Source organism: Balaenoptera ricei, chromosome 4 (assembly GCF_028023285.1).
Source record: "Balaenoptera ricei isolate mBalRic1 chromosome 4, mBalRic1.hap2, whole genome shotgun sequence".
Lineage (NCBI taxonomy): Eukaryota > Metazoa > Chordata > Mammalia > Artiodactyla > Balaenopteridae > Balaenoptera > Balaenoptera ricei.
Window position 1 is genome coordinate 28,061,323 of NC_082642.1, and position 121,896 is coordinate 28,183,218.

General features: G+C 38.6%; 1 protein-coding gene across 6 annotated transcripts; it reads left to right on the plus strand.

The window, feature by feature from the left end:
* The first annotated feature begins 47,984 nt into the window (after positions 1 to 47,984).
* PIK3R4 (phosphoinositide-3-kinase regulatory subunit 4) lies at positions 47,985 to 121,471 on the plus strand. Of its 6 annotated transcripts, XM_059920357.1 has the most exons (21): positions 47,985 to 48,088; positions 48,350 to 48,476; positions 49,204 to 49,974; positions 57,255 to 57,388; positions 58,539 to 59,121; positions 63,057 to 63,191; positions 64,800 to 65,021; positions 69,783 to 69,956; positions 77,834 to 77,979; positions 79,921 to 80,124; positions 86,822 to 87,023; positions 88,784 to 88,971; positions 89,749 to 89,959; positions 92,272 to 92,437; positions 110,122 to 110,286; positions 113,996 to 114,207; positions 115,843 to 115,974; positions 118,837 to 118,937; positions 119,561 to 119,649; positions 119,955 to 120,063; positions 120,922 to 121,471. In XM_059920357.1, the coding sequence occupies exons 3-21, from the start codon at positions 49,242 to 49,244 to the stop codon at positions 121,090 to 121,092; spliced, it is 4,077 nt and encodes a 1,358-aa protein (XP_059776340.1). In that variant the 5' UTR covers positions 47,985 to 48,088; positions 48,350 to 48,476; positions 49,204 to 49,241; the 3' UTR covers positions 121,093 to 121,471. The 6 variants fall into 6 exon arrangements, with proteins under 6 accessions (XP_059776340.1, XP_059776339.1, XP_059776341.1 ...); XM_059920356.1 differs by having other exon boundaries at positions 47,985 to 48,476; XM_059920358.1 differs by lacking the exon at positions 48,350 to 48,476.
* The last annotated feature ends 425 nt before the right edge of the window (positions 121,472 to 121,896 follow it).

A 121,896-nucleotide genomic window follows, 5' to 3' on the forward strand; every position in this document is an offset into this window, starting at 1 on the left:
TCCAAGAGTGGGGTCTCTGTTTCCCCCAGTCCTGTTGAAGTCCTGCAATCAATTCCCACTGGGCTTCAAAGTCTGATTCTCTAGGAATTCCTCCTCCCGTTGCCGGACCCCCAGGTTGGGAAGCCTGACGTGGGGCTCAGAACCTTCACTCCAGTGGGTGGACTTCTGTGGTATAAGAGTTCGCCAGTCTGTGAGTCACCCACCCAGCAGTTATGGAATTTGATTTTACTCTGATTGCGCCCCTCCTACCGTCTCACTGTGGCTTCTCCTCTGTCCTTGGACATGGGGTATCCTCCTTGGTGAAGTCCAGTGTCTTCCTGTCGATGATTGTCCAGCAGCCAGTTGCTATTCTGGTGCTCTCGCAACAGGGAGTGAGAGCACGTCCTTCTACTCCGCCATCTTGGTTAATCCTCTCACTGTTGTCTATTAAGTGTGAAATAGCGTTATGTCTTAAAAAATGTACACACCTTAATTTAAAATACTTTATTGCTAAAAGGTGCCAACCATTTTCCGAGCCTTCAGCTAGTCATAGTAGTAACACCAAAGATCACAGATCACCATAACAAATATAATAATAATGAAAAAGTTTGAAATATTGTGAGAATTACCAAAATGTAAAACGGAGACTTGAAGTGAGTAAATGCTGTTGGAAAATGGCAGCAACAGACTTGCTCGATGCAAGGTTGCCATAGACCTCCAATTTGTGAAAAGCATAATATCTGCAAAATGCAATAAAATGAGGTCTGCCTGTACTTTCCTTACTCCCTTACAGGTGTAGCTCCTGAGAACACCTGTCATATGTCTTTTACACACAACTCTCCATCTCACAATCTATTTCCTGGGAATGAATCCAAGACATGTTTGAAATAACATATGCACAAAGATTTATAATAGCAGAAGATCAGAAACAACTCAAATGCCCACAGTAGAGGACTGGTGAAATAAACCATGCAGCCTCTGAAGAGAATTACAGCTGACATGGAAAGAGCACTGGAACTAATAATAATAGTGATAAAAGGTAATAAGTATATAGCACTTACTATGTATTAGGCACTGTTCTAAGGTCTTTATGTGTAGGTGCTCTTCCTGTACCCAGGTGAAGAGTAGAGAACAGATCAAGGAAGAATCTTCCAGGTAAAGGAAATTGCATATTTGAAGGTCCAGGGGCAAGACAGGACTTGGAATATTTTTAAAATTCATAGTACACACACACACACACATACACAATATACAGTACAATGGAAGTATATAGAGTGACTGGAAGAAAGACCAGAGATGAGGCTAGAGACTTAAGATGGAACCGGTAGGAGGATGTAGCATCATTGGGACCCTGGGACCAGTTAGGAGGTTGTTATTCTGGTCCCAGCAAGAGTGCCTTGGGTAGGATAGTGTTAATAGACTTAGGGAACAGATTCTTGAGATCAAGTTAACCCAATCTGGTAACTTGAACCTGATGTGGGAGGAGAGGCAGATTCGGGTTTGTTTGTATGTAAGTAGTGAGCGTGCTTTCAGGAATTGGGTTTGAATATATTAGGTTAGGGAAATCCCTAGTAGACATCCAAGTGAAGCTGTCAAGTAAGCAGTTGGATATGTAAATTTTGGATTCAGTCTGAACTAGGGATTGAGTTGGCATTGTGTCCGTGTTATTTACAGGCGGAGATTAGCTGAGTTTAGGAAATTAGTGTTGATGGAGAAGGCTCCTTTCTGATTACCCTGAGGACTGACAGAACAGTCATTTTATATATATGTATGTGTGTGTGTGTATATATATATATATATATATATATATATATATATATATATATATATATAAAAATCTATACCTATATATATACATACATCAATATCTATGAATAAGTGAAACTGCGAAACACTTACCTTTAAGGGGGAGATGGAAGAGAAGGAGCACAACAAAGGTGATTGTATAGCAGTGTGGAGATAATGAGGAGAAAAGAGTGCTCCAGAAATTCAGACCAATTCAGAGAATTGGAAGCTGGGCCCTGGGGCTTGGCACTTGAGGTTATTAATGATCTCAACAAGAGCAGTGCAGGGTAGTAGAGACCAGACTGTGATGGACTGAAAAATGAAGGTGGAGAGCAAAGGCAACAAGGGAGGAAGGGAAGGAGAGAGGAAAGGAGAGAGGAAGGAAGAAGGAAGAAGGAAGGGAAGGAGGAAGGGAGGAAGGGAAGGAGGGAGGGAGGGATGATGGAAGGGAGGGAGGGAAAGAGGGCGGGATGATGGAAGGGAGGGAGGGAGGAAGGGAAGATGAGTATGGTGTGTTTGGAACAGGTCATTTAGAAAGAAATATATAATAGTCAATGACAAATTTCCCATCTAAAATGTCTATTAAGAACATAGCTGTATGACTTTAAACAAGACACTTAACCTCTACTTCATCTAGTAGTTGAGTATGAAGTACTTTAATACACTATTAAATGCTTATAATAGTATCTAGTGCATACTAAGCACTTAAAAATGAAAATTCTTGAAATGAAATAGAAGCTATCATTATTATTCTTAGCATTATGTAACTAACACAAACACCACACTCTCATAAGACAGGAAGTGAACCTATACTTGAAATAGATTTTTTAAAAATCCCATTGGTACCAAAAAAACATAGACAAATAATGATTAGAGAAGAGCCACAGGGGTGAGAATTTATGTCCTTATTACTTGTTATTTGTCATCCTAATTACCATCAATATTGTCTAACAGGTAGCCTGATCTCTTAGGGAATCGGGGTGACTGAGTTTCTGACTGGAAGTGAAATAAATGTTCACTCCTGGGAGGTGTTATTTCTTTCCACTCCAAAGAACCAGCTGGTGCTATGAAAACAGTTAATTGGATTTAAGCTTCTAAAAGAGCTCATTTTCTTTTCATATGGGAACATTTTATTCACAAAAATCTTATTTTAGCTACTATTCATCTAGTCAATTCTTTAAGAAGAGTTTGGTACTCCACTTATTGAAGCCATTTTCTCCAGAATGAATGCAAATGATTGAATGATTTTCCTTGTTGGGAGAGAGGGGAAATGCTTTCAAGAAAGTCAGTACAGATTTTTTTTTTCTGAGCAGAAATAAATGTTACTGGTTCTGTGTACTATAGACCTTACACAGAAAAACCATAGTTATAACCTCTATCTACATTTGCTGTCCAGTACAATAGTCACAGTGGAATATGGCTAGTGCAACAAAGAAACTGAATTTTAAATTTTATTTAATAATTATTCATTTAAATTTAAAAACTAATACTCAGTTACGTTATTGGAAAACTCTTAAGTAAGTTTTGAACAACTGGAATATCTAAATTTAATTTTTTTAACTGTGAATTTTATGTAATATAAATACAGATCAAGAATTTCTTTTTAACTAATTAATTAATTAATTTATTTATTTATGGCTGTGTTGGGTCTTCGTCTCTGTGCGAGGGCTTTCTCCAGTTGCGGCAAGTGGGGGCCACTCTTCATCGCAGTGAACGGGCCTCTCACTATCGCGGCCTCTCTTGTTGCGGAGCACAGGCTCCAGACGCTCAGGCTCAGCAATTGTGGCTCACGGGCCCAGTCGCTCCGCGACACGCGGGATCCTCCCAGACCAGGGCTCGAACCCGTGTACCCTGCATTGGTAGGCAGACTCTCAACCACTGCGCCACCACGGAAGTCCAAGAATTTTTAATGAAATTAGCATCTGAATTAAGATGCACTGTGAGTGTAAGATACACAATGGAGTTTGAAGACTTGCTATGAAGAAAATAATGTATGATACCTCATTAATAATATTTCATATTCATTACATGTTGAAATGATAATCGTTTGAATATATGGGGTTAAATAAAATATATTATTAAAATTAATTTCACCTATCTGTTTTTGGCTTTTTTAAGATGGCTATTGGTAATATTTTAATTATAATTGTGGCTTGCATTATGTTTTTATATATACATTCCAAGCTTCATTGAAATCTATCAAAACTATTAGATAAAAAGATAAAAAATCAGGATGGCTATCATTTTATTTCATGATAGTGAACTTTAAATTTAAGCTATTGTGCTAATTTTGAAGACATTTTTGGTAGTGACTACCTGAATCAGGCACATTTAAAATAAATTATAGTGGAATATTTGGGAATTAGTCCTAAGAAAATATCAAAATACAGAGAAAGTTTTATGTTAGATGAAATTCATGGTCCAGAAAAATATGTTAGAGTGAGTGGAAACATTTAAAAATTTCTTTTAGTGAATGAAAATGTTCCCAGTAAATCACAATATTTGAATTGAATTAACTGGGTATCTCCATGTAATACAGGGTAAAGCTTCTTTTTCTTCTAAAACTGTACCATGGCCAAATGTTTTTCTCAGGGTCACATATCCTACTGACTCTGTATTCTGTTGGTGGTTTTAGAAAAAAAGAGATCAGAAAGGCATTTGGAAATGTAATGAGTGCTTTGATTGTTAGAAGAAAGACCAGGTTAAGACTGTCAGAAACATTTGCAAATGTGTGAATGCATTCCACCCAAAGAGAGAAGAAAAAAAGTGTCACCAAGAGGATAATTTTGTGCTAATGTCGGGTGACAGCACCATGGAGTTTCCCTCTCTTTTCGTGACCAGATTTTTCATTTTTCTTGTTCCAGTTCATTCTGACAATGATGTGCAGCCTAATTACTTTTTTGGGCATGGCTTTAATTGAGGTCCTTTGTCTCTTAAACTCAACCTTACATAATTGTTTGCATTTTTTTTCCCTTTTAACCCCTTCTAATACTGCTTTATTTAGTGAATCTCTACTGACTTTGAAAGCAAAAGGTATTCATTTTCCTGTATTTTGAAATCTAAGTAACCTTGTCTAAAATCAGTTAATCAGCAAGACTTGAGGTGGGATTATAAAACTTTTATTAGCATATGCAAATCATTAATCATTTCTATATTGTAATGCATTTGACCCATATCACTTCATAAACTTGGCTATAGAGCAGAATTAAGTGATCTGGGGGACACAGTCTGAATACTGAAGAAGGATAGTTTGTCTTAATATGTCAACCTTGGAATAATTTTCAAGTGACAGGCTTACAAGTGCTGGTGCTGACATTTATACTTACTTTATATTTAAATAATGTACAGAATAATTTTTATTCACCAATTATACTCAGTATTGCTCAAGCTTAGACCATCAGTGTTTTAGAGGCTGTTTGGCTTAATGGAAAGAAAGTAGGCCTTGGAATCACAGAATACTGCGTTCTAATCCAGTCCCTGCTATGCCATGCTTTAGGACAAGTTACTTAACCTTTTTGAACTTCAGTTTCCTAAACTTTAAAATATAAGTAATATCACATATCTCATTGCATTGTTGTGAGTATTAAATTAGCTAAAGAATGAAAAACACATATACCCTACTGGCACATAATAGGTTCTCAATTAATGGTAGCGATAGCAAGCATTGGGTTACACTAGCCCAATGAGCTTGTTCCTCTACTTTAACAAGACATTCTGAAACACTTAAGAACATCCAGAGAAGAGAAATAAAAGTCCTGAAGTAGATAAGTAGGTAATTCTCAAGCAGGTTTAAGAAATGAGAGGAACTCAAATTATTTGAAATGAATGTGTGACAATTGCATGTGTTATTTCATAGCCCTCTTCAGATACATGAGGGGTGTTAGGAGGGGAAAAAAGGAGTTCACGTCTTTCCAGATACATTTTCCAGAACAATAAATTAGCTTAAAAAGCAACAAGTGATTTAGGGTCAACAAAATGACTACCATTTTAACTGTGAAATGTTAACTGTGAAATGTTTTTAACTGTGAAATGTTAGAACCAATTCTTTTTTTTTTTCTTTTTAATTGAAGTATAGTTGATTTACAACACTGTGTTAGTTTCAGGTGTACAGCAAAGTGATTCAGTTATATATATATATAATATATATGTTCTTTTTCAGATTCTTTTCCATTATAGTTTATCACAACATATTGAATATAGTTCCCTGTGCTATACAGTAGATCCTTGTGTTAGAACCAATTCTAAGAGAGATTTCAGAATTTCCTGGGTGGATATGAGAAGTTGCCTACGCAATGTCCATTTCCCTTCCCCCCTTCTTAACAGTGCCCAGATTCTCTTTTGCTTATCTAACCCTCATTCATGCAGCCTGAAAATTCTGCGGAGGGAAGCTCCTTCTTTCCCTAGTTCTAGGAGTGGATTTGCAATTGCTTTATGATAATGGACATATCCATCACCCAAGCAGTTGTGGGAGTTAACATGTCTAATCAGAGTGAAGTTTAGGACTCTTGCTTGAATTGCTGGGAAATAACCTCTTTCTTCAAGAATGGTCATTGTATACACTACAATATATAAAATATATATAATATATTTTTAAAATATCTGTGTGTGTATATATATATATATAACTGAATCACTGTACTGTACATCTGAAACTAACATGACATTGTAAATCAACTACACTTCAATTAAAAAAAATTTTTTTTTAAAAGTTCTTTGTGACGTTCATATGGGAAGCCTGGAACTGTGGCAACCATCTCAGTATTATGAGAGAAGCCAGCCTAAGAGACTAAGAGTGGAGAGAGGCCAGAAGAAACTGGGACCCTGATGACATTGCAGCGCTGACCAGTCAAACCAACAGTAGCCCCCCTGACCTTTGGACTTTGCAGGTACACAAGCCCAAATACCCTCTATTGTTCAAGGGGTTTTCTCTTACTGCAACAAGAGGATGCCCTAAAAGTTACACGGTGGCCATCCATTCTGAAGGTTTATCTCATTTTCAAGTGTTTTTCTTCACCTCCAAATGGGCTATAAGTATCCTCAGGAGTAGCAGTTATGAGTTATTTTGGATTTCCTATCACATCTAATATCCTGCCCTTTGTGCAGTAGATCCTCTGGAAATGTTTACTGAGGATCGTGGCTGACTGGCTTATCTTCAAATCATATTGTATCCTACAAATCTCAGCAGGAGCACAGATTGGTTTTTAGCTTATCTTCAAACCCTCTTCCCACGTTGGACTCTCATGTCATTATCTTTCAGATGGAAAACGTTTCAGCAAATGAGTTTGCTACCTCTCATTTAGCTCTCTGCCCTTCCAGTGTTAGCCAGAACCTGGACTGTCTGGAAAAAAAATAAAAGGTTTTCGGGGAATTCTACTAAGACTATCACTGCAGTCACAGCTCATTTTAAGAACGTGCTAAATATCTATAGAATTAAAACTTGCAACTCCCAGAACGCTCAGAAAATTAATATTTTAATTCAACTTTATACATGGCTGGCTATTGCCATATTATGTCAGTAATAGAAAAACTGAACCATTAACTAATTCTCCTTCAAATAGCTTGTGATGTGAGCATTTGAAATATGTCTATGGTAGGAAAAATTATGTGTGGCGTATATGTGATTAGCATAGTTTATCATATGCCATGGGCTTCAAAAATCAGCGCTGGGTGAATGTAAGATCCTAATCCTGTGTGGTTCCTAATGTCCTGCTATTGCTGGATGTTTCAGTGTCCCTGTCACTACTATGTCTTCTTACCAGTCTTCTCTTAAAGCTAAAGCATGGGAAGGTTTTCTTTTTCTCCTTCCATGAAAGTTCATGACCAAAAGCTTTTGTAATTAACTTATGCACATATGTAATGATAATTTAGCTAACTCTTTTCCTTTCTCTGAAGCTACTTTGGCATAACAAAAGCTGTCTCCATTGTTTCCCAGTGAAAACAACAAACACCACTGAAATCACATTTCCATCCTTTCCCAAATGGGAGGCTCCTTTAGTTCCAGGTGGGAGTTTGTAGGACTCAGGACAGGTTACAGAAAATGTCCTGGTTTTTGAGACTCATGGTATGAATAGAATTGAAGTTCTTTGTGTTTGCATGGAATAAATAAAGAGCCAGGGCTGACAAAGTGCAGACTCATGGCCACGTTTCTGACCTTTTTAAGACTTGCAAAGATGAGAATGTTTTCTCAAATAGTGAGGATTCAAGGCCACAGAGAAAAATGAAACTATCAAATCTGACTGATTTTTTATCACAATGTCCGCAGTCCTTTTCTGAAGACACCCAACAGCCTTTGGTAAGATACTATATTAGTTCTGCTCTTAAGCGTTTTTCCTAGCTCCCCATTTGAAATAACTTGCCTGATTTTCTGGTCATGTAGCCCCTCTCCCCATACTACTTGCAGCCTCCACCCTAAATAACACTTACATAACCTTTACCATATATGAACCACTCCAGCCACTTCGCAGGTATTAACTCAATCCTCCTAATAACACTATGAAGTAGATACTATTATTAGCCCCAATTCACAGATGCGGAAACTGATGGGTTTGTCCAAGAGCATACAGCTAGCAAGTGGCAGAACCAGGATTTGAGCCCAGGAAGACTAGCTCTGGGAGTTTATACTTTAAACCACCGTGTTCCATGGTCTCACAGCTGACCTCAGCAATGAGAATCAAACTGATCGGCAAATAGGAACAATTCTAAGGCCAGATCAGCAACGTGTCAAAGCTGCAGTTTTGCCTTGGACCTCAGTTTCCATGATCAGGTCAGTATCTTGATCAGGTCAGTATCTCAATGCCACCGCTTACTTTCCCAAGCTATGGTCTTTGTCGAATATAGCTAATCCTTTGGAACTGATGTCCGGGATAAAATGCCCAGGGCCTGATGTGGGAGCTGCCTGATCCTAGCTTGCTGAGCCCTCTTTACCTCCTTACCACCTTGCAGACTCTGCCGCTTACTTCTGCCTGTGTCCCATCACCAGGCCTCTCTGTACCTGACTTGGCCCAGTCTTTGCCCAGTTTGTTAGCATCTATCTTTCCCAGAGATGGAGGACAGCTCTCCAGGATTCTTTCATGCTTATGCTGGGAAATTCTTGATGTCTTTGTCTGCCTAGTTGTAAGCAGATAGGGTAGAGGGTCCCCAGAGAAAGAGAACCAGGCACAGCTTTCTCACCATAGGAAAAGCCAGTTTTGGCCTAAGCTATTTTGGGTCCTAAGCTATTTTGGGTCCTAAGCCTGGCCGCGGTGCTTACCCTTGCACAGGTCTCAGTAATTAATGATCTTAAGGGAACAAAAGAACAAACAAACAACTGTTACCAGGCAAGAGAAGTAACAGTAGCAAAGATAACAAATCAGGTATAAAGGCTCCCAGTTCTATTTCAATGGTAAAACTTTGTCTGAAGCTTAACCACCAGATCAACTGGAACCTAAGGGATGATGATGTTGACATTTTCTGAGCCTCGTGACTTCAATCCACTAAAGCTTGGACTCTGTCGACCTTTGCCCCAATTCTGTGCTGAATTCTCCTCTGCTCAAGCCCCTTCATGGATATGCATGCACCCTTAGCTTAAAACTTCCCCAATTTTGCTGTTTGGGGAGGCACTGCTTTGGGAAGATCCCTGGTGTTCTCTTCACTTGCTGCAAGTAATAAATCCTTCTTTCTCCTGCTCTTTGGCTTGGTTGTGTCTTTTGGCTCAATACCCACCAAGAGGCAAACGCAGTTTTCAGGTAACATAATGAGTCTGTATTGATTATGGCCCTTTGTTATCCTCAAAACTGACCCACCAGCCTCAGTTCTGACCTTTTTTCTTGCTGAGTCTTTACCTCCTCCACCAAACTTTCCTCTCTCCACCTTTCGACCTTTCTTTGGAACCGCATCATTTTCTGTCTTCTCTCCATTTTGCTTATTTTCCCAACTCTTCATAATATCAACTAGTTTGATTTCTCCTACAAACATCCTATTTTCTCGTTGCATATTCTCTTCTAATTTTCTCTGTTTATCTCAATTTTCACATGCTCTTCTCCTATTAATAACTACCTGGTTTGGAATCACCAATTTTCTAAGATAATAGATCGTTCACCAACTTTCTGTATGCTAGAAAAACACCCATATTTTAGAGTCATATTTGTCTGATTTGCAACTTTCAGAACTTCAGTTTCCTCATCTGTGAAATAGGATAATAATACGGAGATATAGTAGGAATCACATAAGATCATGCACTGGAAAGCACTTTGAAGACTGTATGACCCTAAACAAATGTTAGGCATTATTAGTACAAAGAACACTAGAGAGTCTTTAAAATATGGAAAGAGTAAGTGATTTCCACTCTGTATCATAAACCAGCCCAAGAATTAGCCACTCTCTTCCTGTTCTCTAATCTTTATAGCCAGTGTTGATATATAGAGCAGAAAGAAGCAAGTGCATTAGGAAAACTCAGAGCTTATAACAGCTGAGAGGATTCTACACACAGGTCTCTGGAGTCTCTCAGCATCTTTGTCAAATTCCTCAGCACCCTTTCCAAGTCTCTGCTTTCTTCACTAGACTGGGAGTAAAACTTAGATTAAGCCAGAGATTGCAGACTGGTGATTTACTGGCTAACTCTGGTTTTCTGTTAGACTTTGTCTGACAGAGAACTAACCTTTTAAAAAAGCTATATGTGAATGCATTTAGATAATATCGTAGGGTGGGTTTTCCCAGAAGCAGCGTATTAGCCAAGGATTTGGGTACATGAGTGCTTCCAACAGAAACTGATGAAGGGGTCAGGAAGCAGAATAAGGCAGTAGAAGAAGCCAAGTCAGGGTGTGATTTCAGGTGACACCCCAGACTCAGCCTGATCCTACAGGGAACACTAGAGCATAACTGATGTTTTCTCCACCTAGAGGTACAGGATGTGGGCTTTTCTACAACCCACCCCATTGGCTATGGATGACCAGGAAGAGGGGAGGCCATCATCTCTAGGCACTTCTCCTGTCCTTATCAGGGATTAACCCTAAGGCCCAAGAACAAACCTCTGAAGGTCACAGAGGTGAAACACTAGTAGCAAAGCATGTAGGACTTGGGAGATGGGCACACAGAGCTGGTAAAAGTGATCTGAGTGTTCCTGTTAGGGTGCCAGCAAGGGTCCATTGCAGATGGGCTACATGCTCTCCAGTTTGCCAAAGCCCAATACTTGTCCTTGGTAGCTGCAGCTCCAAGGTTTCTATAATGGAGGGTCTTGGGCACGGCACTGTGGTTGGAAGTGGGGTGCTGGGGTCAGGGACCCTGACTTGAGGTTATGTTTACTTAGCACTTTATACAAGATGAAAAAACATCAGTTGTTCATGTCTAAGGATGGAAAATGTAATGGAGATCATGGGAGTTGGTATTAACATCTTCTTTTCCCAATACCCACCCTTGTCTTCACCACCATATTTGGCACTTCATTTATTTGGCCTGGCCCCGTTAGGCATTTCAGTTTGGCGACTATATAACTTGTGTGATGGAAGATTAATGGCATCATGGAAAATCAGATCTAAAAAGACTTAGAGTTTTGGGTCCCTCCCTTAACTTTACAGATTTTTAAAAGATGTTCCAAGCAGTTGTGACTTTCATAAGGTCTCAGAGTTAGTCATAGGAGAGACCATGGTAGCACCCAAGTCTCCTCTCTCCATGGGGTTGCTTAGTCTGGAAGGTGGCTTCATCCAGCGCTTCTACACATGGGTTAGTATGCTGACTCCACAGGGAGACTGAGGGGGATGAACTTATTACATTGCAGAACGCAGTGTAAACGTTTGTGTGGTTACGACCTTGAGAATTATCTTGTCCTGCTGAAACGGATGAGTTTTGAGGGGCTGCAGCTACAGGTTATTACACAGAAAATGGAGGGCATTAAACCTAACTCTCTCTATGATGCCTTTCTAATATCTCCTAAATGTGTTTTATATCCTTAACTTTTCCCACAAACTCATCTGTGAAGACCTTGCTTGATTTTAGTCCACTGCAGCTGATGACTGAGGTAGCTTAGGAAATTGGCTTATACTTCATATTTTAAAAATGTAAGTGATTCCATCATTGTAACCTTCTGAACTATTCCAAGCATTAGTTTGTTGAGGATACATCCCTAGAAACATGGAAATGCCAATTCAATGAGATAATGCCCAAACCAACATTTAGCACTTTGCTTGGCATAAAACAAAGCAGCCAATAAAGTTTTTAAGCAACAGCAAAAATATATAAAGGACCATGGACTTCTGATTTAGGTTGGAGGGCTATCTTGAGATGCTGTTCATTTAAAAATTTTCTAAGATCTCCATGGGAAGTAGGAAGCTTGACTTGGCTGCTGACTGAGACAATTCTCAAGAGGAGATCCAGGGAGGTCTGGCTGACTGGTAGACATTCTTAGAACCTGAATCCAGGACAAAGCAGATGATGATGATCTAGAAGACAAGTCTGTGAGCTGAAATATGAGGGTCCAGTTTGACTGATGGGCTGAAGCTGGAGATTGGATGGGCACAGCAGGAACCTGGGAAGGCATAGCAGGGGAGTAGAAAAAGAGAGGCAGAGAGGACTTCGATTCCAGTACTTTTGTAGCATGGTCCTGTTCTGGGGAGAGGGCTAAAAGCAGCAGGCTCTGGCCGGAAGAACTGAGGATCACACACTTTGAAAGCTTGCAAGTGAAGTGCTACCTGCAAATCCCCAGGTTATTTTAGGCAGCTAACAATTAGCTTGGCACCAAAAGCTCTCTCATTTATCTATCTTCACCGTTGACATCTTATGGACATTTGATTCACATCAAACTCTTTGACAAATGATGCTGGGTATGATTTACTTGGCTCTTAAACAATACAAGTGCAACAAAACCAGATGCATGGTCTCCCTCCCTTCCCCTTTCAGAAGGCACTATCATTTCAGCTACAGGGACAAGCAGAAGATTCCACACTATGAGAGCTGCCGCCAGCATCCCAGGTCTTTCCTTCTGTTCTGTTAGCCACCCTCCTCCTTCTGTGTGTGGTGCAGGTGTTTCTGAGTTTCAGGCACATGATGGGCTGAACTGGCATGAGGATTGGGTGGTTTAAGCCTTCCTTTTTTTAAATCTCCTACTGTCCTCAAGTCCATTCTCTATGTCTGCGTCTTTATTCCTGTCCTGCCCCTAGGTTCATCAGAACCTTTTTTTTTTTTTTAGATTCCATATATAAGTGTTAACATACGGTATTTGTTTTTCTCTTTTTTATAACATCTTTATTGGAGTATAATTGCTTTACAATGGTGTGTTAGTTTCTGCTTTATAACAAAGTGAATCAGCTATACAAATACATATATCCCCATATCTCATCCCTCTTGCATCTCCCTCCCTATCCCACGGCCACCCCTCTAGGTTGTCACAAAGCACGGAGCTTATCTCCCTGTGCTATGTGACTGCTTCCTACTAGCTATTGATTTTACATTTGGTAGTGTATATATGTACATGCCATTCTCTCACTCTGTCCCAGCTTACCTTTCCCCCTCCCTGTGTCCTCACATCCATTCTCTAGTAGGTCTGCGTATTTATTACTGTCCTGCCCCTAGGTTCTTCATGACCATTCTTTTTTTTTTTTTAGAATCCATATATATGTGTTAGCATACGGTATTTGTTTTTCTCTTTCTGACTTACTTCACTCTGCATGACAGACTCTAGGTCCATCCACCTCACTACAAATAACTCAATTTTGTTTCTTTTTATGGCTGAGTAATATTCCATTGTATATATATGCCACATCTTTATCCATTCATCTGTTGATGGACACTTAGGTTGCTTCTATGTCTTGGCTATTGTAAACAGAGCTGCAATGAACATTGTGGTATGTGACTCTTTTTGAATTATGGCTTCTCAGGGTATATGCCCAGTAGTGGGATTGCTGGGTCATATGGTAGTTCTATTTTTGGATTTTAAGGAACCTCCATACTGTTCTCCATAGTGGCTGTATCAATTTACGTTCCCACCAACAGTGCAAGAGGGTTCCCTTTTGTCCACACCCTCTCCAGCATTTATTGTTTGTAGATTTTTTGATGATGGCTAATATCCTACTTTAAAAAAAATTTATTTTATTGAAGTATAGTTGATTTACAATGTTGTGTTAATTTCTGCTGTACAGCAAAGTGATTCAGTTATGCATACACACACACACACACACACATCCTTTTTCATATTCTTTTCCATTATGGTTTATCACAGGATATTGAACATAGCTCCCTGTGCTATACAGTAAGACCTTGTTGTTTATCCATTCTCTATGTAATAGTTTGCATCTGCTAATCCCAAACTCCCAATCTATCCCTCCCCTACCCCTCTTCCCCCTTGGCAACCACAAGTCTGTTCTCTATGTCTCTGAGTCTGTTTCTGTTTCATAGATAAGTTCATTTGTGTCATATTTTAAATTCCACATATAAGTCATATCATATGATATTTGTCTTTCTCTGTCTGACTTACTTCACTTAGTATGATCATCTATCTCTAGGTCCATCCATGTTGCCACAAATGCAAGCCTTCTTTTTTTGCCTGATAGATCATTCAATTGTCCTAAGACCATCAGACCAGGCCAAGCAGGTAGAGGCAAATTTCATCTATGAGAGGCACAACTTTATAGGGAAAGAAGGTGAAGAGTCAATTTCTTCCTCCCCTGGATGAAGGGGTGATGGGAAGGAATGCTTCCTTTTGGCAGCTCCCTGTGTGAGGTACAGACAGACCACTTTCTTTTTGTTAACAGGCCTGTTATACCAAGTACAGATAGATATCCCAAACACAGACATTCTCTTGGAAGACTGGGAAAACAGCCCATTCTGGGGAAGGAAAGGTTTTTTCAATTAGCAAAAAATATTGTCCAGCCCTTGGAGTCAGTGGGCCCCACTAACTGTGTATGGAAGTGCATTTGATTTCTGTTCTGCTCTGTTCCTATACCCACCAAAATAATAGAGGAGCTGTATTATTAGTCTTTAATGACTAATTTCCTTTTATGACATAGAACTCTGGATTAAATTCATTTGGTTCAGCAGTGGGGAGCTATTTTAATTCTTCTTTGCATCTGCAACACCTTAAATGCAAAAAAAATGTTCCATAAATGCTACTTATGATGTTAATTAGTAAGGGAGACTGACTTGGGTCTTCTTCAGTAATCATGCCTCTTATTTTACCAGTGCATCTCTTTCTGGAGAGCATTGGCTCTAGATTGAATTGCAAAATAGATTGAGATGTCCCAAGCCGTCTTGGCTCTCTGTCCTTGCTGTCTCCCAGCATCACTGGCAGAGGGGCCTTTTCCCTCAGACACTGGTGGTCTATTCCTCTCCAGTAAAACCTGCTCTTGGTTATGTGTAGCAGAATTCATAAGAGCTTAAAGAGGTACCCTTCCCAAGCCTGTGGTTAGCACAGAGGATCCCAACTAAGATTCCCATGGAGCAGACAGATGACTTAAATGAGGAGATGGGGTGGATAGCTCCTCCTCAGCTCCAGTCAAATGTGACAGGAAGGGGATGCTGACCCAGTATTGCCAGGTCTTTCTGTTTTTCAAGAGAGGCTGAAAAGCTCAATTTTATGTGAAATCTCCAAATTTTAAAAGTGATATATATATATATATATATATATATATATATATATATATATATAAATAAATTAAAAAATTTTAAATTTAGGTCAATTAGACTATACACACACAAACCCACTCCTAGCTATCAACCTAAGAGAAATGAGTGGACATATCCATTAAAAATCCTATACAAGAATGTTCAAAGCATCTTTATTTGTAAAAGCCAAACAGGAGAAACAAGCCAAATGCCCCTTGTTGAATGCTGGCTCCTAAATTAGCACCAAAATCACCCACTGATGAGACAAAACTGAGTCAAGAGCTACCTTGATAACATCTTTATACTGCCTCAGAGTGGGAAGGGTGAAGTCTAGATATTTATTGAAATTTTGAAGTCTGCTTTAAGGTGAGTCTTTAAATGTAAGGGAGTGGGTCGTGGTTAGGACCTGGGAAGGGTAATGATAATAGTTTAGGATTGATGGACACAGCCAGGCAAGACAAGGGTTTAAAGGGACTAGGAGTGTAAATTATTGTTTGATGAGTTTCTTTCAGGAAGTTCCCAGAATGAGTAAAAAAGTGGTTTGCAACCTTTATCTTCCTGGACAAGAGTTTCCTAAAATAGTAAAATTATACGGATGAAGTTAGTGGAATAGTTAAGTCGTGTTAATGTAGACGGTGATGTAGCTGAATGTAGATGGTTTGGGTTCTCACCTTCAACAAGAGAATGGATAAATTGTGGTATATTTATAAAATGAATACTACTCAGCAATAAAAAGTGAATAAATGATTACATACAATAATATGCATGAACTTTACAGGCAAAATGATGAGTGAAAGAAGGCAGATGAAGAAGAGAATATACTGTGTGGTATGTTCAAGAGCATACTAAAAGTTCAAGAACAGGCTAAGCTATAGAGATAGGTACCAGAAACCTGGCCCCTGTGAGGGGAGGAGCAGGTGATAGTCACGGTATTGCCACGAAATGTTTCTTATGGGGCGTTGGAAATATTCTATGTCTGGGTGGTGATAACATGGAGATTCATTGAGCTCTATACCTAAGATTAGTATACTTTTTCATTTAATATATATATATCTCTTAACCTCAATTTAAAAACATATGAACACATTCAAAGAAAAAGATATGTAGTATATACATTAAAATAGTTGTCCATGGAGGGGGGTAGGAAAGGAATGGGAGTGAAGTATGGGGATAAAAGGAAATTATGGAAACAAAAAAGGGACCTTGCAAGAATCAAAGATGACAATGCATCATGAACTACAACAGTGTAATGATTCACTCAACTGTCTCCTCTTGAGATCCAAAATTATGTACATTTAAAAGATACTTTTTAAGAAAAAGTAAGATCAACTCTGTACATGTGTTAAATACTTTGTCCATTTGTCCTCGTTAATGAGGTACCCAGTAAGACATTACAAGCAGTTCAAGGGACAATTTAAACTGCAGAGGTTAAAGGGAATAAAGAACTCTGCAATGAATTTCCAAGTAGATGCAAAACAGATCTATCCACAAAATGGATCTATCTATTCATCTAGGTATAATTAATACATTTCACTGGATACAATTATTTTGTGTTTCTCTGGGCAAGAATCATTTATATTATCAGTTTTCTACTAACAGAATTATTTAAAAAAAGAAACAAAGATAGTGAAAGGAAGAGTTAACCTGGATGGGTGAGCTACAGAGGATACTACCATTTAGTATTTTAAACTTTTTCTGAGTATATATACATATATATCCATAAAAAAATACACACACACACATAAATTTAACACTAGAAAGTCTGAATAAAACATATATACAGGTCTGTTTTAGCTCATGAACCTTGAGTTTTCAAGTGCTGATTTAGAATGTTAAAGGAACCTTAAAGATCATCTATTTAAAAAATGCCTCAAGCTACAGGAATGGCACTTTCTTGTAGATTCTTGGCCACCAGTCAGCAGGATGGATACATTTTAAGAGACAGCCTGTTCTTCCAAATGTCTAGAAATCACCCCATCTCAGCCACCTCTCTTCCTGCTGGTGTGGTTGGCCCTGATTCTGGAATCTGGTTTCATCGCGTAGTTAAAAAAAAAAAAAAATCTCATATGAGAGGTGCTTGTGCAGATTTCTGATAGCATATCAAGATGCTGTTTTCATGGTTGTTTGTCTTGCTAGGTTTCTGTCTCAGGCGGCGGGAGAAGGTGCAGCCCAATTCTTGATCACGAGCCAGAAGGAAAGGCAGAGTGCACTCAATTTCACGAAAGGAACAAAGCTCATTTATAGCACAGCACTGCGCACGATAGAATTTCATGAGTCAGTCGAAAAGGATAATTAAACAGTGTAGGTCAAGGACTAGACACAACCATTCAACCTCCTGCAAATTCATTAGGCAAAATATTGGGCTTAAAAGCTGCGATATTTAATCGTTGGTGCTTTTTTTAAAAAAAATTATTGATTTATTTATTTTTGCTCTGTTGGGTCTTCGTTTCTGTGCGAGGGCTTTCTCTGGTTGCGGCGAGCGGAGGCCACCCTTCATCGCCGTGCGCGGGCCTCTCACTATCACGGCCTCTCTTGTTGCGGAGAGCAGGCTCCAGGCGCGCAGGCTCAGTAGTTGTGGCTCACGGGCCCAGTTGCTCCGCGGCATGCGGGATCTTTCCAGACCAGGGCTCGAACCCGTGTCCCCTGCGTTGGCAGGCAGATTCTCAACCACTGCGCCACCCGGGAAGCCCCATTGGTGCCTTTTTAAACTTGCTTTATTGCTGCTAAACAATGTTGAGAAAATAATAAAAGCTAAATCCTCAGCAACATTACTTTGTCAAAAAATTACCTTCAAAACATAGTAATGATGTTTCTTTTCTCTCACTGCGTGAATTCCCTAATCTTCTGCTTTGTTCCTGTGGTTTCTTCTCTCTGGGTTGCCTTCTCTCTTCTCAAAATCCTTCTTCCAGGAAGCCCTCTCTGGGGATTGCAGCATGCTAATTTTTCCCCATCCCAAATCCTGAATCCTTTTAGCATTTTTAATACATAATTTCTTCTGGCACTTTTAAAAAATATTGACTTTACTGAACTGTGATTCATGTATCATAAAATGCACCCATACTGAATGTAAGTTTGATGGGTTTTGACAAATGTATACAACGCTATAACCACCACAACAATTGAGATAGAGAATATTTCCATCACGTCAAAAAGTTCCCTCATAATCTGTTTTCTGTCACTATAGATTAGTTTTTCCTGTTTCCGAGTTTCACATAAATGGAATCATGCAGTATATGCTTCTGGTGTCCAGTTTATTTGGCTCAGCATAATGTTCTTGAGATTAATCTATGTTGTTGTGTGTGTCAGTATTTTCTTCCTTTTGATGGCTGAGTCGTATTCCATTGTACAAATATACCGCAATTAGTTGGTCCATTCACCTGTTGTTGGAGATTTGAGCTGTTACCATTTTTTTGCTACTATAAATAAAGCTAATACGAACATTTTTGTGGACATATATTTTCATTTCTCTTTGGTATATACACACGTACACAGATACATACATATGATTGTATGGTAAATGTATGTTTAATTTTATAAGAAAACTGCTGAAAAAAAGTGGTCGTGCCATTTTCAGTCCCACCAGCTTCGTACTAGATATTCTGTTCTTCCACATCCTCAACCACACTTGGTATTGTCAGATTTTTAATTTTTTGTTACTCTAGTGGCCAAGTAGTGATATCTTATTGTGGTCTTAATTTGCATTTGCCTGAATGCTGATGACGGTGGGTGTGTTTTCAAATGCATATACCTTCCTTTGTGAAGCTCTAGCACTGTTATGCTTTGCAGCTCAAGGCCTTATGTTTTATTTCTTAAACACTTCCAGCTGGTTCCTCCTCACTCTCATTACCTTGCAGTGCATTTGCTTTGAAGTTCTTTCCCCAGATTGTCACGCACTGGCTCCTTCTCATCAGTGAGATCATGAATATCACCTCCTCAGAGAAGCTTTCAGTTACTCTTCAGCACCTTACCCTGTCTGGTTGCCTTCATAACACTTTTATAACTGTCTGAAATTATCTTATTTATGTATTGATATTTGCTTATCTTCTTATCATCTATCTCCACTGGAATACAGACTCCACAAGAGTGGGTCTTTTGTTTGTTTGGTTCATGGTTAATAAGGACAATTAAACAGTACAGATCAAGGGCTAGACACAACCATTCGACCTCCTGAAAACCACTAGTCAAAAGCCTAGGAAATATTATTTAAAAGCTGCATATTAAATTGTTGGTACATATTTAAAAGAGCTTTATTGCTGCTACTAGTAAAGTGCATGGAACACTGTAGCTTCTCAGTGGGTATTTGCTGAACAAACAGCGGTGTAGATTTCACAAAGCGTTCTCGAGGAGTCTCACTTCCATCATTCATTTATTCAATGCACATTTACTGAAAACTGTGGAAATATGCCAGGCATTGTGAGGATATAAGAAGAATAGGGATTTCCCTGGTGGCTCAGTGGTTAAGAATCTACCTACCAGTGGTTGAGAATCTGCCTGCTAATGCAGGGGACACGAGTTCGAGCCCTGGTCTGGGAAGATCCCACATGCCGTGGAGCAACTAGGCCCGTGAGCCACAACTACTGAGCTCGCGCGTCTGGAGCCTGTGCTCCGCAACAAGAGAGGCCGCGATAGTGAGAGGCCCGCGCACCGCGATGAAGAGCGGGCCCCGCTTGCTGCAACTGGAGAAAGCCCTCGCACAGAAATGAAGACCCAACACAGCCAAAAATAAATTAATTAAAAAAAAAAAAAAAAAAAGAATCTACCTGCCAATGCAGGGGACGCGTGTTTGAGCCCTGGTCTGGAAGACCCCATATGCCGCGGAGCAACTAAGCCCATGCGTCACAACTACTGAGCCTGCGCTCTAGAGCCCAAGAGCCACAACTACTGAGCCCTCGCACTGCAACTACTGAAGCCCACATGCCTAGAGCCCATGCTCTGCAACAAGAGAAGCCACCACAGTGAGAAGCCTGCACACTGCAACGAAGAGTAGCCCTCACTTGCTGCAACTAGAGAAAGCCCGCTTGCAGCAACGAAGACCCGCTGCAGCCAAAAATAAATAAATAAATAAATAAATAAATATTTTAAAAAAAGAATAATTATTCCTACTCATAAGTTGCTTATGATCTTTTTTTAATGCACTTTTATTGCAAAATTAATACACGTTAATGATAGAAAGTTAAACAGTACGGAAGAGAAAGTCATGGCTTCTCCAAGACCTAAATTTCTCAGTGATAACTATTATTAGTAGTTTCTTTTGTATCCTTCCAGAATTTAGACAATCATACACACACACAAAAATGGCATCATAGAAAACATACACTTTTAAGTTGCTTATGGTCTTATGTAGAGACTAGGATTGCCAGATTTAGTAAATAAAAATACAGGGAGCCCAGTTAAATTTGAATTTCAGATAAACAACAAATAAACATTTTTAGTGTGAGTGTGTCCCAACTATTGCATGGATATATTTCTACTAAACATTTATTTGCTTATCTAAAAGTCACATTTAATTGGGCACCCTGTGTCTTATTTGTTACAACATGGTGCTGTATCTGCAGTCACGGAAGCCAAGGCACAGGTTGAGGGACCACAGAGGAGAGACTGACTAAGTCTATCAGGCAGGAATCAGGAAAAGCTTACAAAACAGACATTTGCACTGGGACCCAATGTATGCATAGGAGTTTGACAGTTGGAATTGGAGAAAAATGGCAGGAAAGGAGATATACAAAGGACAGAGTTGTGGAAAGATTTGGGTGGGTTTGGAAAATCGGATGACCTTTAGTGTCATGGAGGCTTTAGTGCCCAAGAAGTCTGTGGGTATAAAATAGCTGGAGCAGGAAGAAGCAAGACCACAGGCAGGGTCAGACAATGAAGGATCCTGCACACAAGCTACCAAGAGGAGTTTTTACTCTCTAGACCAACATTTGCCAGCCTTTTCCTACTTCTACCCTTAAAAAAGGAACTCTGGAACCCCTTTCACAGAAATGTATAATATTGCAGATCCTTTTTGGATTTATTTTTAAAATCATGTTTATGGTATATTATAAGTGAGTGAATGAAAGCAAAAATATATAACTATTGTGTTATAAAGTTTATTTTAAATACACTCCTTAATATCAGTAATATACAAAGATAAATGTTGACTATCTCCCAATTAAAAATAAATGCATGCTGTTTAGTTTACTTTTAACTCTGTAATAAGTGTAATTTATCAACTAATAAATTAGGATATTGAGACAGGCTGGGACTTAGGACACTTTACTGCAGTGCTGCAATGTTGCACCTGGACAAACATCTCCCTGAGAAGCAAGATACAAAGAAACTATAAGGGACTAAAAATAACTGCATGCATGCCCAGTTGGGGCAAATTCTGGACAAAAGATACAAAAGACTAAAAAAGCCCAACTGCTACTTCTGAAAAGCTGGGAGCAAAAACAGGGTGTTGGGAGCAAAAGCAGTGTACTGCACATGCCCCCTGCACTCAACACTGCCAAAGGGGTGGGCAAACCACCTAAGCCACACCTCCTGCCCAGTCCCTGGACACACCCCTACCCTCACCCCATATAAGGAACCAGCTCGCCCTGCTCCCCCCTGCTGCAGCAGGGGCCCCAGTAAAGCCTTGCCTGAATTTCTTGTCTGGCCTCTGATCGATTCCTATTGTTTGGGGAAGGTCAAGAACCCTGGTTGGTATCAATATGACTTATTATACTGTGTTTGTCTTTGATGCCAAGTATACACTAAAATGTTGAAGTGGAATTTAATTTTGTTCTATGGCATCAAAACGATTTGAAATTCTTTTCATGACCTGATGCTTGGAATTCTTGCATTTTTGCAGTTTAAAATATCAACAGGTTTGTATTTATCTTTTTATGTTTGACTTTTTAAATGACATGATAAAAGGACTTCCCTGGTGGCGCAGTGGTGAAGAATCCACCTGCCAATGCAGGGGACACGGGTTCGAGCCCTGGTCGGGAAGATCCCACATGCCGTGGAGCAACTAAGCCCATGTGCCACAACTACTAAGCCTGAGCTCTAGAGCCCACGAGCCACAACTACTGAGCCCGCGTGCCACAACTACTGAGCCTGCGTGCCTAGAGCCTGTGCTCCGCAACAAGAGAAGCCACTGCAATGAGAAGCCCGCGCACCACAACGAAGATTAGCCCCTGCTCGCCACAGCTAGAGAAAGCCCGTGCGCAGCAACTAAGACCCAACACAGTCAAAAGTAAGTAAATAAAATAAATAAATGACAAAATAAGTAAATGACATGATAAGAGACAAGGTTTCAGACTTCTCTTGGTAAATAACACACATAAATGCTGTTTATATCTAGCAAATTAAAAGCCAAACGAATATAATTGCCACTATATTCCCTCTTTTTAATACTGTTTTTGTAATTCCTTGATGTGATGTCAAAGCTTTTGGTAAGAATTATACAATTTACAGATCTACTGAAGTTCCACTTGAGGCAAATTTGTAGCAGTATTATTTTTTCTCCCTCATCTTGTTATATTTCGATACTTATGTTCTATAGGCTTTCTGTCTTTAAGCAATGGTCCTTACAGCTTGATGAATTATTATAGGGCAAACATCCTTGAAACCACCATTCATGGCAGAAGACAGAATTTCTAACATATGTCCTGTTCAATTTCAGCTCATCCTTACCCCGAGAGTAAGCACTACCTTGACTTTATGATATTTACTTCTTCATTTTTGTAGATGGTTTCATAGCCCAAGGGTGCTGAACTAAACTCTTTAATTTAGTTTTGCCTGCTTTTTTTTTAAAGTTTGTCTTTGAGACTCCTAACTTACAGGTTTCCTCTTCACCTTTTATTTTCCCTTTGTAATTATTTGTTATAGAAACATGCTGATTTCTCCTGTAGTTTCCCACAGCCTGAATTTTCTGGTTATATTCGCCTTCTAACATGTTCCTCTGCCCTCTGTGTCCCTGTACATTGGTGTTGGATCTTGAGGCTTAGATTCTGATTTGATTGTTTTGGCAAGACTGTTTCACAGGTAGTATGATTTCATCAGGAAACACATATGTCTGATTGTCCCTTTTTTGTGCCCAGAGCAGCTACGGATGTCTAATGCCCAGATAATTTAACTCTTTAGGGCTTGCAAAATAACAATATTCCCATTCTCACTTTCCTTCCTCATTTATTTGTTGCAAATCATTTGTAAAAAGAAACTTTGCCATATCTATTATTTATGTGGCAACATAGTTCACACAGGAAAGGCAGGATAAATAATTCTTTCCTTTTAATTACCAATTTTCAAATGAATAGCACTTCCACGGTGACCAACTACCTGTGTGTGTGTGTGTGTGTGTGTGTGTGTGTGCATGTGCAGTAATGAACTTATGGATTTAAATATATTTGATGTGTTTAGACCTCTGCCAACTAAAGAATGTCCCTCACCATGTGGTTCTACAAGGATTAAGTCATTAGTCACTGCAGTCACTGACCTTTAACACACCCTGAAAGGAGTTCAGGGTGGAGATCAGGAAGGAGACACTCTGTGCTCTGGGAAAACTGGCAGAACAGGCCTTCAGATAGTGACATATTTTCAGGAGAAAATGTTATGAACCCAATTTCTTTCATCTTCCCATATTTAGAAAAGTACTAAAACCATTCACTAAGATATCTGCTCCTCGTGACTAGCAGAAACTTTCTACTGAGATGTGTGCTTGGCTGCATGTACCCACTTAGTCTAAATCAAAAATATGCTGACCTCCTTCCTTACCTCTTCTGAGTGGTCCTTCAGAGCTCTCTGAGAGGCTGTCTCCCAGGCAATAGTCCTCAGTATGTCCCCACATAAAACTGAAACTCACAGCTCTCATGTTGTGAGTTTTTATTTTAGTTGACACACCTCTTACAGATACTACCTTTATACACACGAAAATTGTCCCATCTTTGGGACAACTCTTCAAGTTGGCTCCCAAGTCCTCAAAAGATATATTTTAAAAATCTTTAAACAACAAGAATCTGGATGTAAGAAAAGACCACAAAGGAAATAAGAATTTTGCACCAGGGACTTCCCTGGTGGCACAGTGGTTAAGAATCCATCTGCCAAAGCAGGGGACACAGGTTTGAGCCCTGGTCCGGGAGGATCCCACATGCTGCGGAGCAACTAAGCCCATGCGCCACAACTACTGAGCCTGCGCTCTAGAGCCTGTGAGCCACAACTATTGAGGCCCACGTGCCACAACTACTGAAGCCTGAGCGCCTAGAGACCATGCTCCACAACAGGGGAAGCCACCGCAATGAGAAGCCCGCACACTACAACGAAGAGTATCCCCCGCTCTCCGCAACTAGAGAAAGCCCGCGTGCAGCAACGAAGACCCAACACAGCCAAAAATAAATAAATAAATATATAATTAAAAAAAAAAAAAAAAGAATTTTGCACCGAAAAGATTTGGTTTGGCTCAATTAAGGAATTTTGTTTTATAATCTATGCCTCCATATTTTTATTGGTAACTGAATATTATTTAGTATTGTCAGTTTCTTGCCGGTGTGGGTGGCAACATTTATCAAAGACAAGTGACATTAGAATGTGAGTCACAGAAATTCTACCTGACTTTAAGAGAAATTAGAAGGCTGTTTGACAGATCCAAACTATCTTTCTTGCTGGGAAATGACCATGACTGGTCTTGAGGAGGAACTGCCCTCTGCCTTAGGGGATGCATAGCCAGGCTTTGACAGTAATTCACAGTCTCTGGAGCACTGGAGCTGTCTGGATCCATTTATGTCAAGACTCTGTCCTTAATTGCAGCTTCTCTTACTAGACCCTGGGTTGAACTGCTTTGAAAGTGCTTGGTATAGGGAAATGGTTTTTTACTGAAATATTTTAAACACACAGAGGAACAGAAAGTCTAACGTTACAAACAACTGAACATGGCTATCTAGACTTCACAAACGTTGTCATTTTGTTATATTTGCTTCAGACCATTTTTAAAAATTTATTTTATTGTAGTATAGTTGATTTATAATGTTGTGTTAATTTCTGCTGTACAGCAAAGTGATTCACTTATACATATATGTACATTATTTTTCATATTCTTTTCCATTATGGTTTATCACAAGATATTGAATATAGTTCCCTGTGCTATACAGTAGGACCTTGTTGTTTATCCATTCTCTATATAAAAGTTTGCCTGTACTAACCCCAAACTCCCAATTCATCCCTCCCCCAACCCCTCTCCCTCTTGGCAACCACAAGTCTCTTCTCTATATCTGTGAATCTGTTTCTGCTTTGTAAACAAGTTCATCTCGTCATATATTAGATTCCACATATAAGTGATATCATATGATATTTGTCTTTCTCTGTCTGACTTACTTCACTTCATTTGATAATCTCTAGGTCCATCCATGTTGTTGCAAAAATGGCATTATTTCTTTCTTTTTCATGGCTGACTAGTATTCCATTGTATATATGTACCACATCTTTATCCATTTATCTGTGCATGGACATTTAGGTTCTTTCCATGGCTTCAGACAGTTTTTTAAAAGAAAGGAAATATTAAACATATGGTCACCTTTGTTCTCTTCACTAATCCTAGTTCCCTCCCTCATTGTAGAGGCAGCTGCTATTCCAGTGTTGATGGACATCCTTCCTGTGCTTGTTGTTATGCTAATGTTTACAGGTACATATCTGTGGAAAATACTTAGAACTGTGTGTGTTTCAAAGTTTATATAAAAGTTATCATATTGTATGCCATCTTGTCCACTAACATGCTTTCCTCACTGAACATTTTGTTTTTGGAATCTATCTATGTTGACATATCAAGTTTATTGATTTCACTGCTACATAGTATTCCATCATTTGAATATACATGAATTTATTTATTCATTCTGTTATTAGTGTACACTTATTTTTTTTCTATTACAACACAACACAATGCTTCAAATAACATCCTCGAGTATGCATGTTGTGGAGTTTCTCTAGGGATATATGTAGAAGCAGAATTTCTGGGTGACAGAGTATCATAAATCTTTAACTTCAATAAGTATTGCCAAATTACTCTCTGATATCGTTATATTAATTTACATGCCCACAAGCAGGAGTTGAAAGTTCCTATTTCCCCATGTTTGGTGTTATCAGACTTGAAAAATTTTGCCAATCTGGTGGATATGAAATGATACCTCATTGATGTTTTAATTTTTATTTGCCTGATTACTAATGAAGTTGAATATTTTTTCATTTATTGGCCATTTCTTCTTCTGTGGGTTGTAGGGCAGGGCTCTTCAAATTGTTGGGGTGTGATGGCTGTAATGGGGATGTACTTACACACTGACAGTCCTCGTATCTTCTTCCCTGTTTTACATATTTACCTTACCTTGAATCTATGTGTCTCCCAATTCTTCTGTACATTTCTTGTATCAGGTATCTGAGAAGATAATATAAGGCAAATGAACTGGAATAAAGAGGAAAAATAATAAGCTCGAGGTTAACAATAAAAAGAAAGATAATAGAGACAGTGAAATCTACTTGGACATAAGAATTGTAAGGTTCTCTCACTCTCTATTTTGTCCATTGGCTTGAGTAGCCCACTAGTACAATATTTCACTAAAGAACTGGCAAGGGAATCACAGAATTTAGATTTTAGGCCATACTCCATAACTTTGCTTTTTGAGGTCTCCACTTCCTTCTTTATAGTCTTTGAAGGTGTATCTTCTTTGTCTGCTGTTTTGGGTAGACGAACAGGTTACTGTCTGTGAGCTGTGCAGCGGGTAAGATTGGGACTCTGGAATCTGGGACTAGGTTCATTGCTGGTTCTCTCACTTACTAGCTTTGTCAGTTTTGAAAAGTTTCTTAACCATCCTAGATTTAGTTTCTTCAAGGTAACAATAGTACCTACTTCATAGGGTTGTAGTAATGATTTATGGAGATAATATATGTAAATATTAAGAACAGTGCCTAGGACACAGTAAGTCCTTAATGTCAGTTATGATTAATCATCTAAAGAAATAACACATAAATGAAAATATACTATATAAATTCAACATTCTTATCTTTTTCTTTTTTAAATTTATTTATTTATTTATTTTTATGGCTGTGTTGGGTCTTTGTTTCTGTGCAAGGGCTTTCTCTAGTTGCGGCGAGCGGAGGCCACTCTTCACCGCGGTGCGCAGGCCTCTCAACTATCGCAGCCTCTCCTGTTGCGGAGCACAGGCTCCAGACGTGCAGGCTCAGCAATTGTGGCTCACGGGCCCAGTTGCCCCGCGGCATGTGGGATCTTCCCAGACCAGGGCCCGAACCCGTGTCCCCTGCATTGGCAAGCAGACTCTCAACCACTGCGCCACCAGGGAAGCCTCAACATTCTTATCTTGAGTGAAGAATTCTGAAAGTTTATATGACTTTCCTAGAAGTATATGTATTATTTTCTGTGATTGACAGACATACCAGTAACTTCAGGGTGATTTAAGTGGAAATGATTCGGCTGATAATAGAATTTCAGCCTGGTGTTGGGGAAAAGATGACGGTATTATGAAAGCAGTCATTCATTTATTTATTCATCAAGCATTTATGAAGACTTAATGATGTGCCATGAATGCCCTGTATAAGACAATGGGGAAATTAAAAAGTTAAATGATACTTAGTATCTGCAATTAAGAAGTTGAGGAGGGGAAATAGCCACATAAGTAAATTCATTAATTCAATAAATTTTGCAACAAGGGTACAGTGGGAGCACAAAGAGGAGATTGCCAATTCTACATGAATGCATTAGGAAAGCTTCCATAGAGAAGCAAGAAATGAGGAAGGAGACCTCCTCAGCGCCTTTCAAATTGCAAGAGGTAGTTGCTGTTGCATGGAGCCAGGGGAGAGCACCATGGTGAAGGGTGGTATTGGGAGGAGAGTCAAGCTAGGAGGGTGCTTGAACCACGTAATCTATGGACTCATTACCAGGCCAGAGGTGCAAGGTAGTCATTGGGAGGAACCAAAGTCATGGCCAGGAATGTGGAAGCATGGTCAAGTTCAAGACAGGGCCACACCCTCTCTGGAAAGGATCAGTGAAGTTGGAGGTCCAGCCCAGAGAAACAAGAGGTTTGTGGTCCAGAGCTAGCTGCAGATTCAGGCTTGTTCAATCAATAAGCCTCTTTAGCTTTGCGAAGCACCAGCCTTGGGATGGTGTGAAGTTATTTCAAGAAGCTATGCCAAGTTGAACAGATGCCGCCTAATTTGCCATCTCATAAGTTTGGTTTTCTGGCTATTTTTCCTCTTTATTCTAGTTCATGTGGGTACTATCATCCTTAGCACAATTTTTGCTAACATGTCCTAAAACGTTAAAATCCTGCTTTAAAAATGTCTCTTTTCCGTTGAGCCATGTTCAGGTAGTAAAACACATGACTTATCTGTATTCTGTGACATGTGTCCTATGGAATTGTGTCTAGTGTGTTAGATAAAAAATTACATCATCCTAGTTAAGGCTAAATGAGGGAGTCCAAGAGAAGGGGAGCAAAATGTGATGATTCAATGTGGAGAGTGGCCCAAAAGAGAGAGTTGCTTGATGTCCCAGCTACTGAATTCATGGGCCAGATTTAAATGCTGCAAGCATGTCCAGCACTGACATCTATCACCAAGCGCATGCCAGAACTGCAGCCCACTTGGCAAATAGCCCACATAGTGTGACTTACCTTCCTACTTGTGCTATTAATTTGCTTTCCATGGATCAATTACGGTAAAGCGTGATAAGAATTCTAGCCAGATCAAGAATGACTTATCAGTCTCTACAGGAATGGTCAGCTTGCTGGCAGGGCAGTAGAAGTTCTGTAACTTTGCCAAAGTTCACAACTGGGGAGAGATAATTAAACCCAGGCATGAAGCTCAGAAGTCTTTGAAAGCCTACTGTAAGGTTATTTTCTGCTTCAGGATTTGAGGCTGAATTCAAAGGTCATCCTCTGAAAAGCCAGAAACCACCCAAATCAGCACATTTAAAATAATTCAACTAATAAAACCCCCAGATAGCTTTCTTATCATTAATTCAAAGAAGACCTGTCTCTCTTACATCTTCGTAATAAATTACTTTTGCCCCTGGACAAACATATCCTCTGTCACTCTGCCAAGTCCCTACCTACATGCTGGATCCACATTAACAGAAGAACATAGATGGTGTCAATTGCTGCCATAAGAGAGCTCAGCTTTCCTGGATATGAGGAAATTAGCTTCTTTGTGGTTTGGACTTTTCGTGGAATCCAAAGTCAGACATAGTACAAAGCTATACTGAATCTAAGGTATTAAACTGAACAGAAAGAACATTGCTCACATACTAAGCAGAGTCTTAAAATTCTATATTCTCAACTTCCTACCCATAGTGGAAAAGCTTAGGAGAGTGAGCCCCTTCCAACTTGTTTAAATCTCTCTGACCTGACAGATGAAGGCCAGTGTGTTGTGCATGGGGACAATGGAAGGACACGGTATGGTACTCAATGTAATCGAATGAGAATCCAAAACCAAAGATGAGGATCTAAGGAAATATGAGCAGGTATGTGAGGGACATTATGGGCAAATCTTGGGATAGGCTGTGGGCACTCGTGTGCATTCCTTTGCTCTCTGTAGGGCAATATGTAGGTAAGTCAGATCCACTTAAAGGACTGGCATGGGATGTGTTTTCTTATGTGTGTTTCTGTTTTGTTTTGTTTTTGTTTTTGGCCACACTGCGTGGCTTACAGGATCTTATTTCCCTGACCAGGGACTGAACCTGGGCCCTCTACAGTGAAAGCGCAGAGTCCTAACCACTGGACCACCAGGGAATTCCCGGATGTGTTTCCTTTGATTCCTTCCGTTCATTTGGCTTTACACGGTCTGCTATATTCCATTTCAAAGGTGAAACGCAGAATTCCATGATTTTTCTGGCAACCCCTCCCTTCCTAGCGAACCAAGCACTGGTTCAAGCTTTGATATTCTCGGGAGCCCACTGCATCTTTTCAGTCTTGGTTCAGTGAGTCTTGACTCTGGGGTATGAAGTGAGATAAGGTTTTTGTGGCCAGCAGAGAAGAGTGGAATTGCAGTGGAGGCATGTGGAAGGGGGATTCTGAAATACACACAATGGGCAGACTATTTCTGTTATCCAGGAGTGTTCCCAGCAGAGGTCCTCTGGTCTTCGGCAGAGGTGGGGGATTAGCAGTGGGAGGAGAGTCAGATGGAAGCTACCACTTTGAGTTTCTCTATGCCTCTCTGTCATGCAGGCCTTCGTGAACTGTAGGTATGGCGTCTTGGCACAGACTGGCTCCTAATTATTGTGGAAGGCCACATTCTGGGTGGAGAATTGTATCCAAATGTCATGGTAACTCGATCAGCCTTTAACTCCAGGAGTTCTGTCTCAGCAGCTGTAGAAATGGAAGAACTCTGAACCCAAATGTTGTGCTCTATTAGGTAAATGGTTTATAGAGGGTGGGAAGTGGGAAGACGGATGAATTTTTTGATATCTTTGAGTGGTATCCTACAGAATAAAAATATAATGAGGATGCTAGAGTCAGAGATTGTGCGGTTGGCTCTTCCATGGAGAGGGGTGATTTCCTTGCTGATCAAAGAGGCAGTAGCTGGAATATATGATGGAGGAAGACAATGGTGAGGAGGGGACATAGCCATTCTTTTTGAGGATACAAGTAGGAATGTTTTTATGGGGGTGGGGGCAGTCTTAAGTGAAGTTTGTTGCCGAAGTGTCCCCATTTAGATTTAGAACTGGGAAAGGATATATTCGATTCTTACATCACCTTGGCCTTTTCCTTTTATGATTTTTTTAAAATTGAAGTATAGTTGATTTACAATGTTGTGTTAGTTTCTGGTGTACAACAAAATGATTCAGATATATATATGTATGTGTGTATATATATATATATATGTATGTGTGTATACATATATATATATATATATATATATGTATATACATATATATATATTCTTTTCCATTGTTACAGGATACTGAATGTAGTTCCCTGTGCTATGACCTTGTTTATCCATTCCCTATATAATAGTTTGCATCTGCTAATCCCAAACTCCGAATCCATCCCTTGCCTCCCCGCCCCTCTTGGCAACCACCTGTCTGTTCTCTATGTCTGTGAGTCTGTTTCTGTTTCATAGATAAGTTCATTTGTGTCCTATTTTAGATTCCACATGTAAGTGACATAGTATGATATTTGTCTTTCTCTTTCTGACTTACTTCACTCAGTATGATAATCGCTAGGTCCATCCATGTTGCTCCAAATGGCATTATTCCATTCTTTTTTTGATGGCTGAGTAATATTCCATTGTATATATATAACACATCTTTATCCATTCATCTGTCGATGGACATTTAGGTTGCTTCCATGTCTTGGCTATTATGAATAGTGCTGCTATGAACATAGGGGTGCATGTATCTTTTTGAATTATAATTTTGTTTGGATATATGACCTTGGCCTATTCCTAACTCCCAAAGTCTTTGTGATTATATTAAGGTTTTAAATGGAGTCACCCAGGGTAGTTTCTGGGTGAGAGTCTTTCAGGCTGTGAAACAGAGCAGATCATCCTACTAGATCAGAGACCTTTGAAGCCCTTGACCCCTGGGCCTCATTTGCATAACTCTGGAGCTCCAATAAAAGCTACCATATCTTCTTGGTCAGCTGAAAACTGGGGCTGGATGATCAAAGATTTCTTGCCCCAACACTTTCCTAAGGCCTGCAGGCATCCCGTTATCATCTATTGTAGATTGAGTTCTCTGCCTGGTGGGGCCAGAGCTGGGCGAGGAGAAGCCAGGGGTTCCATCTCAGGCTCTCGGGCACTTATTTCCTGGTGTGGTCCCACAGCTGTTCTATTGTCATCAGCCAAAGAATACTCAGATCAGGGAGTTTTGTGATGTCAGGACTGATGAAGAGCTGGAACTGCCATCTGTACCCTGTGGTGCTCAGGCATAGAGAATCATCAGAATCACCTGGAGGAGTCTTTGAATGATAGAATCCCAAGCTTCTAGAACTTGTTTTATAGAAGCAAAAAATTAGCCTTCATCAAGTGGTTCTCAGTATCAGCCAGGTTTAGGAACCACTGTATACAATATCTTTTAGATCCAGAATATTGAGCCAAATCCTATAATTCAGCAAATTATTGTTCTTACTAAACTGATCAAGCTCGTTGATACCCTGGAAGCCCGGCTCTGTGTAGGTCAGGGCGACCAAAAGGGCAAGGATCAGAGACTAAGTAAGTTGAAGCAGCTGTCATGTTTTATTTACACTGTTTATTTTTCTCCTTGATACTTATGGAGGCCCTTGTTTTCTGGAATATACCCTGGTGCTGAGAACTTTCCCTGGGATCCATCACAGTACATTTGTGATGGGCAAGTATGTTGGAGGACAGTACCTCAGCTTTCTGGTCTAATGGTGTTTCTTAGTGGTCATCAGGAGCCTGATGTTCTAAGACTCCATCCTGGTTTGGATATGGAGGTCATCCTTGGTTTCAGAAGAATATATTGTAATTTAAACCTGAAGTTAGAATACAACTATGTAAAGGAAATCCCTAGTCAATTTCCTTCCTCTCTATTAACTAAACATGTGGGATCAAGTAAGTAGGGAGATTTAAAAAAAGTGTACAATGAGTTAGTCAAGGCAGAGGAAGTAATGGTGATGGTGAAGATGTTCGTGATGATGTTGATGTTTGTGATGGTGGAGATGGTGGTCATCTTGGTGACACTGGTGATGGACATGATGTAGGAACGGTGGTTACAATCAAGGCAACTCTAGGTGTCTGAGATGGCAGCTATTGCCTGGGGCTAGCCTGGGGTTAGCCTTTATTTGATCTTTTTCACATGATGACTGGTGGTGAGTCAGCTACTTTTAAAAGGCTAGGAACAGTGAACAATATATAAATCAAAGCTTTATAAATTAAATATTTTAACTATGACTCACCATAATTTCTGAGGCATTAAATCTTTATTTCTGAATGACCATTCACCGTCAGTGATGGAATATTTTAGCCTTAAGTTACCCTGCCCTATTTGCCTCTGTAACATATAGTTACTTTGTAAAGAAACTCCTAAATGATTATTGGAACTCATATTTGAAGAATCATTTTGTGATGAGTAATTGGCATAGGTACAAACTATTAAATATTTCTATTTTCCATCAGATAAAAATTTTTTATACTGAGAATTCTAAGAGAAATATACTGTACCATCCCTGAGGCTACAGAGCTCATGAGGAATAATATTTAAAAGGCTTAGAAGACAAATGATTTATATATTACATTTTTTTCCCTTGGGATGTTGACAGATGATTCAGTTAGGACATTTTTAAAAGTAGCAAAAATGTGGGACTTCCCTGGTGGTGCAGTGGTTAAGAATCCGCCTGCCAATGCAGGGGACACAGTTCAAGCCCTGGTCCGGGAAGATCCCACATGCCGCGGAGCAACTAAGCCTGCGCACCATAACTACTGAGCCTGTGCTCTAGAGCCTACGAGCCACAACTACTGAGCCTGTGTGTCACAACTACTGAAGCCCGCAAGCCTAGAGCCTGTGCTCCACAACAAGAGAAGCCACTGCAATGAGAAGCCCACGCACCACAACAAAGAGCAGCCCCTGCTTGCCGCAACTAGAGAAAGTCCACGCACAACAACAAAGACCCAACGCAGCCAAAAATAAAATAAATTAAAAATTAAAAAAAAAATTAGTATAAAAGAATAGCAAAAATGTGATAATGATATTCCAGACATTAAAATGACTAAAATAACACTTTGTAGCGACATGAAAAGTTTTTACTCTGAAGTTTAAAAGTGCTGAAGATAGGATATTAGAAAAAACAGAATATTTATCTAAGAGAATAATTTCACTTAAAGTAAAAATATATTCCACCACAAACTCTCTAATATAAATTTCAATAAGATAAAGCAATTCAATAAACCTATAAAGAACTTAGTCCAATAACTAAAATTATTTTAATTTTCTTATGCTCCTTTTTAGTATTTTTTGTCATTATTGTCATCAACCTGCATTTTTTGTTGAGCAATATTGTATGCTTGGCACCATGCTGGATATTTTGCATATAGGATCCCTTTGAATGCTCATAGCAGCCCTAGGTGGTATCTGTAATTGTCTCCATTTAACAGATGAGGAAACCGAGGCTCAAGGGTTTTTAAGCAACTCACCCAAAGACACATGGCTTGTAAGTGAAGACAGGGATGATTCCGAATAAGATCAAGATTAAGCTCTTAACTACTATGCGATGCTTGTCCACAAAAGCATACATAATTCTTAGAGTATCTGAATTCTATTTTTTTTTTTTTTTCCACTTAACATTATATCGCAAACATTTGCCGTGTTTGCTACATTCTTAATCCAACCCCCCGGCCACATTAGCTGTGATCCTCCCCAGGGCGCACTGCCCTCTAGTGGAATTCTGTTCACAAAACACTGTGGCCCACTCCCCAGCCCCTGGGATGAAGAGGGGTTTTCTGTTGCATTACTGTCTATCGTTACTGTATTATCTTAGATATGGTGAAATGTTAAAAGGTATTTTTCCTAGCTCCTTTAATGTAGAGAGATGATTATGTCCAATTTTCTGCGTTGAGGAGTTGGAAAATAAAGTGAACCCTAGAGAAGTCCTGAAATGCCCTCCAGGGAATGAGGTAAGAATTAGTTGTTATTGGTGTTGAAATCTCCATGACTGCTCTGTTCCCTGAAGTAACAGGATATTTCAAACATCTCCCTTCAGATTGCATGGAAAGGCTCGAGGATGTGTCAAACTGTTAACACCAGCACTGGAAGACGAAGTAAGACTTTACTGGGATCCATAAAAAAAACTTGGAAATATATTCAAAACACAGGAAATTCAAACAGATCAGGATTTGTTTTCCTCTGAGCTCACATTAATTCTTCAGTTTTCATATTTTTGTAAAGAATCTCTTTCACTTTGATATAGCTAAAAATCTTCATTGGATTAAAATGCATAATTGCATGGACTTGGTTTAATTAGGAAGGACTTGGGTTAATATTGCATTGTTTTGCAGACTCACAGACATAGAAAACAGACTTGTGGTTGCCAAGGGGGAAGGTGGGTGGGGGAGGGAAGGACTGGGAGTCTGGGATTAACAGATGCAAAGTATTACATATAGAATGGATAAACAACAAGGTTGTACTGTATAGCACAGGGAACTATATTCAATATCCTGGGATAAACCATAATAGAAAAGAATATGAAAAAGGATTTATATATATATAAATGAATCACTTTGCTGTACAGCAGAAATTAACACAACATTGTAAATCAACTATAATTTTAAAAATTGCATTGCTTTGGAGAAAGTGACAGGGATGAGTTTTTGTTTTTGTTTTCAGTGAATTAGGCCATTATTTCTGCCGTTGTTCATCAAAAAAAGAAGCCCTGAGCAAAATTGCTGATGCTATCACACAGGAAAGGGCTAACTGGTGAGTTGCAATTGCTTTGTGTGCCGCTGGTGGGACACACTGTGGAGAGGAGGAGGGGGGAAACCAGCCAGTTTTATCTTTATTAGCAAGCTGGATCTTAAATATTAGATGTCTTTTTATGCTTAGCGAATAACCAATATGAAAAAGGAGAAGCAGCAAAGACAGGCTTACATGGCATGTATAGTGTTTAATAAAAGACAAGAGTTATCCAAGTGTTCTTAAGGAAATTGTATCTCTTCATGCCCGCCCTTTAAAATTGCTGATTTCTTCTGAGCTTAGATTTCAGGATAGGGAAGGGGATGATCAAAAACCTAACAAAAAAGAAGCAAACAATTTTTAAGACAAATACTCCCTCAAGTAATACACAAATAAATTTCTCACACAAAGGGTAAAAAAGTCCATGACAAAAATGCTCAATGTAGAAATATATGTGAAAGTCATGGAATATACATATATAGTAAACTCATTTTGTTCACTGAGCGTTTTTCTTTTCCAGCTTTATTGAGATATATTTGACATGTAACATTGTGTAAGTTTAAGTTATACATGTGTTATACCTGACATATAACATTGGGTAAGTTTAAGGTGTACAGCATGTTGATTTGCTATACCTATATTGCAAAATGGCTACCTGCATAGTGCTAGCTAATTCCTCCATCACCTCACATAATTACCATTTCTTTATTTGTGGTGGGAACATTTAAGATCTATTTTCTTAGAAATTTTCAAGTATATAATACAGTATTATTAACTATTATCACCATGTTATACATTAGATCCCCCAAACTTACTCAAAACCAAAATTTTGTACCTTTGACTAACATTTCCCCATTTTCCCCACCTCCCAGCCCCTGGTAGCTACCACTCTACTCTCTTTTTTAATGAGTTTGGCTTTTTCTGATTCCACATATAAATGATATCATACAGTATTTGTCTTTCTCTGTCTGACTTATTTCCCACAGCTCACTGTTCTCAAGGCCCATCCATGTTGTCACAAATGGCAGGATTTCCTTCTTCTCATGGCTGAACAATATTCCATTGTATATCCATACCACATCATCTTTATCCCTTGACGGAAACTTGGGTTGTTTTTATATCTTGGCTACTGTGAATAATGTTGCAAAGAATTTGGGAGTGCAGCTATCTCTTCAAGATCCTGATTTCATTTCCTTTGGATACATACATATAAATGGGATTGCTGGATCATATGGTAGTTCTATGTTTTTTTTTTGAGGAACCTCCATACTGTTATCCATAAAGAACATATATATATATATTATACATATTTCATCCCACTTGCTCTTCTTATAATGTGACCTTGACATGCCTCCACTGAGAGGTGTATAGGCAAGGGAAGGGGTTTATGTCCCTTTCCCTTGAATCTGAGTGGATCTTTGTAATTGCCTCACCCAATGTAAGGTGGCAGATGTGACACTGTGTCACACTGAGGCTAGATTATAAAAGGCAACACAGCTTCCCCTTGGCTCTCTCTCTGGATACCCACCCTGGGAACCTATCCACCATGTTGTGAGGAAGCCCCGGTCACACGGGGAGGTTCTGTGTGGGGTTGCAGCTGACAAACGCAGCCAGGCCTCCACCACAGCCAGCACCAACCTCCAGACTTGTGAGTAAAAGAGCCTTAGGTGATTTCAACTCCCAGACTTTAAGTCTCCAGTTGAGGCCCCAGACAAGTAGAGCCGAGACAAGCTGTCCTCATCTGAATTCCAGATCCACAGAAACCATGAGAGATAGTCAGTTCTTTTTATTTTAAACTACTATGTTTTGAGGTAATTTCTTATATAACAATAGATAACTAAAATGTGTAAGTCCATATATATATGAGGGTCTCAATCAGGAGAAGGGAGTCTCAATCTTCCTGAATTTCATTAAATACAAAACAAAACAATCAAAACAACCATACCTATCCTATAACTACCAGATTCTTCCCTATAACACCATCTTTATCAGTAGTTCACAAAAACATCATGGTATTGATTTATTATGTGGCAAGCACTGTCAAACTGAATCAATTAACATTTCTGGGGAATTTTCATTCCTACAGGCAAACCACATTCAGCTGCTAGAAACACATGAACTAAAGGCCATGGGTTTAGTTTTATTTTTCAAGCCACATGGGCATCCCTACCTGCTATAAACAAGAGACCTGTAAAGGTCAGACTATAACATAAAAGCCAGCTCCAGTATAATGGCAAACTCTGAACAGTGATGTCCCCTGGAATTAAGTGACTTTAAAAATTCTAGAGTAAGATAAATTTGTTAACTTTTTACAGTAATTTATCAGTTAAGGGAGCTATTTGGCTAAAAGTAGCAGAAAATCCAACCAACAGTGGCTTAAACAGATGCTTATTTTGCTCCTGTAATGAGAAATTTGGAGATTGGGGCTGTTGACATTGGTTCAGAGGCTTGACCATTATCAGGGTCAGAATTTCTGTGATTCTCTTTTCTTTTTTCTCATGGTCTTAGGCTGTGGTCACATTATGACTATTGCAGCTCTGGATAATCTGTGATCAGGGCTGGAAGAAGGTCAAAGGGAAAAAGGTAGTGCCAACAGATTTCTCCTTACATCTCAATGGGCAAAACACACCAAGGCCACTCCTAGTGTAAAGGAGACTGGAAAAAACCAGTATTCAGCTTTCACAGCCTCTATAGTAGAGGCAGCAAGGGAGAAGTTGGTTGGGACTAGATGTTGGATGAACCTACAGCGTCTGAAATTAATACAAAAATGACACTTTACCTTGGTCAAATATTCCTGAAAACATTGACCAATAGAATGTATAGATATATCGGGCCTTCTTTTCACTCATAAACTCATCCATCTGATTATAACCTATGTACATATACATTGTAGCTTCCAAAACTGCATGGATTTTTCATCGATCAATTAGTATACACCGTATAATCCTATTTTTGTGAAAAACAAACATGAACGAATAAGCGTTCAAAATAATGTGGAAGAATAGACACACACTGAAATATTGACAGAATTATGCATCTTCTCCCTTTTATATTGTCTCACTTTTTTAATAATAAAACATATTAACTATGAATAAGAAAAATGAGTAATACATGTAGAAAATTAGCATTTAAAATGTTGACTTTTATGAAAAAGAATATATATATGTGTAACTGAATCACTCCTTCTAGAACATCTGAAACTAACACAACTTTGTAAATCAAATATATTTTCATTAAAAAAATAAAATAAAATGTTAATTTTTAAAAATATAAATCAATGAGAGATAATCTCTATTAACATTGGTATATATCCTTTCAAATAGATAACACACACACACTCACGCTTTTGAACATTTAAGATATGTCAAAATCCTAATATATATTAGTGTTATCTCATTTAATCCAAAATATTATGTGATAAAGTTACTGCAGAAAATCTTCATTTCTCATGTATTTATTATCTAATACCCAAAGTTACAAAGCTGAACATGAAAACAATAGTCAGAAAAAATAATCACTCATGAACAGACCCTCGATAAACCTACTGCCTAGCCAGATATTGTCCTCACTCAAAAAAACTAGCACATATTTTTGTCTAGCACATCAATATCTTTGTGTTTCTCATTTACTACTTTTGACTTACTAAGAATTTGATCTTAGGTAAGATATTAATCTCTCTGTGCCTCCATTTTATCATCTGAAAAATGGGGATGTGGCGTTAATCTACTTCATGGAATGTATGCGCAGTTGAAACGGATTAATATCTGGCACATTTTAAGCCCTCTACAAGGGGTAGCTTTTAAGATTATTATTACATGCTTAAGTATAAAGGTCAAATAGATATTGGATACATGAGCTCGGGGGCTGGGTAAGGGTTTGAGAGAAAAAGAAATTATTGTCAGCATACTGATGATGTTTGAAGCCAAAGAACTTGAGAGAAGTCTTTTTTTTTTTTTAAACATCTTCATAGGAGTATAATTGCTTTACAATGGTGTGTTATCTTCTGATTTATAACAAAGTGAATCAGCTATACATATACATATATCCCCATATCCCCTTCCTCTTGCATCTCCCTCCCACCCTCCCTATCCCACCCCTCCAGGTGGTCACAAAGCACAGAGCTGATCTCCCTGAGCTATGCGGCTGCTTCCCACTAGCTATCTATTTTACATTTGGTAGTGTATATATGTCCATGCCACTCTCTCACTTTGTCCCAGCTTAACCTTCCCCTCCCTGTGTCCTCAAGTCCATTCTCTACATCTGCGCCTTTATTCCTGTCCTGCCCCTAGGTTCTTCAGAACTATTTTTTTTTTTTTTTTAGATTCCATGTATATGTGTTAGCATACGGTATTTGTTTTTCTCTTTCTGAGTTACTTCACTCTGTATGACAGACTCTAGGTCCATCCACCTCACTACAAATAACCCAATTTCATTTCTTTTTATGGTTGAGTAATATTCCATTGTATATATGTGCCATGTCTTCTTTATCCATTCATCTGTCGATAGACACTTAGGTTGCTTCCATGTCCTGGCTATTGTAAATAGAGCTGCAATGAACATTGTGGTACATGATGAAGTCTATTTTTTATTTTTTTATTTTCCATTATGGTTTATTACAGAATACTGAGTACAGTTCCCTATGCTATACAGTAGGACCTTGTTGTTTACCCATTCTGTATATAGTAGTTTGCGTCTGCTAATCCCAAACTCCCACTCCATTCCTCATCCACCTACCCCTGCCCTTGGCACCCTTATTCTCTATATCTGTGAGTCTGCTTCTGTTTCATAGAGAAGTTCGTTTGTGTCTTATTTTAGATTCCACACGTGATATCGTATGGTATTTGTCTTTCTCTTTCTGACTTACTTCACTTAGTATGATAATCTCTAGGTCCATCCACGTTGTTGCAAATGGCAAGATTTCATTTTTTTTTTTATGGCTGGGTAGTATTCCATTGTATATATGTACCACATCTTTATCCATTCATCTGTCGATGGACATTTAGGTTGCTTGCATGTCTTGGCTATTGTAAATCGTGCTACTATGAACATAGGGGTGCATGTATCTTCTCGAATTATAGTTTTGTCTGGATATATGCCTAGGAGTGGGGTTGCTGGATCATATGGCAACTCTATTTTTAGTTTTTTGAGAAGCCTCCATACTGTTCTCTATAGTGGCTGCACCAATTTACATTCCCACCAACAGTGCAAGAGGGTTCCCTTTTCTCCACACCCTCACCAGCATTTGTTATTTGTAGACTTTTTAATGATGGCCATTCTGACTGGTGTGAGGTGGTACCTCATTGTAGTTTTGATTTGCACTTCAGGAGATGGAGTTTAGGTGGAGATCAAGTACCTAGAAAAACAGAAGATGCTTTAAGCATATTATTGAATAGGTCCCAAGTGGTAGGCACCATATTTACTGAATCATTTACCTAACTCTGTAGGAAATCTTTGCTTCTGATGCTTACTTAATGTGTTAACCAATGTCTTTTCTATAAAGATTCAAAGGAAAAACCCCATCTTGAAGCTGGTCTAGGGAAAAGTTTTCTTTCCCTGTTAATTAGTTTATTTCCCTTTCCTGGACAATATGAGATGTGTAAACCACAAATTTAACTCTAGGGATTAGTTTCAAAGCTCAGTTGAAAATTCATCTGCAGTTCAATTCACTGATTCTAAGTACTAGTTCTTTGTTCTTTTATTTATTTATTTATTTTTGGCTGTGTTGGGTCTTCGTTGCTGCATGTGGGCTTTCTCTAGCTGCGGCGAGCGGGGGCCACACTTTGTTGCGGTGTGCAGGCTTCTCATTGCGGTGGCTTCTCTTGTTGTGGAGCATGGGCTCTAGGCGTGCGGGCTTCAGTAGTTGCAGCATGCAGGCTCAGTAGTTGTGGCTCGCGGGCTCTAGAGCACAGGCTCAGCAGCTGTGGCGCACGAGCTTAGTTGCTCCATGGCATGTGGGATCTTCCCGGACCAGGGCTCGAACCCGTGTCCCCTGCATTGGCAGGTGGATTCCTAACCACTACACCACCGGAGAAGCCCTTCTTTGTTCTTTTAAATGAATATTTATTGTTTCTGTTTTCATTGTCTGATTTAATTTTGTAGAGTCACTCCAGATCCTTTGTGGAAGAGAGTTGGTGGAGGAGCAGAAGTGGAAGAACAGTGCTGGAGTAGAGGGACGGCTCTGATGAGTGGATTCTGTGTGCCCGCCTCACACTGTAGCTGGGTCCACTCACTGTCCCTCCCCACCCCCTACACCAGACTTCTCTTGGTTCCTTGGTTCAAAATTCTCCCATCACCAGGCTTCACTTTTACTCTTTCCTCTGCTTACACCACTTTCCCCTACTCTTTACGTAGCCAACTGCTCATCTGCCAACCCTTCAGGAATGCCTTCCCTGAATGCCACCCTCCCCCTGCTATATATCCTCAACAGACCCTTGTACATTTTCTTCATAGCACTTATTATCATTAAAATCATTTTATTTTTTTGACAACTCTCATCTTCTTTTAAAAACTTTCTTTCGCTCTTGCATTCCCATCTATTCAAGAACAAAGTTTCACCCAATTCCATATTCAAAGGAGGCCAGCTTTCTGGACTCTGTCTGCCAGTCCCTTAGTGCATGAAGGGACGCAGCTCTAGGTCAGACAGCTTAGGAGTTTTTAAATAAGACTCAGATAGTGATAGCAAAATGAAATAATTAGCGGTTTGAGAAACATTTTGGTCATTTCTTTCTATCTGAAATATTCAGTCCATATTCAGATTTCCCCAACTTTGCACAAAATGCCTTTTATGGCTGTTTCTAATCCTGAATCAGGTTGAGGTTCACACATTGCATTTGAATTTTATGTATATTTAGAGTCTTTTAGTCTAGAAAAGTTTCTCCACTTTTTTTTTTGAAGAATCCAGGCTAACGTTCAATTTTCTAGGTTCATAAGATTGTTTCCTGATGGTATGGCTTAAATTATTCCTCTATTTTATTTTTTTGTAGTCTGGAAGTTAGGTCTAGAGCAGGGCTTTCTAGTGAAAATATAGCCTGAGCCACATATGTAACTTAAAATTATCTGGTAGACACATTTAAAAAAGTAAAACAAAAAATAAATTAATTTTAATAAGATATACAAGATATTTATTTAACCTATTATTTCTAAAACATGATTTCAACATATAATAAATATTGAAAAGGTATCAATGAGACTTAAAAAATTTTTTTGGTATTAAGTTCTTTAAATGCTGTGTATTTTTCACACTTAGAGCACATCTCAATTTGGAGTAGTCACATTTCAAATGTGTCAGATGTGGCTAGTGTCTACCATATTGGACAGTGAGGTCTAGGGGCTTGATTAGATTCAGGTTAAAGATTCTTGGTAAGAATGCTTTATTGGGTGATACTGTGTACTATTAGTCATGTTACGTTTGAACATGTGGATAAAGAGTTTACTGCCAGAGTTTTCCACTATAAAAGATTTATTTCTCCCCCTTTCTAATGTAAAAAGTAACCTGTAGGTATTCTTTGGGCACCATGAGTCTATCTTGTTGCCCCACAGCCTTTCACCCAATGATTTTAGAATCCATTGATGATCCTTGTGGGAACCAGTTATTATACTGCAGGTTACAAATTGGTAATTTCCAATTCCTTTTACATCTATCATCTTGCAATCATCTACAAAAAAAAGAAAAGATGTACTATTAACTGCAGGGTGTTGTTTGCATTAGGAATTCTCTTTACCCCTTTTCCTTAGGATGCAAGGCTTGCAGAGAGTCCATGTGGACACGTCCCGGGATTGGAAGTGAGGCAAAAGCAGCCTGGGGGAGGGAGGAATGAGGAGAGGTCAGGACGATGATGAAGTGTGTGTTAAGGTAAGGCTAATGTCCGTAGCAAATAAACATCAGCATTTCACTGGCTTACCTCATGGATGTTTGCTTTTGCTTATGTAAAGGTCCTATATGGGTGCTGGTGTTTAACAGGGGGTCTTTCTTCAGACAGTTATTCAGGGACACAGGCTTCTACCATTTTGTGGCTGTGGCATTACCTATGGCCTCTAGGCATCTAGGCTGAAGGGAAGGAGAGAGTGAAGGTCATTCCCCTCTTAACTTCCTTGACCTAGAAGTGAAACACATAATTTCCACTTGTACGTCACAGTGAGAGCTAGTCAAATGGCCCCACTTATATTCAAGGGGTGGAATTGGGTGGAAAGTATAGTTTCTATGGTACAGCTCCTTTCCAGAAACATTTATTTTTTCTGCCACTGCCACAATGCAGCTGAGAGGCTGTTGGCCAGAGAATAGAGGAGTGTTTGCTGGCTGTTTCTTCTTTTTACTCCGCCAGTGGCAAGGAAATTTCATTTTTTAATTTAGTCTGAAAAACACTAGGTGAGATTCTTTTTAAAAAATCTCCACAGGTAGACATGATTGCTATTTAAAAGCAGAAGAAAAGAAAGTAAAGGAAAGAAAACCAAGAGGCGAGTACAGAAAGCATTAAAAAATATTTCATGAGTTATTTCACAAAATGTAGTGGTGGGGAAAAAATAGATGTGGAGAAAATGCAGTAGTAATCTAAACTGAGACAGATTTATCACATTTTTACACCATGACTTCTCTATTGGAGAAATGTTTAAAGCACTTACATACATAGTAATCAGAGTCTGAAATGTAAACATAATCTTATACTAACTGCTAAATAACTGTATGTGTGTGCTAATTCTTTTATTTATTTGTTTTTTTATTGAAGTATAGTTGATTTACAATGTTAGTTTCAGGGGGTACAGCAAAGTGATTCAGACATATATACGTGTATATGTATACATATATATTATTTTCCATTATAGGTTATTACAAGATATTAAGTATAGTTCCCTATGCTATACAGTAGGTCCTTGTTGTTTATCTATTTTATATATACTAGTGTGTATCTGTTAATCCCAAACTCTTAATTTATCACTCCCCCCCTTTGGTAACCATAAGTTTGTTTTCTATGACTTTGAGCCTGTTTCTGTTTTGTAAATAAGCTCATTTGTATCATTTTTTTAGATTCCACATATAAGTGATATCATATGATATTTGTCTTTCTCTGTCTGGCTTACTTCACTTAGTATAATATTCTCTAGGTCCATCCATCTTGCTGCAAATGGCATTATTTCATTTTTTTTTTTAATGGCTGAGTAATATTTGTACTAATTCTCATATGTATTTTAGACATTCCTCATCCTGGGACTCATGATCTTGTCGTTAATGGTAACATATCTGACAAGGCCACATCTATTTATTCAACAAGTATCTACTGAATGCCTACCATGTGTCAGATACTGTCCTAGGTGTTGAAAATATCCTGGTGAATAAGAATTACAAAATCACTGTCCTCATGGAGTTTATGGTCTGGTAGGAAAACAGACATTAAGCACATAGTTACCCTCTAAAATGAAATGATTTCAATGATAAGTGCTATGAAGAAAAAGTTTAGGGTCCATGAGATTATTATATAACGGGCAGGGGGTGGTTTTAGGGAAGGCCTTCCTGAAGCGCTGGCACTTAATCTGGAACTTGAAAGATGAGCAGATTTTGGCAGGGTGGGCAGGGGTCAGATCATGCAGGGTCTTGTAGGCCAAACTAAAGATTTCTAACTTCAGTCTAAAAACAAGGGGGGAGAATCTGGAAGGATGTAAGCATGGATGTCTTATAACTGTAGCTGTATTCTAAAAAAGATTACTGGAATAGTAGCCATGTTAGATGTTGAAACAATTTTGTAGTGATTAAAACAGTACTGCCAGATGAATTAAATGGCAACTCAATGGACAGAAGAGAAAGTTCATCAGAAGACTCACTATATATAGGAAACTTGTATATGGTAAATAGTCATTTCAAATAACTGGAGGAAGAATGGATTACGTGTTAACATGTTTTGATATTACAGTATCCCTCTAGAGAAAAAATAAAGTTGGGTCCATACTTCAGAAGTTTAAAAATACAAAAAGACCCAGAAGAAATCATGGAAGGAGTATAAAAAATAATATTGTGGGTGCAGAATGCCTTTTCTGAGTAGTGGATTTCAAAATCCAGACATCATAAGAATAGTGGTGGTTTGGCTTAGGCCCTGGAGAGATGGCAGTGGGTGGCTTCAAAGCATATTTTGGAGGTGGAATCAGCAAGAGCAGGTGATTATTGAATGGGGTGGGTGAAAGAGGGAAAGAGTAGAAAAATGTCAAGGATGACCTAAGGAATTCCAAATCTGTAGTTTGAGGAACCCAGTGGGTAGTAGTGCTGCCTACTGAAATGGGGAAGAATGGAGGGGAGGAAGTTGCTGGGATAATAAAAAAAAATTCAGCTCTGGATTAAAACATTTTGTGCTTCAAAGGACACCAATATAAAAGAAAAAGACAGCATAGAGAAAAACTATTTGCAAATCTGATAAGGGACTTGTATCCATAATATATAAAGAGATCTTAAAACTCAATAATAAAAAGACAACCAGATTAAAAAAATGGGCAAAGGGTTTGAATAGACATTACTCCAAAGAAGATATAAGAATGGCCAGTAAGCACGTGAAAAGATACTCAACATCATTAGTTATTAAGAAAATGCAAATAAAACCCACATGAAATACTACTTCACACCTAGTAGGATGGCCATAATAAAAAAGATAAATAATAACATGTGTCAGTGAAGATGTAGAGAAATTGGAACCCTTATACATTGCTGGTAGGAATATAAAATGATGCAGCAACTTTGGAAAATAGTTTGGCAGTTTCTCAATACGTTAAACATAGAGTTACCATGTGACTCCACACTTCTGTAACTGAAAGTGGGGTCTGGCTGCTCGCCACTCAAAAGCCAATATTGGTGGAAAGGAAAGTTTGCTTTATTTTGGATGCCAGCAAATGGGGGGGTGAGGGCGGACTTCTGTCCAAAGGCCGACTCCCGCCATGACAATCAGGGGGCAAGAGCTTTTATAGACAGAAGGAGGGGGCTACATGCAGAAACAGCACTGTCAGCTCTGACAGTCACCTTGAAATTGGTCATGTGGTGGTCTGACCAGTGTCATCTTGATTGCTTTAAGTACAGTTCATCTTCAGTTCTAGGGTTGGTTTGTTCCCAGTTCCTTGAGGCCAGTTCTTGGAATTGTGGCAGCTTATGTCGTGGCTACAGCCTGGTCATCATGTAGTTAACTTCTTCCACCTGGTGGGGGTTTCAGCATCTACAAGACAGCTCACAGGATATGGCTCAGAATATTATCTATAGCACTTGAGGAGGAGCTAAAGGTCCTTGACTATGCTTAATGACTAAACTATTATTATTTAGTCTTGTTGAACTGTTTTCCTTTGTTTCTGCATTTTCTCACTTCTCTGATTAAACTTATTCTTTGGCTAAAGTTTTTCCACAGACAAAAGGCAGGCAGAGGACATGGCTGGGAAGGACCATAGGGTCCTGCTCCGTTTCACTTCCACTCCTAGGTGTTTACTCAAGAGAAGTGAAAACATATGATCACAAAAAGCCTTATGCACGAATGTCCATAGCAGCATTATTTGTAATAACCAAAAAAGTGGAAACAACCCAGATGTCTATCAACTAGTGAATGGTAAACAAAATGTGAAATATTCATGCAATAGAATATTTGGCAATAAAAGCAAATGAAATACAAGCTACAACAGGGATAATCCTCAAAAACACATGAAGTGAAAGAAGTCAGTCACAAAGACCCACATGTTGTATACCATATACACAAAATGTCCAGAATAGGCAAGAAACAGAAAGTAAATTAGTGGTTGCCTAGGGCTGGGATGGGGAGAAACAATGGGCAGAATGGGGAGTGACTGCTAATAGTTACAGGGTTTCATTTTGGGGGTCAGGAAGATGTTCTAAAGTTAGATTATAGGTATGATTGCACAATTCTGTAAAAAAAAATATATATATATATATATAAAAATCCATTGATTTGTGTATTTCAAACAGGTGAACTTTATAGTATGTAAATTATATCTCTATAAATCTCTTAAAAAATTCAACTTGGGATATATTAACTTTCCTAAGCCTGTGAATCCTCTTAAAGGACTCTGCTCTGGTGTACTTGGGTGAAGGGCATCTGAACAGGTCCTGGGGAATGTCAGAAAGCCTCAGAGTTTAGGGATTGGGTAGAAGACCTGGATGGGGAACAGACTGCTGTCAGGGCATCTTGTTTTCTTCTTCCAGGCTCAGGGAGCGAGGCCACGCCCCTCCCTCGTTTCCTAGCAACCAGCCCCGGACTCGCGCTCCTCCTCAAGCCGTCACTTCCTCTCCGCGACAGGAAGTGGGGTCAGAGCCGGCAGTTTTCCCGGGTGTTCAGCGTTTGCAGCGTCTGCAGCAGGTGGAGAAGCGGAGTTTCACTGGACCTCGCTGCCTACCTGTCTCCCGGGTTCCACCTCCCGCGGGTGAGGAGGTCCTCAAGGAGTCAGAGGGTCTCGAGGGTCCAGGCCTGCGCGAGAGGAAGGCGAGGCCCGGGAACGCGTGGCCGGCGGGGCGGAGGAGGGGGCTGGCGGGCGACTCCCTGGGGTCTGGGATCAGCTCAGCGTGGCTCGGTGTCTGCTGCGGCCCCGAGAGCTTCCCGCGTCTCCCCCGCGGACCGCCGGGGTCCTGGAGACTGGGACTCCTCTGCGTCCCTCCTGCAGGATCCCCTTCCCCCCTCTTTAAAGGAGGACCCCTCGTAGAGAAGACTCGCCGGACTGCTGACTCCCTTCCCCGCCCAGACCCTGAAGTGACCTGCCATGACCTCCGTGTAAGCGAGCGATCGGCTTGTGACACTTCCCAGAGTCCCCCAGGGTAAATGTTTGCACGTGTGCACGGCCGTGTGTACATGTGTGTTTTCATTTCCTGCAAAATCTGAGCTAGGAGAACCCTGGGCTGTGTTTGGCAAGTCGGTATTTTGGTTTACTTTTTTTAGCATCCCTACCAGGGGTTCTTCCTTGTCGTTATGACAAACCAAACGACTCTGTGCCTTCTGTTAGCTGAGTGGGAAGGCACACTGGAATTAGGCTGGGCGGGCTCAGGATATGCCGATTGTTTGGATTTTTTTAGCCCGACCTATTTGTATCAGGCGATTCTTAGTTAGATTTAAGTTTTTAATATGTTTGGGTTTTCTATTCAAGACTAAAGGTTCTTCTTGGACAAAGACTGTGTCATATAGTACTTTTGTAACTCTTATAGCCCCAGCATAATACTGAACACATTAGTAAAGGCTTATTAAGTTTTAAATTTAAATATCATAAAATACACATTCTAACATTTTCAGCTTAATAGTGATGGGGCCTATTTACATATAAGTCAGCTCCTGGAAAGGACAATATAAAATAACAAGATCTTTTAAGATAAATATGTCTGAAATCTAGAAGCTGCCCAGAAGGCTAAGGACAGTGCTCTCGGTGGAAGAGAAATAGGTATATCTATCTTACAGGAAGAGGCCACACAAATAATGGTGTTTCATTGCTTGTTCTTTTCTTTTTCCTTTTCTCTTTCCTTCCTTTTTTTTTTTTTTTTTTTTTTTAAATAGGTGTTGTATCCTAACTTACTGAGGTGCTTGCTGCCATTATGGGAAACCAGCTTGCCGGCATTGCTCCCTCCCAGATCCTTTCTGTGGAGAGTTATTTCTCAGACATCCATGACTTTGAATATGATAAGAGTCTGGGGAGTACTCGGTTCTTTAAAGTTGCTCGAGCGAAACACCGAGAAGGCCTGGTGGTTGTGAAGGTCTTTGCAATTCAGGATCCCACGTTGCCTCTAACCAGCTATAAACAAGAGCTTGAGGAACTGAAAATCAGGCTTCATTCTGCACAGAATTGCCTGCCTTTCCAGAAAGCAGCAGAAAAAGCATCTGAGAAGGCAGCCATGCTCTTCAGGCAGTATGTGCGAGACAACCTCTACGATCGCATCAGCACCCGTCCATTCTTAAATAACATTGAGAAGCGCTGGATCGCTTTCCAGATCCTCACAGCTGTGGACCAAGCACACAAATCTGGAGTCCGTCATGGGGACATCAAGACTGAGAATGTGATGGTCACCAGTTGGAACTGGGTCCTTCTAACTGATTTTGCCAGTTTTAAACCCACTTATCTTCCAGAGGACAACCCAGCAGATTTCAACTATTTTTTTGACACTTCACGGAGGAGAACTTGTTATATTGCTCCTGAACGTTTTGTTGATGGTGGATTGTTTGCCACTGAGTTAGAATATATGAGAGATCCTTCAACTCCACTTGTAGACTTAAATAGCAATCAGAGAACAAGAGGAGAGTTGAAGCGAGCAATGGATATCTTTTCAGCAGGTATGTGAGTTGGTCAACTTTGCTAGGGTGGGAGTGTGCATTTACTTTAACTCTTGAACATAGAAAATTAATTTTTTTGGTAAATCCTCCTACACTTTTCAGATAGATGCAGTATTCTTTCACTGGACGTGTTTCAGTACCTAGAAAATCCAGAAAGTGGTCTACTCATTCAGATGTTTAAGGAATATTTGAATTCTTTCTTCTGTATATGTCAGGCACTGTCTTAAGTGCTAGAGACATAGATGGGTAATTATGTTTTTCTTTTCAAGGTGCTTACACTTTAATGGGGAGAGAGATACGATACTGAAAAAAGACATTTCAGTGCACTGTGGTTTGCTGTGGTGGTGATAAACTTAGGCTGCTGTTACAGGAACGTATGGATACTTAAATTAATCTCTGTGGTGGTGGGTAGAGTGGCAGGATCAGGAAAGGCATCTCTATTGGAAGGAAGGTATTTAAACTGAGACCTGAAAGGTGATTGGGAGCTAGCTATGGGAAGGGTAGTTTGTTTCAGACAGAGGGTGTTGCTTATATGAAGACTTGAAGACCAGAGCATGATGCATTGATTTATTAGGGGACTTTAAGTACTTTAGTACATCTGGAACGTAGGGTGTGAGGTAAGCAAGGCCCAGATCAGAAGGGGTCTGGTATGCCTGTGCTAGTCTACAGGAACATTATCAGATACGTGTTTTAGACAAAACACTGACTGTAGCAGGAGATGGGAAAGCCAGTTAGTAGTCAGCTGCCACAATTCAGGTAAGACATGGTCCTGACTGGCTTCAAGTTGTGACAATTGGAGAAGGACTGGAGAAAAGTAATGCTTAAGAGATAATTAGTGGGTAGAATTGTTAGGATTTGTTGATTGATTGGAGGATCAAGAACACTCCTATTACCCCGGCTTGGGAAACCAGGGGGATGGTGATACCAGTCACTGAGCTAGGAGACACACGAGGAGGAACAGATAGGGGGTGGGAAGATGCTGAGGTCTGTATTAGATGTTGAGTTGAAGGTGTCAAGGGATATGCAGGAGAAGATGTGTGACAGGCAGTTGTTACAAGGTTTGGTACATAGAGGTGTGGGGTGGAGATGGAGATTTGGTAGCTATCAGGAAATAGGTAGTAGTTACTGTAGCCAAGGGAATGCGTTTATAGTCAGGGAGTTTGTGGAGAAGTGATTCTTAAGTGTTTTTGGCTCCCCTTAAAGACTTTGATGAAACCAGTGACCTACTTCTTTGGAAAAAAGTACCATACATTCATATACATTACATACACAGACCACATGAAGCTTGGTCATGGATTGTAGGCTATCTATGAATTTCTGGAGGAGAAGTGGGCTGAGGGTGGTATCCTGAGGAATACCATATGAACTCTAGCATCACTGCCACTTTTTGTAAATTTTGCAAAGGTTGGCTTTAATCTTTTTCTCACCTGTAGGTTTCCTACAAGGAAAACATAAATTGAGTTGTATTTTAGATTATTTAGGAAAAGTGACATAATTAATGAAGAAATGTTTTTCATCTAGGGGAACAAATGAGCTTTGTTAAACAGGATTGTACCTCTCTCTGTTGGTCTGTTCAGCTCACTAGTCTATGTCCCAAGGTAATACTGAGGGAAGGTATTTTTGATGAGGTGGGGTAGCCTCCGCGTTGTAAATATAACAAGATTAGAAATGTAATCCATCAAAGTCCCAACCTGATCAGTGAATTTATCTAAATTTTTCTTGAACTATTTTTACCTTTTAAACTTACTGTTATGTAAATAGGACTCCTCCAGCTTAGAAATGTGATCACTTTCTAGCTTCAGCGGATCATTTTATAGCTTTTTTTTAAATAAAATTGAGGTATAATTGACATATAACATTAGTTTCAAGTGTACAACATAATGATTTGATATTTGTATGTGTTGGGAAATGATCACCACAAGTGCAGTTAACATCTGTCACCATATGTAGTTAAAAAAATTTTTTTTTCTTGTGGGTGAGAACTTTTGAAATCTACCCTCTTAGCAACTATAGTCACCTTGCTCTGCATTCCATCTCCATGACTTATTTATTTTATAACTGGAAGTTTGTTATAGTTTTAAAGTTTCAAGGATTGATGAAGAGTTTATATTTATCCTTTCTGTGTGCATTATAGTCATTATAGTTTTGTGAAGTTCAACAGAATTCTTACTCAGCATTTGTTTTCCAGACTAAAGAGCTCTACGTTTTGGCTGAAGATTTCATTTCTTTGAAAGGGGTGGGTGGGATCTGTTCACCTCCCACTGCTCCTAAGATTTGATTTAGGCTCTTTGGGTTTGAATGTTAGGCTCTCTGGGTTTGAATGTTAATTTTCCCCATCTTAAGGCCTATCCATGGTTCCTGGCTGCTAGTTTGGGGGAAGTGTATATATTCTGTGTCTCTGGTCACATATATGGGCAGAGCCTTGTTTGCTGGAGATCTTTCATTCATTCACTTGACAAGTATTTGAGTGCCTATTATGTGTAAGGGACTGTTGTGTAGGTGTCGGGAACGCAGCTGTGAACAATACTGGTAGAGTTTCTGCACTCATGGAGCTTGCATTCTAAGTGTGGGCAGGGAGAGAGAATAAAAAAGTAAATAAGAAAGTTAATTTTCATTAGTGATAAGTGCTGTGATGAAGTGCTATGGTTTCTAAGTGGATGACAAGGGCTAGTAGATAAAATGAAGGCCTCCCTTGAAGGTGACATTGATCTGAGATCTGAATGATAAAGAAGGACTCAGTGATGATAAAGGCAACTTGAACAAATTGTTCTATAGAGAAATACCACCCCATAACACCTCTTCCAGAATACCATTTTAAAAGTTGCTGGAAAGGGAACTTCCCCGGCGGTCCAATGGTTAAGACTCTGAGCTTCCACTGCAGGGAGCATGGGTTCCATCCCTGGTCAGGGAAATAAGATCCTGCGTGGTGCGTGACGCATCCAAAAAATTAAAAAAAAAAAAGTTGCAAGAAAAAAAAATCCTATATTTACCTCTGTATTAGTTTGCTAGGGGTGACATGACAAAATACTCCAGACTGGGTAGCTTAAACAAAAATTTATTTTCCCTCAGTTCTGGAAAGTTCCCTCAGAGCCTGGAAGTCTAAGATCAAGGTGCCAGCAGGGTTGGTTTCTCTTGAACCCTCGCTCCTTGAGTTCCAGGTGGCCACTTTTCCCCTGGTGTTCCTTCCTCTTATAAGGACACCAGTCATAATGGATTAGGGCCCCACCTTTATGACCTCATTTAACCTTAATTACCTCTTTAAAGGCTCTGTATCCAAATAGTCACATTCTAAGGTGTTAGGGCTTCAACACAGGAATTTAGGGGGGTGGTGAGAGATGTAGTTCAGTCTGTAAACAATCTCCATTTAGTTGTAAATAAATGTTCTTTATTTTTACAGTATTTGGAAATAATTTCAAACTTAAAAACTTGCAAAAATAAAAATAGTACATAGAACACCCATAAATCCTTTACCCAGATTCACCTGTTGTTAACATCTTGTTCCAATTGGTTTATCACTTATACCTTTTCTCTGCACTCCGTACCCCACACTCCCCACCCTTCCTCCCCACTCCCCACCCCTCCACGGCCCTTTGCCCCAAGTACTTTAGTATTTCCTAAGACCCCACTAGTCTCTTACATAAAGTTTATGTAACTGTATGTTGCAGTTACCAACTGCAGTGAATTTAACATTGATACAATTATTTACACTTTTTATTCTAATTTTGTATTTGACCCAGTAACAACCTTTATAGCATTTTTCCTCCTCCAGGACACGACCCAGTCTAGGGTCAGGTATTGCATTTAGTTGTCATGTCTCTTTAGCTTCCTTTAATCTGGAACATTTTCATAGTCTTTCTTTGTCATTATGACATTGACATTTTTTGAAGAATACCTCTCCCCTTAAATTTTTAAAAATTATTTTTATACTCTTTATTTAAAATAATAGACTCATAGTAAGTTGCAAAAATGATGAAGAACCTTTCACACAGCTACCCCCAGTGACATCTTATATGACTGTAGTACCATATCAGAATCAGGAGTTGACATTGGTGCATTACTGTTAACTAGACTTACACCTTATTTAGTTTTCACCAGCTTTTACCTGCACTGTGTGTACGTGCTTGACCTCACCTCTTTCTTTTTCAATAGAATGGTCCTCATTTTGTATGTATCCTCTGTTTCCTTGTGATTAGATTCAGGTTATTCATTCTCAGTAGGAATACTGTGTAGGTGATGATGTCTTCACAGTATCGTATCTGGGGGCAAACGGTGTCTGTTGGTGATGTTAATTTTGATCACGTGGTCAAGTTCTTGCCCAATTTCTCCCCTCTGTAGTTACTTTTTGTTTTTTTAATCCCTTGCAACTAATAAGCAACCTGTGGGAAGAAACTTTAAGACCATGCAAATATCCTGCCAGCCATCACTGTTTCCTCTTTGATCTGGTGTCTGTTGATCATTCTTGCCTGATCTGATCTTTACTATGATGGTTGCAAAATGATGACCTTCCAACTCCAGCTCTACCTCCACATTTACCAGTAGGCCCTCAGTATTCTTGTGTGTTCAAGTGTTCTGTCTTTCCCCTCATTTATTTATTATTATTGGTATGGACTCTTTAATTCCTGCACACAGTTTGCTAATATTTTTTGGAGGATTTTTATCTATATTCATCAGGGATTGGTCTGTAGTTTGCTTTACTTGTGATGTCTTTGTCTGGTTTGCTACTAGGGTAATATTGGCCTCATAGAATGACTTGGGAAGTGTTCCTCCTCTTCTGTTTTTGGAATTTGTCAAGGATGGGTGTTAATTATTTTAATGTTTGACAGAATTCACCTCTTAAGCCACGTTGGCTTAGGTTTTTCTTTGTGCGAAGTTTTTCATTACTAATTCAGTCTCTTTAAAAGGTCTATTCAGATTTTCTTTCTTTTTAAGTCACCTTTGGTAATCTTTATCTTTCTAGGAATCTTTCCATTTCATTTAGTTTATCTGTTTTTTGGCATACATTTGTTTAAAGTATTCCCTTATAATTCTTTTCATTTCTGTGATGTTTGTAGTAATGCCCCCTTTTTCATACCTGATTTTCATAGTTTGAGTCATCTCTCTTCTTAGAAAAGCTTGTCAATTCTGTTGAGCTTTTCAAAGCACCAACTTTTGGTTTTGTTGATGTTCTCTATTGTATTTTATTCTCTATTTCATAAATTTTCACCCTAATATCTATTGTTCCTTTCTTTCTTTTTGCTTTGGTTTTAGTTTGCTTCTTAAGGTTAAGATTATTGTTTTTTTAAAAATAAATTTATTTATTTTATTTATTTATTTTTGGCTGCATTGGGTCTTTGTTGCTGCGCACAGGCTTTCTCTAATTGCTGTGGGCGAGGGCTACTCTTTGTTGTGGTGCGTGGGCTTCTCACTGTGGTGGCTTCTCGTGTTGTGGAGCACGGGCTCTAGGCGTGCGGGCTTCAGTAGTTGCAGCACACGGGCTCTACTTGTGGCTCGCAGGCTCTAGAGCACAGGCTCAGTAGTTGTGGCGCACAGGCTTAGTTGCTCCGTGGCATGTGGGATCTTGCCAGACCAGGGCTCGAACCTGTGTCCCCTGCGTTGGCAGGCAGGTTCTCAACCACTGCGCCACCAGGGAAGCCCTAGGTTATTGTTTTGAGCTCTTATAAAATAGGTGTTTATAGTTATACATTTTCTCTAAATGCTGCTTTAGTTGCATCCCATACATTTTTGTATGTTGCTTTTGTTTTCATTCCTCTCAGAGTATTTTCTAATTTTCCTTTGATCATTGGTTATTTGAGTGTGTTGTTTAATTTCTACATATTTGTTAATTTTTCAGATTTTCTTCTGTTACTGATTTTTTTCATTCTATTGGGGTTTGAAGGATGTAATTTGTATGATTTCAGTCCTTTTAAATTCATTGAAGCTTGTTTTATGGTCTAGCATATGGTTTTATCTGGAGAGTGTTCCACATGTACTTCAGAAGAATTTTGTACTCTGTTGTTAGATGGCGTGTTCCTTTGATGTCTGTTAGATCTGGTTTATAGTATTGTTCAGTTCTTCTATTTCCTTCTTGCTTAAGGTGTTCTTAATAGCTATTTTAGTTTTTTATTCTAAAACTTGACACTGTATGGATAGAAATTAAGAAATTTATTGAGTGTTTATTATGTATCAAGAGCTGTCGTAGTTGCTGGAGATTTTTCAGTGGACAAAATAGACAAAAATCCCTTGTGGAGTCTGCATTCTAGTGGGTATATGGACAATAAAGAAATAAATACATAAAATATATAATGTGGCATTTGGTGATGTGGAGAAAAACAGCAGGGAAAGGGGAAAGGGAATGTGTTAGATGACGAGTGTGGGGTAGTTGTAGTGGGGGGGCTTGGAATTTTAAACTGGGCAATCAAGAAATGCCTTACTGCTAAGATGACATTTGATTCAAGGTCTAAAGGAAGTTTAGGTGTAAGCCATGAGGGTGCTTGTGGGTATAGTATTCCAGGCAGAGGGACCAACACATGCAAAGGCTGTGACTAAGGTTGTTCAAGGATCTCCTTAAGATTTGTTAAATGCATGTCATATACTGATTCAGTGAAACTGCTTTGTCTTTTTGGGAATGTAGTTGCTTTATTTATTCCTTGTTTGAAGATTATGTAAGTGAAAAATGAAAGGTATCTCTCTTTCCCTCTCTAATCTTACAGCCACACTTCTTAGCTCTTCTCATTTTATAAGTGTGTCTGTTCACTGGTTTACTTTATTTCTTTCTTCCTAGGCTGAAAGCTTCATGAGGGCAGAGTTATCTGTTTTATGCACTGAGTCTAGTGTGTAGTAAACACCTGATAACTTTTTGTTTAATGATGAATAAATGAGTTGTCAGATGTGACTTCTCAGTAGTTTCTTATGAACTTAATATCTATAAATTCACATTTTAAAAGAACACTTTCTTATGGCTCTTAATCTGTCTTTGTATCTCTGAATGTATGTGTGTATATAACATGTGTAATATATTTGTTTTCAGTTATAGAACAAGGAAGTAATTTTATTTGATTTAATTTTTTTTAAGAAGGAGAAAAATTAAGTAGGCCTTTTTTGACTTCATACTTTTAGAAACTGATGATTAGGCAATAGACGTTTTTCCTGTCTTGCTGGATTGTAGTTGTATGTTGCATTAAACATTTTAATTCGGTTTACTTTGAGTTTTGCATCTTGAGGTTTATGAATTCTCTGAATTCTTGATCTGTATTAATATCTTGCATTTCATTTTTAATGGAATTACATCTGCTATTTTCCAGGTTGCGTGATAGCTGAGCTTTTTACAGAAGGTGTGCCACTATTTGATCTCTCTCAACTTTTGGCTTACAGAAATGGACAGTTTTTCCCTGAACAGGTGCTGAATAAAATTGAAGATTGCAGTATCAGAGAATTGGTAACTATGCTACAAATATTTCTCACTTTTGCATTAGTCAGTTCTCTGGAATGTTCTGAATTTGGGACAAGCAGTAAAACCCCATAGACTCATATACCAGCCTATTGTTTTTACTTTGTTAGGCAGAGGTGTACAATTTTTTTCCCCTTCTTAGGCACAGAGCTCATTTGACTTTATATTACACACACACACACACACACACACACACAGACACATGCACACACGCATGCACGCATCTTTCCATTATAATCTTTAGCTCTGCTTTGGACAGATTTGGAAGGGAGTAAGGAGGTGCTTGGGGGTTAGAGATTGTCCAGGATAGAGCTTGCTAGTAAGAAATGAAGAGGATAAATATCTAAAATGAGGAGACAGGGAACAGCATCTTGAATGTAATACAGCAGTATAGGGGCATTTCATATAAAAGCAGCTAGCTTTGTGTACCTCCCTTGACCCTGAGGGCAGGTCTGGAAGGGGAGCTGTAGAATCACACATTAGTATAGCAGAACAGATGTGAGGAATTCTGTGGGAGGTCACGTAAGCTGTATATCCACAGTACTGTTTGAGGGGATCTTTTCTAAGTCAGTCAATACAGTAACTGATGCATATGATGATGACTCTGAGCCACGGAAAGGTTATGTATATTTAAAATGTTCTTTAGTAAGGTAGGGAAACATGCGTTTTGATTTCTCTTACAAATGGCAAATATTAAGAAATCAGATGCTCCAGAGGAAGCCAGTTTAGCTCACGTTCAGTGAACAGTACACTGGATTAGGAGTTGGCGTACCTGGCTGTTGTAGGCGTGGCACTCCTTATGTTGTGTTGGCGAAGTAACTTTATGAATTTGGGCCTACCTTTTCTTAACTGTGAAAGGAGTGAATTTTACTAATTTTTAAGGCTAATCCTCTTTATGTGTCTGGCCCATCTGGAGTATGTTAATACTTGATTTCTTGTTGCTTTATAGGATGATAGTAGAGTCACATATTACTCAGTAGTCAGGTTCTGAAAGTAGTTTGAAAGATAAAGATTAGAAAGAGCCAGAATTACCTCAAATATCCTTTAAATCATGTGTTAAGTTGCCGTTGTAGCTTTCATCTGATTTAATTTGCTGTTCTCAAATCTATTTTTCACTCCCTTTCTTGCCTTGGTATAGGTAACTCAGATGATTCACCGTGAACCGGATAAACGTTTAGAGGCAGAAGATTACTTAAAGCAGCAGCGTGGCAATGCCTTTCCTGAAATATTTTACACTTTCCTTCAGCCCTACATGGCCCAGTTTGCCAAGGAAACATTTCTTTCTGCAGATGAGCGTATTCTGGTTATAAGGAAGGATTTGGGCAACATTATCCACAATCTCTGTGGCCATGATCTGCCAGAGAAAGCAGAAGGAGAGCCTAAGGAAAATGGGCTGGTTATCTTGGTGTCAGTTATAACGTCCTGCCTACAGACCCTTAAATACTGTGATTCCAAGCTTGCTGCCCTGGAACTTATTCTCCATTTGGCCCCAAGACTAAGTGTAGAAATTCTTTTGGATCGTATTACTCCGTATCTTTTGCATTTCAGCAGTGACTCTGTTCCTAGGGTGAGGGCTGAAGCCTTGAGGACGTTGACCAAAGTTCTTGCTCTTGTCAAAGAGGTTCCTCGCAATGATGTTAACATCTACCCGGAATATATTCTGCCAGGCATAGCCCACTTAGCCCAGGATGATGCTACTATTGTTAGACTAGCCTATGCTGGTAAGAGCTTATTGTCCAAGTAATAACCACTCATATTTTTGAAGTTAGTGACTATAATACCTCTTGCTTCTCTGATATCTTTGGGAATTCCAAGAGTGAACTTTGGTCCTTGAACTATTTGTGTACATTTTAATAATATTTATAGCCGATCTGTTCCTGGAACTCAAGCTTTGTGTGTACCCTTATTTTTGAGGTTATCAGAATTATTAAGTGAAAAATATATAATATCAGAATCTTATAATTTTACTGGGAGTATTATATTTAATTTGGAGTAAGACTAATGTTCACAAGTATGTGCTTCTGATCTAGTGTCTTTAGGCCTTTATAAAGTTTCTCTGAACAAATACGTTTGTTTGAATATCAGTATTAGGATATAACAGTCTATTGCTGTTGAAAAAGATTAATTTTGCTGGGTAATTTGGTGTTGAAAGGACCTAGCCTGTTTGTTAAGTTACTGAATTTTAAGGTCCTTTCAGTTACTATGATGCTTAAGAAGTGTGGCTTCTTTGTGATGAGGTGAGTGTGTTATATCACAAACTTACCCGTTTTATTTGTAATTCTTGCTCATAAAATGAGTGACACAGTCATATTGTTAGCTCCCCAAGTTAATTTTGTAATGCTTATTTCTGCATGGAAAGTGTCATTGAAACATTTACATAATTTCATCATTAATTTTTAAAATGTAATCTGTTGGAAATCAGGAATTCTGAAGTCTTTGTAAGTGGTACATAACATGTGGTGATGATATTGTCTCTTTTTTTGAAAGATACTTGCTTATTAGTTCATTATTTTATGATTTACTTGTCATTATTTTAACGGAATGTGAAAAATGGTCTTTGGACTCTGTCTTTATGGCTAGGCACATCCACAAAGTGATTGGTGGTTGTTGGCTTTTTAAAAAATACGTATTTTTAAAAAAAATTTATCCATCTGCCTATTTATTTATGGTTTCTGATTTCCATAGCTGTATAGGTGTAAATTTTAGGCTTAGAAAATTCAGGATTTCTTTAAGACATATCCAAGTTTATCATTTGGAACAAAGCATGTTTACAATTCACTTGATAAATAGAAATACAGTTGACCCTTGAGCAACGTGGAGGTTAGGGACGATGACCCTCCACACAGTTGAAAATCCCCATATAATTTATAGTTAGCCCTCTATCCATGGTTCCACATCTGTGGATTCAACCAACCATGGATTGTGTTATACTGTAGTATGTACTCTTGAAAAAAAATTCGAGTGTTGTTCAAGGATCAACTGTAATTGAACTGGATAAAATTAAATGAAAGAAAAGCTTATGATTTTTAAAAAACAAGCTGTAATTTTTAGACTATTATGACGTACTTTTGACCCAGTGTATCTTGCTCTTTTCTCAATTGTGGTAAGTAGGTAAGGTTCTGATGTGTAGGTACCATATTATCATACTTACATTCAATTTCTAGCAGTCACAGCATAAAAACAATAGCTACTGTTTATTGAAAAATCTGCTTTGTATATACTGCTCAGGGTTGCAAGGGTTAGTTGCAAAAGATATAGAGATTCTAAAATAGGTTCTAGATTCTAAGATTTTAAGATCTGTGTATCTCTTGAAACTGACACTTGGAACAACCTTGAGCAGTAGATGTTATAGTGCCTTCATTTCCCAGCTGAGGAATTGGGAATGGGAGAGGCTAAGGGACACGACCAAAGTGTATCTGGACTAGTTCTTTCTCAGTTCTCAGAGCTGCTGGTCTAGACCTTGATTTTGAAGCCACCTGCTTTTATTTTACCCAGGTGTGCTGGGTCTTAGTGGTAAGAGTCCATGGTAACCTAGGGTCAGTGCCCCATGCCACCCAGCCATGGTGAACCATGGCTTAGTGCATGATAAAGCTGCCTTTTTAGATAGAATAGGAAGTCTCTTTGAACTTGTATGGCTAAGTGTAATTAAACCACACATGTCAGTAATTATAAAAGTTTAAAAATCAATTAAAAAATTTCTTTTATAGCATTGTTTTTAAATTCAGAGATGCTGGTCTAGATTTGTTTCTTGTGTAAAGTGAACTGACAAGTGTGTTGTGGTTTATGAACTTAAATGGGGAGATAAACATAGATCTGCTCAGACTTGAGAGGTGCCCAGGAAAGTAAGAGATTTTTCCTAATAAAGATATTTTCACTAAAGTGGGGATATTCATCTAGAACCATCAGGGGATGGTGTAGAATTCTCCCATCTTTAGGGTGAGCAGGCATTGCAGGGTATTAATAATTTGCTTTTTAGAGGTAAATTTTTGTTCTACTCAGAGCAGTGTTGAACCTGGCAGCAGTGGGGCGTGGGACTCCAGGATGAAGGGAATCACTGTATTCAATAGACTCAAAAATGTCAGTTATTGTGGGATGCATCTCAATTTCAGAGATGTTAAAAAGTGAAGAAAAAGTGAGTCTTAGAATCAATAAATTAAGGTAGTTTATGTTCAGTGCTACTCACTGCTGAGAAGGAAAAGAGTGCCGTCTTTGCGGGTGTGGTCGTATATTAGGAAGCATGGAAGTGGGAGGAGAAGAAGGATAGGGGCACAGGAATAAATAAAAGTGGAAGGAAGAGGAAAGTATAAGCAAAGAGGAGATATAGTTAACAGCAAATGTGATAGCAGAACTTAGAAGTAGATACTTTCACAGTGGTGAGGAGTATAAATAGTCTTAACAGATGATCAGAGAGAAAGGAGAAGATACAGACCACTGCAGGAGTGTGACAAACAGTCTCGCACTTTGGTTCGCCAAGAACCTCAGAGTATCACTTGTAAAGCAGTCCAATAAGGGTTGATGCACTTTGGTAATGGTTCTTTGAAGTGGATGTGACTCAGTTATGTATGAGGAAACTGAGACTCAGATTGGTTAAGCAGCCAGCTAGTAAGTGTCAAGGTCAAGGTTTTTTTTTTTTTTTTTTTTAATTAATTAATTAATTAATTTTTGGCTGCATTGGGTCTTTGTTGCTGCTCGCGGGCTTTCTCTAGTTGCGGCGAGCGGGGACTACTCTTCGTTGCGGTACACGGGCTTCTTATTGTGGTAGCTTCTCTTGTTGCGGAGCACAGGCTCTAGGCGCACGGGCTTCAGTAGTTGTAGCTCGAGGGCTCTAGAGCAGGCTCAGTAGTTGTGGCACACAGGCTTAGTTGCTCTGCGGCATGTGGGATCTTCCCGGACCAGGGCTCAAACCCGTGTCCCCTGCATTGGCAGGAGGATTCTTAACCACTGCGCCACCAGGGAAGCCCCCAAGGTCAAGGTTTGAGCCAGGGTCTGTGTTATTCCAAAGGCCAGCTTGATCTGTGATTTTAATGTGAAAATGTGTTTCTCTGTTAGCCTACTGCATATCTCTTACCTGATAAACTGTTTAAAAGGTCGGTCTTTGTGGAAGGATTCAGCTTTTTTTGCCTCAGATGTTTGAGTGCTATATTTTGGGCTATTTGGTATTTTTTTCCAGTTTTATTGAGATATAATTGACATACATCACTGTATGATTTTAAGGTGTAGAGCATAATGGTTTGACTTAAATATATTGTGAAATGATTACTGCAGTAAGTTTAGTTAGCGTCCATCATCTCACATAGATATAATAAAAAGAAAAAAAAAGAAAAAAAAATTTTTCCCTTGTGATGAGAACTCAGGATTTACTTCAATAACTTTCATATATACCATACAGCAATGTTAACTATAATTATCATGTTGTACATTTCTGTATTTTTTAAAGAAGCTTATGATTTATTATTAAAACAGGTAGTTTGGGTATAGTTGTAGATTATGAGATTAGTTACTAAAAGTCTGATTAGGTTAAGTGCTAAATTGAAAAGTCCTGCTTTTCTTTAGTCTTATGATTATTATTTATATGTATTAAGACTTAGGGAAGAAAAGTTATAAGTATTACACACATTTATGATTATAATTATTATGAATTTTCTCCCTTTTATAGAAAACATAGCTCTGCTGGCAGAAACAGCTTTGAGATTCCTGGAATTAGTACAGTTGAAAAATCTCAGTATGGAAAATGACCCAAATAGTGAAGAAATAGATGAAGTTACACATCCCAGTGGAAATTATGACACAGGTAGTATGATTTTCTCTTCCAGATTTTCTGTTATTTAGAATGATAATGTGAACTTGCAACAAACTCTCACTTATAATTTTAATGTAAAATGAAAGAATACCAGATTTATAGAGGGAAGGATTCTGCTGTCTGACTGTTCTCTTTTACTCTTATACATTGTTAAATAGCCAGAAAATGACCAACTTGTCACCACAGATTCTGAGCTCAGTAGTTTTTCAGCCAGAATTGGTTTGTGTCAACAGCAAAGCTAGCTGAATTATATAATTCTTACAGGGTAAAAGAAAAAAACATTGGAAACACCATGGCCAAAGAATCTAAACCTTTTCTCCTTATGTGAGTATATTTTGAGTGTCCTCAGTCATAAACTGTGTTTCTTTCATACTACCTATGATTTATGTATCAGAACCCACACCTTTTACTGTAAAGGAACAATGTGATGGTAAATTCTGTGAGGTTAGAGTCCCTGCCTCAAGTTTCTCTACATCCACACAGCTTTTAACAGGCTTTTAATGAATGTTTATTATGTTAAAGATTTAGAAGTCAAATAATGTACTTAGATCTATTTCAAGATGTTTCTAGTTCAGAAAAACTAGAGAAGTCTACTTTTCAGATTTTTATGCTGTAGACAATTGTAGTGTCTCAGTTACTTGTTAGAATGGGTCATTTCATGCAGCAAATATTATTTGGAGTTGAAGACACTGGAATAATTTTAAACTTATAGAAGGATGTATCAGAAAGGAAATCCTCACTTTTTTTCACGGAGTTACTTAGAAAATAATACTGTCCTACATCCTATAACCATGTAATTGGACCTTTTAAATAATGAAGCTAGGCATTAAAACTTTTGGGGAGTTAATCTGAAGTGTTTCTTAATGTGAACATAGAATTGTGCCTTTCAGACTGCCTTTTCCCTTGACAGTGGCTGCCCTCATTCTTTTAGTCGGCAGTTAATTGCTAAACATAAGCTTTGCATCAGGCAATTCGTGTGCTTGCTGTAAGCACTAGGGATATAGTGGTAAATAAGACAGAAAAGATCCCTGCTCTTGAGATTGTTTCAGTAAGGAAAAGACAAACAGCTAAGTAAATAAATAAATGAAAAGGGGAGGGTAGGTAGGTGATAAGGTCAGAGAAGAAGGCAGTGGCTAGATCATGTAAAGCCTTGTCAGGACTTGCAATGTATTTTCTGGCTTTCTAAAATATAATTAACCGACCTTTAAAAATGCTTTCTCAAAGGATTGCCCTGTACCATCAGATTATATCCTGAACCAGTCCAGTAATTTGAAGTCCTTGATTAAGTTGATCTCATTGGGGCAGTATGATCTCCCTCTGGTGCTTCCCCATAGTTTTTCTTTGAGCCTTATAAATAGAGCTATTAACTAGTGAGATAGTAACCATGCCTGTGGCATCTGCTCATTAGGATGTTTTGCAATCTATATTTCATTTTCCCAACTATCCTTCAGAGCTTTGAGTAGTGGAAAAACTTAGTAATTATAGACTTTCTCTCGTGGCTTCTGTAATCATTCTGTTTTCTCCAAGGAGTGAGAAAGACTGGGTCTATATGTTTGGAGAAAAGAAAATTGATCGTATTTTTCCTTTTTTTTTTTTTAGAGCTCCAAGCCTTACATGAAATGGTCCAGCAGAAAGTTGTCACTTTGCTAAGTGACCCTGAAAATATCGTGAAACAAACCTTAATGGAAAATGGAATAACACGGCTGTGTGTATTCTTTGGACGTCAGAAAGCCAATGATGTTTTATTGTCCCACATGATCACTTTCCTCAATGATAAAAATGATTGGCATCTGCGTGGAGCTTTTTTTGATAGTATAGTTGGTATGTTTTTTGTTTGTTTTTAAATTTATCTTTAAGATTTGAATTATCTTCTCAAACAGATACTTTCATGCAGTCTGAAAGGTGACAGTACTACCAAATTTTATTAGTAATGAAATGAGTTCCTGGTATTTCTGTCTTCATGCTGCTTTTGGTTGATGGAAGTATCTTAGCTGATCAAGGGATTGGTTAATAAAACTGATATACCCTTATAAAGGGATACCATGTGGTCATTAAAAAGTATGTTTTAAAAGAACATTTAATGACCTGGGAAAGTACCATGAAATATTATTAAAATGACTGAACCCAGTTGTGTAAAGGTAACAATAACAAGTCATATGTTTCTTAACAAGGCTGAATATACTAATATGTGAACAGTGATTATCTCATATTTGTCAAATTTTCTATAGTAAACTCATCACTTTTACAATCAGAAAATAACAAAGTATAATTATGATTGAAAATCAATCTAATTAGAAAGAATTAAAGCTTATAGGCTTTGCTTTTTGTAAACTGAAAATTTGTGAAAAATTAATCAGCTTTTTTCCTACTGTTTTTTCAAAATGTTGCAATTCTTAATTTTCAGATTTATCTAAAGAAGAGAGACATCTTGTATTTTATCTGCATATGACTCCTATTGCATTTAGATTCAAAATTAGAAAGAAATGGACTTTATTTTGGTAGATTGTCATGTTTGACACAAGATTGAATATTTTTCTTTTTGGAATAATAACTGATCATTTTCCACCTGATTGTACTGACCTTTTCAATTTTAGTTTTGGTCATTTATGAAATGTTATATGCTAAAGCCATATTATTAAAATTACCCACTAACCCTTTTTATATCATTTTACACATGATTATAAAGCTTGTCTATTAACTCAAAAGATTTAAAGACTATTCTGCACACTGGAAAGCTTTGCAGGTATCCAAACTTTCTCATGTAGTAGCAGAAGGCTGTAATAGAGTTTAGATTTTGATTTCCAATAATCTGGGAAAGTAACTGCTAAAAGGTTTGCTGTTGGATGTTTTTCCTAAAAAATAAAAAAAGGAAAGAAACTCATATAGCAACAATATTCCTATTTTTGTGACTATTAATGTGTAATGTTTTGGAGAAAAGGGTACTTTCTACTTTTGAAAAGCCTTGAAATTGCTGTTCTTGCTTTGTTATAACTGGAGATTACTGTACCTCCTCTTTTCAGACATCTCTAGTTTGTTTTTAATTTTTGCATTAGTTTATTGATTCATGTCAGCCTTCCATCTTGGACTCCATCTAACTCAGTTCCTAAATACAGTATGCTTTGCTTCTCACACCTTTCTGTCTTTCATGCTCTCTTCTTTCAAATAATCTTATTTTTATTTCTTTTCTTGGGAAAAGGTGGTTCTTGGAACTTCATCTATTGGTTAATTCATGTGTATTTTGAAAAATGGCCTTTATATTAGTTCTTTTTTCATTTTAAAATAATTTTCATTGATTTTTTGTTTGTTTATAAAAGTAATACATACTTGCTGTAGAAAAACTGGAAAATTCGTGAAGAAAACAAATCCCCTCCAATCCTCTAGCCCATGTACAGCCTCTGTTAATGTTTTGTTTTTTTCCTTCCTGTGGGTCATCCTCGCCTTCTCCTTCCACCCATCATCCCGTTCTGCCATCTGTGAGGCACTGTTGTGTGCTGGCTAAGAGCAGGCACTCTTGGTGACAGACTTCTGGGTTCAAGTTCTGGCTTTGTCACCTACTGGTTGTGGTTCTAGGGGAAATCATTTAATCTTTTGTGTGTCTTAGTTTCCCTATCTGTAAAATGGGAATAATAATATTACCTAACTCACTGGTTGTTGGGAAGATAAAGTGAATTAACATATGTAATAGTGCCTGGCACATAAGTGCTATGTATGTATTGTATTACTTCTTAGTCTTGTTATTTTTTAAACTTTTTTCTAGGAACATATGTATATTCTAAGCATTTTCTCATGTCATTAAAAATTCTTTGAAACCATAATTTAATAGATAGAAATATTTCATTATACAGTTTTATCAAAATTTATTTAACTCTTCATTTGAATGTTTAAATTGTTCTAACTTTTGTCAACCATATATTATACACATAATCATTTACATAAATATTTGCCTGATTATTTTCTCAGGCTAGAAGTCTGAAATTTTAATTACTGAGTTAAATAATATGAACATATTTTTAAAACTTGACACATTTTATAAGCTTTTCAAAAAGATTATATCATTTACTACTCTGATCAGCATTGTTTGATAGTACTGCACAGCCTTCCAGTGTGGAATAGGCTTCAATCAACCTTTGCCTGTTGGTAGCTTAAAGCAATGACTTGTTTTAGTGTATATTTATTTGCTTATCAGTGAAGGTGAAAAAAATATCTCATGTTGATTACTTATTCATATTTCTTACTCTTTGAATTTTTAATTTATTATTTTGGCCCCTTTTTTGATGGTGTTATGCTTTTCTTATTGATTTTTTCTGAGCCTTTTATATATACATTAAAAACAATAACTTTTTCTCTTTTCTATGGCACTTTTCTCAAATAACTTGACTGTTATTTTTTATGTCTTTTAAAATAATTTTAGTGTTGTCAATTTATTTGATCTTTTCCTTTGTGGTTTTTTTTTTTTTTTTTTTTTTTTTTACTTTTGTGCTTAAATATTTTCCCATTTCAGAATTAGGTTAATAATCTGTTGGGCACATGTCTGTTTTGTTTTGCCTTGTTTTAATGCTTTATTTTTTCACATAAAAATATGAACTGTTGAATTGATCTTTATTTTGGGCTATGGTATGAGGTAAAATCTAAATTTTTCTCAGAAATATAGCCAATTTTCCTAACACTATTTACTAAACATTTCATTTATTTTCCATTGATTTGTGAAGCTTCTATTATCACCTATTGCATGCATCTTTTAGGGTTACTTTTCTAGATACCCTATTCCATTGATTTTTTTCACTTCTGTACTCAATATTACACTCTTTTTATAGCTATATTATATTTTAATTATTATATATTTATAAGCAACTTTAGTATCTGGTAGAATAAGCTCCCCAGATGTCAATCTTCTTTTCCAAAATATTTTGAGCTATTTTAGCTCATTATGCATTTCAGTTTGTAAAGTTTTTAAATATAATCCACTGGAATTTTAGACAGCATTTTTTCTTTTATTACAGAAAAAAAATTCTAAAATTATTTCTCAATACAGTGGAAATATGCTCTTGCAAATTACTCAAAATATATGAAGTAAGTATGAAAGGCAATAGTTGCACTTTCCAGAGGCACCTACTCTGGTTTGTGGTTTTGGTTTGATATCTTCAGGTGATTATTGCCATGTCTCTAAATACTATTTTCATATTACTCTTTTTAGGATTATCAACTTTACACTTTGTCTCTTGACTTTTTTCTATGCCACACGAAGATTTAACTCACTCATATCATACCCCAAGCCCCTTTTGCCTCTCTGTTTTGAGATGTAGATCTTTAGTTTGTTGTTTTTATAACTTTAAATAGTTCAACCTGTTTCTTATTGGTCTACTTCTGACTTGGACTACAAGGAATTTAGTGCCTGCCTTCCTCCCTTCCTCCCTTCCTCCCTTCCTCCCTTCCTCCCTTCTTTTCGTTTTTCTTCCATTCTAATTCTTTTGTTGGTTGATAATTCAACTAATTGTTAATTGACAGTTCAACTAAACAATTGCATTTTCATAGTTGATAATATTTACATTCTGTTATGTAATTGTAATAAAGTCTTTTGTGCTTGTATAGACTGATTCTGAAAATTCAAAACAATTTACATGATTAAGAATGTGTAACTTTTATTGACTTTAGAGCCAAGTAGTGCAGTATATTTATAACTGCTTCACCACAATTCTAATGCCATAACTCCTTTATCACTTGATGAGAATGTTTATAGCATCAAGGTCAGTGGATTCTTTTTCTATCCTCTGCAAACTACTAAATGCACATTTTAATTTATTTCATTTTTACACTATGACTTTCTTGAACAATTTTTTTGTTTGTCATGGAGTTTCAGAGTTTTTTGTTTTCCTTTTAGAGAGAAAAGTAATATACCTTCCTCACTTTATATTATCTAGCTTCTTTCTTACCAGTTTTATCTATTGCTTGTAGTCTGTTCCATTTTTCTTCTTGATAACATTTTCGAAGTTTATTGACTTTTAGTTCTAATTTGGGCTGATTAATTTCTAGATCTTTACTAGCTATTATCCTTTTTTCCCCATTGAATTCCTGGGTTATATCTACCATTTTTACATTCTACATTTTCTTTATTTTTCTGGAGTACATCCCTAAGAACTTTCTTAGAAATGTTTGCATGGGAGGTAAACACATATAGTCCTGGCATGTCTCAAAGTGACTTATTTTTGTTTTCTTATTTTATTGACAGTTTGGGTATAAAATTTCTTCCATAACCTTGAAGGTCTTGCCCTGTTGTGTTCTAGCCTACATTGCTGCTGAAGATCATCTGATGCCAGTCTGATTCTACTTCCTTTTTAGGGAATCTGTATTTTTCTTTCTGTAAGCTCATAGCATCTTTTTTTTCCCTTGCTGTCGCAGAATTTCTTGTAGATTTGCTGCATTGGTGTGGGTCTTTTTCATCTATTATGCTCGGTAGGAAATGCAGTGTCCCTGCCTGGATTGTTGCTCAATATATTTGACCTTTGATTAATTTTATTGTTTTACTTAATGGCATTTGTACTTTCAGGTATAAAACAATCATGTAATGTTGCTTCTCTTTTTCAGGTGTTGCCGCCTATGTTGGCTGGCAAAGCTCCTCAATTCTCAAACCCCTGCTGCAACAAGGTCTTAGTGATGCTGAGGAATTTGTTATTGTGAAAGCTCTTAATGCCCTTACCTGTATGTGCCAGTTAGGGCTGCTGCAAAAACCCCATGTCTATGAATTTGCCAGTGATATTGGTAAGTTTTTGTTTCTCAAAATTAGGATGGGAAAATTAGGGAGTGGTAAGAGAAATAACAACTGATAGGGCATTGTAAAGTTTCTAGGCAATCTAGAGTGAGATTTTCAGCTTCATTGTCCCTGTCATGTGTGTGTCTGTGTGTGCACACCCATGTGCATGATTATGCCTGCATGCTTGTATGTATGTGAGCGACACATAGGCACACACACAGGAGCACTGGCCCTCCAGCCCAGGTTGGGAAATACACCTTTGTTTTAATCTGTAGTTAAGTCCTGATGATCCTTGAAAAATGAAGATTTTTTTTTTTTTTTTTTTTTAAACACAATGTGGATTAAGTCTTTTACTGCTCTGAAGAGTCAGCTTATGTTTTTGGCCACTTGACCATTAACCAAGTTGAAACTGGATGTGGAGGATTGTCTGTGACTTCTGTCATTGCACTGATCGCCAGTTAAGCATTCATAGTATTGACGTTACTACTGTTAGTAATTTTATTAACCAATGAAAGGAATTAATTCCTTGACCTTTATAACAGTTATCTAGGTCCATCAACTTAAAATTCAGAATAAGAGCAAACAGGTACATGTGACACATTGTAAAATTAAAAATATTAGAAGCTCTTAGTCTTCTTAACACTTCATTTTAAGAAAGTAACCAATGTATTGATAAGATTGCAAGTTGGCTTTGTACTGAGAAGACATGAAATCTTAGGAAATTGCCTTTTTAGATAAAATACTTTATTGCTGCTGAGTGCTTTGCCAAGAAAATTTATAGGAAGCCAAAATTAGTTAGATTTGGTTAATAGATTTTTCTTGAGGCAATCCTCAGAGAAAAAAGGCAAAGGAGTTTTTATTTTGATAGTTGAAATTATATGGTTAGATAGTAGAGAGGTATAAAATGTCTGGAAGTTTTTAGCCATGAATGTAGCTTTTTAAAAGAAAAATTTTGTGGAAATCTGAGTATATGTAGGTTTCTTATTTTGCACTCTTAATATTTATAATCATTCTTTTAGTTTGTAACACTAATTTGGTTTGAATTTTTTTGATGATTATGTTAAAAATAATGACAAATTTAATAGAAAAGTTTTGAGTATTGTCAACATAATCATGATAAAAATCTGTTACACTGAAATGCTTTTGATTTTTTGTGTAAGCTGCAGAGTGCTAAGCCTTGAGGGAGTCATCTCTGTTTTCTTCCTAATTTTTAAAAGAGCTAATAGCTTGGGAAACAAAAATTATTAATATAATGAAAGGTGTTAGAATGTTTTTTGAATTTCTGATCCTGTGTAGTGTAAGGCAGACGTAGAAAACACCCCTTTTCATAATAATATTAAAGAGAAAATGTATCATCTTAACGCACATATCTTGCTGCCTGGAATATTTTCCTGCTCATTCTCATTGTGTGAATTCTCACATCAGTGTTTTCTTTTTTACTCCTGTGAAAGTGGCATTACCTCCTAAGGGTCGAGTTTTTCTTGCTTTCGACTTTGATCTTCTTCATTCTAATGAAAATCCTTTGTATATATATATGTACTTGTATATTCTAATTTCACATAATACATTCCTTCTGTTGCCTAATTATTTGGAAATTATTTTTGAGATTTAATATGGCATATAATTAGCATTTTATTTATCTGCAAAATGGATGTCCATCAATTTTTAAGCAAAAATTATCATAAAAGATAGTTTTTTACCCCTCCTGTCAAATTTTGCAGAAATTTTTCTGAGTCCTATGGGTTTTAGTCATTGGTCATAGGATGAACATATGGGGTCCTCATGTATCTTAAGTTTAGTATCAAAATAAATTATTATCTTTAGGTATAGAATAAACCGAATGTGGTACAACTTTTTGGGTGTGATTCTCCCTTAGAACTGGAACTGAATTTGGTACCAGCTATGGGGAGAAAAAAAAACCCTTGCTGAGAAAAATCAAGCAAATAGTCATTTGTTGACATTTTGAACTATTTAAAAGAAGAAAGTTTTTAATAATGTAGAAACACCTACTTACTTAAAACAAGTGATAAACTGTACGCATCTCTCTGTTCTGTCTTTATGCGTGGTTAGCCTGTTGTAGTGATTCTTAAAGGGAATTAGGGTGGTGGTGGTGATTATCATGATTAAAAACTATACTCTTCCCACTTAGACATTATGAAAACTCACCTTTCCGTCTGCTTGTCCCCAGATAATTGGAAATGTATTGGATGTTTTATAGGAAATCCTTGATTCTGGTTTCTTGTATTTGGAGTCTTGGAGGTTCTTTGTATCAGCTACTGACTGATATAATAATGCTGTATAACAACCAACCACAAAATCCCAGTAAATCCTTCGGTCAAGTTCTCAGCATGCATCTGCGAGCTCGGTGAGCGGCTCTTCTTTAGGCCTTGCGTCTCCCAGACGCCTGTGGTGATTGTGGTTTATCTGTCTCATTCTGGGGCCCAGGTTGGAGGGGCAGCAACCACCCAGGTTATGTTCTGGGTGATGGCAGAAGCCTAGCTATGCCACACATTTCAAGCCTCTGTTTGTGTTACATCTCTTGACATTCCATTGGCTAGAGCAGGTACTGTGACTGAGACAAGAGGGAGGGACAGAGAAGTACCCTTTGTACACCATGAGCACCAGGCAAGTGACTGTATAAACAGAGATAACACAAAGAATCGGGACCACTAATGCAGCCTCATCTAATGCCTAGCTCTGCCAGGTCATCTTTAGTTTATTTATTTTTTGGAGGTTTTTTAATGTTTTTCCAGTCCTCATTTTCTCTGTTGTCAGAGGGAAACTACCAGCCCTCCCTTGTTGGCCGTCTCAGAGGCTGCAGGGTGTTTATGAAATAATCAAAATCACCTCCATATGTAGTTACAAGAATTGGAAATGGGAGAACTTTGGAGACAGATATCTTGAACAATTTTCTTCTCTTCCCCTATTTATATAAGTAATATTAGCATGAAATAGTATTTTTTTTATCATTTATTTTTTAAATTTACTTTTTATTGAGGTAACATTGGTTTATAACATCATTTAAGTTTCATGTGTACAACATTATATTTCTACTTCTGTACACACTACAGTGTGCTTACCACCAAAAATTTAGTTTCTGTCCATCATCATTCAGTTGATCCCCTTTACCCATTTTGCCCTCCTCCCTGCCCCTCCCCATCTGGTAACTATTACTCTGTCCTCTGTATCTATATGCTTGCTTTTGTTTGGTTTAGTTCATTTATTTTACTTTTTTTATTTGTTTGTTTTTTATATTCCACATATGAGTGAAATCATATGGTATTTTTCTTTCTCAGTCTGACATATTTAACTTAGCATAATACACTCAGGGTCCATCCACGTTGTTGCAAATGGCAAGATTTCACCTTTTTTAATGGCTGAGTAATATTCCATTGCATATTTATACCACATCTTCTACATCCATTGATGGGCACTTAGGTTGCTCCTATATCTTGGCTATTGTAAATAAAGCTATGATGAACATAGGGGTGCATGTATCTTTTTGAATTAGTATTTTCTTACTCTTTGGATAAATAACCCAAAATAGCTGGATCTTATGGTAGTTCTAAATGTTTTGAGGAATTTCCACTCTGTTTTCCATAGTGGCTGTACCAATTTACATTCCCACAGTATATGAGGTTTCCTTTTCTACACATCCTTTCCAACACTTACTATTTCTCATCTTTTTGATAGTAGCCATTCTGATGGATGTGATGTGATGGCTCATTGTAGTTTTGATTTGCATTTCCCTTATAATTAGTGATGGTGAACATCTTTTCATGTGTCTGCCAGCCAACTGTATGTCTTCTTTGGAAAGATGTTTGTTCAGCTCCTTTGCCCATTTTTTGTTTAGGTTGGTTGTTTTTTTTGTTGTTGAGTTGTATGAGTTCTTTATATATATTGGGCATTAACCCCTTATCAGATATGTGACTTGCATATATCTTCTTCCACTCAGTAGGTTGTCTGTTTGTTTTGTTGATGGTTCCTTTTGCTGTGCAGAAGCTTTTTAGTTTGGTGTAGTCCCATTTATTTATTTTTGCTTTTGTTTCTCTTGCCCAAGGAGACATAGCTAGAAAGATTTTTGCTAAGACTGATGTCAGAGAGCATGCTGCTTATATTTTCTTTTAGTGGTTGTGTGCTTTCAGGTCTTTAATCCATTTTGAGTTAATTTTTGTGTATGGTGAGAGATAGTGGTCTAGTTTCACTTTTTTGCATGTCATTGTCTAGTTTTCCCAATACCATTTAAGAGACTGTCCTTTCTCCATTGTATGTTCTGTGCTCTTTTGTTGTCCACATGTGTGGGTTTATTTCTGTCTGGATGATGATTTACCCATTTATGTAAGTGGGGTGTTAAAGCCCTTACTGTTACTGTGTTGCTGTCAGTTTCTCCCTTTAGGTCTGTTAATAATTGTTTTGTATACTTTGATGCTCCTATGTTAGGTGTATATATGTATATTAATCACTGTTATATCTTTTCAATGAATTGCCCTGTTTATCATTATATATTGTCCATCTTTGTCTTTTGTTACCTTTCTTTGGCTTGAAGTCTATTTTACTTGATATGAGTTTGGCTACATTCCCTCTCTTTAGGCTGTAATTTGGAGTGTCATCTTCCATCCCTTCACTTTGATCCTGTGTCTGTCTGCAGAGCTGAGGTGAGTCTCCTGGAGGCAGCATATAGTTGGGTCTTGTTTTTAATCCATCTGGCCACTCTGTGTCTTTTGATTGGTGAAGTCAATCAATTTAAATTTAGGGTGATTATTGATAGATGAGGACTTAGTACTGCCATTTACTCTTTTGTTTTCTGGTTGCTCTATATCTTCATTGTTTCTTTTTCCTTGTGTTTCTGTTTGCCATTTTGGTTTGGTGGTTTTCTGTGATTTTTTTTTTCTCAGTTTCCTCATTTTTTTAATGTTTCCTCTCTGTGCTCTAGATTTATGTTTTGTGGTTACCATGAGGTTTGTATAAAACATTGCATAGGTAAAATAATCCTTTTTCTACTGATGGCATCTTCATTTACCTCTATGGGTTCTGTCCTTTTCTGCTTCCCTCTTTGTCTTTTTGTTGTCTCAAATGATCCCTTTTTATGTTGTGAGTTTGTTACCAAATTGAAGTAGCTATAGTTATTTTTTCTGCTTTCCTTCCCCCTTTAACCTCCTTTATTATGCTATAATAAAGTGTTTAAAAACCTGTTCTCATAAAGAGTTGCTATTTTCTGAGTCTGTCTATTTATCACCTTACTCAAAGTTCTGTGTACTTCTGCCTTTTTGTTTCTGGTAGATGGCAGGTCTAGTGTTGATGAACTCCCTCAGCTTTTGTTTGTCTGGGAAAGTCTTTATTTCTCCTTCATATGTGAATGATAACTTTGCTGGCTAGAGTATTCTTGGGTGACAGTTTTTATCTTTCAGTGTTTTGAGAATGTCATTCCATTCCCTCCTGCCTGTAGAGTTTCTGCTGAGAAATCTGCTGGTAGCCTGAGTGGGGTTCCTTTGTCGGTTACCTTTAAAATTCTTTCTTTGTCATTGATTTTTGACAATTTTAGTATAATATGTCTTGGAGAAGGTCTTTTTGCATTGAGGTAATTAGGTGTTCTCTTAGCTTCATGGACTTGTATATCTGGTTCCTTCCCCAGGCTTGGGAAGTTCTCAGCTATTATTTCTTTAAATAAACTCTGTTTCCTTCTCCTTCTCTTCTCCTGGGATACCTATTAGCCTAATGTTGTCCTTCCTAAAGGAGTCTGATAGCTCTTGTAGAACTTCCTGTTTTTAAATATCTTATTTCTCTTTCTTCTACTTTTAGATTTCTAGTTTTCTATCTTCGAGCTCACTAATTCTGTCTTCCATGTGGTCTGCTCCATTTCCAGTGCTTTCTAATTGCATTCTCCAACTCGTTTATTGAGTTCTTCAGCTTCAGATTTGTTTGGTTCTTTTTTTGAGTTTTAGTCTCTTTGGTAAAGTGTACCTTCTGTTCATTAGTTTTATTCCTGAGCTCATTGAACTGTCTCTGTGAGTTTTCTTGTAGCTCGTTGAGTTTCTTCGTGACAGCTCTTTGGAATTCTCTGTCAGATCTCAGTATTCTTTGACTTTAGTTTCTGGAGAATTTTCATTTCCTTTTTGGTGGTACAATGTTACTGTGGTTCTTCATGGTGCTTGATGAGTTGTTCCTCTTCCTGTGCCTTTGAAGTAGTAAAAACCTTTCTACTTGATTCTAATGATTCAGCAGGTTGGAAGTTAGAGGTCTTTCTCTTTGTTTTCCAGTAAGTGGCCCGACAGCACAGGTTTTTAATTTCTTTTACCTGAGCTGCCTCTGGTTATATTTGAGAGTCTACAGTTTCCACCCTCCACTGCCTCTGTTAGAGGTGTCGCCCTGTGACCTCATTATTGCTTCTTGTGCCTCTGGTGTTGTTGGTGCCTTGCTGCTGCCAGTGTTGCTGGTGTCATTGCCTGGGGCACCAGGATAGTGAGCTCTCCTGCCACGCCCAGGATCCTCTGAGTCCCAGGCTCCACTGTCACAGGATGAGGGGGAAGATGGCGTGGAGCTGGGATTGCATGGGCATCTCTGCCGTGTCTGGTATTGTAAGGTTCGAGGACTTTGCTGCTGTGGGTGGAGGTGTGGGGGGCCAGAGTTGTGGGTCCCTCTGTGGCTGGAGGGATGGGGTCCCAGGCCCCACTGCTGTTGCTGCCCAGTTACCTGTGGCTGCTGCTGTGGGGGAAGGGCAGAGTCGTGTGTACCACCTCCCCTGCTGCCACCATGTTTTCTGGGGCCGCAGGCTCAGCTGCCATGGTCAGAGGTCCAGGACTGCAGTCACCACCTGTGCTGTTCTCCTGGTTCTACCTCCTCTGTTTGTGCCAGTCCACCCACCTCTAGATGTACAGATAAGTGGAATTCTCCTGCATCTGCTGTGTTGGGCAGAGGCACCTCTGTTGAGCTGTGGATGTTTTACTGGTTGTAGATTAAAGGGGAGACACAAAGGGAGCATCTCACTCCACCATGATGTTGACATCACTGTGATAATATTCTTATTTCTCTATTAGCCTGAATTTCTTATAAAATTAGTATTCTCTAAATGCTGATGCTTTTACATCCTCAGAACAAATACTTTTTTTTTGCTTTTAGAAGTTTGAATTTTATTCTAAATCAGGTTAGTTTGGATGTTTGAATTTTATTCTAAATCTTATTTCAGTTAGTTGAATCATTGACTTTAGGTGTAGTACAGAAAATAGTTAAAATAAAAGGTGTGAAAAAATATTCATTTAATTTTCTTATATCTTAAACTCTTTAAGAATGGGCATCATATGTTTTCTGGCTTTTAGTTTCCATTCATAACGCCTTGTGAATGAATTTATGAGTACTGTATTTGATGTCATCAAATCTTTGCATTAAAAAGAATGTCAGTCAGGCGAAATCATTCCCTTAATTTAAGCTGTGGCTTGGAGGAGAAACAACTCAGTTTCTTTGTCCTTTATGTGGTAAATGGTATGTCCTTGGACTTTGTGGAGGTATTGGGTGGGGGAGTAATAGTTTGCTATATACTGTTGGGACTTTTTATGTCTCTCTCCAATAGTTTTTAACCCAGTCTTGTAACTGAGTATATGCCCACTGATCTTCAGCCCTGACTAAAAATATAACAATTTAAATCCCAAGAAAAGAGGTAGCTATTTTTACTCTTCTATGGTATTGCTGATATTTATGGTAGGAAATATTATAATAGCAGTATGTTCACTTGGTTCAGTTTAAGTCCCAGGATAATTGAGTATATGAAGGCAACCTGATAGTAACATTTGGTATAATTATCAATTGTGTTATAAGGTGAAAATTTGTTTATCTCGATGGTGTGAGACTGTTTATGAACATCGTTTAATCCATACCTTTTTTTCCCTCTTAGCCCCCTTTCTGTGTCATCCCAATCTGTGGATACGCTATGGTGCTGTGGGATTTATCACAGTGGTAGCTCACCAAATAAGCACAGCTGATGTCTACTGCAAACTGATGCCTTACCTTGACCCGTATATTACTCAACCAATAATACAGGTATGCATGTTCCAACTTGGAATCAATCTTCCCTCCAAACTGTGCCCCTTTAAAGAAAGGTTTAGAGAGTCCTATTTTTATTTAAAATTTTAAAGATTTAAATTGGGCTACAGCATTTTCACATTCCTTTCAAGCTAGTTAATGTTAATGGAACAAACACTTTGGAAGGTGAGAGAAGTTCAAGAGACTTACGTGTACATCATGTTGTACGTAATGCAGCACTCAGTAGTTCATCCTTTTTCCTTTTGTGCAGTGTTGTAAAGCATCTGCTATTAAGTAAATATAGCAGAAACGTATATTAATGGACCTGCTTTTGTTATAAAAGTATAACTGATTTCAGTCCAAGTCCACATTTATAATAAATTTGAAAAAGTCTTTTTCAAAAGTTTGTTTTTGGAGCACTAACTGGTTCTGTTTTTTTTTTTTTTTTTTAAATCTAATGACTACCCCACCCCTCTTACTCCCTCCCTCCCCCTGCTTACCAAGCAGTGTAGCACTTGATGATAAACTTTGGGTCTTTGGTTTGTACAAGGCAGTTATTTACCAGTTTGTCAGTGTTTATACCCTTCATTTTGCTGGACAGCCAACTATCAAAATAGATATTTAAATTGAATGGACTGTTGAGAGATGATTCTGGCTGTTAAAACATCCTAAAATGTCCTATTTTTTTACTAAAACTCTATTTTTCTTTTGCAAATTCCCATTCCTCTCTAGCTTTCTCTTACTTGTATAAGCCCCAGTGCGCCTTCCCTGTGGTTGGAGAAAATGGCCTTGGATATCCTCTGCAAACAAGTGGCTTTGACTGCCTTCAGTCCTTACTTTTCATAATAGATTAATCCAATTTGGGAAATCATCATTCTCTATTTCATAGAGTTTGTAGATTTTAAAATTTTTATCCCAAGGAAAATTTATATATCCGTGAAAGATGGATAATATTGCTAGAAAATATGTCCCCCCTTTTTGAAGTTTATTAAGGCTTCCTTGGAAATCAGGTCTAGAGATTCCTACTACTTTGACTACTTATTGTATTTAGAAGTTTGGCTCTTAAACTCATAATGAAAGAAAAAGAAAGTGTTTCTGGGATTGAAAATTGCATGTGTTTGTAATAACTTTTAGTTGTGGCTTACTAAAATAAATCTGATATGTAAGTGGTTTGTTAGAAATCACCATTCTCTTTGTTTTCTCAGAAATTATTATTACTTTTTGCTTTTATCATTGTTTTATATTTTGAAAGGCCAGGCTCAGGAGTTGAGAGACTGATTATCTATATGCTTCATAATTTTTACCTTTCTGCAGTTTGGATTAGACAAAAGATACCTTTTTATGCTGGTTTCTACTGGCCAACTTACCAGGTAGTTAAATATGTCTAAAGAAAGTCCTCTTGGTTACTGTTTAGTAATGCTCATCCTTTTTATTATAAGTAAGTGCATTGGCAAGGAGAGTATTCTTGGGGATTAAAAAAGGAGGGATTTTATGAACTCTGTGGAGACAGTAATGTTTTTTGGAAGTGGTTGAAGCTATTGGGAAAACCTGATGGCTGAAGGGTGGCTGTTGAGCATCTTCTCTGGATCAGTACTTTTGGCTACTTGACTCTGTGAACTGCAGGTACTTTTTAGATCTAGGAAGTCATCTGACATTTTGGGATCTAGAAAACTTGGGATCTAAACTTTCCTAGTCTGAGTATTTATTAGTAGTATTCAAGTATGATAGACACAGATGTGTACTCAGATGCTAACAATGAATGAAGAAATACCGTAGCTCTCTAAAGGTCACTGGTATTCTTTTTTCTTCTAAGCAAAAATTGCAGATATTGATATCTCCCATTTTCTTAGAAAATGAATATCTATGTTAACTTTACACAGGTTATGTATTTATTGAATTTGAAAACAGATGTACTCTATGTTGTATCTTTGGCTGATTCTTTTTATTTTTCTAATATAGATTGAAAGAAAACTTGTTCTACTCAGTGTTTTAAAAGAGCCAGTAAGTCGTTCTATATTTGATTATGCTTTGAGGTCTAAAGATATTACTAGCTTGTTCAGACATCTTCACATGCGTCAGAAGAAACGAAATGGGTCTCTTCCTGACTGCCCTCCACCTGAGGACCCTGCCATAGCACAACTTCTGAAGAAATTGCTCTCACAGGTTGTATCACCTTTCTGAAATCTTACATTTAAATGCAAATTTTATTAAAACATTGAGGTATCCATGTCACTCTTAAAAATATTTAAAAATATTTTGATTAAGTTGTATCATAACAAATGAGTAAATAAATCTGGCAAATATGCATTTGCTTTGGTATCTAAGACATATTATGATGATGATAAGGCATTGGGTTGAGCTAAATAAGGAATCATGGGAGACCTAGTACGTTTTTTTGTGATTACTGGCTATGTAAATGAGGGAAAGAGTAGGTATAACCTTAGATTTAAGTAATATCCTTGATTGCATTTCATATTTCATCAAAAATATAATGAAATTCAGTTAGAAGGAATAGTACAAAACACAGATGCAATGCAGAAAAATCCTGGTTTATTTCAATTCAAATTTAGAGAGTCTTCACTACATGCAAACAGCTAAAATAACTGGGATTTATAATGCGTCTTAGATTGAATAAACCAGCAGTTTACTGCTGTATCTTAAAAGTTGGATCCTTTTAACAAATCTCGTTAGAACTAGGAAGTAATCTTTTTATTAGGCTTGGCATTAGTAAGTCCTCTTTAGAAGTATTAAATCTAGATTCAGCATCCTGTGTTAGGAGGGAATGTGTGGATCTTGGAGAAGACAAGGTAGGAGTGAAACTGGTTAGAAATAAAGGCTATGGTTTCTGAATAAATGTTCTATGAGCCTTAAAGCGAATACTGAGGGACACCTGACTGTCTTTAAGTCTGCAGGACGTCTTGGTTAAGAGAATGAGTATCCGTCATTGTCTTGTTTAAGAGAAAAGAAGATGAGAAAATACTTCCGTCGCAGAGAGAGAATTGGTCAGCTTTGGGCTGTAAATCCTTTCATGTATTGTACTTGTCACCTAATGTACAGTGCTGTTTGATGCCCAGACATTGGTTTGGGTGATTGAATGTTGGAATAGACTTCTGTGGGAGGCTGGTCAATAACCATCTTGGTTCTTTTAGGTCTAAGTTTATCTGGAAACTAGAGCTGCCTCTGAATGTCCCTTCTAGGCCAGTGGTTCTATTTCCTATATTTCAGAAGACTTCCCTTTGATGTGACTTGAATTGCCAGAGAGCTTTTTCTTTGAGTTTTCTTTTAACATTGGCTTGTACATTAGATGTATTTTCCAGTTTATGGAAAATTGGGTATTGAATCACATTTTTCAGTTGTTTCTCCTGAGTAAGTAGTCCTTAACAAGATTTCAGCATGCAGTAAAAACCACCCCAATTTAGAAGTTTCTTTGAGCTTGGATGGTGCGATTCTTTGTATTTCTCTCTCTCCTGCAAATCCTGTATGTTAAGTTGAAAGCTTCTATACTGAAGTTTTCTCTTCTTTGTAAGTCATTAGTTACTTCAGGGAGCCACTGTAATTCCTAATACTTGCTTTTCACCTTGCCGCGGGTGTCAGTTTTCCACTGCCATGGGTAAAAGGAGGGAGAGGGAAGGGGCAATTTCTATAGTCTTTCTACTTCCTGCTTCCTGCTGCTCTTCTCCCAAACCCTCCCACCATTGCTGCTCCCTCAGTGCCAGCCCCCATCACTGGTGCCATGATGAAATCACTAAACCCACTGACTTGTATTCCTCTACGTGTCAGTGCTTGATGTATTTCATTCATCTCTCATTTGTATGAGTGGAAAAGGGGAATATGGAATCCCCTGTTTTATGTTGTTTCTGTGAATAATAATCTTAGCAGACTCCTCAGGGGCAGGAATACTCTTTATCAAGGTGTAGTTGCTGCTGGTGGAAGGAACAGCAGGCCAGAGTCTCTGAGGTCCTCAGAAGTAACAGCACAACACTGGCTTCCGTTGTTTGAGGACGTACAGTGAGTCTATACCTTCTATATTGTGTGACTGTCCTTGAAATAAGCTTGAACAATAGTTAGCACCATTTTATTAGATAAGAACACTGAGGCTCAGTGAGTGTAGTTAACTTCCTGTGCGCGCACACTGTTCAGTAAGTTTCAAAAGTAACATTGGAACCTGAACCTGTCTTTACTCCACACGCCCCCCACTGTGCCATCTTGCCTCTCAAAATAAACAGAGGACAGGGAGCTAAAGCTGAAAGGCTTGCTTGAGTTTTATGTGGACTTAGGAAGAAGTCCTTGGGCGGCTCATCTCTTCCAGCCCTTTGCGAGCCCTTTCTCTGCCTTTCCTTCTTTTTGGTCCCTGCACTACAGTTTCTTGGGATTACTAGAAGAGGCTTGGAGCCAGGGGGCGCTTTGGAGGTAGGAATTGAGTCCTTTTCCTAAAGTCAGGGATACAGAGGGAAGAGACATGTTTTTAACCTCTGCAAGTGGGAATTCTGAAACCTCCTGCAGAATTTTTTTTTACTTGGGGTTCTGCAGTGCTCTTTTGTGTAGGACCACTTGAGGACGCTTGAGATACAGTGTGAGTAAAATAGGCCTTTCCAGAGCAGCCTAGCATTGTTTCTGTGGTATGTTCAGAGCACCAGATAATAGACTTAAAGAACACTTTTGGAACATGTGGGAGTTGGAATCTGCCTATACTCCAGATTTTCAATAGGACTTACCATCTGGAGATGACAAATGGCAGGGCTGTTTTAGATTGATCTCATCTATGAGAGCTCCCTGTTTTTTTTTTTCTTATTTATTTAATCAGACACTAATACAGAGTACAAAATGATTTCACTCCTTACTTTAAAAAATGACAAATACTTTACATTTTAAACTTTTAAATATTTTTAATTAAAATTTTTTTTGACTGGGTAGTATAGACACAAGGTGTAAAATTGAAAAGGTATATAAGAAGATATATAATAAAATGTAAATATAATAAAATGTATATATAATAAAATGTAACTTTTCCTCTAACCTCTGACTCCTGGCCATCCATTTTTCATTCTCTGTTGATTGTGACTTTTATGCTGTTGGGTGCTGAATCCCTTTATACAGTTGGCCCTCTGTATCCATGTGTTCCACATCCATGAATTCAACCAACTGTGGATCGAAAATATTAAAAAAAAAACAAAAACTCCACAAAGTTCCAAAAAGCAAAGCTTGAATTTGCCTCATGCTGGTAACTATTTACATAGTTATATTTACAACTGTTTACATAGCATTTACATTGTTTTAGGTATTATAAGTTATCTAGAGATGATTTAAAGTATACAGGAGTATGTTTGTAGGTTCCATGCAAATACTACGCTGCCATTTTATATAAGCGACTTGAACATCTCTGTATTTTGTTATCCATGGGGGTCCTGGGGATGGCTGTATAGTGTTGGATTTGTTCTACAGTTAATGTTACTTGGAATTGGTTTGATCCTGTTAAGCCTTGTTATTGAGCTTTGTTAGGGCAGATCCAGAGCAGCCTTGGGTCAGTGGCCAATTTAGCTTGACTCCTAAGGACTTGTGAGGACATGATGCTCTGTCTGGTGAGGTCTCTCACCTCTGGCTGGTAGGAACATGAGTGATCCCCAGCCCTGTGTGAGCTCTGGGATTGTTTGGCTTACTGCTTTCTGGTTGCCTTTCCCTGGTCCCAGGTGATTCGGTTCACACACATGTAGTTCAGCACTCAGTGGAGGATTGGAGGAGCCCTGACCATAGCTCTTGCTCTGTGCCGGATCCCTCTTCTCCAGGTCTCTGCCCCACACATTTAGCCTTTTGGCTTCCTGGAACTCTGATTTGTCTCTTGAACGTGGCTTTATTGAACCCTATTTGAGTTCCATGGCCTGGAAACTCTTCACAGAGTAAGCTGGGACAGTCGTAGGACTCACCTTTATCTTGGGGAATCACAGCCATGTGCTTCCTGTTTTCCAGTGTCTGAAAGTGTTGTTTCATAGTTTTTTCTCTGGTTTTAAAGTTGTTTAAAATGGGAGGGTAAATCTTGTCCCTGTTATACATCATGGCCGGAAGCAGAAGTCTGAGGGCATGTTAATGGACTCACACTAGTATTGCAGTTTGCTGGGCTTGACCTCCGGTTAGAGCAGAATCTCCCAGCTTGTTTTGCTTTTTCAAGGTTGTCTTGGCTGTCCTTTGTCCTTTGCATTTCCATATACATTTTCGAAATATTTCATCTTGTCACTTTAATAAAAAAAATTGTTGGTATGTTGATTGAGATTGCATTGGAACCTATAGGAGAGAATCAGATCTTGACAGTGAGGCCTCCAGTCCATGAACATGGTACGTGTCTTCATTTAATTAGATCTTTAATTTATCGCAATGATGTTTTATGGTTTACTTTGTAGAGCTTTATGCATCTTTTATTATAAATATTTTGGGTATTTGACTTTTAATGCTATTATAATTGGTATATTAAAAAATTGTTTTTGCAGCTGGTATATAGAAAAAAATTTGTTTACTGATCTTGTATCCAGCAACCTTGTCTGACTTAGCAATTCTAATAACTTGCTTATGTGCTTCTTTTGAGTTTGTACATTCACAGTCCTACCATGTGTGAATAGTAGTAACAATATTATTCATTTTTCCCCTGTGTGAATCCTTTTGTTTTCCTTGCCTTATTTAAATGAGGAGGATCTTCAGTGTAGTGTAAATGGAGTTTGTGATAGTGGGCATTCTTGTCTTGTTTCTCATCTCAGTGGGAAAACTCTCAACATTATACTATTTAGTGTGATGTTTGTTAATAGTTTTTTTGGTACAATCTTTTTATTAGATTAAGGAAATTCTCTTCTATTTCTGGCTTGCTAAGAGGATTATTGTGGAAGAATGTTAAATTTTATCAAATGTCTTTTCTTTATCTATTGAGATCATTGCATGGTTTTTCTTTTATATTCTGTTAATGTGGTTAACTATACTGATTTTCCTATGTCATATCAACCTTTTAACCTAGATTTTTGGACTAATCACAACTTTAGCATATTATATTTAAATACATTTTTATTGTAAAATACATAAAAATAATAAATATAAACTCAATTTAAATAATATAAAGTAATATAAATATTATGCAAAATGTTTTTATGCAGTCTGGATTTCATTTGCTGATACTTATTTTTTTTAAATATTTTTTTATTTAGACTCATGAATGACTTTTCCTTCCTTGTAATTGTCCTTGTCAGGGTTTTTTCTTTTTTTGATGGTGCACTTCTAACATTTTTTATTGAGATATAATTCACACACAATAAAATTCCCTCTTTTAAAGTGTACAATTCAGTGGTTTTTAGTGTATTCCCAAAGTTGTGAAACCATCACCACTGTCTAATTCCAGAGCATTTTCATCAGCCTAAAAAGAAACCCCATTCCAGTTAGTTGTCATTTCCGCATTTGCTTCTCCCCCTGGCAACCAGTAAATCTACTTTGTGTTTCTATGAATTTGCCTGTTTTGGATATTTCACGTAAATGGGATCGTATGATATGTGACTTTTGTGTCTGGCTGCTTTTGCTCTGCAAAATATGTTCAGAGCTCCTCCGTGGTTGGGATATCTCTCCACTTCAGCCTTCATTATGGCCTTATGATGGCCTTCCCTTGTGTGGACTAAAGCAGAGCCTCCTTGTGAGCTGAAACATAGACGAAAAAAAGAGTAGAACTCTTAACCACAGCTGTAAGATTGTCCAGGCAAATTTTAGGAGAAGTGTAAATAAATGAATTTCAGGTTAATATTGGAAAATATTCAGTCAAGGATCCCTTATAATTATTATATCACTACTTTAATGTTATTTTAAGAAACAAGGAATTTCTTAGCTTTCTGACTTTCTAGAGTTTGTGTCCTCTTGTGCCAGCAGATTGTGACTGTTACCTTAAACTCCAGTTTTAGAGGGATTTTAGATCGAGGCCTTAGGGAATTGTCATTTTATTTTTTTTCATTTGCATAATAAAAACATTCTAGAGGAGTCTGTGGATGGTTGGAAAGTTAAGAAAATGCAGAACTGTTCCATGTACCAGAATATTTAAGTTGCACATTGAATTCATTATTTAAATTAATTAGTATTCTTTAGCTGTCAGACAATTTGAAGTGTCTTGGGTGGATTAACTTATTAAAATTTGATAATAACCTTATGAGATGGGTGCCAGTAATTATCCTCATTATAGATAAATAGAGGTCCAGAGAAAGTGGGTAGCTTGCCCATGGTCATACAGATTGTAAGTAATGGGGCTGGAATTTGAACCGAGGTAGCCCGACTCCAGTCATCCTGTTACCCTGGAATGCTGGTGGGTGTGTTGCTTACATTTGCCTGTCAGTCCCTGAGGTGTGCAGAATGCTTTATATATCAGAGTGCCTTCACAACAGTGTCCCACTGTGTATTCTCAACGCATCTAGGGACCAAGTTGAAGTACATACACTTTCTTTTGCTTCATATTATATTTCCAGAATTTTTGTTCAGATACTAAATGTTTGTTTATTCAAAGTTATATATTAAAGATCTGCTAGGTACCAGGCACTGTATTAAGTTCTTTGGAGATTTCAAAGATGAATTATATTTGAATGTCGCCTTTTAGAAAGAATGTTAAGATATAAATCATGATACAAGGTGGAAGATGCCACAGTAGAGGGAGAGTGTTCTGGGAGATCAGAGTTATGAGATGTTGTTCTTTATTGATAAATTTCTGTTTCTCTTGCCTTTGCTTGCTTCATTTTACCATTCTGACTCTGAAATTTTAAACTGAGTGGTTTGACCCTTCAGCTGTTAGTCATTTTGAGGCCTGTTATTACTTGCAAAAAAAAACCCCAGGACATATGGTTTCATTTGGTTTTAGGGAATGACGGAGGAAGAGGAAGACAAACTCTTGGCACTGAAAGACTTCATGATGAAATCTAACAAAGCAAAGGCCAATATAGTGGACCAGAGCCATCTCCATGATAGTAGTCAGAAAGGTGTAATTGACTTGGCAGCCTTAGGCATAACTGGGAGACAAGTTGATCTTGTTAAAACCAAACAGGAACCAGATGACAAGCGAGGTTAGTACATTTATGTGTGTGTATGTTTAGCTTGTTATTATTAGTTATTTCATAAGGCTAGTTTTAGCTGATTAGTAGTAAAACTATAAAAAGTCACATTTCCCAGATATAGAACTTTCAAATATAGTGAGTGAGTGACTCCATTACATAGCAGGAAGATTTGGGGGAGGAAAAGTGGAGAAGTGGACTAACAGTTAAGAAATTAAGTAACCTTCCAAATTCACAGGTCTGTATGTGTCAGAGTCAGAATTCAAACCAAAGCCTGACTCCAAAGCCCTCCTCTTGCTTCTGTGGAAGTATATTATTGAAGGTGAAATTCTGTTTTTTAGTCCTTTAAACACCAGCGAAAGGCCAATAGTCTATATGAAATGAGGTAAAGTTTCCTAGCTTGCTGCTAGTAGGTAACGCCCAGTGAATTGAAAAGAATAGTCTTGCAAAGGAGAGACTAGAGACACCTATACCACTTGAAGTCTTGAGATTTAAAACTGTCTGGCTCTTGTGACAGTGACATTGACTCTGATTGTGTGAGGGTTTTAAGATCTCATGCATTCTTCCTTTAACCCTTTTTGGAGATACACTCACTTCCAAGCACATGCCTTTTAAGATCCCTCTATTCCAGTATCAGATTTTGAGGGCAGCTGACGAATTACATTTAAAAAAACCTTCTAACTGCTGAACTTGGAATAAAGTATTTGCAACTTAATTATTAACGGTTTGCAGCCATAAAATGTAAAGTATTCGTACAGGTTAATAAGAAAAACTGCAAGCATCCGAAAGAAAAACTGCAAGCATCCGAAAGAAAAATAAGGAAGGATTTGAACATACAAGTGATAGAATAGAAATACACGTTTGAAACGTCAACAATTAAATGAATGCAAATAGAAATGAGATGCCATTCTCTGCCTGTGTGATTAGCAAAGACTAATGATGCCTGTGTTAGCAAGGGGGCAGGGAAATGGGCGTTTTCACTCACTGTTGGTGAGATTATAAATTGAACATATTCTTTTTTTTACTATTTGACTTACTATTGGAAATTTCTCATAGAAACGCTGACAGACATGTGAAGAAATATGTATAAGAATGTTCTCAGTGAAAAAGGAAATAATTGAAATGTCCATTAATAGGATAATGGTTAAATGTTCAGCTGTATTTAGTTAAGTAGGAGAAAAAGCAAGTTGTGAAACAGTATGTTTTATTTAATTTTTGCAAAATAATATAGTAATATATCATTCAACTTTATAGTTTATGAGGTTTACAAAGTTATGGGAGCAATTCATGTTACATATTGGAATGCCAAAACTTTGTTACTTAGTGTACTTTTTATAATCAAAGTTTTTGCAAAAAGCGTTTCTCACCTATCTGTAGTCAGGAGGTGACCGTATTGCAATTAACTTTTTATTCTTTTCTTCCCCCCATGTAACTGATACTGGATATAGAAAGGTCATATTTAGCAGTGTAGTCAGTGACATTTGAAAAAGTTTTTTTTGTTGTTGGTTCTTCAGATAAAGTGGTTACTTGAAATTGAGCTAGCCTTGGGAAACTAGGAAGCAATTAGGTCAATTATTGACACTGTTGAAATAGTGCATCTGTCCATCTGTCCCAGAGATGAAATGAGAGCTAACAAGTTTATATGTAAATATAAATAAATTGGCCATCATAAAGAACAAATAGCACATGAAGTCCATTGCTGTCCCCCTTCCCCCACAAAGAGCAATAAAAGCACATATTTGTTGTAGATTATTCTGAATCTTTTTTCATAGCTAGAAAACATGTAAAACAAGACTCAAATGTAAATGAAGAGTGGAAAAGCATGTTTGGGTCACTGGAACCACCAAGCATCCCACAGGCCCTACCTAAAGGGAGTGACCAGGAGGTGATTCAGGCTGGGAAGCCGCCTCGTTCCGAGTCCTCTGCTGGCATTTGTGTCCCTTTGTCGACTTCTCCACAGGTATCATCATCCAGGCAGTAGAGCGCCTTTTGTCTTTGGATCCCGTTCTACTGTTTTGGATGTTTAAAGGCTGTGTACTGTACTGGAAAAATCAATACAGTGACTTGTCCTTTAGGGAGGATATGTTTCTTTCTAAGAGAGGTTTATCTTTAACTTTATAGCTAAGGGGAAATCTAGTATTGAAAGCACCAAAAAGGTCTCGTTTTAGAGTACTCACCAATAAAGTGGTCTGAAATTGTGGGTTGAAGATGTCATTATGAACTGTGATTCTAATTAGGCTGCAGTGAACCTTTAAAATCTTCTTATTCTTCTTCTAATATAACATAATTATATCTGTAAAGTAGCAAAAATACTTCTGGGAAGAAAAGTCCCAAGTTTGCTCTGTGTGAGAAATGTCATCATGATTTTGATATATTTGAAGTAAGTTTGTAATTTGAGGTAACTCTTCCCTAGCCAATTATATTTTAATTGAAAAATACGAATTGAACCAACTGATAAATTAAAATTCTCTTCAGTTAAATTAATGAGGATTTTTGTTTAACGTTATTGCTACACTGATAATTTTTTAAAAATATAGAGCCCTGGAACTTGTGGTTAAACTGCATTTAAACTAGGCTTTCATTGAAAAAAATGTCATTGTATTTAAATGGATTTAAAAATCGGTACATTAATAAGGACAGAAGGCTGCTGTAATGAATAGAGAGAACATGGGTACATTTTTCTCATCAAATACACTTTGCTTGTGACATAAATACGTATATTCTTTTTGTTTTGCAGGTTCCAGAAGCGACAAATGTCCAAAATAGAAAACCAACAATACAGGTTTTAAGTAGTACAATTTTACCATCCACCTACCAGATTCGGATCACAACGTGTAAAACTGAGCTTCAGCAACTCATACAACAGAAACGGGAGCAGTGTAATGCCGAGAGGATAGCTAAGCAGATGATGGAAAATGCTGAGTGGGAGAGTAAACCGCCACCACCTGGTAAATGTGCCATTGATAGGTAGTTGTATTCCAGCCCAGGTGCCAGAGCCTGGAATCTGATGGAAGAAACTGATAATCAGTTACCAGGCAAAGGAAGTGGGAACAAAACTGTCACTTTGAAAGCCCACAGGAAGAACCAATAAGTGAGAAATCCCAAGTCATTATTTGTGAAATTTGGATCTTCTTAGCTGTGGCAGTGCCTTTTAGGCCAGTAACCTACTGTTTTGTCCTGTCTGTGGTCCATGTTCCCCATTTAGAGTACTAGGTATTACCTACCTGCTTAGTGTCATGCCACTTTCTCACTGAATGTCAGGCTTCTTAGAGTAAACCCTGGCTTTTTATTTCTGAAGGGTTTAATAACTATTAATTTTATTTAAACTAAAAGGTAAAAACATTTAGAAAATAATGGGTGCTTTAGAAAGAAAACAAAATCACCTATAACCATCACTCAGCAATCATCAACATTAAGATTTTGGGGAAAGCAATTCTGTAATCTGAGAAGATTTAGAAGAAACTTAGAGATCTCTATTTCAGATGAAAATTGTAGCTCACTGTGTTAACAGACATGCCTAGTGTTATGTGGTGGAGCTAGTCTTTGATATTGGATTGGCAGATTTTTAAAAACATTTTTAATGAGTTTCTGTATAGATTTTAATAATAAAAATGTAACTTGAAAACTGAGAAGAAATGTGTAGTGTGCTTATGTGTAGAGACTGAAAAATCATGTGAATTCCCATGGGCTTCCATTGTGAACTCAGGGAAAATTCTGGTGGAGAGCAATGATTTAAAGATTTTAGAAATATTATTAAGTGGTAAGTGGCATCTTTAGTCACATAAATTTTTTTTATGGAAATAAATATCCTGGAATGTTTGTTTCTGTAATATAGTTCAATATGATTTACCAGGCCTGCTTTAAAAACAAAAAAAGTTGACCATACACTATTTTACAATAGAATCTGTCTTTATAAGTGGCATTTTTAAAGTGGAGCTATACATTTTATTCAGTAATCCCAGAAAAGGTGTCAGATTTTGTGGCTCAGGAAATGTGCAGTGACTGTTGGACTTCTGATTTTTTCTTTCCACACTTGAGTGGTTGTGTGAAATTGATTTTCTCTAGGGGGAAATGTTCAACCTAGCCTGCTAGATTATCTAGACTTCATGGCAAAGTGTTTTTGATTATTCTCAAATCCAGCATATCCTCCTTAGAAATTGCATTCAGCTGTTCTTTCCACACATTTGAGCTAGAGATCCAAGGGGAAACATTTTTCTATCGTTGAATATGCCAGGTTTGGCAATGGTCTTGGTTTCATTTTTGTTTCTTAGTAAAAGAAATAAGTTGATTTTAAAATGACTTTATTATTACTTAATTAGGCACAGTGCTGCTCCCAATACAGTATAATCTTCAGCATAGCTTTCTGTTTTGTTTTATTTTAAAATTGATTAATATTAAATATTATTAAATGTTATGCCTAATATAAAAGTTTATTCATCAACCATTGAAGATTGTTATATGTAAAGACCTATGCTAGGTATTATGAATGATTCAGAATGGATAAGACATAGTCAGTTCTCTGGCCTCAGGGAATTTATAATTTATTAGAGGAAATTAATTATACACAGAAAGAATATACATAAACAGAAGTGTATAGATGTCATAAAGAAAGTACTAGAAAATCCTTGGGCATTCTGAGGCTGTAATTTATAGTACTGTTTATACCAACCTGTTGATATCACAGAATAAATGATTGCAGGTAGAGAAGAAATAAATCAACATTTGGGTGTTTACTGTGGCCCTGGGACAGTATTAGACTCTTTATATCTCATTTACCAATACAGTCATCCTTTGGGTTAAGTAATTTCCCCCTCATTTTACGTTTGAGTAAATTGAAGCTCACAGAGTTTAAATAAGTACCCCAAGGTCACACATGAAGGTGTGGTGGGTCTTCGAGGCTTTCAGGACTGGGCTGCCTCCCTAGTGCCTGATTTCTCTAGGTCAGGGTAGTCATTACCTCTTGCTATTAAGCAAGTAGTCAGGGTTTTTCCAGGTAGCAGGTGACTATTGTGCCTTCTCAGACTCTGGAGAAGGGCCCAGTGCAGTCTTTCTAAGGCTATGTGAACATGGGTGTCTTTCTCCATGGGCAATTGTATCTGTCATAGTCCAGTAGGCCACTCTGAATTGGCTAGCTGTTGGGACCCCTTGTTTAATTCTTACGATTGTTCTCCTGTTGGCTGTTGGTGCTTGTAGCTGGGAGTGAAGGAAAGATTGTGTTTGTAAACTGCAACTTAAGACACACTCCTTTGCTTTTCCTTAGGGTGGCGGCCTAAGGGGCTACTAGTTGCACATCTTCATGAACACAAATCTGCTGTGAATCGCATTAGAGTCTCTGACGAACATTCACTTTTTGCCACATGTTCAAATGATGGCACAGTGAAAATCTGGAACAGTCAGAAGATGGAGGGGAAGACTACGACCACCAGGTAACCTATGCATAGGCGGAGAGTCCAACCATCCATCCATTCAGTCTGCAAGTATTTATTGAGTGCTCATTCCGTGACAGGTGCTATTTTAGGTACCAGTGATACAGTAATGATAAATGGACACAAATACATGTTCTGTGGAGCTTTCCTTCTAGTGGGAGGTGACAGACAATAAACAGTGTAAATAAGTAAAACATATAGTGTATTAGGTGGTAAAATATATTATGGAGAAAAATATAGCAAAAAAGAGAGAGAATGCAGTAGGTGGGGTAGAGTAGAGTTTAAAGAACTCATCTGCTGCCTCACGGAGAAGATGTCATTTAAGGAGAGACCTGACAAAGGTGAGAGAAAATGCCATGTGGATGTCTTGGGGAAGAGCATTGTAGGCAGCAGACACAAGGGCTTCAGAGGTTCTAAGGCAGAAAGATGTTTGGCATGTTTGAGGAAGAGCAGAAAGGTCTGTGTGAGCGGGAAAGAGGGTCAGAGGGCTCGAATTATACAGGGCCTTGCAGGCTATTGTGAAGGACTTGGACTTTGACTCTGAGTGAGATGGGAGCCTTTGGACGGTCCCGATCGGTGGAGAAACATGATCTGAATTAAACTTCCACAGAATTACTCTGGCTCTTTTGTTGAGAATAGACTGAAGAGGTGCAGGGCAGAAGTATTAGGAGGCTTTTTCTGTAATTGAGCGAGAGGGGGAAGTAGTGGGAAATGATCAGATTCTGGGTATGTTTTGATGGTGGAGCCATCAAGATTTGCTGAATGGGTTAGAGGGTGTATGAGCATGGGAGAAGTTGGAAAATGATGGAGTGGCCAGCTGTGTAAGGACAACACATATTGTAACATGACCCACTGGAGTAGTCAAGAGAGAGGTAATTATTGAAATCTTTAAGACTCTTCAAATATGCATGATGTGATTATGATAAGTGGGATTATAAGAATTATTTTAGGTTTGTACAACTTTATAGTTATCTCCCTACTTGATATTCATATTTGTTCTGTGCCTAGTTTGGTCTGGGTCTGAAAAGAAAGCTACTAGAAATCAAAATTGAATCTTATGTACATGAAAAGATGTGGGGAACCTTTGGTGCTTTTCTCCTTATCAGTTCATTGACCAGAGTTAACCACAAAATGGTCAAACAACAAAATATCTTTGATAAACTAAAATTATTCAAAAGTTTACCCCTTACCAACCTGATATGATTTTGTTCTGTTTATTTTTTAAAAAGAGCTCTATATTTTTACAACATGCTTAATTCTTTTTCATGTTCATTCTGTCTTGGCATTGCATTAGTAAGAACATAAATCGAAAACCAGTAAAAGAATCCTGGCTCCATGTAGCAATTTTTTGTCCATATTTTATTACAAAATTTTCAAACCTCAAGTAAAGTTGAGTTTTGCAGTGAACAAGCATATGCTTGCTGCAAGATTCTAAATAATTAATAATTTTACTATATTTGCTATGTCATATAATTATCCATCCTCCTATCAATTCATCTTTTAAAAATGTGTTTCAAAGTGAGTTGCAGACATGAGGAGACTTCCCCTAAAAACTTCAGCATGCATATTGTTAATATTTGTTTATATTTCTCCTTTTCTTTTTTGGTATAAAATTCACATGCTGTGAAGTACACAGATCTTAAACGTTCCATGAGTTCCAGCAGATACACACACCTGTGCAACTTAAACCACACTCAAGATACAGGCGTAACCAGGACGAACCCTCGTGATCCTTTGCATAAAATCCCTGCCTCCTCCCTGCCTACAACCATTCTTTTGATTTTCCCCCACCATTGTTAGCAGTTTGATTAATATTTTAAAAACCTCTTCTGATAATTATTTTCCAAATGGTTCTTTGTTACTATCATTATTAGTTGCATTCATTATTGCTTTTATTAGGAGGGTGAGTTTAATTGACTTGAGTAAACTTAACTTTGCAGAAACCTCTCTTGTTAATTCCAAATGATCTTTATCACAGAGCCATGCCTTCTGTATCCCAGTGTCATATTTTAGGCAGTGGTATACCAGAAAATGCGGCAATTTAGCTGGCAGTAACTGTAGTCTTTGGGAAGTTTGTATGATGATTAGGAGATTGGGTTCCCTCTGGCCACAGCTGCTCTCTTGCTTTGCTGTAACACCTGCTTTCTTGTTTGTGGACTGCAGTAGGCCTTGGCTTGGAGGTGCTTCATTCTAGGTCCAGGGAGGGGAAGAGGGGAAGGGAAGAGAAAGTGTTGCCCTCATCACATGCCTTTGTGAACTGATGAGGGAGAAGGAGGCCATTATTATTGCTAGAACCATGTGGGGAGCAGCTGGTGGCTGGGAAAGAGCAGCAAAAGTGATATTATATTTTCTTAGGAAATCTACTAGTACATTCTGACTACTGAGGCTTTTCCCCTATGCATTATGTTGGCTGACCACCCAGTTTCCAGTTCTGACTTTCTCATTGAATTTGGATTGGTGATTTAGGCCATCTGGATCTTGGCTCTGCCATTTTCTTCTTTCTTATTTGAGTTAAACCTTTAGTTTGTCCCTCGGGGACTAATTCTTGAAAAATTGCTGTTTTTCTACACTTTTACATAGATTTTTTTCAATTTAATCCTTTGTAGTATTCTAAACTGTATTTTCCGTATACACTTTTTGTGCAACCCCGTTTTTGGCTCATTTAGCTTCTCAATTTTAGGGAAGATTGATGTATTTGGTACTTGCCGAATTTGATGGTAAAACATCTAAGAGGAGTTTTGTCCCAATGAAGAGTTGAAACAATATGAAGCGTGTGCAACAAAGTTATCAGTGTTAAGATTACATATTTTAGAGTCACAGATAGTGTTGGAAGCTGAAATTTTTGAGTGGTATCGCTACCCTGAACTAAAGGGCTATAAAGACCTGAGGAGGCCTGAGGCCTGAATTTTACAAAATTGAATTTTGGGGACAGGAAGCGAGTAGTCAGAAAAGAAGGGAGAAGAAACCATTTAAGTTATGTCATACTGCAACAGAAGAAAGGGTTTAAGAAAGGGACTTATAAATAGCTCTCAAATGCAGTAAAAAAGCCAAGTGGCATGAAAGCCTAGTAAAGCATTTGGGTGTTCTCACACAGTGCCCTTTGGTGAAGTATAGTTCATACATCCATAATCCCTGGAGGGCTTTTGGACATTATATATTACAAGCCTTTATGATGTACATATCCTAAGGAGATACTAAGAATAAACTGAGAGATTTAGTTTTAAGGCTGTTCAGATTGGCTTTCTTTTTAATTGTAAAAAACTGGGAGCAAACCAAAAGTTCAGCAATAGGGGTGAAAATGGATAAATAAGTGATTGTTGTGGAAATACATTTTTTTGATATGGAATATATTGATATAGTGTGTGGAAATATAGGTTTGAGAAGTAGGTTTAAGAACCCAGGTAGGGTTTCTGTTTTTAGAATGACAGAGTAAGGACTTTAAAAAATCTGTTCCTCTATAAAAACAATGAGAACACTGGCAAAAACTGTCAAAATCAACTTTTTCATAATTCTAGAAATTAAAGTCCTACATCAATCTGAAAATTGTTATTCAAGAAGAACAGCTGACTCTCAGAACAGTGAACCATATATGTGGTCCCCAGTTTCATCCCCCACTACCAAGCTCTGTGATGGCTTTGAAGACTAATAGTCCTACAACTATAGTAACTATGAAAACCAACAGCTAAGTAGCCACTGGCAGGGTCGTAATGGCTTTGGAACTCCCCCAAAGCCCCATCTCCAGAGAATTGTCACTATTTGACCAGTTTGCTGAAAAGCTCCATAATCAGGGCCTATCTTTATTTGACCTGACTATTGCCTTGTTCTTTGAGAAAAACTCTACCCATAGGGCATTTGTTGAAATTATTGGTGGTATTTGTTTAACATTGCAGCTGCCTGAGGTGGCATTCCCAGTTGTAGCTCATAAGAGGCTGACAAAAAACTTTAAAGCAAGAGTGAGATATCAGTAGGGGCCTTTTGAAAAGTTTGGATGTATTCATGGGTATCTGTAAGACCACATGCACTTGCACGGTTGTGCACAAGCCCAAGAAAGAACTGAGGAGACCCCAGATTCTCACCTCTGGCTGACCTTGAGACTCTGTGCAAGCAGGAAATGAAGGATAAGGCCAAGTTGTAAACTGCTTTGCTGAAGGTGTGCCACAGCGAGCACAGAGAGCCTCAGCAAAGGCTGGAGCCCTTATCAATTCATGAGATGTAAGGAAATGTCATTAGCTGACCACTAATCTAACTGAACAAAGAGTTCAGTGGCCACACATGAGAAAGAATACAGACTTTGTAGAATTAGTCCAGGCAAGTCACTAAGCAAACAGCAACAACATTGGTATATTATTTCCGAAGTTGATACATATCAATTAGAATGTCCAGTTTTGGACAAAAATTGCAGGTCAGGCAAAGAAATCAGAAAGTGTGTCCTATACACAGGAAAAAATGCAGGTAATAGAGACAGTACCTCACTGATCCCAGACATTGGACTTACTAGACAATGACTTTAAATTAGTGACTAAAAATATGTTCAAAGAATTAGAAGAAACCATGTCTAAAGGGTTGAAAGGAAAGTATGAGAAAAATGTCTCAACAAATAGATAATGTCAAAGGGATAGAAATGATAAACAGAAATCCTGGAGTTGAAAAGTATAATAACTGAAACGAAAAATTCAGGGTTGAACAGCAGATTTCAACTGGCAAGAGAAAAAAACAGGGACTTCACGATAGATCAGTTTGCCATCCATTCAGAGGTATAAAAACTAAAAAAGAATAAAGAAAACTGAACAGAGCCTCAGAGACCTGTGGAACCAACATACGCATGATAGGAGTCCCAGAAGGCAAGGAGAGAGAAAAAGGAGCAGAAAGAATATTTGAAGAAAAAGTGGTTTGAAACTCCCCCAGATTTGACAAAAAACATTAATCTGCACATCTGAGAAGCCCAACGAACTCCAAGTAGGATAAAGATCAAAGAGAGCCATACTAGAGACATTATAGGCAAATTGATGAAAGACACAGAGAAAATTTTGAAGCAGCAGAGAAATGTGACTCATCTCGTACAAGGGATCTTCAGTAAGGTTAACAGCTGACATTCCATCAGAAAATGATGGAGCCTGGAAGTCAGTGGGATGATGTATTCAGAATCTTGAAAGAAAAAGACTGTCAATAATTCTATATCCAGCAGAATTGTCTTTCAGAAACAAAGGAGAAATGAAGACATTCCAAGTTAAATAAAAATAGGGAATTTATTGTTAGCAGATTTTCCCTAAAAGAAACACTAAAAAGAGTCTGTTGTGCTGAAAGGAAAGGACATGAGACTAACTTGAACCACATGAAGAAATAAAGAGCATGGGGTAAAGGTAGATACATGAGTGAATATAAGACAGTACAAATTATATTTTTCTGTAACTCTTTTTACCTGCTCTCTGATTTGAGAGAAGACTATATAAAGAAATAATTATAAAACTGTGTTGATGGGCTTATAATATATAAAGGTGTAATTTGTATTACATTAATAGTACAGACAAGGGAGGAGGGAACAGATAGATATATTGGAGCAAAGTTGGTATTAATCTGATTGGTTTTAGACGTTAATTGTATTTCCCAGGGAAACCACTAAAAGAAACACTTAAAAACATTTAGTAAAACACAAAAAACACATAGTAAAAGAAACTAGGGAATTAAAATGGTGTACTAGAAAATATCTTTTTAACACAAAAGAAGACAGCAGTGGTGGAATAGAAGAGCAACAACAACCAGAAAAAAAAAAAAAAAACCCATGTAAGACACAGAGAAAACAAATAGCAAAATGTCAAACATAAGTCCTACCTTATTGGTAATTCCATTAAATGTAGTCAAAAAGCAGAGCTGGCAGAAAGTATGACAAAATATGATATGACTATGTGTTGTCCACAAGAGACAACACTTTAGATTCAAAGATACAGTGTGAGAGTAAAAGGACTGAAGAAAAAGATACTTCATGCAGACAGTTCCTAAAAGAGAGCTGGAGTGGCTATGCTAATATCAGACAGAATAAATTTTAACACAAAAATTGATACTAGAGACAGACAAGGACATTTTATAATGACAAAAGCATCAGTGCATCAGGAAAACATAACAATTACAAACAAATGCCACCGACAGCAGAGCCCCTGAATGGAGAAAAAACTGACAGAATTGAAGGGGAAAATAGACAATTCAACAGTAATAGTTGGAGACTTCAGTACTCTGCTTTCATTATAGATGAATCAACAAGGCAGTAGAAGACTTGAACAACACTGCAGACCCACCAGCTCTAACGTAAAACTATAGAACGCTCCACCCAACTACAGCAGAATACACATTCTTCTCAGGGGCACATGGAACACTTCCAGGTTAAATCATATCTAGGACAGAAAACAAGCTTCAATAAATTTAAAGGCACTGAGCCATATCAACATATATGTTCTTTAACCACAGTGGAATGAAACTAGGTATCAGTAACAAAAAGCAGTTTGGAAAATTCACAGGTATGTGGAGATTAAGCAACACATGGCAAAATAAGCAGTGGTTCAAAGGGAAACTAGAGAATATTTTGAGATGATTGAAAATGAAAACACAGCGTACCAAAACTTAGGGATGCAGTTAAAGGAGTGTTCAAAGAGAAATTTATATCTGTACACATCTGTATTTAAAGAGAAGAAAGATCATAAATCAGTAACTTAGCCTTAACCTTAAAAATCTAGAAAAAGAAGAGCAAAGTAAACCCAAAGCAAGTAGAAGGAAGGAAATCATAAAGACTAAAGAGGAAACAAATGAAATAGGGAATAGAAAATAAAGGTGAAAAACCAACAAAAGCAAAAGTTCTTTGGGAAGATCAAAATTAACAAAGCTTTTCTACAATAACCAATTAAAAAAAGGGAGAGGACTCAAATTATTAAAATTAGTAATGGAAGAGGGGATGTTACTGTTGAGTACACTACTATGGAGCACCGAGGAATACTACGAACAGCTGTATGCCAACAAATTAAATGACCTAGATGAAATGGACAGATTAGATTCCTAGAGAGATACAACCTGTCAAAAGTGAATCAAGAACAAATAGAAATTCGGGATAGACCTAAAACAAAAGATTAAATTAGTAAGTAAAAGAAAAACTTCCCACAAAGAAAAACCCAGGCTGAGATGGCTTCATGGTGAATTCTACCAAATGCTTCATGAATTAACACCCATCCTTCAAAAACTTTTTCAAAAAATAGATGAGGGAACATTTCCTAAATCATTCTATAAGGCCAGTGTTACCCTGATACCACAACCAGACAAATATATCACAAGAAAACAGCAGACCAAGACCCATAGTTAATATGGGCATTAAAATCCTCAACAAAATACTAGTAAACTGAATTCAACATAATAAAGGATTATATACCATGACCAAGTGCCGATTATCCCAAGAATGCAAACCCTTTTCAACATATGAAAATCAATCAGTGAATATATCATATTAATAGAGTAAAGGATGAAGACCACATATGATCTCAAAAGACTCTCAGAAAACATTTGGTAAAATCTAACACCCTTTTATGATTAAAAACAATTCAACAAACTAGTTACAGATGAGTACTGATAAGGACATCTATGAAAAGCCCGATAACATCATACTTGACGGTGAAAGACTGAAAGCTTTCCCCTAAGGTGAGCCAGATAAGAATGTCCACTCTCACTGCTTTCATTCAGCATTGTACTGGAGGTTCTTGGTGGGACAGTTAGATAAGGAAAAGAAATATAAGGCATGCAGATTGGAAAGGAAGCAGTAAAACTATTAGCTGACAGTATGATCCTGTATATAGACTGTCTTAAGCAATAAAAAGAAAAAACGGAGGGACCTTCAAGATGGCAGAGGAGTAAGACGTGGAGATCACCCTCCTCCCCACAAATACATCAAAGATACATCTACATGTGGAACAACTCCTACAGAACACCTACTGAACGCTGGCAGAAGACCTAAGACTTCCCAAAAGGCAAGAAAATCCCCATATACCTGCGTAGGGCAAAAGAAAAAGAAAAAACAGACAAAAGAATAGGGTCAGGACCTGCACCACTGGGAGGGAGCTGTGAAGGAGGAAAAGTTGCCACACACTAGGAAAACCCTTCACTGGTGGAGATGGGGGCTGGGCGGGGGGGAAACTTCGTAGCTATGGAGGAGAGCACAGCAATAGGGGTGCAGATGTCAAAGCGGAGAGATTCCCACACAGAGGATCGGTGCCAACGAGCACTCACCAGCCTGAGAGACTTGTCTGCTCACCTGCCGGGGCGGGTGGGGCTGGGAGCTGAGGCTCCAGCTTTGGAGGTCAGACACCAGGGAGAGGACTGGGGTTGGCTGCGTGAAGACAGCCTGAAGGGGGCTAGTGTGCCACAGCTAGCCGGGAGGGAGTCTGGGAAAAAGTCTGGACCTGACTAAGAGGTAAGAGACCATTGTTTTGGGGTGCGGGAGGAGAGTGGATTCCTCCCCTGTCTGCCCACAGAAGGCAGAGCACCGCTTAAATGAGCTCCAGAGATGGGCATGAGCCGCAGCTATCAGCTGGGACCCCAGAGACAGGCATGAACTGCTAACGCTGCTGCTGCAGCCACCAAGAATCCTGTGTGCAAGCACAGGTCACTATCCACACTCTCCGGGGAGCCTGTGCAGCCCGCCACTGCCAGGGTCCCGTGATCCAGGGACAACTTCCCCAGGAGAACACATGGTGCGCCTCAGGCTGTTGCAACATCATGCTGGTCTCTGCCGCCACAGGCTCACCCCGCATTCCAATTATAACTACTGTACCCCTCCCTCCCCCTGGCCTGAATGAGCAAGTGTCCCCTAATCAGCCACTGCTTTAACCCCCTTCTCTCTGGGTGGGAACACATGCCTGAGGGCGACCTACACACAGAGGTGGGGCCAAATGCAAAGTGGAACCCCGGGAGCTGTGCGAACAAAGAAGAGAAAGGGAAATCTCTCCGTGCAGCCTCAGGAGCAGCGGATTAAATGCCCACAATCAACTTGATGTACCCTGCATCTGCGGAATATCTGAATAGACAACAAATCATCCCCAAATTGGTGGACTTTGTGAGCAACTGTAGACTTGGGGTTTGCTGTCTGTGACTGATTTGTTTCTGATTCTTACATTTATCTTAGTTTAGTCTTTAGCGCTTGTTATCATTGGTGGATTTGGTTATTGGTTTGGTTGCTCTATTTTTTGTATTTTAAAAAAATATTTTAATTTTATTAATTTTTTTTATTTATTTTTAATTTTTTTTCTTTCTTTTTTTCTCCCTTTTCTTCTGAGCCATGTGGCTGACAGGGTTTTGGTGCTCCAGCCTGGTGTCAGGCCTTAGCCTCTGAGGTGGGAGAGCTGAGTTCAGGACATTGGACCACCAGAGACCTCCCAGCCCCATGTAATATCAATAGGCGAGAGTTCTCCCAGAGATCTCCATCTCAACGCTAAGACCCAGCTCCACCCAATGGCCAGCAAGCTCCAGTGCTGGACGCCCCATGCCAAACAACTAGCAAGACAGGAACACAACTTCACCCATTAGCAGAGAGGTTGCCTAAAATCATACTAAGTTCACAGACACCACAAAACACACCACTGGATGCAGCCCTGCCCACCAGAAAGACAAGATCCAGCCCCATCCACCAGAACACAGGCACCAGTCCCCTCCACCAGGAGGCCTACACAAGCCACTGAACCAACCTCACCCACTGGGGGCAGACACCAAAAACAATGGGAACTACGAACCTGCAGCCTGCGAAAATGAAACCGCAAACACAGTAAGTTAGACAAAATAAGAAGACAGACAAATACGCAGCAGATGAAGGAGCAAGGTAAAAACCCACCAGATCAAACAAATGAAAACGAAATAGGCAGTCTACCTGAAAAAGAATTCAGAGTAATGATAGTAAAGATGATCCAAAATCTTGGAAATAGAATGGAGAAAATACAAGAAACGTTTAACAAGGACCTAGAAGAACTAAAGAGCAAACAAACAATGATGAACAACACAATACATGAAATTTAAAATTCTCTAGAAGGACTCAATAGCAGAATAACTGAGGCAGAAGAATGGATAAGTGACCTGGAAGATAAAAGAGTGGAAATAACTACTGCAGAGCAGAATAAAGAAAAAAGAATGAAAAGAATTGAGGACAGTCTCAGAGACCTCTGGGACAACATTAAATGTACCAACATTCGAATTCTACGGGTCCCAGAAGAATAAGAGAAAAAGAAAGGGACTGAGAAAATATTTGAAGAGATTATAGTTGCAAACTTCCCTAACATAGGAAAGGAAATAGTCAAGTCCAGGAAGAACAGAGAGTCCCATACTTCCCCTTGGATAAATCCAAGGAGAAAGATGCCAAGACACATAGTAATCAAACTATCAAAAATTAAATACAAAGAAAAAATATTAAAAGCAGCAAGGGAAAAGCAACAAATAACATACCAGGGGGAATCCCTGTAAAGTTAATAGCTGATCTGTCAGTTGAAACTCTGCAAGCCAGAAGGGAGTGGCAGGACATATTTAAAATGATGAAAGGAAAAAACCTACAACCAAGAGTACTCTACCCAGCAAGGATCTCATTCAGATTCGTTGGAGAAATTAAAAGCTTTACAGACAAGCAAACGTTAAGGGAATACAGCACCACCAAACCAGCTTTACAACAAATGCTAAAGGAAGTTCTCTAGGCAGGAAACACAAGAGAAGGAAAAGATCTACAAAAAGAGACCCAGAACAATTACGAAAATGGTAATAGGAACATACGTATCGCTAATTACCTTAATATAAATGGATTAAATGCTCCAACCAAAAGACATAGACAGGCTGAATGGATACAAAAACAAAACCCATATATATGTTGTCTACAAGAGACCCACTTCAGACCTAGGGACCCATACACACTGAAAGTGAGGGCATGGAAAAAGATATCCCATGCAAATGGAAATCAAAAGAAAGCTGGAGTAGCAATTCTCATATCAGACAAAATAGACTTTAAAATAAAGACTATTACAAGAGACAAAGAAGGACACTACATAATGATCAAGGGATCAATCCAAGAAGAAGATATAACAATTGTAAATATTTATGCACCCAACATAGGAGCACCTCAATACATAAGGCAAATACTAACAGCCATAAAAGGGGAAATTGACAGTAACACAATCATATTAGGGGACTTTAACACCCCACTTTCACCAATGGACAGATCATCCAAAATGAAAATAAAGAAACACAAGCTTTAAATGATACATTAAACAAGATGGACTTAATTGACATTTATAGGACATTCCATCAAAAAACAACAGAATACACTTTCTTCTCAAGTGCTCTTGGAACATTCTCCAGGATAGATCATATATTGGGTCACAAATCAAGCTTTGGTAAATTTAAGAAAATTGAAATCGTATCAAGTACCTTTTCCAACCACAATGCTATGAGACTAGATATCAGTCACAGGAAAAAATCTGTAAAAAATACAAACACATGGAGGCTAAACAATACACTACTAAATAATCAAGAGATCACTGAAGAACTCAAAGAGGAAATCAAAAAACACCTAGAAACAGATGGCAATGAAAACACAACGACCCAAAACCTATGGGATGCAGCAAAAGCAGTTCTAAGGGAGAAGTTTATAGCAATACAATCCTACCTCAAGAAATAAGAAACATCTCAAACAACCTAACCTTACACCTAAAGGAACTAGAGAAAGAAGAACAAAAAAACCCCAATGTTAGCAGAAGGAAAGAAATCATAAAGATCAGATCAGAAATAAATGAAAAAGAAATGAAGGAAACAGTAGCAAAGATCAATAAAACTAAACACTGGTTCTTTGAGAAGATAAACCAAATTGATATACCGTTAGCCAGACTCGTCAAGAAAAAAAAGGGAGAGGACTCGGATCAACAGAATTAGAAATGAAAAAGGAGAAGTAACAACTGACATTGCAGAAATACAAAGGGGCATGAGAGATTACTATAAGCAACTATATGCCCATAAAATTGATAACCTGGAAGAAATGGACAAATTCTTAGAAAAGCACAACCTTCCGAGACAGAACCAGGAAGAAATAGAAAATATCAACAGACCAATCTCAAGCACTGAATTGAGACTGTGATTAAAAATCTTCCAACAAACAAAAGCCCAGGACCAGGTGACTTCACAGGCGAATTCTATCAAATATTTAGAGAAGAGCTAACATCTGTTCTTCTCAAACTCTTCCAAAATATAGCAGAGGGAGGAGCACTCCCAAACTCATTCTACAAGGCCACCACCACCCTGATACCAAAACCAGATAAAGATGTCACAAGAAAAGAAAACTACAGGCCAATACCACTGATGAACATAGATGCAAAGATTCTCAACAAAATACTGGCGAACAGAATCCAACAGCACATTAAAAGGGTCATACACCACGATCAAGTGGGGTTTATCATCCCAGTAATGTAAGGATTCTTCAATATACGAAAATCAATCAATGTGATAAACCATATTAACAAATTGAAGGAGCAAAAAACCATATGATAATCTCAGTAGGTGAAGAAAAAGCTTTTGACAAAATTCAACACCCATTTATGATAAAAACTCTCCAGAAAGTAGGCATAAAGGGAACCTACCTCAACATAATAAAGGCCGTATATGACAAACCCACAGCCAACATTGTTCTCAGTGGTGGAAAACTGAAACCATTTTCTCTACGATCAGGAACAAAACAAGGTTGCCCACTCTCACCACTATTATTCAACACAGTTTTGGAATTTTTAGCCACAGCAATCAGAGAAGAAAAAGAAATAAAAGGAATCCAAATTGGAATAGAAGAAGTAAAACTGTCACTGTTTGCAGATGACATGATACTATACATAGAGAATCCTAAAGATGCCAGCAGAAAACTACTATAGCTAATCAATGAATTTGGTAGAGTAGCAGGATACAAAGTTAATGCACAGAAATCTCTTGCATTCCTATACACTAATGATGAAAAATCTGAAAGAGAAATTAAGGAGACACTCCCATTTACCTTTGCAACAAAAAGAATAAAATACCTGGTAATAAACCTACCTAAGGAGACAAAAGACCTGTATGCAGAAAAAATAGACACTGATGAAAGAAATTAAAGGCGATACCAACAGATGGAGAGATATACCATGTTCTTGGATTGGAAGAATCAACATTGTGAAAATGACTGTACTACACAAAGCAATGTACAGATTCAATGCAATCCCTATCAAAGTACCAATGGCATTTTTCACAGAACTAGAACAAAAAATTTCGCAATTTTTATGGAAACACAAAAGACCCTGAATAACCAAAGCAATCTTGAGAAAGAAAATCGGAGCTGGAGGAATCAGGCTCCCTGACTTCAGACTATAGTACAAAGCTAAAGTAATCAAGGCAACATGGTACTGGCACGAAAATAGAAATATAGATCAATGGAAGAGGATAGAAAGCCCAGAGATAAACCCATGCACATGGTCACCTTATCTTTAATAGAGGAGGCAAGAATGTACAGTGGAGAAAAGACAGCCTCTTCAGTAAGTTGTGCTGGGAATACTGGACAGCTGTAAAAGAATGAACTTAGAACACTCCCTAACACCGTATAGAAAAATAAACTCAAAATGGATTAAAGACCTAAATGTAAGGCCAGACACTATCAAACTCTTAGAGGAAAACACAGGCAGAACACCCTATCACATAAATCACAGCAAGATCCTTTCTGACCCACCTCCTAGAGAAATGGAAATAAAAAGAAAAATAAACAAATGGGACCTAATGAAAGTTAAAAGCTTTCGCACAGCAAAGGAAACCATAAAGAAGATGAAAAGACAACCCTCAGAATGGGAGAAAACATTTGCAAGTGAAGCAACTGACAAAGGATTAATCTCCGAAGTATACAAGCAGCTCATGCAGCTCAATATCAAAAAAACGAATAACCTAATCACAAAATGGGCAGAAGACCTAAATAGACATTTCTCCAAAGAAGATATACAGTTTGCCAACAAACACATGAAAGGATGCTCAACATCACTAATCATTAGGGAAATGAAAATCCGAACTACAGTGAGGTATTACCTCGCACCAGTCAGAATGGCCATTATCAAAAAAATCTACAAACAATAAATGCTGGAGATGGTGTGGAGAAAAGGGAACCCTCTTGCACTGTTGGTGGGAATGTAAATTGATACAGCCACTATGGAGAACAGTATGGAGGTTCCTTAAAAAACTAAAAGTAGAGCTACCATATGACCCAGCAATGCCTCTAGTGGGCATATACCCTGACAAAACCATAATCCAAAACCACCATGTTCATTGCAGCACTATTTACAATAGCCAGGACATGGAAGCAACCTAAATGTCCATCGACTGATGGATAAAGAAGATGTTGCATATATATACAGTGGAATATTAGCCATAAAAAGAAATGAAATTGAGTTACTTGTAGTGAGGTGAATGGACCTAGAGTCTGTCATACAGAGTGAAGTAAGAAAGAGAAAAACAAATACCGTATGCTAACACATATATATGGAATCTAAAAAAAAAAAAAGGTTCTGACGAACCTAGGGTCAGGACAGGAATAAAGACGCAGATGTAGAGAATGGTCTTGAGGACACGGAGAGGGTGAGGGGTAAGCTGGGATGAAGTGAGAGAGTAGCGTTGACATATATACACTACCAAGTGTAAAATAGATAGCTAGTGGGAAGCAGCTGCATAGCACAGGGAAATCAGCACTGTGCTTTGTGACCGCCTACAAGGGTGGAATATGGAGGGTGGGAGGGAGACGCAAGAGGGAGAGGATATGGGGATATATGTATACATATAGCTGATTCACTTTGTTATACAGCAGAAACTAACACAACATTGTAAAGTAATTACACTCCAATAAAGATGTTAAAAAAAAGAGAAAAACCTGTTTGAACTAACATGAGTTCCACAAAGTTGCAGAATAGAAGATTATCTTGTGTTTATGTGTACAAAACTCAATTGGATTTCTGTTTGCTAACTGAACAATCCAAAGATGAAATAAAAGAAACACATCCATTTACGGTGGCATCAGAAAGAATAAAGTACTGAGGAATCAATTTAACAAAATAGTACAAGACTTGAATAGTGAAAACTGTAAAACATCATTGAAAGAAGTGATATAAAAAAAAAGAAATTATAGAAGACCTAAATAAGTGGAGAGACATCCCAATTGATCTTCAGATTCTGTGAAATCCGTATGAAATTTCCAGCTGCCTCGTTCTGCAGAAATTGACATTCTGATCCTACAATTCATAAAGAAATGCAAAGGACTTAAATAGCCAAAACAGTCGTAAAATTTAGGAAAGAACCAAGTTTGAGAACTCACACTTCCAGATTTGCTATGAAGCTACAGCAGTCAGGACACTGTATTACTGGCATAAGGATAAATATATTAATCAGTGGGCTAGAACTGACATGCAGAAGTGCATTTATGGTCATTGTTTTCTGAGAAGGGTGCCAGGACAGTTGAATGGGGGATAGAATAGCCTGAAAAGCTGGTGCAGTGATGACTGGGCAGCCACGTGCAAAAGAATGAGTTTGCAGAGAATTTTTCAAAATGGATCATGGACCTAAATGTAAGAGCTAAACTATAAAACTGAAGAAAACATAAGCATGTAGTTCTTCATGACCTTGGATTAGGCAAGAGTTTCTGAAATATACCATCAAAAAGCACAAGTGACAAAAAATAGATGTGACTTCATCAAAATTGTAAACATTTGTGCTTCAAAGGATACTGTCAAGAAAGCGAAAGGAAAGCCCACAGAATGAGATAAATATTTTAAAATCATATGTTTAAGTGCCCTGAATAGGTAAAGAGCTCTTTTAACTCAACAATAAAAAAACAACTCAATTAAAAAGCAGAGGATTCAGATAGTGTCGGTCCTTCATACCTGTGGGTTCTGTAGATTCAGTCAGCCATGGATAGAATATTTTCTGTGGATATGGAACCCTTGGATACAGAGGGCTGACTGTAAGGGAGTAGAGCATTCACTGATTTTGGAATCCACTGGGGGTCCTGGAACCACTCTCCCAAGAATATAAAGGGGTAATTGTAGATTTCTCTCCAAATAGGACCAATATGTATACAAAAAAGATATTCCACATCATTAGGGAAATGTAAATCAAAACCACAGTGAGTTACCACGTCACACCCACTAGAATGCTATAATCAAAAAGACAATAACTGCTGGAGAGGATGTGGAGAAATTGGCACCTTTGTACATTGCTGGTAGGAATGTAAAATGATGCAGCAACTTTGGAAAAAAGTTGGCAGTTTCTCAAATGCTAAACATAGATGTAACTTATGACCCTGCAGTTTCATTCCTAGGTATAAACCCAAGAGAGTTGAAAACATTTGTTCACATGAAAATCTATAAACGAGTGTTCATAGTAGCATTATTCATAAAAGCCAAAAAGTGGAAACCAGAATGTCTATCAGCTACTGAACAGATAAACAAATGTGGTGTATCCATACACTGGAATATTACTTAGCCACAAAAAGGGATGAAATACTGATGAGTGCTACATAAGTCACTGAATTATACACTTTAAAATGTTATACTTTATGGTATTCAAATTGTATTTCAGCAAAGCTTCTATTAACAAAAAGTGAACTAGAGAGGCATGATTAATTAAAAATATATAAAATATGATTCCATATTAATTTGAAAAGCAAATATGAATATATTGTAATATGCATAGAAAACTCGGGAAGGATATATAAGAAAATGTCAATAGTGTTCCTCTCTGGGTGGTAGAATTATGGTTTTACTTTTCTGTATTTTTTTCTGTATTTCAATAATTTTTGTATATTTAATATGTGTTAATTTGTATAATAAAATTAAATAAATTACAAAAGATAGAGATGAATAAATTTGGTGATTAGGGGCTTGTGACCTTTTAGGGGAATGGCCCCTTAGAAGGCTGAGTATGCAGCCCTTGCGGAGGGCAATGAAGGAGGGACTTTGTGGTGATGGGAGGCAGGCACCCCGTGTAGGTCATGGTCAAGAAGTTTGGCAGTGAACTTAAAGAAGGAGGATAGGCAGCTTGAGAGGTCAATGTGTGTGGGAGAGACTGAATATTATAATAATATTGTGCATTAATGAATGTTTTATGACATGTTATTTACACTGTGTCCCAGTTGCATAAATTGGGCAGTCTTTGTTTTATAAATGAGTAAACTGAAATGCAGAGCAGGTTAATGGCTTGACCTAGATCATTTGGGTCGTCAGAAGTGGAACTCAGCCCTTTGATTCCAAAGCCAGTGCCTTTCCTGCTGTGCCAGGCTGCATCTGAGGGATTATAAAATAACTGCAGGGGTAAGAGTAGGGCTTAGGAATTGCAGAGAGGAAGGAGAACTGGGTCAGGGCCACAACTATGGGAGTTCCAGCTGGAAAGGAGGATGGACAGTCTTTCTGTGATCGGAGAGAAGTGTGTGAAGATGGCCATTAAAAAATATCAGAAGAAAAGGTGATTTTTGTACCAGTGCTTTTGAGGGGGATTATTGTTTTTGTTATGAGGTCAAGGAGTGAAACAGACCTCAAGAGTAGTACTTTTTGTTTGTTAATAGTCATGTGGTTATTTAATATCAGCAATAATAATACTCTTGTGGCTTTTCAGAAATGCAGTCTTACTTTTCTTTTGTGCAGGTCTATTCTTACGTATAGCCGAATAGGGGGACGTGTCAAGACACTCACATTCTGCCAGGGTTCCCACTACTTAGCCATAGCGTCTGATAATGGTGCTGTCCAGCTTCTTGGAATTGAGGCCTCTAAGCTGCCCAAGTCTCCTAAAATTCATCCTCTACAAAGCAGGTATCTGTCTACCTTTTGTGTTTTTTAAACTGCATTTAGTGTACTGTGATAATTTAACCCTCCCTCTCTAATACAGTTTGGATCAACTGAGGACCTATGAGAATGTACTTCTTTTTTTAAGCACATGAAATAAATAAAATTGTTTTTCCAACTCAAATCTATCACACATAGTTTCAGGAAACTATGTCTGCCTATTACTTTCTGCCAATTTGTCAAAAGGTCAGAAGGGCAGCTTTGAACTTGTGGCCCATCCCAGTCTGGAATCTGTCTGAATAACCTAATTATCAGTTACATCTTCTGTCTCAACTCTGGCTGGCTGATTTCAAAATGTGAGTGTTCTTCATTAAAGAAAATTCAAGTGTTGTCAGCATTTTGTTACTTGGCATTAAAACCTCTGGAGGTGAAGGGAGCACAGAGCAGAGGTTTTAGTCAGATGATTTGCTTATCATTTTAAAAACAAGGTCCTGGCTGGTTTTATTTGAGAATTTCCTCCATTTCTTATAAATTGTGGTTGCCTGTAGATTAAACACATGCAAGGTAAGATATTTAAGATCAAGCAGAATAATTTTTCAACTGACTAGTTTGTGCTGCACAATGAAAATTCCAGAAACGAATAAGATGTGTTGTACTCTCTAAGAAACCATAGTCTAGTGGGAGAGACAGACCAGTGAACAGATGATTTCAGTGCAGTGTGACAGTGTGCCCTGTGACAGGGATGGGGGGCCAGCTTGCAGGTGGATAAGGAAGAAGGCCTGGAGGGGGTGACACCAGATGTAGCCAAAGCAGAGTAGTTGAGTAGCGTGGGGCAGACATAGTGGTGGACCCACAGGAAGCAAGCAGAATGAACAGATGCTTACAGTTTAAGTGGATTATAAGTCACGTCCATTGGGTAGCTAAGGCAGAAAAGGGTGATTGTTGGGTCACCTGGGATTTTATTATTTGTATTGTTTTATTGTTTGTTCATTACTTTGTTTTGCCTTTGCAAATTAAAATATGTTATTTTTAACACATTCACTAAACAGACTTGGGTAGCTTTTGTCCAGGACATATTATAATAACCTTTAATTAAAGTCATTTCAGCAGCGAGTGGCCGTAGAGCAGCATTCCTATGGAGTTCCGTGTAAATTAACAAAGACCTGTTGGCAAAATGTGTGGCGTGGTGACCCCTGGCAGCAGTGTGTACATTTTGTGCAGGAGAACATCTAAGCTGACAGCACTTTTCACTGCGAATGTTCAGTTTTTACTGTAAGCAACACCGACTCCCTGGAGTGGGAGATTGTGCCAGGGTGCTCAGCTTTCACTGCCTGACAGCGGGGTGCTCCCAAGAAACCAGGCACGGGCCCTTCATTCAGTCCGGTCAGCTGTTGTCATGACTCTGAATAATTAGAATCTATGACACCTTTTCACAATTTATTTGGCATTTGGACTTTTCACCATCACTTTAGGGAATATAGTCAGTGTTAGAAAATGTTTGCTGACCCTTGATAAAGCTGAAAGAGTAGCGTGTGCAAAAGCATGATATGTACTGATCAAGGAGGCTGGCCAGTATGTTTATGGTATTCTTTTTAGTTTTAAAATGCCTCCGCTTAAAAAAAATAGGTATATCCAAGGATTGGAACAGTACTTAAAAAGGAATCAATAATGTTTTTTTACACTATTATTAGTAATAAAAGGGAACAAACTATGGATTCATGCAGCAACATTGATAAATCTTAAATCCTTTTTTTCTAATGAAAGAAGTCAGACCTAAAAGGCTATAGTGTGTTTCCAATTATATGCTATTCTGGAAAACATGAAATTATAGGGAGGAAAACAGATCCATGGTTACCACAGCTTGGGGATAGGGGTAGGGGGTGACTACAAAGGGGCTGCACAAGATACATTTTGGGGTGTGGAATTGTACTGTATGGTTCTGTGGTAGAAGATACATGAAATGGATTTCTCATAATGCATAGAACTGTATACCACAAAATGAATTTTACTGTATATAAGATTAAAAAAACCCCAAAGCAACCAGGATATTGAGGGAGAGGTAGAGTGCAGCCTACGGCAGTCAGTCTAACTGTTGTACAGGTGAATCACATAGTCACGTGGAAGAGTAAGGGGAATCAAGGAGGCAGCTGAACAACTTGGGAAAACTGCAGGCTAATGACAAAAGGAGCTGAGCTCAAACGTTGTATTCTAGTTGGTGGTTTTTCACAGGGGTGTGGTTTAATAATTCCAAAATGACTTTATTTGTACACTAGGGTTGAATAAATAAGTAAACGTATTGTAGATAATGTGAGCCAGGTTTCTCACTGGAGGAAAGGAATTACAAACAAGGAAAGGGGGCTGGCTGGAATGAAGCCTGGTGCTGGATAGATATCGGTATGGACTCGATATCAGTATGACTCATGACATACATCTTTGTGTATGTGTATACACATGTATATATACACACACGTACATGTAGACACACACAAATAGATACAGAAATAGAGATGGGTCTGTGTGCATGAGTGTTGTATACAGAATATATTTCCTAGCTCTGGCCGTTGAGAGGGACTAGACACAGGGGCACCCCCATAGCGATGAACACTTAGCTCACAGACCTAGGTTTTAAATGCCATTCTCTAATAAAAGGAACCAGGACTCCTTGAAAAACTCGTTGATTCCAGAGCCTGGGCAGGGAAGACACAAGATGCGTCTGGAGCATCCTGTGATACCAGAAGGTTAGGAATTGGTCAGTAAGAGCACATTGCAAGGGCATTTGAGCCAGCCTGACAGAGTGTCCCATGGCCAGACTTGGAGCAAGCTGAACAACAAGAGGCAACGACCGTGTTGGGTCATAACTCAGAGGATAAAATAAATGTCCACAAGTCCATACTGACGGAGACGAGCTGACAGAGAAGTGACAGCTTTTCCGTAGAGAAGAATTCTAATAAGCGTAGAAGGACCAAGGGAAATAGAACACCACAGGCATGATTTGTCCACAGATCCTAAAATTAGTGGACAAAAGTTTACACAGAAACAGGTTTTTGCATAGTCTGAAAAGCATTTCCCCTAAGTATAGAGTAGTTATAAATGGAAAAATAAAAAATAATAAGTTTACAGTGGAGGGTCCTGCCAGGCGCCACCTTAGCCACATGATCCAGGTGGACATCACCGGCATCACGTGCTGACGTCAGGTGCTCCCGTCTGTGCACTGAGACGGGCACGTCACACGTGTGGGCTCCCTCCCAGTAAGGCACCAACTCTGTGAGAACACGTGACATGACATTCAGAAATGTCAAGGTCGTGAAAGGACAGACTGAGGCGCTGTCATAGGTGGAGGAGACGAAGGAAACGTGGCAGCTAGATGCCAGGCGGTGTCTTGGTCTGGAGCGGTTAGGTCACCAGTGGGAAAACTGGTGAAATCCAACCATGTTTTGTACCTTATGGGTACTGTACCAAGGTCAATTTCTTAGTTTTGATAAATGGTCTATGTTTATGTAAAGTGTTAGCACGAGGGGAAGGTGAGCGAAGGATATACGAAGTCTGTGTACTATTTTTGCAACTCTTCTGTAGTTCTAAAATAATTTTTAAAAAATGGTCAGCTATCATTGTCTTATGGGTCACAGAGTTTTTATTTCTTGACCATGGTTAGAATATAGATTCATCTTCAGTGGAGAAGGGTACGGTGTTTTTAGTGACTGGAAAAGTCTTTGCCTTTTGATGTGTGTCTCCTTAGAGTCCTAGACCAGAAAGAGGACGGCTGTGTGGTGGACATGCATCACTTCAACTCCGGGGCGCAGTCTGTGCTGGCCTACGCCACTGTGAACGGCGCTCTGGTGGGCTGGGACCTCAGGTCTTCCAGCAATGCCTGGACGCTGAGGCACGATCTTAAGTCAGGCCTCATCACTTCCTTTGCTGTGGACATCCACCAGTGCTGGCTCTGCATCGGTGAGCTGCCTTTCAAGTCCTTGACTGGGTCTGGATGCTACTGTCTGGAGTGGCCTTCTTAGGAAAGCTCTTTCCTTTTTCTTCATTGGTAATTTTCCCCCGTCTCCTTTTTGTTCCCCATAATTATTATGTTATAATCACTTGCATTTTATTTTTTTCATTAAAAAACAGATTTGAAAGAGTGAAATCAATATTCCAACGCATAAAACAATTTCCTCTTTCTCTTCGTTCTTAAATGAGCCTCTTTATAATCACTATAGTGATCAGATTTGCTGGCATTTTCTTATTCTGCCAGGGAAGCAGCAGGCTTAGTTTATGGATGAGAGCATTTGAATTTGGGCACACTCGGTTTTAAATTCCATTAACCACTGGCAAGCTGCTTATTATAACTCTTTTGGGTCTTAGTATCCTCATCTTCAAATGGGGCTCATCCTTTCAAGGGCTGCTTTGAGGATTCAGTGAGGTAAAAGCATCCAGCACAGGAGAAGAGCTAAACAGTGGTTTCTTGCCTTGTGATTCCTCCCCGCCCGCCTTTCCTCAAATGCTGAAGATGTACCCTGTGCTCTTGCTTGCTGCTTTCCTCTGTTTCAGTTTCACCTTCTTCTCTCCTAGGGCTTTGAACCTGCCGCTTTAGAAGGTACTAGAGCTTATTCATTCCCACTTGGCACTCTTTTTCAGAAGAATTATAATCTGCTGCGCTTGAATATTGGTTTCTAGATTCCCTAACTTGCATTTGTGACATTAAGTATCTTTATTTTTATATAGTTTATACGAAATGCATTATTTTTTTGCCTTTTGTGTGACTAAACTGCACTGGTTTAGGAAGATGTAATGCCAGGCCTAGAAGAGTAGCTATTACACACCAAGCAAATTAGCAAATGGTACTGGTGCCTCTCAGGAGGGCAGCCAGTACTGCTGTGGCTATTTGAGCCATTGTCCTGGAGAGGGGCAGGGTGACAGAGGGACCCGCTGCCCCTTTTGTCTTTTCCCACCCCCATCTCTCCACTGGAACTGGAGACCAATCTCGGTGTTAGGGTGGGCATTATTCTTTGGGATGGGGGGGCCTTCTCTCTATGGGGTTTAAGGTGCCATGGGCAGATATGCACGCATTCACCCCAGTTTCTACTGTGATTGGACACCCGTGCCTGTCTCCAGAATGTTTCGGAGAAAAGGGCACATGGAAATGATTGAAACTGATGATAGCTGCAAAGCTGCTACCACTTTGGGATTGGTAAAGTGATCACTGAATGCCAGTAAACCACCTCTGGTTATTTAAGGCAGCCTGAACATTTTGAGTCTTCAGATTCACTTCATGTCTTCTCTAGGCCTTCTGGTTTTTTTGTGGGCACTTCTGGCAGTTAGTAAGAGTCAGTAATTAATGAATCACTCGTTTTCACTTCACATCTGTTAGGCCGTTTTGTAGTAGCATTGTGCCAGTGCTTTGTGTCTTTGGCGTAAGGCACTGTTTGACACTGGGGTTGGGGAGGGCAGCTTAGTGAAAACAAAGCCTTGTCCCCAAGTGGCTAAGCCACGTTGAACGCGCATCTGTACGAAGCTCGCGAATTACCACTTGATGACTGTAGCCTGCTGTGCTTTACCATGGGTGGTCACCTTCTGGACTTCTCCTCCCCTCAGGGACAAGCAGTGGCACCATGGCGTGTTGGGACATGCGGTTCCAGCTGCCCATTTCCAGTCACTGCCACCCTTCCAGGGCCCGCATCCGGCGCCTCTCCATGCACCCGCTGTACCAGTCCTGGGTGGTCGCAGGTAAGAGGGAGGGCTGGCTCTCGGGGTTGGGGGCCTTTCTTGGAAAGTGCAGAACCCCCTGCTGCTTAGACTCATGTCCTTAGAGTTTTATTTTACATATGAGCCAAATGCTTGCTTTTGTTCAGTTCTGATTATGGAAGAAGTTCCCACCACTGATATCTCATTGTCATTTCTTATTTATCATGTTTCAGAATGATCTCATCAATCACACTACCACCTTCCATTCCTGTCTACCACCATTTCCTTTCCATTTATTTTCTTTCTCCTGTGTCCCCTATTTTTGCTAAAGTTGTCACCATCTTCCTGGAAATCTTAAGTTAGAAGCCTTGAGTCATCCTTCTCAGCTGCCATTTCTGTTGGGTTTCTTGCAAGCTTCCCTCCCTTTCTCTTGTTGGGCATTCAAATTTTCTTGTATGGATTCTCGGGCAAGACACTTGGGCAAGTCTTTGAAACTCATTTTCCTCAACGGTAAGACGTGGTTAAAAATACTTAGCTAGCAGAGGTTGTAAGAATTTCAGAAAGCACATGTAACGCACATAGCCTGGCATGCAAGGAGTGCTTGATAAGTGGTAGCTCTCGTTATTCTTATGTTTCCTCGCTGGTCCCCGTGCCTCTAGGCTCTTCCTGGTCCCTTCTCATCCGCACGGTGCACCTCGTGCGCTGCTGTGTCGAGGTCATCGTGCTGCCAGGTTCAATGGCCATGACTCAGCCTGCGTCTTACGTGATTTGTCACTTGGATGGTTGATCACTTCCTCTGTCTGAAACACTTTCCTCACCTGACTTTCAGGACATCACTCTCTTGGTTCTTGTGTTGATTGATTTGCTGGTTCTTCCTCCTCTTCCTCCTTCTAAGCTGTAGCCGGCCTCAGGGCTCAGTCTTGGTCTGAACTTCTTCTCCTTCTGCACTGGCTCCCTGTGTGAGCACATCCAGTCCCCCGCAAAATAGTACCAAATTTATTCAGATTTTTATATGTGCCTATTTAAAGTCTTCCCTAAGATGTCTGATAGCCGACTGAAACTTGACCTGTCCAAGCTGAACACCTGGCTCCTCTCCACCAGCCGCCCACCCCGCACCACCTCCTCCCCTGAGACAAGCCTGCTCTCCCTGCAGTGTTGTCCCAGGAAATGGCAGCATTCAGCCTCAAAGCTCAGGAGGAAGCCTGGCATTGTCCTTGGTTCTTCTTTCTCTCTCATCCCACTTCCAGTCCATCAGCCAGTTGTACATGTTCTGTCTTAAAATATGTCCAGAATTGAGCACCTTTTACTATTTCCATCACTGTCCCCCTAGTCCAAACAGCCATAATCTCTTGTCCCTATTAGTGCAACATCCTTGTAACTCCCTGCTTTTATTCTTGCGACTGTATTTTCTTCTGCTCAGTACCTTCCAGTGGCTCTCAAGTAACAGCCAAACTCCTCACCATGGCCCAGAGGCTTTATGGGATCTGTCCCTGCTACCTCACTGACGCTCTTGATCAGTCAGGGTTCCAACAGGAAACACATGGCATACCCAAGGTAGGATAATTTGAGGAGGACTTATTGTCAGAGGAACTATTTACAAAGGTGTGGGTGTGAGACATCGTAGAACACAGTGCAGTAAAATGGGGCTCCAGCCACAGGGACTTCCTGGCCTTTTCCTTGAACTAAGCACATTCCTGCTCTGGGGCCTCTGCATTTTTGGGGGGTTGTCACCACTAGGATGCAAGTTCTGTGAAAAAGGGATTTTTTTTTGCATTATTTGCCTTCTTCTCCTCAGTGCCTAGGACAGTGACTGGTTCATAGTAAACATTGTTGGTTCAATAAATACTAATGAAGGAGTGAAGCCTGGGGTACTGTCACTCTCCTGCTCCAAATTACTTTCGAGAAAGCCTCTCTCAGGCCTGCAGCTTCTCTTCCCTAGAATCTTCCTTCCACTCTTCCTGTCACAGATGTGCTCCAGTCAGACCACAGCACCCAGACATGGGTGTGTGTGCTTTACTCCTTCCATCCTTTCTGCCTGAAGTGATCCATGTGCCACCTGTGTCTCCAGCCTCACTTGCTCTTTCCGTCCCAGTGACGACACCTCCACGAGGCGGCCTTGATTCTCACCCACTGGATGTGATCTTTGTCTTCCTGAGTGCAGGTGGAACTCTGCATTCTCTCTTTTTGTGCTCATTGTCTTATACTTTATATTTTTTTCTTTCCTTCTAGACTGTAGGTTTCTTTTCTTATTTTTTATTTTTAATAAATTTATTTATTTAATTTATTTATTTGGCTGTGTTGGGTCTTCATTGCTGCACGCGGGCTTTCTCTAGTTGTGGCGAGAGGGGGCTAACTCTTCGTTGCGGTGCACAGGCTTCTCATTGCAGTGACTTCTCTTGTTGCATAGCACAGGCTCTAGGCACACGGGCTTCAGTAGTTGTGGCACGTGGGCTCAGTAGTTGTGGTTTGCGGGCTCTAGAGCGCAGGCTCAGTACTTGTGGCAGATGGGCTTAGTTGCTCCATGGCATGTGGGATCTTCCCGGACCAGGGCTCGAACCTGTGTCCCCTGCATTGGCAGGCGGATTCTTAACCACTACACCACCAGGGAAGTCCTAGACTGTAGGTTTCTTGAGGGCAGAGTCTGTTTATGCTTTGCTTTTCCACCCTCCACTTCTCTCCACTTGGCTGGACACCAGTAAATATTGACTAGTAGGCTATAAAAAACATTTCTTTTTTGCACTCCAGTGTGGTGGCAGGGTCACAGTGTTATTTAAAAGTATTCGTGAGTGTTTCTTGCAGGATGGGAAAAAATGGAAATGGCTGTAGGCTGACTACCTCTACCAAGACATGAATCCCTAAGAGCGGAGACCTTGTCTGAGTAACGTTCTGGCCTGTTTCCCTCAGCTGTCCAGGGCAACAATGAAGTATCCATGTGGGACATGGAGACGGGCGACAGAAGGTTCACGCTCTGGGCCAGTGGTGCACCACCACTGTCTGAGTTACAGGTTTGCTCCAGTTTTTATTATAAAGGCCAACATAATCTCCCACATCCCAAGCACTTTCAGGCATTTTGCCAAGCATGATATTTGTTGGGCTTCTGGGTTATGTTTTAAATTTGGGTTTTTACTAAGTATTAGGTGGGCATTGCTACCGTGTGCTTTCCAGTTCCCGCTTACTGGTGTCTGCTTCTGTGGGTGTTTTGGTTGCCAGCTCCATAAGGTTTCTGATGTCTCTTTGGAACCCCAGTAAGATATGGGTTAATTAGGAAAAGCACAGATTAAAGCTTAGATCATTAAAAAAATGGAACATGACCCCTCATACACACTTTTTTAAGGGTGCTTTGTTGGGGCAGAAGGTAGGAAGGATTTTTTTTCTCCTTTATTTGGGGTCCTTCTCATCCCAAATAGAGAATTTTAGGAAGCTGAACAGGCTTTGCTTCTTCATTCAGGATGATATAGAGCAAATGCATTTTAAATTCCCAAAGAAAGAAGATCTGAGACATACATGATCTGTTTCTAGTCTCTTCAGTTAACCACAGACAGCTGACTTGTCTCTAGAAACGGCTACATCCTTTATGGGCTACACTGGTGTCTGTTATTTGACTCTTTATTTCTTTATTTCCTTTAAGCCTTCTCCTCACAGTGTCCACGGTCTCTACTGTAGTCCTGCAGATGGGAACCCCATCCTGCTAACAGCTGGCTCAGACATGAAAATAAGGTAGAGTAAAGACACTTCATATTCAACGCTTGAAAGGAGAAAGGTAATAAAATGTGGATGGATACTGCGGTTACCACTAGGTGTTGTTTATTATAGATACCAGCAATAGTGTGACGTTTAACATCATCTACTTCTTGCAGGGACAGCTGTTAATTCTTCATTTGTAACTAATTTTAGGCTCTTCTAGAAGATTGTCTTTTCCTAATGCAGAAGAGAACAAGCTAGCATTGATGAGTGTCAGCCAGTAATCATTAGTCCCTCCCCATCTCCTTTGAGATTATCACCAGTTGTTTCCTTTACCCCAGGTTTTGGGACCTGGCTTACCCAGAGAGGTCCTATGTCATTGCAGGAAGCACTAGTTCTTCATCTGTGTCCTACTACAGGAAAATCATTGAAGGCACCGAAGTCGTCCAGGTATAAGCAGTCTTTCTTTCTTTCAACTTTTGTAGGAACAAAAACGGCTTTCATAACTATCATGTTGATTCAAATAAATGGCATGGCCAAGAGTGGCACTATTTCTTTGAATTTAAAAAATATGTTTTATTTTGTCTTGACTTTTCTGTATTTTTTAAATTAACTTTTATTAAAGTAGAATGAACATAGAAAGTGCATGTGTAAGTACACTGCTCAAAATAAGCACTTTAAACACTTGCCAAGTCCTTAAAACAACTTTATAAGGAAGTGCCTTTATTATTTTCCTTCTGCAAATGAGAAAGTTAAGCACAGCGAAATTGAACACGTCTAAGGTCACCCAGCTAGTAAGCAGCAGCGCTGGGATTCACACCTGGCTGGTGGGACTCAAGAGCTTGTGTTCTTGAGTCAGGCAGAAGCTGCAGAGGAGATGACGTACTTGCCAGTGCTGGGCCGGGTACGTGCTCAGTAAATGAGGGGCTTCCTTTGTCACAAGTAACAGTGAGCTTCAGAAGGGCTGGAGTGTCTGACAGGTGTTTATATCCACATCCCGGTTGTCTCTGCCCCTCTGTTCTTTCCCTTTGTTCTTTGATGTTGACAGAGGTAATATGCACAGATTATTGGCCTATTTGTAAGTTTTCCGTATTTGTAAGTGGCTACTTGTGGAGTCCAGTGACCGGAAACCTAGAACATCACTTTGAACTCTCTCTGCTCAGTGTCTTTGTGAAAGTGTGACTCCTTCACGGGAGGGCTAGCCTAAACAAGAACAGTATTCCTCAGAAGCAGGAGGACGGACAGGCAGTAGAATGTGCTACAGCCTTTAACTTCTGGCTTTCTCCTTGACTTTTAACCACCAAACAGGAAATTCAGAATAAGCAGAAGGTGGGACCGAGTGATGACGCCCCTCGGAAGGGCCCAGAGTCTCTGCCTGTGGGTCACCACGACATCATCACAGATGTCGCCACGTTCCAGACAACACAGGGCTTCATCGTGACCGCTTCTAGAGATGGGATTGTTAAGGTTTGGAAATGAAAACTGGGTGATTTGTATAATTTGTAAAAATATATAAATATACTATAACTCAAGAGAAAAAGTATTTTTAGAGAACAGAGTGAACACAGATTCATTTGCTTAGTTTTCAGAATCATGTCTGTTTCATGATTAAACAAATCCCATGCAAGGTGGTTAAGGAAGTTGCTGGCATACTTGTGTATATCTCAGCTGGAATTAGCCAGACAATAGTATCTGGGACTTTCTTATTGTATATATCATAGAGGTGAGGAATTTAAAATGCTAAGACTTAGGTGATCTCAGTTTACTTTGTATTAAAAAAGATGACTGAAAGTTGGTTGTAAGCTATTATAATGTAAACACATTTTTTTTGCTATTAAAAATGCTATTCAAACCGCCAATAAACTGTATTCAAGCATCTTAAGGGGTTTTTGTTTGTTTTTGTTGGTGTTTTTAACAGTAAACATTAGCAGAAGAATAACCTCTCCAGCAGCACGTGTTCTGAAGACATGGACCCGGTGTTGCAGGGACTCAGTGAAAGAACTAGGCCTTATGTCCAGGTCTCTGGATTCTCAGTATCATGCTTCCTGCTCTAGCCCATCTATCTTTCTTCCAGTTTCAGAGCTGGCCTTATTAGATGTTTAACCCTGTAGACTTGATCTCCTGTGTGTCAGCTCCAGAGTAGTGTGTCTCTTCTTGGTCATCATTACTGTTTTTTGTAGGCTCTACTATAAATTCTGAAACTTGGCCCATCAGTTTGCTTTTATCCTGTGTATATTATTTATTAAATGCATGAAAAGAGAAAAATAAAAAGATTAAGCTGTT

Excerpts from the sequence above, each read along its gene's own strand:
- PIK3R4 (XM_059920356.1), top strand. The coding sequence starts at position 49,242 with ATGGGAAACCAGCTTGCCGGCATTGCTCCCTCCCAGATCCTTTCTGTG. Across the intron at positions 59,122-63,056 it reads TGTTAGACTAGCCTATGCTG|AAAACATAGCTCTGCTGGCA; the intron begins GTAAGAGCTTAT and ends TCCCTTTTATAG. Across the intron at positions 119,650-119,954 it reads GGCTCAGACATGAAAATAAG|GTTTTGGGACCTGGCTTACC; the intron begins GTAGAGTAAAGA and ends CCTTTACCCCAG.